Source organism: Aquarana catesbeiana, linkage group LG03 (genome assembly GCF_042186555.1).
Source record: "Aquarana catesbeiana isolate 2022-GZ linkage group LG03, ASM4218655v1, whole genome shotgun sequence".
NCBI classification, from domain to species: domain Eukaryota; kingdom Metazoa; phylum Chordata; class Amphibia; order Anura; family Ranidae; genus Aquarana; species Aquarana catesbeiana.
In genome coordinates, this window is record NC_133326.1 from 309,530,018 (window position 1) to 309,674,196 (window position 144,179).

Here is a 144,179-nt window from a genome sequence, read left to right on the forward strand (position 1 = left end):
CTGTTAGGAGATGCTGATGTAAATTCCAACACCTGTCTGTCTGTTGTCTGCTAAAATGTGTATTGTAAATAAGTCTACTATGGGATCTAAGAGTCATTAGATCCCCATTGTTGTTTGTGTTAATAACTCTGCTATTGTGTGAAGAAGAGTCTATGTTGATTGTGATAATGTTGATTGGATTTTCTGAACTACAAGACGGCCAGTCTGGCCTAAAGGTCATGTCTGAGTCATCTAGGCTGTCTAAAGGGATTAGTTAATTAGCTCATGTTAATTAGGTTAATTAGGTTAATTAGGTTACAGCTGTATTGTTAGAGTAATATAAGCAGGAGGTCTGCACCTCCTCTTTTATTGTATAAATAAGACTGTATTCCTGTCAATAAAGAGAGATTCCTGGTTGAACTTACATACAGCCTGCCTGGTGTTTGTTCTGAGCTATCACAACTGGACTAGAACGGCACAGAGCTGTAGTTCTAATCCCGGACCATTGGATGACCGAACAATCAGATGTTGCGATCTGCAATCTGATTCTATAGCTGCAGAGGAGTGTCGGGAGAGTGGAACCGAACGAGCAAGGGGCTCGTTACAGGGAGCTCTAAAAGGCCTACTCTGGCTTACAGATCAAGAAAAAATGGGAAATACCACGCTCTAAACAAAAAAACTAACTGAGACTAAGCAGAAGCTAATATGTGAGATACTGGTTGCTCCAGACCACCATCAAGGAACCAAATGGTATCACTACGATGAGATATCAGGGGCCTCGATGTCAGATGGATTAATGGCACAATGGCGGGACGTCAAACTCTCAGCAACGTGGTTAACCATAAATGGAAAAGAGAGCTCCAATAGTGTAAAATCATAAGGTTTATTAGGTAAAAATTATTAAACACTCACATATAGTTTTGGAATGTTGAACAACTGAAGAGAAGTCCGGGGCACCGGCCGGATGCCCGCGGACAGCCCGTCCTGCTGGTACACAACAGCGATGGGGGGTGACGCGATCAAGTCGCTCCGTTCCGCCCTACACGGCATTTCATAACAAGATTACGTCTTTCAGGGGCACGGGCGACGTGTCATGTCACCTCCCTATATAGTACAAAGAATGATTGAACCAAGCCTCACTCTGAGTTTCGTTCTAACAACGGACTTCCGGGGCAGGCATGGATCGCAAACAATAGGTCATTCAAATGCGCAAACGCACACTCAATCTCTAAGCGTGTAGTGTGACCCATATCTTTGCAGATATCATAACTCAAGAGGGGAGGTTGTAATAAATTATGAAACACATAGTGGATCGTATTATTAAAAAAAGGTCTACACATCTAGACATCATTGTAATATCGATGGACTTTATTAAATCACTTTGCAATTTTCACTATTGCACATGGAATATGCACTTTTGTATGCTCGATTAATGCATATGTTTAGTGATGTGTACTATATATATGTTTCATATACCTTTTATTTGATTTTTCACTAAATGATGGACAGATGTTATTTGCACAGTTTGTTTCATTAGCGCAGTTCCATTTTTTGCAATTGTTTACTTTATGCCTGTGTTATGCATAGGAACTTGCAGCTTTATTTTTTTGTTTACACATTTTTCACCTATGCGCAGTTTCAATTTTTTATTTCTGAATATGTGAGATACACACATAAAGACAAATAAGGAAGAGAAATAGCTGTGCTAATAATAGTGCAAAAATTACAAAATACAACAATATTTGATAAAGGATAATGATAAATAATTAAACATATGACTCTATTGCATTGTGAATGTGACAAAAAGCAATAAAAGGTGAAAATGTCTAATATTGAAATTGTGTCAAATAAATTAAGAACAGTCCATAATTCGCATAATGGTGCACAAATAAGTGAACGAATGAAACTTGGAAAGGAACGTGATCTTCCATCACCCGTATGTGCCAAACACCAAATAAAATGCACGCTTACCAAAAGGCAAGCTAATTAAACTTGCGGCTATATACCCAGCCAGGGCCTTTATCCAGGGGATACAGGGGCAACAACAAATGGCATCAGCACAGTAGAGGAGAGATGGGCAGCCGATGGCCGGATGGCTCGGTCAGACAAGGTTCACAGATAGATACCCGATGTCACTCAAAAAATGAGAAAAGGAAGCTCTCCATAGTGTAAATCAGATAATACCGTTTAATAAAATAAGGAAAAACACACTTACAGGAAGCACAGTTAAAAACAGCAAGAGTAGCCGGCCTGCTTGCAAACGCCCGTTCACTCAGAAGCACAAACACGATGACATAAGCACGTTCAGTCCTCCCAACACGCGTTTCGTCTTTGGGGCACTGGTGCTGGCTGGCTGGGACATGTAGAGTGCGGTACAGCTAGGCCTCCTTTATCTTTAGCATACTGCAGTGTGGCAAGTTTGATTCTGGGTTGCTGTTTTTTCCAGATAAGGTTTCTGAACTGGGAGTCAATACAAAAGAACCGCTTATGTATTGAACCGCTTATGTATTGATACTGAATCCCAAAAAATCACCAAATTGGGTAATAAGCTGCATCAATGCTTGTAGGGAGCCCTCAGTGTCTCCTAGATGTAATAAGGTATCGTCAGCATATGGGGATATTTTCTCCTCCAACCCAGCTCTACGGAATCCAACGATTGATGCTGTGTTACGAATCAGGATAGCTAATTACTTAATCACCAGAGCGAAAAAGAGGTGGAATAGGGGGCATCCCTGCCTTGTACCTCTATATCAAGAAAAGGAGGGAGACAGATCATTATTGACCAGAATCCTAGCACGAGGGGCAGAGTAGAGTACCCTGACCCAATTTAGAGATCTAGGTCCCAGGCCAAAACGCAATAAGGTTTCCCAGAGGTAGGACCATTCCACGATGTCAAAAGCTTTTGCCACGTCTAAGAAAAAAATGTCCCTACTTACCAGATTATCCACTGCCATCTGTAGGTTAATGAAAAGATGCCTCATATTATTGCCTGTGGATCTGGAGGGGATAAAACCCAACTGATCAGGATAAAATAACTTTAGACAACCTAGTAGCTAAAACCAGGGCCAGAAATTTTACATCTGTGTTTAGTAGGGAAATGGGACAATTAGAATCTGGAAGAAGTTTATCTTTGCCTAGTTTAGGAATCACAAGTATAATAGCCTCCTGCATAGTGTACGGTAAGGCACCAACATCTGCTGCCTCGTGTATAGCCTTTAAGAGAGTGGGTAACATAATTGTCCCATACCTGGCATAAACCTCAGCTGGTAGACCATCCGCTCCAGGAGATTTGTTATTAGGAGCTATAGCTAGGGCTTCAGTAAGCTCTTCAGTGGTAATAGGGGCGGTAAGTTAAGCAACTTCAGAATCTGATCGCTGCAGAAAAGGGCAATTGTCCAGAAAAGCTGACATTTCAGCCAATAAGCTGGAGGTCTTACAAGTATATAAATCAGCATAGAAGCAGTGGAAAATGACAACAATATCTGCACGAGAAGTAGATACTTCCCCAGTACCTGTTGTAATAGTTTTAATGGGGACCACTTCCTGTTGCGCCCTAGCCACCATCGCCAGCATATGGCCTATATTCTTCCCCTCTTCAAAGCAGCTTTGTTGGAGAAAGTATCGTCAGATCCCCAGGAAGAGGGTCTGGCATAGAAAAAAGTGTTAGCCAAAAAGGAGCATGAAAGGGGGGATATTTGAGCTAACCACCAAAATATTATCCAAAGTGAAAAAATATATATATGAGTGCACAGGTGATGTGACTGTGTATACAGATAACATGATTAAATGCTGCACCTCTATAGGTTAAATACTGAAACCTGAAACAAATCAAAAAGAAGAAGAATAAGATGTGCAAAATAACCGCTGCAAATAGTGATAAATATTGATATAGACCAAATCTCAATAAAATATATGAAAAATTATAACATATGATAAATAAATATGTGTATCAAAACATATAAAGAAAAAGTCCATGTGATATGTGAAAAATAAATAGATAATCCAAAATCGCAAAATGAATCTCCAAAATTAGAAAATAAAAAGTCCTTCAATAAATCTCCAGAAAGCAGAACACATATTGCTCACTTCAACCATCTGAGATGCGGTGCATGATGTACAAATACAAACTGCTTACCAGATAAGTTGGATCTCAGATGATAGAGATCAAAAACGCCTATGCATTAGCCTGCCGGCAGGTGATCTTGCGATGGTTAAAAGGCAGGGAAATATCCACCTGTTATCAAGGAACCAGCAAAGACAAGCTTCACTCCTGGGACACTCTTATGGAAGCAAGGATCTGGAAAGTCACTTCTCTACCACCTTGTTTCGGGGGGAGGACCTCTCATGATTGTTGATCTTGTTTTCAATTGTGAAACAATCTGTAGTCAGTCTAACTTGTGACCAGTTTTATGTCTTTACTTCCTGGCATATTTGGCCTCTTCACAGAAACATGGAGGTCACCACTTCCTGCAGTCCTGGTGTCAACCTTACAATCAACAGTCTCTCCAATCCGGACACCTTTGAGCTTTGAGTTCAACCTTCATACCCTTAACCTCTCCTGTCTGATCAGCAATGGAGGAATTGCATGCTTTAACTGCAGACAAGATTTCTCTCAGGGTGGGTTCAGGCTCTGAATCAGCAGATTGTGGGTCTGGCATCAGGAGAGTATTGTCAGGCTGTGTAATCATGCATATGGCATTTGCAGCAGCATGGAGGGAAGGAGAAAGTTCTCTACATTGCCAGGATCAGGTTCAGGGTTGCCATCAGTGGCAGAGGAGGCAGGCACCAGCAGATCCTTGCCCAAGGGTCTTAGTAAACAGCCGCTGAGCAGCTTCTTTCTGCTTCTCCCTCACCAAACCGGTTGTCGATCCCCCATCTTGGCCCATTGGATTGGATGCCACGTGGGAGCTTGCCCCCCTCTGAGACATCATGGAGCCACAAAGGAGCCAGTGGCAGTAAGAGCAGGGTGTGTGAAGAAGCTGACCAGGCACACAGGAGAATGTCAAAGGCAAGGATGGTGGTGATATTGCAGGAATCATTCAGGATGCCAGCGGAGCTGGTCAAAGACGCATCTTGCCACATGTAGGGCAGTCTTTAACGTAGGGCAAACGGGGCATTTGCCCAGGGCCCCCCATTGTTGAGGGGCCCAAAGCAGGGGCCCAAAGCAGCTGCCCCTGGAGCCTGCGCTGCCTGCTGGGTTTTTTTCAGCCAGAGTTCCACCGCCTCTGGGATCCGGCACTGGCTGCAGAGCTGCTCGCTACTGTCATTTGTAAATACAGAAGCACTGCTTCTGTATTTACAAGTGACAGCGCTCTCCTCCCAGCGGCTGTTTAGAACCCTCTCTGCTCTACAAAACACATTGTCGATCTCTATCTGAGAATGGAGGGGGCGGGGGATCTACACAGGCAGAAGCTGCTCTATGGACATGCTGTAAGCCAAAGATGCTCTTCTGCAGCCCGACTCAGATGTTATTTAGGTGGTGAAGAGGAATGCTCAGTATTGAAAGGAGGAGGAAGGGGGGTGATACCAGAGTAATGTGTATTGATTGAGCTCCAAACTGGAATCTGGGGGGGGAGCTTTGTACTTGGGAGGGGGGGGGACTTGGATGTACACAGCTCACCTCTAAACCCTGCACTCAGTACACAGCTCACCCCTAAACCCTGCACTTCATACACAGCCCACCGCTAAACCCTGTACTCCGTACACAACTCACCCCAACTCACCCCTGCAATACAATGCAGTAACCTCTAGCAACCAATAAGTGAGAAGTAAGCATGTAACCTCTAGAAACCAATCAGTGAGCAGTAATTATGTAACCTCTAGCAACCAATGAGCAAGCGGTAAGCATGTAACCTCTAGCAACCAATAAGTGTGCAGTAAGGATGTGCAGTAACCTCTAGCAACTAACCTATGAGCCGTAATGTGTGTTGTAACCTCTAGCATCCAGTCAATGAGCAGTAATGATATGCTGTTACCTCTGCCATGCCCGCTTACAGGTATGTTTACACAGTCCTCCCCCTCTGGTTCATTTGGGCACGATAAGTATTACATTCTGGATTATGCATGTTCACTTTTCATATTTGGATAGTATCCTACTGTTTGTACACAGGACAACAAGAAGATACATCTGGTGTTACTGATATGCAGCTTGGTGTTCCTTGCTATCATGTAATATCTTAGCCAATGTTGTTGAAATTTGGAACAAGAGTACTTGATTTATGTATTTTTGTTTTAATCGCATTTCATATCAAATGAAGTTGCACCTTTCTGATATATTTAGGTGGTCACAGTTACCCACTGAGTAACAAGAGTAATAGCAGTATAAATGTTTATTAAAACTAATGTACATACATGGATAATATAGCATATTAGCTCAGCCAATGGATTTGCACATAATTAGGAGAATAAATAAAATTGATACAAACGTTATACAATGCAGTATATACAAATGCATGCATCAGAAAACCTGACGCGCGTTTCACAAGTTCATTGCTCGCTCATCAGGGGTGGATGCAAATGAGATGTATCTAAATAGACAAAAACATGTGTCACAGTGGTAAATGTAAGAACAATGGCAGAATGGGCGAGAGCAAAACGGCCCAATACTTACCAATGAATGGAACCAGAGTTTCCATCGCTGAACCCCCAAATGGATGGCAGCAGCCAGAATATATATAAGAAATAGGGAGTGGCCCTGTGCATAAAAGATTTGTTAGCATATATTCATTTTAGTGATGGGTGTGTCTGTATGACATACTATAGGAACGGCAATAAACGATAAAACTTTGAATGCAATAGTGTATATCCCACATGAAAATTAGTACGTGCTGATTAATAAACCTAAAAATAAAATAAAAATTAATAATGATTCAAGTAAGTAATTAGTGTAACCCTAATCCCATGTGCAAAGATAAACAGTATAATGTAAATATCGGTCTGTTATATGACTAGACAGACCCCAAAAAGGTGATAGTGCAAAAAAGTGTCAAGTGCAGTCCAATTGACAGTGTTCCAGCAATTGCTGAATTGTGAAAGTAAACTTCAAATAATGTACAAGGTAGAGGGTGTCCGCAACCCTCTGTAGTGAAGTGCTGAAGATGCCCAAAAAATGTGTATGAATAATATATATATATAAGATATATATATATAAGTGAAATTTGATAAATATTGAATAAATATGGGAATAAAAACTTTTTGTTAATAAATTAATATGTAAGCTTCTCTAATGGACTCGCTGTAATTTCAATTAAATAACAACAATAAGTCTCGTATGCAATAACAAAAGTTCATATGATGTCTTCCACCCGAATTCTTCCAGATTTTAAACACACTCCCCCTGATGTGATTTCACTCACCGGAGCGCTATACCCCTGCAGGGGTATAAGCATAAGATGTTTGTATTCCAGGTGCCGATCAGATCCGGGTGCCGATCGAATCCCTGTGTGTTGATATCCTTTCCAAACCGATTCCTTGATCCCGATCATCCACTCGTACAAAGGAAGGAGATGAGGGGAAGATGATACTCCCCTGTTGCTATCCTATTTTCAGCCGAACATCCGCTCCAACGTATAATATGAAAGTAAAGAAGTAATCCACATAGCGTAACTCCTTTTAAAAAAGTTTATTTGTAAATGCTCATATAATCCAAGGAGCGTAACCAGTTCCAAGGAATGTAGTGTAGTTTTTTAAAAAAGAGAGGAGGGAGCATACAAGCTCTCTGTCTACCCTTGCTGTCCCGGGACGCAGCGCTGTTCGCAACTACCGCTTGCGTTCCACCGGTCAGCTAGCAGAAACCACGATAACAGGAAGTGACGTTGTGCGTGCCAAGATAGTCCCGCCTTACGCGTGAGACTTATTGTTGTTATTTAATTGAAATTACAGCGAGTCCATTAGAGAAGCTTACATATTAATTTATTAACAAAAAGTTTTGATTCCCATATTTATTCAATATTTATCAAATTTCACTTATATATATATATCTTATATATATATATTATTCATACACATTTTTTGGGCATCTTCAGCACTTCACTACAGAGGGTTGCGGACACCCTCTACCTTGTACATTATTTGAAGTTTACTTTCACAATTTAGCAATTGCTGGAACACTGTCAATTGGACTGCACTTGACACTTTTTTGCACTATCACCTTTTTGGGGTCTGTCTAGTCATATAACAGACCGATATTTACATTATACTGTTTATCTTTGCACATGGGATTAGGGTTACACTAATTACTTACTTGAATCATTATTAATTTTTATTTTATTTTTAGGTTTATTAATCAGCACGTACTAATTTTCATGTGGGATATACACTATTGCATTCAAAGTTTTATCGTTTATTGCCGTTCCTATAGTATGTCATACAGACACACCCATCACTAAAATTAATATATGCTAACAAATCTTTTATGCACAGCGCCACTCCCTATTTCTTATATCTATCCTTTTGGGGGTATACGTTAGTGTCCCCTGCCTACATAGGGGGGCTGCAGTTGCAAACATATCCTGTAGCGCGGATCCACTGACAATACAAAACAGCCAGAATATGGCACAGGAGCTGAGGGGGAGAAGACGGACCTGGGTACCCCCAGGGGGGATGCCAGGTGGCAGACATGGCATAGGTAAAGGTGAATGGTCCTAATTGTCTCAGTATGTAGCTTGATAGATATCAGCTGTAAACATAGATGTATATGTCTCAATGATTTGCCAAATTTAGTAAGATGAACATCAAGTTATATAATGTAATAGTATTTTTGTTTGAGAGCATGTGTACTTTAGCATAAGTATATGTGTCAAGCCTTACTAAAAAAGCAGAGTAGACAAAAGTTGTACAATTATTTGTGTAGAAACATATGTAGACTGACCTGATCCAATAATGGAGCACACATGGAGACCATGGGTAAGAAAGTAAATCCTAAAAAAATGTGTTTGTCTGGGAAAGAAAAGCGGTGTTATTAATAAAACAAAAAAGGAATATCAAATTAAGTTGCGCCTTTCTGATATATTTAGGTGGTCACAGTTAGCCACTGAGTAACAAGAGTAATAGCAGTATAAATGTTTACTAAAATTAATGTACATACATGTATAATATAGCATATTAGCTCAGCCAATGGATTTGCACATAATAAAGAGAATAAATAAAGTTGATACAAACGTTATACAATGCAGTATATACAAATGCACACATGAGAAAACCCGACGCGCGTTTCGTGAGATCACCTCATTTAAAGTCCCAGGGTGACTCTCTTTTGTATACAGTTGTATACTGTATACAGTATGTAGTACACCATGCAGCTGCCATACTGGTACATCTGCCATGACCAAAAGAGCTTGATGGTATTCCTGGAGTCAAGAAAATACACTACATGGCAGATACCTATTGTTTATAATTTTGCATTCTCCTTGATAAATATTCAACTGTTTCATTTGTTTACTCAGTTATGCAACACCGTACCCAAATGACATTCATATCACTTTTGTAGACAGGTGGAGCTTCCTTTGGGTAGTATTCAACAGCTTGCGGACCGGCTCACGCCGATATACATCAGCAGAAGGGCATGTACAGGTATGCTAACGTACCTGTACGTTGCCCTTTTAGAAGCGGTTTGCGGGTGCGCGCCCGTCGCAAGCTCCGTGAGTGTGAACGCGGGTCCCGCAGGGATACCCGCCATTGTCTCACGGAGAGGAAGAACAGGGAAATGCTGATGTAAACAAGCATTTCCCCGTTCTGCCTAGTGACAGGACACTAATCACAGCTCCCTGTGATCGGGAGCGGTGATCAGTGTCATGTCACACGTAGCCCCTCCCCCCCACAGTTAGAATCACTCCCTAGGACACACTTAACCCCTTCACTGCCCCCTAGTGGTTAACCCCTTCACTGCCAGTCACATTTACACAGTAATCAATGCATTTTTAATCGCACTGATCGCTGTATAAATTTCCCAAAATAGCGCCAAAAGTGTCCGATCTGTCCACTATAATGCTGCAGTCACGATAAAAATCGCTGATCGCCGGCATTACTAGTAAAAAAAATTATTAATAAAAATGCCATAAAACTATCCCCTATTTTGTAGACGCTATAACTTTTGCACAAACCAATCAATAAAGGCTTATTGTGATTTTTTTTTTTTTTTTTTTACCAAAAATATGTAGAAGAATACGTATCAGCCTAAACTGAGGAAAAAATGTTTTTTTATATATATTTGGGTGATATTTATTATAGCAAAAAGTAAAAAATAATGTGTTTTTTTTTTCAAAATTTACGCTATTTTTTGTTTATAGCGCAAAAAATAAAAACCGCAGAGGTGATCAATTACCACCAAAAGAAATCTATATTTGTGGGGAACAAAGGAGGTCAATTTTGTTTGACGTCGCACGACCGCACAATTGTTAGTTAAAGCGACGCAGTGCTGATTCGCAAAAAGTGCTCTGGTCTTTTGCCAGCCAAATGGTCCGGGGCTTAAGTGGTTAATCATACTGGTTTTCTTATCTTTTGCTATATACGCAAAAAAATACCAAACTTATTAAAAAAAAAACACATTTTTCTTAGGTTCTGCTATAAATTTTGCAAATAATCTTTTTTCATAAATTCTTCATTAACCCATTTTGGAAAACAAACACTGCAAGGTATTTTCTGAAAGGCATAGTGAGTCTTTTGAAAAAGTCATATTTCTCACACATAGCATTGGCATACTTAGAATTACATCCCAAAATGCATTCTACTACTCCTGCCGAGTGAGCCTTTTTCAATGTTCGTACTGATAATATAATGCCCATTGTATCTTGTGTATCACACAAATAAACCAATTGTATCAAAACCACTTTAATGGTCGTCTCTAAACAAGTGGTCACTCAGGGAATATAGCTTGGTGTAGATTTACCTTTGGCAGTCCCTCTTCCTTAAAGCCAAACAACCTTAGCCTACTGGTACTTGGCTGCCCCCCAGGAATGCCATGTTCACTGGCCAGGAAGTGCAGGAGGCTGAAGAAAAAAAGAACAAAAGAGTTCCTGTGGCTCCAGAAGTGCAGTAGTCTACAGGGAATGGCTGGGACTGGTGTCTCGCAGGAACATAGTCTGATGGGAAGATGGTTAGTTCAGGCCGCAGACAGAGACATGGTCTGCAAACAAGCAGAGGACCAGTCCAGGCAACAGGCAGAAATGTGATAAACAAGACAGGGTTAGTACAGGCGGCAAGCAGAGGCAACACTGCACTGGTGTGGTGGTGATCAGGAACACTGTTGCTGGCTTACACTGGTCTGTTGACAATGGGAAAGTGTGGTAGCAAACACAGATGTTCACTTACACTAGTCTGGTGACACTGGGACTTGTGTGGTGACAATCAGGGACACTGTTGCTGGCTTACACTGGTCTAGTGACTTTGCACACTAGTGTGGCAGAAATTGGGAACACTAATGCTGACTTCACTAATCCGATGACACTGTAACTGGTGTGGCGATGATCAGGGACACTTTAACTGGTGGATCAGTGATTAGGGAAAATATGACTTTTGTGGCAGTGATCAGGAACACTGTAACTTGTGTGGTGGTGATCTGGGACACTGAGTGGTGTGGCGGTGATTAGGGACACTGTGAGTTGATGGCTATGATTAGGGACACTGACAGGCAGCACTGATCTGACACATGAGGCACAGTTCTGGGAGAACGTACGAGTACATCCTCCCAGAAAGACACTTGTCCTGCCCAGCCATATATTTACAGTGGCTGGGCAGAAAGGGATTAATGCACACCGGGTGAGCTTATATTGGACAGTTTTGCTCATATAGTTTTCATTTTTATGATGGCCTATATCTCCTATTGGACCAGAGGGATAACTGCCTTGGCATTCATTTATATACTTTATTGTCAAAAGTATTGGGACACCTGCCTTTAAAAGCACATGAAATTTAAGGGCGTCTTAGTCCGTAAGGTTCAATACTGAGTTGGCAGATCCTTTTCAGCTATAATAGGAGGCAAAATAGGATGCTCTATGTAGCTGCTTATGACTTCACGCTAAACTGGGCCTGGGAGGCAGAGGAGGATGATGAAGGTTTGGTTAGCCATTCCACAACCTCCTTTGTGTGTTCTGGGTGAATAGCATGCTCACTTCCAGAAAAGAAAGGCACACATAATCTGCCTCTAATTGCTGCACCTTGACTACCACTTAGGTCTCTGGAACGCTGCTCGGCCCCTGATAGCCTCTCACTTTGGGACTCCCAGACATGATGTTGTTAACGTGGCTTTTTCCCCAATTTTATAAGCAGCTAAGGTAAGAGCTACATGTGGTACTTTTGTGGACTGCACCACAATAATATGTACTGTTCAACTGCAAAAAAAAAAAAGTTTAGTTGTGTCACCAAAAACTTCACACTGCTGTGTCTGTTGTTGCTGACCCTGTCAGAAAAAATAAAATAAAAAAGACCCTAACAAAACTAAATAGAGCTGAAAGACAAAAAAAAGTAAAATAACTAAAATCATAAAAACACGAACAGCAACCCTAAAACTCCACAAGCAAAAGTAGTTAAAAAAGCTTGCTGGGTCTTATGAAAGCACAGTGAATACAGGTTAGCTTACACTCTACTCTACCTAACCACGCATATGGCAATTCATTGAAAATTATTACTGGCAATATACAGCACTGGTTAGACTACTGTATAGCTGAAGTAGCACACTACACAACAAACTTACTTTCCCTGCAATATGGTCAGTGGTCCTTCACACTACACTTCCATACATTGACAAAGGGCTGCAGGAAAAGCATTATTGCATAGTGTGTGGACTGCAACTTTAAAAACATTATTCCCCAAAGTTTGGACCAAACTAATTGACAGAGAGATAAGTTCATCACTGTCCTGCTTCTTCTTCACTATCCAACCACAAGTTACAGCAGGTTCATGACCAATCTGTATTGATTTAACCATAAAGGGAACAAGTGAGGTCAGAAAGCTGGCAGGGGTGAGTAAAACTCAAGAGTGACTGAGCAAGATTACAAATATTTTGGCAGATAAAGCAGATCGCACACATGTATTTCAACTAAGTACACTTGACTGAATTTCATTGAAGTTCTGATTTAGAACCACAAAAAAGGTAGGTTATATAAAGCTTAGTATAGTAAAACACAACAAACACAGAGCTAGCATGTTGTGATAGAAAGCACAGATTTAAAAAGTTTACAGATGAATCATATTCATGCTAACACTTCTAAATTCTGGGATTCCAACAAAGACATTATAACTGTAAGAAAAAAAAAAGAGAAATAGTAAACAGAAAAGTTAAGGATATAGAACATAATTATTGAATTCAACATTTTCTAAATGCTGTTTCTCCTGCCAATCTTGAATTCAATAGATTTTATTATACACCAAAAGATCTATGAGCCCTATTTTTTTGTGCCTGAAACTTTATCTTCAGTGCTTCCTGCTGCCTTATATGAACCACAGCAGGTGCATTAAATTTGTATGAATCGCAAAATGAAACTGTCTTTCCAACAGCAGCTCAAGTATATAAAATAATATGTTGCCCCCTAGCCTCCAGCAATGGGTTTCTATTTTTAAGATCAGGTTAAACAAGTGCAGATCACAAATATAGATAGTATAATTGTGGAACTAAAACAGTGATATTTTGCTCTTTTAGGAACAAATTACCTTTCTTCATTTGAAGTTTCAAAGTCTTCATCATGTATTTTCAAAACAATGTATTCCTGTCTTAAAAGCAAGTAATTAAGGATAGTGTTGAAAGCTTAGGGGTTAATTTGAACTGGCAGAAGTACAAACTTGAAAGTTTGTGGATGGCTTATTTAGTACAAAAGTTGTTTTTTTTCCTGTAATGTCAGTGTGTCCTTGTGTGTGAAGCAAGGATACGTGTTTCAGGGTAGAAATAATTATGGTTGTATTGCAGCACATATGTGAGATTAAACCCCTTCCTTAAGACTAACCTTGCTTCCAACAATTTAGATCAACAAATGCAGTTGGCCTACCCTTGGGTGGGTAGTCATTTTATGAGTCACGTATGTGGGTGGAAATAATGGTACAGTTCCAGGAAAATTTCAGACTGTGAAATGCAAGAACATTGGCAAATTATGTTAACAACTGTAACAATAATGATCCTCCAAAGGTGTAACATAGTATGAGTTTTGACAGACAACAAAGAGCACACCAGGAGCAATTTTGTTGCCCTATTTATCAGAAGTAGTGTAAAGCTTAGGATTCTTTAATGAAGTGAAAGTTTGCCAAATAAATATTTTTTCTTGGGTGGAAGTCTACAGAGTTTGATCCCTAACTGTGGCTATGCAAAATGTATGTGACCTGCTGGACCTTTAAGTCATATAGTCCTGAGGAACTGGCCAGAGTCATGAGACACAGGGTAGCAGGAGATCTAATTTGTTTTCGATCTTGTGTAGTTTTATGAACTCAGCAAGATACTGAAACCTGAAGCCAATTCAAAAGAAAATTATTCAAGTTTGCTTTTTAAAAATAGTTAGGCATTTCCTAGAATGAGGGAAAATTATTGAAAGTGTGTGGGCAGATGTTTAAAGAAATAAGGAAATATTAGAATATAAAGAAGGTGGCTTTATGGCCAAATAGGTAGAATAGATGGAAAAAAGGAGATACAAAAAGTACAGCTCTAAATGTTTATATTCTATTTCTTTGGAACCAAAATAGCTGGTCTGAGTACCTATCAAGATGAGCAAATTTAGCACACCCACTTTAAATTATTTAACATTAGCTAATTTAGGCCATGTCTTTTTTACCACGAAAGTAGATTATATTGCAGCCCCTTCCTCTGCTCCTTTTTTGTTTTTATAGACCTCTATGAGACGATCTTCAGAGTGTCTGTCATGTGGACTATTGTCCCTTCAGGAAACTATGGAGTTTGACTATGCATGCCCAGCAAATAAGATTCTAGCCATTTTGTTAGAAGTTTTCTTTAATCTAATATCTAATATTTATCAATTAACAAATATTAACAAATTGATAAATGGATTAGATCATATATATATATATATATATATATATATCTTCTAGATATGGATAAAGTGAAATATATGGACTTTTATATTTATGTGAAAATATACATTTTAATAATAATCTGTGCTTCTCTTTGGATAACTAACATATGGTATTAACTAGCTCTCACCTTCCCCCATAGGGGAGAAGAAAGGTTTAACATTTCTTAAGATGAAAAAGTTTGTGCATATATGAGAATATACGTTCTTTATATTACAATGTTTCTTGAATAGGATATTAATAAGAACATTGGGTTTTCAATCAATATAATATACATACTGATTTATGTAGTATTTGATTCAGATGTTATATTGTATACGTTTAATGCTTTCACACATTGTTCTTGTCCACTCCTCAGGAATAACAATGCATAGAGACTGAATAACCCCCATCCTTGCGTGAGAGGTGGGAGGGAAGCTATGTCTCATTAGAAGAGTCTGCAGGACCATAAAGCTCAGAGGAACTTTAAACCAGCCCTTTTAAAGATAAAATAGGGGTCAGATTTTAGGAGTAAAAGCTAGAAACAGAAACACAGTTGGGCAGACTGATTCAGGCAGAGATTGAAGGAATCTGCCACAGCTTCAAACACACACAAAGACACACATCTGATTCAATCTTCATCTTAAGAATATAATTACATTATTGAATAGGGATGAGCTTTCTGTTCGGGTCGAACATGAATTCGACTCAAACATTGGCTGTTCGCCCGTTCGTCGAAAACTGAACATTATGGGCCGTTCGCACCAAATTTGAGTGGCGTGTCAGGCCCCATAATGCACTGCGGGAGCACAGTGTATTGCTGTATGATGATTGGCCAGAGCATGCACCATGACTTGCATGCTTTGGCCAATCACAGTGCCCTCAGCTAAGAGAGCCATAATTGGCCAAAGGCAGGGTGTCTTTTGCCAATCATAGCTCAGGGGGACTAAGTCCAAGCCCCACACTATATAAGGCCGCCTGCACGTCGGTCTCAAGTAGTGTGCCATTGCCGGCGTGGATGGAGAGAGAGTGTCATTTAGGTTGAGCAGGCAGGCAGGTTATTCAGTTAGCTGCAGTGTATTTAACTACTTGCTGACCGCTGGCTGTCAATTGACGGCCAGGCGGCGCAGCTCTCGTTGCGGGAGGGCGTCATATGACGCCCTCGCTTTCCCGGCCCACCAAGGGGGGCGCACGCGCTGCTGACGGCAATAGCGCGTGCCCGCCGTGTCACTGGGCACCCGGTGGCCGCCGGGCACCCGCGATTGCCGGTAACACAGCAGTAAACACACAGATCCACGGTCCTGTCAGAGGAGAGGAGACCGATGGTGTGTTCCCAGTACAGAGGGACACCGATCGGTCTCCTCCCCTTGTGAGTCCCCTCCCCCTACAGTTAGAAGCACTCCCTAGCAAACACAGTTAACCCCTCAATCACCACCTAGTGTTAAACCCTTCCCTGCCAGTCACATTTATACAGTAATCAATGCATTTTTATAGCACGGATCGCTGTATAAATGTGAATGGTCCCAAAAATGTGTCAAAAGTGTCTGATATGTCCGCCACAATATCGCAGTCACGATAAAAATCGCAGATCGCTGCCATTACTAGTAAAAAAAATAAATAATAAAAATGCTATAAATCTATCCCCTATTTTGTAGATGCTATAACTTTTGCACAAACCAATCAATACACGCTTATTGTGATTTTTTTTAACAAAAATATGTAGAAGAATACATATCTGTCTAAACTTATAAAAAGAATTGGATATTTATTATAGCAAAAAGTAAAAAATATTGTGTTTTTTTCAAACTTGTCACTCTTGTTTATAGCGCAAAAAATAAAAACCACAGAGGCGATCAAATACCACCAAAAGAAAGCTATATTTGTGGGGGGGGGAAATGATAACAATTTCATCTGGGTACAGTGTTGTATGACCGCGCAAATGTCATTCAAAGTGTGACAGCACTGAAAGCTGAAAAATGGCTTGGGCAGGAAGGGGGTGAAAATGCAATGTATTGAGCTGGTTAATATATATATATAAATATATATATATATATATATATATATATATATATATATATATATAGTCAGTCTCGTATATACATTGAAGACGAAAGTATTCAGACCCCCTTAAATTTTTCACTCTTTGTTATATTGCAGCCATTTGCTAAAATCATTTAAGTTCATTTTTTTTCCTCATTAATGTACACACAGCACACGGCATATTGACAGATAAACACAGAATTGCTGACATTTTTGCAGATTTATTAAAAAAGAAAAACTGAAATATCACATGTATTCAGACCCTTTGCTCAGTATTTAGTAGAAGCCCCGTTTTGATCTAATACAGCCATGAGTCGTTTTGGGAAAGATGCAACAAGTTTTTCACACCTGGATTTGGGGATCCTCTGCCATTCCTCCTTGAAGATCCTCTCCAGTTCTGTCAGGTTGGATGGTAAACGTAGGTGGACAGCCATTTTTAGGTCTCTCCAGAGATGCTCAATTGGGTTTAAGTCAAGGCTCTGGCTGCAATATAACAAAGAGTGAAAAATTTAAGGGGGTCTGAATACTTTCTGTCCCCACTGTATATATATATATATATATATATATCCACTGTATCCAATTTAGGTGGATCTGACTGCAGTCTGTTCCTGGTGTACTGTTTCCTAATATACTTCAGGCAGGCAGGTGATTCAGTTAGCTGCACTGTATTTAATATATATATATATATATATACAGTCAGTCGTGTATATATATATATATATATATATATATATATATATATATATATATATATATATATATATCCACTGCATACAGTTTAGCTATATCTCACTGCAGGCCGTTCCTAGTGTACTCTTTCTAATATACTTCTGGCAGGCAGGTGATTCAGTTAGCTGCAGTGTATCTAATATATATATATATATATATATATATATATATATATATATATATATACACACATACAGATAGTCTCGTATATATATATATATATATATATATATATATATATATATATATATATATATATATATATCTCCACTGCATACAGTTTAGCTATATCTCACTGCAGGCCATTCCTGGTGTACTGTTTCTAGTATACTTCAGGCAGTGTACACAGTATACAGTGCTGTGCACCCATAGTGCAGTTGCTCATACTTTTATGGTGGTCAATACAGTACACCCATAGTTGTTATTAAACTTTTGTTGATGTACACGGTACCTAGCACCCCTAGTGCAGTTGCTACTACTTTCCTGGTGGTGTACACAATACATACAGTGCACCCATAGTTGTTATTACACTTCTGTTGATGTACACAGTATAGTGCACCCCTAGTGCATTTGCTACTACTTTCCTGGTGGTGTACACAGTACACAATACAGTGTAGTATTTTTTTGCTAAACAAAATTTACGGCATGTCCGGAAGGCCAACAAGGAGAGCAGACACTCACAGGCCACTAAAAGAGGGCAAGCAGGCTCTGTGTCTACAGTCGACAGTGCTGGTCGTGGAGCCGGTGCATCCTCAGCATGTGGCCGTGGGGCACGCTTTTCCTTTTTCCCTGCAGTTGGTCATTTTATTGAGCCACAACATGCAGAAGAGTTGGTGGAATGGATAACAAAGCCCTCCTCATCCTCTGTCACCCAGGCTCAGAGTAGTTTGCCTGCCAATGCAGCTGCCAAAGTGGCATATTACATCGGCTCCATGTCAACAGTCACTCCTTCTTTAGCCACACCATCATGCACGGAGGAGTCCCCCAAGCTATTCGACCACAGTGTTGGGTACATGCTGCAGGAGGATGCGCAGCGATTTGAAGGCTCCGCTGATGGTACCCAGGTTTAGGCGGGGGGGAACAACAGCCTAGAGAGAGGGGGTGCCCACGAAGGTCAAGAAACTGGCAGTCATGTTCCCCAAGCTGCAGCATACTGCCAAGTTTGCTCCAGTGACGAGGAGGGAGGGGATGATGAGGTCACTGACTCAACTTGGGTGCTTGATAGAAGAGAGGAGGAGGAGGCACATCTCCAATGAGGTAGGATGCCCTCCAGGGGGCAGCTTACCTATTGCATCACACAGCAGAGCTAAGCCGGTGCAGGGCGCTGCTGACTCCCCGCATATTTTGAAAAGTTCTCTGGTGTGGGCCTTTTTTGGCATGTGTGCAGCAGATTGCACCATTGCTGTTTGCAACATGTCTGAAGCGTATCAAGCATGGCCAAAACAGCAGCTGCTTGGGCACCACATGCTTGATCAGACATATGACGACTTCCCATGCAGTCCATTGGCAACAACACTTAAAAGACCCACATCAAAGAACAAGGTGGACCTCTCCTTGCTCCTCATCAGCTGGAGTCTCAAACCCCACTATACCTCCAGTCCTCTCAGAAGCCTGCACTGAGAGGAATGAAGGTATAGAAATAAGTGTCCCAAGTAGTTGTGGCCAATCTGCTAGCGGCACACCAACATCAGATTTTAGCAGGCAAGTTTCTCTACCCCAGTTGCTAAACCGTCAAAAGAAATTTGGTCCCAGCCATCCACATGCTCAGCGTCTGAAGGCAAGCTTGGCCAAATTGCTAGCACTGCAACTGCTGCCTTTTCAGCTGGTAGACTCTGCCTCCTTTCATGAATTAGTGGATTGTGCGGTACCTCGGTGGCAGGTTCCCAAACACCATTTCTATTCACGGAAGGCCATTCCAGCTCTCTACCAGCATGTGGAAGGCAATGTCTTGACCTAGATGGACAGGGCAGTCAGCAGTAAGGTGCATTTTACTGCTGACTCATGGTCCAGCAGGCATGGACAGGGACGTTACCTTTCTTTCACAACGCACTGGGTAACTCTGCTGGCAGCTGGGAAGGATGCAGGACAGGGTTCAGTATTGTTGGAGCTTGTTCCGCCACCACACCTCCAAAATGCTAGTGGTAATTCTGCCACAGCTCTCTATTCCACCCCGTCCTCTTCTTCTTCCTCTTTGGCCTCTTCCTCTGCAGATTTCTCCTCTGAACTAGCGGTGCTCCGTAGGCATTTAAGGGGCTATGCAATCACTCAGGCAAAAAGATGCCATGCGGTGCTTGAGTTGGTCTGCTTAGGGGACAGGAGCCACACTGGGGCAGAGATTCTGCCAGCTCTGCAGGGGCAGGCTCAGAGGTGGTTGACGCCACGCCAGCTTCAGCCAGGAATGGTTGTATGTGACAATGGCACCAACTTCCTCTCTGCCCTCGACAGGGACACTTGACCCATGTTCCCTGTTTGGCTCACATTCTGAATTTGGTGGTGCAGCAGTTCTTGAGCAGGTACCCGGGCTTACAGAATCTCCTGAGGCAGGCTATGGAAGTCTGTGGTCATTTCCGTCATAATGCCAGTGCTTGGCTGGTTGACATTCAAAGAGAATGCAACCTGCCCAAGAACTGCCTCATTTGTGACATGCCCACCAGGTGGAACTCAACGTTGGCAATGCTGCAGCGGATGCACACGCAGCAGAGGGCGAGTACCAATGAGTACCTGTGTAAGTATGGCACCAGGACAGGGATAGGGGAGCTTGTTTTTTTTTCGCCACGCCAGTGGCTACTGATCAAGGATGCATGCACTGTCCTGTCACCATTTGAGGAGGCCATGAGGATGGTGAGCAGTGACAGTGCACATGCATCAGTGATACTGTCCCTCTTGTCTTCCTGTTGGAGCACACGCTTTGTGGAAAAATAGTCTTCAAGGAATCGTTTTCAGTCCCCAGAAACCCATGGAGTTGTACGTGGCTGGGAGGAGGTGGTTGAGGATCATGTGATCCTTAGTGACCCAGAGGACTCAGGATCAAATACCTCTGCAAACCTATGTTGCATGGCCTCCCTGATCCTACAAAGCCTGCGAAAGGACCCTAGGATTCGTGGTATCAAGGAGAGGGATCATTACTGGTTGGCAACCCTTCTTAAACCAACGTTACAAGGGTAAGGTTGCAGAACTTATCCAGCCTTCGCAGAGGGAGCAGAGGATGAAACATCTTCGGGAGGCCTTGCAGAAAGATTTGTGAAATGCGTGTCCAGAGCCTGGGAGGTTACAATTTCCTGGTGCTGGACCACGTGTTGCTGAGGCTTCGTTCAGTCACAGAAACAGCGGTGGAGAAGGTGGCCGGCTGACCGATGCCTTCAGGCAATTCTTCAGTCCTCAGCGCCCAGGTCTGATCGGTTCCAGTAACCATCGCCAGCATCTGAATTACATGGTGCAGGAATATCTAGGGGCAAGATCAAACTTGGAGACCTTTCCACCAGAACATCCACTGGGTTACTGGGTCTTGAGGATGGACCACTGGCCAGAGCTTGCTCAATATGCAATTGAGCTACTGGCCTGTCCTGCATCCAGCGTTCTTTCTAAACACACATTCAGTGCTGCTGGAGGCTTTGTAACCGATCACAGAGTGCGACTGTCCACAGACTTTGTTGATCGGCTCACATTCATAAAAATGAATCAGTCTTGGATCACCAGCTAGCAAGCACCTGATGCTGATGTAACCAAATGATTTTTTTATGGATGTGGGATCCCTTGAAGACTGCATATGCTGAGTGACTATCCTATTCCTCCTCAATTTTCATGATGATAGCTTCTAATGCCGTGTACACACGAGCGGAATGTCCGACAGAAAAAAGTCAGACGGGAGCTTTTCATCGTATATTCCGATCATGTGTATGCCCCATTGGACTTTTTACGTTGAAAATTCTGACGGACCTAGAAAGAAAACATGTTCTAAATTTTTCCGACTGAACCAATTCCTATCGGGAAAACCGCTTATCTGTATGCTGTTCCGATGTAACAAAAACGACACATGCTCTGAAGCAAGTACGAGACGGAAGCTATTGGCTACTGGCTATTGAACTTCCGTTTTCTAGTCCCGTCATATGTGTTGTACATCACCGCGTTCTGGATGGTCAGAATTTGGTGTGACCGTGTGTATGCAAGACAGCTTGAGCGGAATTCCATCGGAATTCCGTCAGAAAAACCTTCAGAGTTTATTCAGACGGGAAAACTGGTTGTGTGTACAGGGCAAGAGAATGTTTTCGGTTCAGGGCACCACCACCACTACCTAAGGCCCAATTTTTCTGCCCCTGTTTAACAGGGGTGTGTAATTACAATTTTTGATCAAATATTTTACAGCAGGGCTCGTTCCTGTGCTCAACAAGAGTATCTGTGAGGGGTTGCAGTGTTGTGGCACCACCACCACTGCCTAAGACCCAATTTTTCTGCCCCTGTTTAACAGGGGCATGTCATTACAATTCTTGATATAATATTTCACAGCAGGGCCCATTCCAGCGCCCACCAAAAGTAACTTTAAGGGCTTACAGTGTTCTGGTACCACCAACACCTAAGGCCCAATTTTCCACCTGAAGAAGGAGCGCATGCTCCGCAAACGTGTCGCCTGCTACTGACCAACTCGTCCAACCGGAAGTGAGTCATTGATCGGCATCCCGGGCTTCCGAGGACCAGGAAACACCAGTATCCACTGGCACAACCCGCCCCACGGTTTCCACGCCCTTGTCCCTGACGGACTCTCGGCTGGACACCCCGTTGGACTCCCTGATGGATTTCCCCTGGACAGCTCACTTTGGTGAAATGCTTACCTGTCACATACTTTTGTGAGTACAATACATCCTGTGCCCAAATAAATTGTATCTAATACTGCACTTAGAGTGGCGCTTTTTTGTGCTTTCTCTACAATTTTCCGCAGAGTGTATACGGCAGGCTGTATAGTATATACAGGCGGTCCCCTATTTTCAAACATCTGACATACAAATGACTCCTACTTACAAATGGAGGGAGAGAACAAGAAGTGAGAGGAAATCTACCCCTAGGAAGAGAAATTCTGTCCTGTAAGAGTTAATATGGGAAAAAGGTGTCTCCCCACTGATGCTTTATCACCAATCTTTATTTCCCTAATAACCCAAAATTTTCTAAATCCAATTGTCATTGGGACAGAAAGTGAGGTGAAATCTTCGGAACAGGGGCACAGACAGCAAAACAAATGTTACAGAGGTGATGATAATCCTTCCCTATGTTATCCAAAAATAGATTTTTTTGGCTGGAGCTACACTTACAAAATGTACCTGTTCCAAATTACAAACAGATTCAACTTAAGAACAAACCTACAGTCCCTATCTTGTTTGTAATCCGGGGACCGCCTGTATTCTGCTGCTGTTCAGAGTATATAGGGCCTGGGGGCCCCACGTCTTTTTTTTTTTAAATTTGGGTGCGGAGTTCACCTTAATATCCATACCAGACCCAAAGGGCCTGGTAATTGGCTGGGGGGGGGCATTACTTTACAGCCGCAAGTAGTTTTAAATGACTTTTTTTCCTTTAGAAATGTAATTTTGTGCAGGGACTGTTCTAAACACGGAAACAATTTGCCACTTTACAGGCATACTATAGACACCCCCCAGGCATGATATTTAAAAGAATATTTCACTTTTATTGTTTCACTTTAAGCATTATTAAAATCACTGCTCCCGAAAAAACGGCCTTTTTTAAAACTTTTTTTTGCATTGATACATGTCCCCTGGGGCAGGACCCGGGTCCCCAAACACTTTTTATGACAATAACTTGCATATTAGTCTTTAAAATTAGCACTTTTGATTTTTCACGTTCAAGTCCCATAGACTTTAATGGGGTTCACGTGTTCGCACAAATTTTTGGTCTGTTCGCATGTACTGCCGCGAACCGAACTGGGGGGTGTTCGGCTCATCCCTATTATTGATGTTATTTTTACATTTTACATTTTGATATTGTTCTTGTAATATTTTGCTATTTTATTATTAAATCAATTTTTTAGTTTTTACACAAGAACTGAACGGATTTTCTTGGAACTTTCCTCATCAATATAATTTACAATAATTACTGAATTAATTAATAATTAATATATAATTTACAGAATATCAATATTAATACAGAGATAGCGGTATTTTAACATATTTCAGCCAGAGGATCTGAAGATTGCTGCATCCTGCAGCATTCGGATTCAGGTGAGAATACGTCTAAGAGGAGTGAGGGGGCTTAATTACTGTATACCAAGGTGGGATATGCAAAAGGTGAGCTATATTCACGCTGACAGTACATGTATCCTTTAAAAGTGACTTATTATTATATCATTTTTTTTTTCATGCAGACCAATAAACTAGCTTGTTTTACTCACACATTCACATGTAGGGAAGTCTATACCAATAGCAAATGCCCTCACACAAGGATAGATGGATGAAACAAACTATTTTTTAGTCTATTGTACATTCTCTTCATAAAAAAGACAGTAAAGGAACAGCTTCAAGAGCGATTTCCATACCGCTGGGCACCCCACTTGATCGATTATCTAAGGATCAAACTGACACCTTCCTACTCTTTCCTGTTCTTTGCTATTACCCTCTGTTGCACAATTTAACCTCCCTTATGCATTCCTGGCAATATCCTTCTCTCTCCTGGATTGGGAGGATTTCTGCTGTCAAAATTACGATTATACCCAAGGCCATATACTATTTTCTTCGCCTCCTACAGAATCGGATTTTCCAGTTTATTTGGGCCCAAAAATGCCTCAGAGTTTCTAGATCCACCTTCTATGTTCTTAGGCTACAAGGGGGTTTGGGGGTCACTAACGTTTCTAGATATTATACAGCAACACAGATCTCCCCTCTGGCAATGCTTCATGCGGTCTTGGATGTCTGTTTTTGGGTGTTGCTTGAACTGCTCAACTGTGATCCATATTCAATACAGGCCTTGCTTTGGCTTCCCCATAAGTCACGCTCCCCCCCCTTGAGCACCATGATGTTGCATAGTCTAAGGGTATGGGATTCGGTCCGCTACTCGGGCAATTTAATGTCTTCTTTTCTGCCGCTGCTGCCTATAACCCTCTCTTCCCCCCAGGTTTGTCAGAATGCCAGGCGCTCTCCTGGTGGCTCTCCCTCCTACCTTCTTTCTGGTTCTTCTTTCTTCTAGTTCTTACAGACTCCATTCTTTGGGTTTGGTCTCAGGAGTGGGGCCACCCCTGGGATAATTGTGAGTAGGCTGTGGTGTATAGCCTTTTTCCCTTCCCTTTTCTTTCCATTTCATAAAGGTTTAACTATGATTGTTATGTTTGTATTCCTTTTGGATTCTTCTGTAACACCCGATCATTCCTTAGCCCCTGCGCGGGCAACCTATATGCTTGCTTTTGATTTCTTACATTGTGGCTTAAAACCAATAAATACATTGATACAGAAAAAAAGACAGTAAAATACATTTTGTGTTTCTTAATTTTTATTTTTAGCATATTTAAAAGTGCATTATTAATATCCCAAAGAACATGGGCACAACAGAAATGGTTTTCTTTCAGCCTCTCCGTAATTAAAACTAAAAAAAACCCTGTTTGTAAATTTCAGTTTCAGCTACTGAGTGCTGTAAACAACATGCTTTTTAAATGAAAAAATTTTTATTACTTTTCAAGAATCAGTTCCGAGCATGCGTGATTTTTTGCGCGTCAGAATTGCATACAGACAATCGCATTTTTGGATAGGAACTTTTTCCGACCGAAAAATAGAAAACATGCTCTCAATCTTTTGCTGGCTGGAATTCCGCTAGCAAAAGTCCAATGGAGCATACACACGGTCGCATTTTCCGACCAAAACCTCTCATCAGAGTTTTGCTGGCGGCATTTCCGATCGTGTGTAATGTATGTATAGGAAGCATGGATGAGGTATGCCCTACTCAGAAGAAGCTTAAAACAGAGAGTATCAAATTATACCTTGCAAAGAACAAACCCTAAGGCACTAAGACAATCAGAGGGGTGAAAAGAAAGGGAGAAGCGGTTATTAAAATTAAGCTGAAAAATAACACCAACAGGAAGAAAGCATTTAGGACAAAGGAGAGGAGACAGGTAAATCTATTGAAGTAGTATCTGGTATTTTCAGCCTTCCAAAGAATTAGTGAGATTGACTTTGGCATACCATTATGTGAATTGGAATAGCTTCATGAGAAGAAGGATTTCCAAGAGTGAGAAGGAATGTTCTATAAATGACTTCTATTGAAGTCAGTTCTTGCTGCTACTGATGGGATTGACAGAGAGGACCACGCTTTAAAGCGGGATTCCGGCCTTAAAAAAAAAAATTTTAAAGTCAGCAGCTACAAACAATGTAGCTGCTGACTTTAAATAAGTACTTACCTGTCCTGGGTGCCCGCGATGTCGGCCGCCGAGGCCGACCCGTCCTTTGGCTCTCGGGTCCTGGCACCGCCATCCTAGGTAAGGGAAACAGGCAGTGGAGCCTTGCGGCTTCACTGCCAGTTTCCTACTGCGCACGTGCGAGCGGCGCTCTGTGTATGGCCCCGTGGTGTTCTGGGAACACACACAGTTCCCAGGAGACAACGGGGCCGCTCACTAAGGAGCAGAACACGCCATGGAAAAGGAAGAGGCAGATTAGGAAGACTGCCTAGCAACAAGGGATTAGGTAAGTTTAAACGTTTTTTTTTTTCAAATGTTTTTTTAAATTTTTTTTTAGGATTTTTGGTGAATTTTTTTTTTTCAGGGTGGCCCTCCACTTTAAGAATAGTCCTGCATTAATAAGCAAAGGAACGCCCACTGAGTGAGTCTGGCAGAGGAGGAAGATGAAATGCTGGAAGTCTAAAGTGAACATCTGAAGACACAGAGCATAGGATCCTTGAGAAGCACAATGGACGTGACTCCATAGACATATGTCAATACTTGGTCCCAGTAGGCAGTGATGGAAGTACAGAACCAAAGGTGGTACAACACGCTTTTTTTAATCACTCATTATGGGACATAGGATCGGTATGGCTACATGCAGCTGCTTACAGGAGACACAGGCAGAAAGAAAAAAAAAATGTTGGCCAACCAGGTATAACCCCTCCCACTTCCAGCATGTTTCAGTTTTTTTTATAATGTGGATTCATGCCTTATCTGTCCTGAAAATAATTTTTTAATTTTTCTAAACTTTATTTTTTCTTGTTTTGGTGTACAATATGATATATTTTCGCATTTTTTAAAATATTTTTTTCTTTTTTGTAAAATGTCTCTCCATGGAAGAATACGTAAAATCTAAATAGAAGATTGATGCAGTAATGAAGCAGTTAAACTTTATTGCAGGAGGAGGAATGCGATTTATAAGGAAGGCTCTACATTCCTGTGTTAGCAGATGATAAAGATTGTTTTTACAATTGAAATGCATCAGAGGTGATGCAAGCAGCTGTGCAATGTCACTTTGAGAATTCTTCAAAACACTAGTGGCTTTTACCATCCTACTGCTACCTGTTGGGCTCCAACGGGTCTGGCCTACTCCTCCTCTGTTTATGTTTAGTGTGCTAGACAGTTGCCAACAGGTTATATGGACATGGCCAGATTGTATATTTCATCTGTCCATATATGATTATGGACAGATGAAACATTTAACATCTATGTAAAAGAGAGATGCCACACACAGCCAAATGAAGGAGGGAATGTTACAACCTTTACTTCATGCATTTTATGAGGATCTTGCTATATGATTATTTTTGACAGGACCTTTTTCCTGTAATGGATGCTTTAACAGCTTTACATCTTATGCCCCGTACACACGGTCGGATTTTCTGATGGAAAATGTCCGATCGGAGCGTGTTGTCGGAAATTCCAACCGTGTGTGGGCTCCATCGGACATTTTCCATCAGATTTTCCGACACACAAAGTTGGAGAGCAGGAGATAAAATTTTCCGACAACAAAATCCGTTGTCGGAAATTCCGATCGTGTGTACACAAATCAGATGGACAAAGTGCCACGCATGCTCAGAATAAATAAAGAGATGAAAGCTATTGGCCACTGCCCCGTTTATAGTCCCGACGTACGTGTTTTACGTCACTGCGTTTAGAACGATCGGATTTTCTGACAACTTTGTGTGACCGTGTGTATGCAAGACAAGTTTGAGCCAACATCCGTCGGAAAAAATCCTAGGATTTTGTTGTCGGAATGTCCGAACAAAGTCCGACCGTGTGTACACCCTATTATTGTTCCGTTTTGATACTTTCTGGTACTTATTGTTTAAGTGCTAGCTGGAAACTGAAGTTTATTGCTTTACCACTGGTGGATATCTGGGGGATTTAGCTTTTTCAGTCTTGGCTGCAGCTCACACTGGATTTTTCCTTAAAGTTTAATTTCAACTTTCTTTTCACTAGAACTGAATGGAATGATCAATCCCAGCATAGATCATACCTCTGTAACATGTCTCCCTGTTGTCTGCAGATCTTCTGATATTCTGGGTTTAGTTGTGGCTTTGTACCATGTGACACTCTGTATATCCTGCTGATAGACTTTGCCACTTCCCCAGCTACTTCCTGCAGCAGCTAGAGTCTGTAACACTCCCCTTTGTAGTCTTTTAGACTCTGCAAATGATGTAACTTCCTTCACAGCTCTGATGATGGGTGGTATTGAACACATTCTAATTAACAATAAATCCCACCCAGTCACACCTACAGGAAGAGTCCAAACCTCCCAAGTCCCGCCTCACAGATCACAGCATTATTTAGGAAGGAAACACCTGCATACATAGCCTGTTCTGAAAGCTAGCTGTGCTGCTGCTGGGCAGGATTGAATGGATCACAATTAGAATTCAATCCTGCCCAGTTAAATATGCCAAATATGTTTGGTGTGTTTTGGCAGGGCGGGTGTTAGCACGTCAGTCATCCCGACAGCATGGTTGTATGGTGCCAGGATGATTGAAGCACATTATTTTTATTATTACATTGTAATATACAGTATAATGAAATAGTTCAACGCACCACAATGCAGAATCAGGGGAAACCCTGAGTTTGTCACTGAAGCTTGCCACCAGATGCAGTGTGTCACTTGCCACCATTGCCTGCCACCAGATGTAGTGTGTCCCTTACCAGCATATGCAGCATGTCATTTGCCACCATTGCCTGCCACAAGGTACAGCTTGTCACTTGCCACCATTGCCTTCCACCAGATGCGGTGTGTCACTTGCCCCCATTGCCTGCCAGCAGATGCAGCATGTCACTTGCCACGACTGTCTGCCACCAGATGCAGTGTGTCACTTGCCACCATTGCCTGCCACCAGATGCAGTGTGTCACTTGCCACCATTGCCTGCCACTAGATGCAGCTTGTCACTATCCTGCCACAAGATGCAGCTTCCCAGTGTAGTCTGCCGCCACAACATATGCAATATGTCACTTTTTATAAATTTAAGGCCAAAAATAGGATTTTTATAACAGCTTACCTGTAAAATCCTTTTCTTGGAGTACATCACGGGACACAGAGCCACAGTAATTACTGTATGGTTATATGGCACCTTCAGGTGATGGACACTGGCACACCCTAGACAGGAAGTTCAATTCCCCATACAACCCCTCCCCTCACTGGGAGTACCTCAGTTTTGTAGCAAAGCAATACATGTGTAACCAAAGAGGGGAGGGACCTCTGTGTCCCATGATGTACTCCAAGAAAAGGCTTTTACAGGTAAGCTGTTATAAAAACCTTATTTTCTTTATCGTACATCACGGGACACAGAGCCCCGACTTTGTTGTTGAACCTGGACGTAAACAGATCTACATACGGGATCCCCATCTTGGCATATAGCCAGGAAGATGTCAGGGTGAAGGGAACAACTGCTGGCGACTTAAGTAGTCCGCCTGCCAGTTATCTACTCCTGGAATGACGAATGACGATATGCACGGCACATGTTTTTCTGCCCAGGTTAGGATCTGGTTTACATCTCCCTGGGATGCCTGACTTCTGGTGCCCCCCCGGTGATTGATATAAGCCACTGCCGTGGCATTGTCGGATTGAATCCTGACAGGAGAATTCCGCAACCTGAATGTCCTGGCCCTTAGGGCTAGGTACACGGCCTGAATCTCTAATGCCACATACACGCGATCGTAACTTTGGCCCGCAAAAGACCAATGAGAGTTTTTCATCGGAAAATGCGTTCGTGTGTATGCTCCATCTGTCATTTGCTGTGCAAAATCCCTACGCATGCTCGGAAACAATTCGACGCATGCTCAGAAGCAGTGAACTTCATTTTCTTGGCTCGTCGTAGTGTTGTACGTCACCGCGCTCTTGACGATCGTAATTTCAGCAATCTTTTGCATGACAGTGTGTATGCAAGGCAAACTTGAGCGGAATCCCGTCGGAAAAGCCGTCATATCTTTTTCCGACGAGAAATCTGCTTGTGTGTACGCGGCATAAGACGTTGATGGGCAAAGTCCTTTCGGTTCTGGACCATTTCTCTTGGACCAACGTCTCTTCCAGGACTGCTCCCCAACCTGAAAGGCTGGCATCTGTTGTTACCACCTTCCAGGTAACTGGTAAGGAGGATTTTCCCTTCTGCAGATTCTTGGGTATCCTCCACCAACTGAGGCTCTGACATAATTTTGGCGACAAACGCATCTGAAAATCTAGTGCTTGGATCTTCTTGTTCCAAGCTGACAGGATACTGTTTTGCAGCAGTCTCGAATGAAACTGAGCACAGGGAATAGGGATGAGCTTTGAGTTCAAGTCGAACATGAGTTCGACTTGAACATGGGCTGTTCGATCGTTCGCCGAAGATTGAACATTATGGGGCGTTTGTGCCATATTCGAGCGGCGCGTCACGCCCAATAATGCACTGTGTAATTGAAGTGCATTGCTGGCTGATAATTGGCCAAGCATGCACTATTACCCGCATACTTTGGCCAATCATAGTGCCGTCAGCAAAGAGAGCCATAATTGGCCAAAGGCAGGGTGCCTTTGGCCAATTATGGCTCAGGGGGTTAAATCCACGCCCCACACTATATAAGGCCGTCTGCACGTCAGCCTTGTGTAGTGTGTTGCTGGCGGAGATAGAGAGAGAGAGTCATTTTATTTACTTTGAGCAGGCAGTTTATTCAGTTAGCTAGATCTCACTGTGGACTGTTCCTGCTTTACTGTTTCTAATATACTTCAGGCAGGCAGTTGATTCAGTTAGCTGCAGTGTATTTAATATATATATATATATATATATATATATATATAAAAATATATAGTCGGACTGGTATATATATATATATATATATCCACTGTATCCAGTTTAGCTAGATCTCACTGCAGACCGTTCCTGCTGTACTGTTTCTAATATACTTCAGGCAGGCAGTTGATTCAGTTAGCTGCAGTGTATTTAGTATATATATACACATCCCGGCTTTGTATATATGTATATATACAGTATCTCACAAAAGTGAGTACACCCCTCACATTTTTGTAATATATATATCTAATTTTATTATATCTTTTCATGTGACAACACTGAAGAAATGACACTTTGCTACAATGTAAAGTAGTGTACAGCTTGTATAACAGTGTAAATTTGCTGTCCGATGAAAATAACTCAACACACAGCCATTAATGTCTAAACCGCTGGCAAAAAAAGTGAGTACACCCCTAAATGAAATTGTCCAAATTGGGCCCAAAGTGTCAATATTTTGTTTGGCCACCATTATTTTCCAGCACTGCCTTAACCCTCTTGGGCATAGAGGTCACCAGAGCTTCACAGGTTGCCACTGGAGTCCTCTTCCACTCGTCCATGACGACATCACGGAGCTGGTGGATGTTAGAGACCTTGCCCTCCTCCACCTTCCGTTTGAGGATGCCCCACAGATGCTCAATAGGGTTTAGGTCTGGAGACATTCTTGGCCAGTCCATCAACCTTACCCTCAGCTTCTTTAGCAAGGCAGTGGTCGTCTTAAAGGTGTGTTTGGGGTTGTTATCATGTTGGAATACTGACCTTCCTGAAGGGAAGGGATCATGCTCTGCTTCAGTATGTCACAGTACATGTTGGCATTCATGGTTTCCTCAATTAACTGTAGCTCCCCAGTGCTGGCAGCACTCATGCAGCCCCAGACCATGACACTCCCACCACCATGTTTGTAGGCAAGACACACTTGTCTTTGTACTCCTCGCCTGGTTGCCGCCACACACACTTGACACCATCTGAACCAAATAACTTTATCTTGGTCTCATCAGACCACAGGACATGGTTCCAGTAATCCATGTCCTTTGTCTGCTTGTCTTTAGCAAACTGTTTGCGGCTTTCTTGTGAATAATCTTTTGAAGAGGCTTCCTTATGGGATGACAGCCATGCAGTCCAATTTTTTCACGGTCAAAGATCTCATTTTATTGATAAAGAAAAAGCATGGTACAAGACAGAAATATAAATGGTATACAGTACAGATCATATAATGGAGAGTAGAACTACAAAAATCCAGATGTTAGTTACTGTCATATTTAAAGTCGTGTCATCAAACCAAAATTGACCATCAATAGTTTATGATTTAAATGGATCAGAATGGATCTCCAGCAAAGTACATCAGAAACAAGGAGGGGTATGAATGGGGGGGAGAGAAAAAGAAGGGGGGGAGGTGCCAAAGCATCTCGGACAAAAGGTGTACAAAGGTTCCATCATGCTGTTCAAACATGTCACTCAAAAAAACCTTAAGCCGTCCAAGGTGACCAAATACCCTCAAACTTCTTGGGGCACTTTCTATTCAAATAAGTCATTTTATACAGTGGGAGAGCTTTGTTAATAGTTTCTTCCCAAAGCGTCATGGTGGGGGGGGGTGCAGAGGTCCACTTAAGAAGAATCTTTTTTTTGCATAGTAAAGTAAGTAGACAATCAGGAATTTAGTATAACGTGGCCTTTGATCATCTTCCTGTATACCGAGCAGTGCTACTGGACCAATGATAACCCAAGGCGCTCATTAATGGCCTCAAACACCGCAGCCCAGAATTTAGTCACTTTAGGACAAGTCCAGAACATATGAAAATATGTCCCTACCTCTCGTTTACACCTACCACATAGGAGGTCTCTCAAGGGGTACAATCTGTGCAGTCGCTGCGGGGTGTAGTACACCCTATGAAGAAAATTAGCCTGTATTACTTTATCCCTAGAAGAGATAACCAACCCAAAGCCTTCTTCAAAACTATCGTTCCACTCCTCTCTCTCCAGCGTGGGAATGTCAGCCCTCCATGTCTCCCACAGTCTCTCCAACCTGGGAGAGACCAAGCTGAGTAGTGACAAATAGAAGGAAGAGAGAGGCTTGGAAAGCGACTCCTGAGCCAAGAGTTCCTCTATGGGATCCATGGAAGGGACAATAGGTCCCGGGAACTGTGCTCATGTTGCATGGCGCATCTGCCGATATCGGAAATACATCCACCTGGGCAACTTAAACTTGGCAGAGAGGTCTTTGTATGTCAATAATTTCCCTGCCGGCATGATATCCCAAAGAGTCTTCACCCCATACTTTGCAGTAAAGATTGGGAATTTAGGGCGCTCAGGACTTTATTAGTCTAAGAAACGTCTCTATATAAATAGTCCAAAAAGTGCTGGTGATAACAATGATGTGGTGATATCTTCAACACAGATGGCTGCAGCTTTAACAGACTGAAGCAGGATCTATAGGAACATAAGCAAAACAAAAGGCGCCTCTAAGTGTAGAAGAAGAGCTATTTTTAATGCCCCAACTGGGTTTAAAACACTTACGGGATGGAGGAAATAACCAGGCACATCATAAACATGGCTGCATTGGAAGGGGTCACGGTGGAGGAAAGCCTTCAGGGAGATGGATGTATGGCTAGTTGGATTCGTCACTGCCTGCGGCGAGATGGAACACTGGAAGCCGCTGTGGGGCCGGCGTCGTCAGCGAGGAGAAGAGACAGACCCGGAAGTGACGTCATACACTGTGAGACTCTACAACCAGCCTGGACCGCAAACACACAGCCAGAGGGGGGATGTGACGTCATAAAGAAGGGATGCGTTTCGGAACCGTCAATCATTCCTTTTTCAACCTATGGCTATAATGATGACTGAATACAATATATATACTGGCGGTGGGCTGGCCATGGGCGGATGCAGCAATAAACAGAAATTAAACAATGACAATAAGAGCATTTAAACATGATGGGAGATAGAGTTTATGTAATAAAGATGTATGATAGCGTTCTGAAAAAACTAAAAAAACTAAAAAGAACAGTAACAGCATGAATAGTCAGTTTTAGAAAGATAAGAAGATTAAAATGATTAAAAAGATTTAAAGGCAAGACTCAAGCAGGGCATATAACAATCAATGGTAAAACAAAAATATGCGTGCACGAATGCATAGTGTAGGCTAATGGGTTGTATCCGAACGTGCAAACACATATGTATAACAGCTTAAATATAGAGTTAAAATTAATGCGTGAGGAGCATATGTATAAAAGATTTTTGTAATAAAAAAAAATTATGTTTTATACTGAAACAGACGTGAATAAGCACATACAATCATATATGTGTAGAGTGGTAGCAAAAATAGAAGCATAGATAAATGTCCATACTGAGAGTAATGAAAAGAGGAATATAATATCAGAGTATAGCACTAACTTCAAAATCCTCGTTTAACCCTCCAGGGGCTAAAACATTTAATAAAAAGATCCAATACATTTCTCTATGGCATAATCTTCTGTAACGTTCAGCTGGAGGAAGGTGTCTTGGCATTGCCTAAATAACCCATACTCTGAGGCCGTCAGTGGACTTGTCATGTAATTGGAGATAGTGTTTGGGTACACTATGATTGTCCAATCCACCTGTAATAAACTGGCGATGTTCGCCAAAGCGTTTACGCAGCGGCCGGATGGTACGTCCTACGTAGAATAAACCGCAGGGACATGTAAGGCAGTATATGACATGGTCAGAAGAACATGTATGAAAGCCTTTTATCGGGTATGTTTTGCCTTTTACATGAAAGTCTTTCTGGCCATGGCTCACAAAGCTGCAAGTTTTGCAGAGAGGCTTGGGGCATTGGTACATCCCAGAAATCGCTAGAAAAGTGGGTATGTGATGACCCGGAGGCGGAGGTATTGCCTTAAGTTTCCTGGGCGCTACCAGCATACTTTGCCCATATTTGTGGGTCCGGAATTGTATGAAAGTGTGGGAAACTAGAATTACCCCACAGAGGTTGAAAAGGTGACCACTGGTTCGGCCTGTGAAACCTCTTCCTAGCTACCACCCACACTCTAAGCGTCATCCTAGTTGGAAGCAGAAGATCAGCGTAGGCCCCAGGTCCCCTATATACGAGGTTCCCAAGATCTCCGAAAGGAGCCCAGAAGAGCCGCCTCCAGGCACACTGCAGCATTGGCACTAGAGTGGACAAACCACCAGCGGACCGACACCAAAACGGCCGCCCAGTAGTATACATGAAAATTAGGCAACGCCAATCCTCCGCATTGCACAGGAAGACACAGGGTGAATCGTGTCAGCCGAGGGGTAGACCCTCCCCAAATGAAGGTCCCAATACAGCTGTCCAGTTCTCTAAAGAATGTGTTTGGGATCCACATTGGGGAGTTTCTAAATAAATAATTAAACTTGGGGAGAAATACCATCTTTATCAGGTTAATGCGTCCTAACAGATTAAGCGGGAGAGTTCCCCAGGAGGCACATCTAGCTCTAAGTTGTAATAGCACTGGGCGCAGATTTAGCTCGTAAAATTCAGAGGGGTCTTGACTCACCTGAATACCAAGATATTTAAAACTAGAAACCCACTGCAATTAGGTGGTGGCTGCAGTGGCCCGTGACATGGGGTCAAGAGGGAATAATACAGACTTTGTCCAACTTATTCGGACCCCCGAGAAACGGCCAAACCCGTCGAAGAGCTCCAGAGCAGCCCGCAGGGAGGAGTCCGCGTCATGTAAGTATAACAGGGCATCATCGGCGTATAATGACACCTTCTCCTCCAAGGGGCCGATTCGCAGCCCCTCCACCCCCCGGGATGCCCTGAGCAGGTTAGCCAGGGGTTCTAGCGCCAAGGCAAACAGGGAAGGGGAAAGAGGGCAACCCTGACGCGTGCCACGTTATAGTAGAAACCTTTCAGAAATCCCACCATTAGTCCTTATACAAGCAGTGGGTTTGTCATTGAGCAACTGCAGCCAGCGCAAAAAATGAGGGCCAAAACCATATCTACCCAGAACCTCCCAAAGATAGCCCCACTCAACTGAATCGAATGCCTTCTCGGCATCGAGTGAGGCAATGACTGGTTCCAGCATTCTCATGGGGGATGGTCAAGTTGAGGTGAAGTCTTCTCAAATTGATATCGGTACCCTTGCCGGGCATGAACCCCGTCTGATCCACATGGATGAGCTCATCCAGGACCTGCGCCAGGCGGTTGGCCAATATTTTTGCCAGCAGCTTTGCGTCGACACCGATTAAGGAAATCAGTCGATATGACGCACAGTCCTCGGGGTCCTTACCCGGCTTTGGCACCAACACAATCACAGCTTCGGACATAGACTCCGGCAAAGACCCCAGCTCAGCAAACTGGGCGAACAACCTGGTGAGCCTGGGAGCAAGAAATTCTTTCTTGATAAGTGGAATAAAAACTCGATCGGGATGCCATCTGCACAGGGGGTTTTCCCAGGTTGCATTTGGGTCATAGCAATCTGGACCTCTTCCAGGGTAATATCCCATTCCAGATTCTCGCTGGCTTCCCGGGACAGAGTGGGAAAGTCCACCCCATCCAAGTAGGCCCCGAGATCTGATAACTCATAGTCCACTCTAGTAGAGTAAAGGGAACTATAATAACGCATAAATCTAGCAAGGATTTCATCAGGGCTCGTGAGGGGAACTCCTCCCTCATCCACCCAACATGAGTACCAGCATTCTGGCCTCGGGACAAACATGACAGTAATTTGCCGTTTTTATCTCCATACTCGAAAACCCGCTGGGCAGTGCTAAGCATTGACTTCTTTGTCATCTCTATCCTGAAAAGTTCAACCGCCCTGAGCGCAAACTGCCAGGCCCCATAGTTAAGAGGGGTAGGAGCGGCAACATATCCTGCCTCTTTTTCTCTAAGCTCACCCTCCAGTTCCCTCAGCGACCGCACAGACTGCTTTTGGCTATGAGCAATGCGGGAAATATATTCTCCCCTCAGCCATCCCTTTAATGCATCCCAAACCACCAATGTCCCTGTTGAGTCAGCATTTTCAAGCCAGTAATGACACAAGGCCTCCGACATATGCTCCTGAACCTTAGGGTCTGCTATCCAGTCTCCACAGTTTCCGCCCAGCAGTGGGCCCCGATTGCACCATCATCATAAGAGGGGCATGATCGGAGATTCCTCTAGGGAGGATTTGTACCCTCGAAACCCTCAGCAGCGCCGCCCGCGTAACAAACCTCAGGTCAATGCAGGAGAGGGTCTGAAATGTGGACGAATGACATGTATACATCTTCTCAGATGGATTATAATGCCGCCAAGCGCCAATAAGCTCAAAGGTATCGGCCCACTGCATAAGGCCAGGAATCCTGCAAGTCGACTGATGGAGCCTGTCTACAGCCGGACACAGAACCAAATTATAATCCCCCAGCAACATGACATGTGGAGTACCATACTGTATAACTATACGCATAATATCATACAAAAGAGACATATCTGCAGGAGGCGGGAGATAAAGTCCCACAATCACATATGCCGTATTAGCGATTATCACGTGCATAATGACATATCTTCCGCCTGGGTCAGTTTTAACATCCTTAAGCTGAAAGGGAAGAGATCGGTGAACTAAAATGCTCACTCCCCAGGAAAACCTAGAATATGTAGCATGGTAGTGTGAGCCCACCCAGGCCCTTCTGGCGCCAAGGACCCGTGAACCCACTAAGAGGGTCTCCTGTAATATACAGATGTGAGGGGCATACTTTTTTATATAGTTAAAAACCAGGGAACGTTTAACAGCCGAATTCAGTCCCTGGACATTCCAGGAGAGTACTGAGAAACTAGCCATAGTAATTATAAGCTAAATCAGTGGTCCGGTAGTAACTACCACCGTGCTCCATCCCCGGGGGCAGGATTAACCACCCAGGCGGAAGACCAGACACCAGTGCCCACAGCCACAAGAGCCACAGGTCTATCATGACACAGATTTTTTTTTACCATACCTAAAGGTAAGGAATATTATCACAGAAAAAAATTGAGAAAAATATACCGTGAAAAACAAAAAAACTAAACCAAAACCAACAAGGGTCAGCAACGGCTGCCCACCCCTCCCCCCACCCCGCAGACCCCGGAAACTGGGATCATGCATAATTCCCCAAACCCGAGTCTTTCAGAGTAACTCACTCAGGGAGGCGTGCCTTAGTCAACAAAAGAGAGTCAGCCACCCCTCTACATCAAATACACAGAGGGGGGACCACAATCTAAGCCAACAGGGGGCACAAAACTTCCCAATGGGAGATGCTAGAGAACCATAGGTAACCAAACATATATGAGTATAGATAGTTCACCTGGACTAACCAGGGGCACAAAACTTCAAGGGGTTAGGTACATGATGACCTGGAGTTGGTCAGGATGTCAGTCATATGGAATCCTGACTTCAAAACCTACATGGAAACAGTCACCGATCACTGCAGTGAATCCAGGGACCCCGGGGCAGACAGATTTGTATGGACTGGCATCCCGGGACACTTTACACATCGTGGAGGCGGCATCTAAGGCCAGGGGAGCAATTAGGAATACAAAACCTGTAAAAACAACACTGCATGAAGTCCGCTCCCCAGTTCAAAACACACTAAGTGTAAGGGTGCCGCCAGAGTTCAGACACTTAAAGATGAGGATCCACTCATTTCAGGGAAGGTAGCGACTCCAACCACGAGGTAGCTTCTCTGGGATTGGTGAAAAAATGCACTGTCTCGCCATCCACCACTCTCAGCTTGGCCGGGAAAAGGATGCTGTATTTAATCCCGTTCGCCCTCATGGCAGCCTTGACCACATCGAAGGATCTGCGTTGCTTCTGGGTTTCAACAGTGTAATCAGGAAACAAAAGCAGCCTGTTATTTTGGTAGGAGATTTCCTTCATCACTCGTGCAGCCCGCAAAAGTTCATCTCTGTCCCTAAAGTTTAACAGACGCAGGATCAGTGTGCGTGGTGGGGAACCACCCGGTCCCCGCTGCGGCGGGACTCTGTGTGCTCTCTCCACAGTGAAATAAGGGGATAGCTGAGCTCCGGGGAACAGGGATCGCAGGAGGTCTTCCACAAAGGTAGTCGGATTCTGTCCCTCTGCCCCCTCCGCAAGCCCCACTATCTGCAGATTGTTGCGCCTACTGTGATTTTCGGCGTCCTCTGCGTGATATTCAAGGACCTTGACTTTACTTTGTAGGGTCCGAATCACCACCGAGTGCTCCTCTGCAATGTCCTCCACTTGTCCCACTCTCTGTTCGGCCACCCCCAGCCAGCCACAGATCTTCTCCAAGTCCTGTCTAATCAGGCCAACATCAGTCTGGACCGCTTCCATTTTCCCAGATAGGGTAGCTTGGCATGGCAAAATCGCCGCCATAACCTCAGGGATGCCAGGGAGAGACAGGGAAGAAGTCTCCTCAGCAGCCGTCTGAGTGGCCATGTTGGAATGGCTGCGTGGGCTTTTCACTCTGTGCACTGCAGTATGGTCAGAAACAGTTGCAGTCGGGGGAAAATGAAGCTTCTTACCGCTCTTCGGACCGGCAGAGGATCGGGACGGCATGGGGGGATCCAAGCGCCCAAGTCAGGGGCAAACAATCCAGGCAGGAGAAGTTATCAGGATCAGTCTCTAGCAGAGCTCCGGGAAGCACGTCTGCTCAAGCCGACATCTTGGACATCCCCCCATGCAGTCCAATTTGATGCAGTGTGTGGCGTATGGTCTGAGCACTGACAGGCTGACCCCCCACCCCTTCAACCTCTGCAGCAATGCTGGCAGCACTCATACATCTATTTCCCAAAGACAACCTCTGGATATAACACTGAGCACGTGCACTCAACTTTTTGGTTGACCATGGCGAGGCCTGTTCTGAGTTGAACCTGTCCTGTGAAACCGCTGTATGGTCCTGGCCACCGTTCTGCAGCTCAGTTTCAGGGTCTTGGCAATCTTCTTATAGCCTAGGCCATCTTTATGTAGAGCAACAATTCTTTCTTTTTTTTTTCAGATCCTCAGAGAGTTCTTTGCCAAGAGGTGGCATGATTAACTTCCAGCGACCAGTATGAGAGAGTGAGAGCAATAACACCAAATTTAACACACCTACTGCCCATTCACACCTGAGACCTTGTAACACTAACAAGTTACATGACACTGGGGAGGGAAAATGGCTAATTGGACCTTTTTGGACATTTTCACCTAGGGGTGTACTCACTTTTGTTGCCAGCGGTTTAGACAATAATGGCTGTTTGTTGAGTTATTTTGAGGGGACAGCAAATTTACACTGTTATACAAGCTGTACACTCACTACTTTAGATCGTAGCAAAGTGTCATTTCTTCAGTGTTGTCACATGAAAAGATAAATAAAATATTTACAGAAATGTGGGGGGTGTACTCGCTTTTGTGAGATACTGTATATACACTGTATCCAGTTTAGCTAGATCTCACTGCAGACCGTTCCTGGTGTACGTATTCAAATACACTTTCAGTCAGGCAGGCAAGTGATTCAGTGATCCGCAGTGCATTAAATATATACACAGTCTCCAACATATATATATCCACAGCATCTCAGTCTAGCCAAGCCTATATCTGACTGCAGGCCATTGCTGGTGTACGTTTTCAAATACACTTTCAGGCAGGCAGGCAGGCAAGTGATTCAGTGAACCGCAGTGCAATATATATACAGTTTCCAACATATGTATATCCACTGCATTCCAATCTAGCCAAGCCTATATCTGACTGCAGGCCATTGCTGGTGTACGTTTTCAAATACACTTTCAGGCAGGCAGGCAAGTGATTCAGTGATCCGCAGTGCATAAAATATATATATATAGTCTCCTACATATATATCCACTGCATCCTAGTCTAGCCAAGCCTATACTTGACTATAGGCCATTCTTGGTGTACGTATTCAAAGACACTTTCAGGCAGGCAGGTGATTCAGTGATCTGCAGTGCATAAAGATATATATACAGTCTCCTACATATATATCCACTGCATTCTAGTCTAGCCAAGCCTATACCTGACTGCAGGCCATTCCTGGTGAAATTTTTCTAGTAAACTTCAGGCAGTGTTTTGCTAATCCAATTTTACAGCATGTCTGGAAGCCACCAAGGAAAGGCAGACGCTCACAGGCCACTAAAAGAGGGCAAGCAGGCACTGTGTCCGCAGCCAACAGTGCTGGTCATGGACACGGAGTATCCTCAGCACGTGGCCGTGGGGCGTCCTTTTTTTCGACAGCTGGCCATGTTGAGCCACAACATGCAGAAGAGTTGGTAGAGTGGATCACAAAGCCGTCCTCATCCATCTCATCCTCTGTCACCCAGACTAGGACAAGTTTGGCTGCCAATGTAGCTGCCAAAGCGGCCTATTCCATCGGCTCAATGGCATCAGTCACTCCTTCCCTAGCCCCACCATCATGTCCTGAGGAGTCCCCCAAACTGTTCGACCACAGTGTCGGGTGATGCTGCAGGACGATGTGCAGCGCTTTGAAGGCTCTGATGATGGTACCCAGGTTGAGGATGAAGGCAGTAACGTGAGCCCAGAGAGAGGGGGGTGCCCAAGAAGGACAAGAAACTGGCAGTCATGTTCCCCCAGCTGCAGCATACTGCCACGTTTGCTCCAGTGGCGAGGAGGGAGGGGATGATGAGGTCACTGACTCTATGTGGGTGCCTGATAGAAGAGAGGAGGAGGAGAAGGCACATCTCCAACGAGGCAGGATGCCCTCCAGGGGCCAGCTTAAGGACAGCCAACTGACTGCATCACACCGCAGAGCTCCGCATGTTCAGGGCGCTGCTGACTCACGTTTTTTCAAAAGTTCTTTGGTGTGAGCCTTTTTTGAGACATGTGCAGCAGATCGCACTGTTGCTGTTTGCAACATATGTCTGACGTATCAAGCGTGGCCAAAACAGAAGCTGCTTGGGCACCACATGCTTGACCAGGCATATGTCGAGCCCCCATTGGCAACAGTACTTAAAAGCCACACCAAAGAACAAGGCAGAACTCTCCTTGCTCCTCATCAGCTGGGATCTCCAACCCCACTACACCTTCAGTCCTCTCAGAGACCTGCACTGAGAGGAATGAAGGTGTAGAATTAGGTGTCCCAAGTACTTGCGGGCAATCTGCTAGCAGTACACCTAAATCCAATTGTAGCAGGCAAATTTCCCTACCCCAGTTGCTAAACCGTCGAAAGAAATTCAGTCCCAGCCATCCACATGCTCAGCGGCTGAACGCTAGTTTGGCTAAATTGCTAGCACTCCAACTGCTGCCTTTTCAGCTGGTAGACTCTGCCCCTTTTGAGAATTTGTGGAATGTGCGGTACCTCAGTGGCAGGTTCCAAATGCCATTTTTTTTCTCTGAAGGCCATTCCTGGTCTCTACCGGCATGTGGAGGGCAATGTCTTGGCCTCATTGGACAGGGCGGTCAGCGGTAAGGAGGTGCTTATTACAACGGACTCATGGTCCAGCAGGCATGGACAGGGATCAGGGTGCAGTAATGTTGAAGCTTGTTCCACCACCATGCCTCCAAAATGCTGGTAGTGGTGATTTTGCCCCACCTCTCTCCTCCCCCCTCCTCTTCTTCTTCCTCTATGGCCTCTTCCTGTGCAGATTTGACCTCGGAACCAGAGGTGCTCTGTAGGCGTTCTAGGGGCTACGCAAGCACTCAGGCAAAAAGATGCCATGCGGTGTTTGAGTTGGCCTGCTTAGGGGACAGGAGCTACACTGGGGCAGAGATTCTGCCAGCTCTGCAGGGGCAGGTTCAGAGGTGGTTGACACCATGCCGGCTTCAGGCAGGAATGGTGGTTTGCGACAATGGCACCAACCTCCTCTCCGCCCTCCGACAAGGACACTTGACCCATGTTCCCTGTTTGGCTCACATCCTTAACTTGGTGGTGCAGTGGTTCTTTTGCAGGTACCCGGGCTTGCAGGACCTCCTGAGGCAGGCCAGGAAAGTCTGTGGGCATTTCCACCGGTCATATAATGCCTGTGCTCGGCTGGCTGACCTTCAAAAGTAATGCAACCTGCCCGAAGACCGCCTCATCTGTGACATGTCCACCAGGTGGAACTCAACGTTTGCGGCTGCACATGCACAGCAGAGGGCCATTAATGAGTACCTGTGCGAGTATGGCACCAGGACAGGGTCAGGGGAGCTTGGCTTTTTTTCGCCACGCCAGTGGCTAATGATCAAGGATGCATGCACTGTCCTGTCACCATTTGAGGAGGCCACGAGGATGGTGAGCAGTGACAGTGCATGCATCAGTGATACTGTCCCTCTTGTCTTCCTGTTGGAGCACACACTGCGTGGAATAATGGACAGGGCACTTGAGGCATAACAGAGGGAGGAAGAGGAGGACTTTCTTACCTCTCAAGGCCCCCATCACACAGGAAGAGGAGGAGGAGGGGGAGGAGGTGTCAGCATGGAGGTGGAGCCTGGCACTCAGCATCAGCAGCAGTCTTTAAGGGATCGTTTTCAGTCCCCAGAAACCCATGGACTTGTACGTGGCTGGGAGGAGCTGGCTGCAGATCATGTCATCCTTAGTGACCCAGAGCACTCCAAACCAAATGCCTCAGCAAACCTACGCTGCGTGGCCTCCCTGATCCTACAAAGCCTGCGAAAGGACCCTCTGATTCATGGTATCAAGGAGAGGGATCAGTACTGGCTGGCAACCCTTCTTGATCCACGTTACAAGGGTAAGATTGCGGAACTTATCCAGCCTTCACAGAGGGAGAAGAGGATGAAAAATCTTCAGGAGGCCTTGCAGAAAGGTTTGTGCAATGCATTTCCAGAGCCTGGGAGGTTGCAATTTCCTGGTCCTCCTGGACGTGTTGCTGAGGCTTTGGTCAGTCACAGAAGGAGCGGTGGAGAAGGTGGCCGTCTGACCGATGCGTTCAGACAGTTTTTTAGTCCGCAGCTCCAAGGTCTGATCAGTTCCAGCAACCATCGCCAGCTTCTGATTTACATGGTGCAGGAATACCTTGGGGCAAGATCAGACTTGGAGACCTTTACAACTAAAAATCCACAGTGTTACTGGGTCTTGAGGATGGATCACTGGCCAGAGCTTGCACAGTATGCAATTGAGCTACTGGCCTGTCCTGCATCCAGCGTTCTATCTGAACGCACATTCAGTGCTGCTGGAGGCTTTATAACCGATGACAGAGTGCGCCTATCCACAGACTCGGCTGATGGGCTCACCTTCATAAAAACGAATCAGTCTTGGATCACCAGCTAACCGATTAATTTTTTTATGAATGTGAGATCCCTTGAAGACTGCCTATGCTGAGTGACTATCCTGTTATGCTGAGTGACTATCCTATTCCTCCTCAATGTTCATGTTGATAGCTTCTAAGAACATTTTTGGTTCTGGGCACCACCACCAGTGCCTAAAGCCCAATTTTTCTGCCCCTGTTTAACAGGGACGTGAAATTACAATTTTTGCTGTAATATTTTGCAGCAGGGCTTGTTCCTGCACTCAACTAGAGTGTCTGTGAGGGGTTGCAGGGTTGTGGCACCAGCACCAATGCCTAAAGCCCAATTTGTCTGCCCCTGTTCAACAGGGGCGTGTAATTACAATTTTTGCTGTAATATTTTGCAGCAGGGCCCGTTCCTGCGCTCAACAAGAGTATCTGTGAGGCTTTACAGTATTGTGGCACCACCACCACTGCCTAAGACCCAACTTTTCTGCCCTTGTTTAACAGGGGCGTGTAATTCCAATTTTCGATCTAATATTTCACAGCAGGGCCCGTTCCTGCGCCCATCAAGAGTAACTGTGAGGGCTTACAGTGTTGTGGCAATACCACCACACCACCACCAAAGGCCCAATTTTTCTGACCCTGTTCAACAGGGGCATGTAATTACAATTTTTTATATAATATTTCACAGCAGGGTCCGCTCCAGCGCCCACCAAGAGTAACTGTGAGGGCTTACAGTGTTGTGGCACCACCACCACCAAAGGCCCAATTTTCTGCTCCTGTTCAACAGGGGCATGTAATTACAATTCTTGATATAATATTTTACAGCAGGGCCCGTTTCAGCGCCCACCAAGAGTAACTGTGAGGGCTTACAGTGTTCTGGTACCACCAACACCTAAGGCCCAAATTTCTGCAGAGTATATAGGGCAGGTCGTATAGTATATACAGGCGGTCCCCTATTTTCAAACATCCGACTTACAAATGACTCCTACTTACAAACGGAAGGAGACAACAGGAAGTGAGAGCAAATCTACCCCTAGGAAGGGAAATTCTCTCCTGTAGGAGTTAATGTGGGAAAAAGGTGTCTCCACTGATGCTTTATTATCACTGTAAGGAGATTCCATATTACATTACATTATTGATTAATTGATTAATTGTTGATTTCACTCTGTTCATGATTTCACATTGCTTATTTTGCTTCAATAATCAGAAACATATCTTAGTATATTTTTTAAGATCAGACTGCCTTATGATTTACTGAAATATCTCATATATGTCTTTTCCTCTTTTTCTGTGTTTATTTGAGGAAACATCTGCTTGTGGTTTTGTCTCTGTCTTTTTTTAAAGAAGCTGCGGTTGTCCAGCAGACAAGTGACAGAGGATGAGGAATGTTTTGACCTATTAACTTGAACTACAGGGGTCACCATTTTTGATATCACAAGATGTAGGTATTATTAATGTTTAGAAAATCACAAGATTGGGATATGTTTGGAAATTACCGAATATGCTAATATGTATTATCATTTTGATTGGCCCCCAAATTGTGGGCAGAGTCTTGTAAAGACAGCATAAAAAAGCGAATCTAAAAATAAAGACTTGTAATCATTTTCAGCATACCTATGTGTGTATGTGTCTTTGATTAACCGCCGGCGAGGACCTCCACTGAGCCACATTCCCAAGAGCCTAGGCCACAAGGAGAAGACGAGCGCCTAACAGTTTTTGGTACCAGGAAGTGGGGAGGTATTTTGAACAGGTAAGACATTCTGCTCCTTTTTTACCTATTTTAGGTAACTGGTGTTGATGCTTGCCTTGTTCAAATAGCCTTGTATATCCACCCACTTACATAACTGTGCCTTCGCAACGGGCTAGGGCTGTAGCCCCTTGGAGGGTTAAAGGGCTCGCAGAGGTTTTTTTGGTTTTTTATAGTCTGACCTAGGTTGGTCTGACTGCTGTGTTGAGTAGATATATGTGTGTTTAAAACTCGGGAAGTATAGAATACGCCCGTAGTATAAGGAGTGGCTAAGTGGACGCCCAATTTTTGGGGAAAATATTGAAAAGTGCACTTATTATACTTATTATAACATGTTCATATAATGTAACTTTATCTTGCCACTGTATATATAAGATTTTGCTTGTTTTCTTGCTTGTTTTTTCTTTTAGGTAACACCGTAAGTATTTAGAGTGTATAGAGAATTAGAGAATTAGAGATAAGTGTATGATAATATATGTGTATGACAACTGAATGTAAAGTACTGTATTAATTTAGAGGATTTTTTTGTTAGGATATTGTATTACACATATATGTACTAAATGAACGACCTAAGACAGGAGCCTGACTGTAGTGAGATAGCGCCCGCCTGCCCACATTGCACCTTTGGTTTACTGTTCCTTAGTGTTGACAGGACATGGATCCTGCTTACCACTAAGCCAAATATAAAACAGAGTATGTAACTAAAGCCCCCACACCAAAACCTGTAAACTCACCCGCCCTATCACCCGAAGCACCCCCCCCCTTATGTGATGGTTAAACAGGAGGATGGAACATTGGGTCCATGTCTTCAGCTGTATCCATCTCTGGATCCAGCAGTATTAGCTACCATGATATATAGTGCAGCTGATCAGGCACAGGTTACACGATGGGAAAATGAAAGTAGAAACAGGGAAGAGGAAGTCCGGGTAGAAGGTATACGTAGGAGGGAAGAAGAGAGGATTAGGAGGTTGGATCCGAAGGAAAGGGAATTAGAAGAGAAGTTAAAAGAGTTTAAGAAGAGAAAGGAGGAATTAGAGGAGAAAATGTCTAGGAGGGAGGAAGAGCTAGAACATTACAAAAGGGAGCTAGATAAGAGGGAAGGTGAGATGAGAGAGTATTCTGCGATAACTAAGGAAGAAAGGGATGGAATGTCCCTGGAAAAGGGAGAAGAGGAAGGAGTCAGGAAGTTAAGCCCCAAGGAAAAGGAATGGGAGGAGAAACAGAAAGAATTTAATAAAAGACAGCAGGAAGAGGAAGAAAGGATACAAAGGAAAAGGGAAGATTTAGAGGCATATGAGAGGAAACTAGAGAAAGAAGCAAGAAGGATTAAGGAGGCCAAGGAAAAGATAATTTCACAGCCATCCACCACACTCAGAAGCCAAACAAAACCGGCCATAAGCCAGAAACCCCCACAGGAGGAAAGGGAGCAGGGTGAATCCTCTACTGAGGAAAGAGAAATAGACATGGAACAGGAAAGTCTAGGTGCCGCCTTTAAAGCACCACTCATGCATATAGGGGAGACGGTAGTCCATATTCCCCTACCCCTAGGCACACTGTCAAAAATAAAGGAGTTATGCCCCAGCCCAAAGAAAAGCCCTAGGGAGGCTGGAGCTTTCCTTGCAAAATACAGTGCAGGGACTAGCCTGGATAAAGAAGATATAGCAGGGATCCTTAGTATAGTTGACCCTGACAGCCCAGAAGGGCATCCTGTAGATGCCTTATGGACAGCCCACATAGAAGAAGATAAAGATTGGGTATCTTTTTGGAAAGGTATGGGGAATCATTGGTCTACCATATACAAGGGTTCATCTGCACTTCAGGAACTTGTCCTAGCAAAACAGGGACCGAAGGAAAAGTTCTATGAATTTTGTACCCGGGTATATGGTCTGTGGAAAGCAGTAGATAACGCCAACCCCCAGTTGTTCACCACCACCATTATGGCTGGTGGAGATACGAAGGTGACACAGTTGCTTAAATTCACTAATCCAAAGTGGGCAGAACAACCCCCAGATGAATTTATGAAGGATGCTAGGTCACGAGAAACATCAGGGGTATTTGAACAGAAGGGTGGCATTTTTTCCCTCCCTGACACCAACCCAGACTCTGCCAACTGGTGGGACTCCGCCCACCCACATAATGACAATGCAACCTTATCCACCAATGCAATCTTATCCCCCAAATCAGGGTTACCCACCAGACCAGGGGTGCTTTAACTGTGGGGAACTGGGGCACTGGAAGTCCCAATGTCCCTACAGAATTAGAACAAACGCCCAGAGAGGGAGAGGTAGGAATCTTAACACCACCCCCCGTCGCCTTCAGGATATCAGGTATCCTCACCCACCACAACCCCAACCACCCCAACCACAACCCCAATACCAGCCTCAGCCTAACAGACCTCCCCCACGCATTCCGATGCAGTGGCCATCCGCTCGGCGGACACCACAATAGGGATGCCAAGAGTACATCCCGTCCCTCAGCCTTGTGTGTTACAATCCATCATGGAAAAGTCTTCCGCAGGTACTATTGCGGGTAGACAATCACCTGATATGTCTATTGTTGGATTCAGGGGCTACATTCAGTAGTTTGAATGATGCCATATATGACACACCGCACTGCACTGAGGGAAACTCTATTGGTATAAATGGGACATCAATTACCCACCCCATCACTCCACCATTGCCCGTGGCTACTCCAGAAGGGCAGGAACTGTGCACCCAGAGTTTTGCTGTCCTTGTGGATTGTCCAGTATCTTTAATGGGGAGGGACCTACTCTCAAAACTGAATATCACCATTAAATTTGACAGAGGGGGCTCCCTCACTGCCAGCTCACCGTTCTGTGATTTACATGCTCCAAAGAGACACACTTTCAGGGGACTCTTTGCATCATTGCCACCCACTCTAGAAACACATGCTATATGGGCAGACAACAAAGGGAGTGTGGGTTTTATCAACTGTACACCCTACACACCACAAATGCGTCCAGACGCTGAAGTACAATATCACAAGCAGTACCCCCTGCCACTTGAAAAAATTGAAGGCATCACACCATTAATCAATGATTACATAGCAAAAGGGATTCTGAAACACATTATAAGCCCCTGGAATACACCAATCTACCCTGTGAAAAAGGCAAATGGGGAGTGGAGGCTTGTACAGGACCTAAGGGCCGTGAACAAGCAGGTTATACCTCTGCCACCTTTGGTAGCAGATATTTCTTTCATCTTTTTGAAAATACCTGCTGATTCCCTTTGCTACACAGTAGTAGACCTGGCGAATGCATTTTTTAGCATCCCGATCGATGAAGGGGTATTGCCCATGTTTTCATTCTCATGGGGGAGGGGAAAGCAGTTGACCTGGTCAAGATTACCTCAGGGGTATGTGGACAGTCCAGCAGCCTTCTCCATGGTCCTTAATGAGACAATTAAGTCATGGACTGCTGAGCGCGGGTCGGTACTGATACAGTATGTGGACGACTTGCTCCTGTGCAGTCGATCTGCTGAAGATTGTGCGGTCGATTCCACATCTCTGTTACATCACCTGGCCAGGTCTGGCCACCTAGCATCGCGGAAGAAGATACAATGGTGTCAAAGTCAGGTAGAATACCTGGGATGCATTCTGAAGGAGGGAACCAGGCTGGTATCCCCCAAACGTGCCGCAGCCCTGCAGGCTCTCAGTCCTCCAAGAGACAAAGCAACTTTGCTCTCATTCTTGGGCGCAATCGTATATTGCCGCCAATGGATCCCAGATTGTTCATATTATGATGGCATTCTGAGGGAGGCTACCTTGTCCACCGCCCCAAAGACAGTAGATTGGACAACAGAAAGGCTCTGTGCTTTTCAGGCCTTGTTAAAAAGTCTGACTCAGGCCCCCGCCCTGGGATTGATAGAATATGGCAAACCCTTTCAATTATACTGTGTGGTATCGGGAAATTCTTTTGCTGCGGTTTTGACACAGCAACATGGAACCGGGTACCGACCAGTCTCCTATCTCTCAAAAAAGTTGCCTACCCAAGTACAAGGGATGCCATCTTGTCTACAAAACCTTGCTGCTTGTGCTATGGCAGTTCAAGAGGCTAACAAATCAGTATTAGGCCATGAACTGACTCTCTACACCACTCATTCAGTAACTCACCTCCTGCAGAACATGAACACACAGCATATGACAGCACAGAGGCTTAGTGGGTATGAGATCACACTTCTGAATACTGATAACCTCACTCTCAAACACGCACCACCAAGTAATCCCACCGTCCGTCTTTTGCACTCTTTGCTCAGGTTACCGCGAGACCCTGATCAGAAGCACAATTGTGTTGAACAGGTTGCAGCAATAACCAGCCCTCGCCCAGACCTCACTGATATTCCCTTACCAGGAGTACAGGACGTCTTCATAGACGGCAGTTGTACTCGCCCCTCTGATGCAACATTCCTGACAGGGTATGCCATTGTCCAACTACCTGATGTGGTGTTGGAAGCAAAAGCCTTACCGCCCTCCTCAGCACAGGTAGCAGAACTGGAGGCGCTCACAAGAGCTTGCATACTTTTCTCTGATGAGGAGGTAAACATCTACACAGATAGTAGGTACGCTTTTGGTGTCACGCACGACTATGGCGTAATATGGGCGAATAGAGGATTTAAAACCGCTGACAACAAGCCAATCGCTAACTCTACACAAATTAAAGCACTCCTGCAAGCGATTCTTCTCCCAAAGAGGATAGCGGTCATCAAAGTAAAAGCACATTCATCGGATAACAGCAGAGTTTCCAAAGGAAACGCTCTGGCAGACAGAGAAGCAAAAAAAGCCGCTGCCCTATACGTTGGTCAGCCAGCTCCCACAACAATGTTCTTCAAAGAACATTTTACATCACCCAACTTCAAAACCGTTGTGGCACAAATACAGGGATTAGCTACAGAAGAGGATGTTTCTTTTTGGGTCAAGGATGGCTTGACCAAGGACCAAGAAGGTCTTTGGTCAAAAGAGGGGAAGATATTGGGCATACCAGAATCAAGCAGTGTTCTCATACTTTCCTATCTCCATGGTCCAGGACATATAGGTACCACCGCCCTAACAAACATATACACAAAGTCTTTCTGCACGAACAACTTAAGTAAACAGGCAAAACTCCTCACCAGCAGTTGTCTAACCTGTGCACAAAACAATGTCCAAGGGAAAAATCATGGATTACATGGCCACCTGCCCTCACCCCTGGGTCCCCTAACAGATTTGCAAATAGACTTCACACACATGCCCAAACAAAGAGGTAATTTGAAATGCCTTTGCGTAATCGTATGCAAATGGTCAGGCTGGATTGAAGGAATTCCATGTACAGGTGAGACTGCCAAAATTGCTGCCAAATGCATACTGAACCATTGGGTTTGTAGGTTCGGAATACCAACGGCCATATGGTCAGACAGAGGGCCTGCCTTCAGCTCCTCTGTTACACAGACTTTAGCTAAGCTACTAGGCTTACAGTGGAAACTGCACATCCCTTACCACCCACAAAGTGCAGGAGTAGTGGAAAGAATGAATAGGAACATTAAGGACAAGTTAAAAAAAGCCACGGGGGGCACCATGAAAGGATGGTTGGATTACCTTCCTTCTGTCCTATTTCAGATCAGAACAACACCACATGCTAGAACAAAACTCTCACCCTTTGAGATTTTGATGGGAGTTCCTGCAAACATAGAGCTGCCCCTCTTAGATCAAAACACTGACATTAACATCTATTCTCAACAGGAAATGTACGTGAAAAATCTGGTAAGTATGCTACAGGATATGAACGAACAAGTTTCTGTCACCTTTTCTCCTCTTTCAACAGAACCTACTCATCCCTTCATCCCAGGAGACAAAGTACTGGTGAAACAACTGGCACACAAAAAGAAGGTTGGACCCATTTTCTCTGGACCTTGGAGAATAGAGAAGGTTTCCAGAACTGCTGTACTGACCGATCTGGGAAACACCTGGATCCACGCCAGCCGGTTAAAGAAGTGTCCACAGCAACCCCAGACCCCTGACCCTCCTCCAGCACCCCAAGACTCCTCTGACCAGGAACAGCGACCAGATTTGAAGGACATTCAAGAAGGCATAAAACAAATCTCTCGGACCAACGAGACGAATCCCCCACCAACAGGAAGAAACAAGAAACAGAACTTTGTACACAGTACCTGACAAAATGATTTCCACCTTTGTGTCAGGAAAAACATTATGCTTCTGGACATGTCTGATTCTGATAGTATTCATACCTACTTGGTTAATAACAAATTGTGTGTACCATCCAGAAGATTTAGGGTCACTAGAAGGGATATGTGGAAATGCACAGACAGCCAATACATCTAGTATAAAATATAAAAGAAGTATATCCCCCACTGAACCCCCTTCAGGTTTCACTGACAAGATGTTGTTGTTGAAGTTTAAGTACAGTTATGCACAGAAGTCTGGTTTTGAGAAATGTTGGATATGTAGCAAACTCCACCCCAGTACAGCCAGAATCCCATTGATGGCCATTCCCTTAAACATCACTCCTTTTTTGAATGGAACTCCCCCCATAGTTCTTGCCAATGTCATAAGAAAAAGTCCCAACAAGCCCCTCAGTTTTCAAATCGTGGGTAGAAGCCATGCTCCAGATTGGTGTTTCATACTGGGAAACATTTCCAGGGGAGCTGAGGTATGCAAAAGGTCAAAACTTAATGTCTCCATGGCTTCCCTCACCGATAACTCACTTTTTCGCACCTCAGACCCTGTGATAAATGCTACCATCTATGACCTTTTTAATTCTAGTTCCCACTCCACGGTCGCACAGTTGCTAGCTCTGCTGATGGCATCTGGTCATTCAAAGGGTGCAAGGACCGTTGTTAGCCAACGACCCTTGGCACTAGGTAACACAACCTACATCTGTTGTGGCAAGCTCTGTTACCCATGGATTCCTGAAGAACCCCAGGGATGGTGTTACCTTGCTAAAATAGTTCCTGTAATGGGAGTAGTCGGGGATAATGGGCAAGGACACCTACTTAAAGCTAGCACCCACCCACGATACCCTCTAAAACATCTTGGAAAGAGAGAAATGTTCCTAGAAAAAGATATGACCTGGGCTTGGTTTCCTTCCTGGACAGGTTGGGGAATAGATCTGATGAAGAAACTAAATAACTACACCTCGATCATTGATGAGATCTTGGAAAAAGACTCTGATGACATCTCAAAATTAAACCTAGAGACCAGAGCAATCAGAAAGCAACTAGGGTTACATGACCTGGCCATAGAAAGCATGAGTGCAGCCCTCACTGGCCTCTGTGAGATTACTGAGGACTATGAATGCTGCACTTGGATACACAACACGAGTATCGAGATCCCTGATTACTATGACATTATTGCACAACACAGAAAAGAGGTAAACAAGCTACAACAGGATGCAAGGGATATTGGGAAAACATGGGACCCTTTCTCTACCGGGTTCAGTTTGGGAGGTCTCACTTCATGGTTAAAGAACACTGCAATGACAATTTTTACCATACTGCTTTTTATATTGTTCTTGTATGCATGCTTCATGTTACTTAAATGCCTCTACAAAAAGGGTAGCAAAGCACCTTCCGAAACCATGAAGCTGACTTCCATTACCAGAGATCCCACGGTATGGTACGAGAACCAGGGAAATGAGGCCGAGGAATACGACTCCTTAAGGCATGATGAAAAGGTAGCCGAGGAATATGACTCCTTGAGGCGTGACGAATAGGTAGAATGACCATTTCGATGATATCGAATGGTCAAAGGGAGGATTGTAAGGAGATTCCATATTACATTACATTATTGATTAATTGATTAATTGTTGATTTCACTCTGTTCATGATTTCACATTGCTTATTTTGCTTCAATAATCAGAAACATATCTTAGTATATTTTTTAAGATCAGACTGCCTTATGATTTACTGAAATATCTCATATATGTCTTTTCCTCTTTTTCTGTGTTTATTTGAGGAAACATCTGCTTGTGGTTTTGTCTCTGTCTTTTTTTAAAGAAGCTGCGGTTGTCCAGCAGACAAGTGACAGAGGATGAGGAATGTTTTGACCTATTAACTTGAACTACAGGGGTCACCATTTTTGATATCACAAGATGTAGGTATTATTAATGTTTAGAAAATCACAAGATTGGGATATGTTTGGAAATTACCGAATATGCTAATATGTATTATCATTTTGATTGGCCCCCAAATTGTGGGCAGAGTCTTGTAAAGACAGCATAAAAAAGCGAATCTAAAAATAAAGACTTGTAATCATTTTCAGCATACCTATGTGTGTATGTGTCTTTGATTAACCGCCGGCGAGGACCTCCACTGAGCCACATTCCCAAGAGCCTAGGCCACAAGGAGAAGACGAGCGCCTAACAATCACCAATCCTTGTTTCCCTAAAAACCCCAAATTTTCTAAATCCAATTGTCATTGGGACAGAAAGTGAGGTGAAATCTTCTGAACAGGGGCACAGACAGCAAAACAAATGTTACAGGGGTGATGATAACCCTTCCCTATGTTATCTAAAAAGCTTAAAAATAGATTTTTTGGCTGGAGCTACACTTAAAAAAATGTACCTGTTCCAAATTACAAATAGATTCAACTTAAGAGCAAACCTACAGTCCCTGTCTTGTTTGGACCGCCTGTATACTGCTGTTCAGAGTATATAGGGCCTGGTAATTGGCTGGGGGGGGCACCCATGCCGTTTTACTCAATAATTTTCATCCATATTGCCAGGACCCGACATTACGTTACAGCCGCAAGCAGTTTTAAATGACTTTTATTTCTTTAGAAATGTCATTTTGTGCAGGGACTGTTCTAAAAAACGGGAAACGCTCCACTTTACAGGCATACTATAGACACCCCCCAGGTACGATATTTAAAGGAATATTTCACTTTTTTTTTCACTTTAAGCATCATTAAAATCACTGCTCCCGAAAAAAACGTCCATTTTAAAACTTTCTTTTGCATTGATACATGTCCCCTGGGGTAGGACCCGGGTCCCCAAACCCTTTTTAGGACAATAACTTGTATATTAGCCTTTAAAATGTGCACTTTTGATTTCTCACATTCGAGTCCCATAGACTTTAAGGGTGTTCGAATGTTCACACGAGCCTTCGGTCCGTTCGCATGTTCTGGATGCGAACCGAACGGGGGGGGTATTCAGCTCATCCCTAATAGGGAACTGCTTTGAATGAAGCCACTATCTTCCCCAACAACCTCATACAAAGGTGGATAGAAGGACCCTTCTCTGCCCTGGCCACCTGAACCAGCTACTTTATGGCGCTGATTTTTGCCTGGGGTAAGAACACCCTCTTTTGGGCTGTATCTATAATCAGATCCAAGTATTCTAATCTTCTTATTGGTTTTAAAGAAGATTTCTCTAGGTTGAGGACCCAACCTAGATATTCCAGGTAGTTGAGTGTGGTGACCATGCTTTGGTCCAGGCGGACTACTGACTGGTCTATCAAGAGCAGGGTCAGAAGTTTTGTAAACACCCGAGGTGCAGTAGCTAGACCGAAAGGCAAGGCTACAAACTGAAAATTAAGTTTTTCTACTTCAAAATGCAGATATTTCTTATGAGCAGGGAAAATAGATACATGCAGGTATACATCCTTGATGTTGATTGATGCCAGAAGTTCTCCCCCTTGTAGGACGGAGACTACTGATCGGATTGATTCCATGCGAAAAGAGCGGATTTTCAGGAACCGGTTTAGATCTTTCAGATCTAGAATGGGCCTGACATCTCCATTTGGTTTTGGCACCATGAAAAGGTTTAAACAAAACCCCAACCCCTGCTCTTCCATGGGGACCATCATGATCACTTTTTGTGACAAAAGTCGGTGTAACACTAGAAAGAGAGAATTTTTTTCGAGACTTCTTTTTCTCTGAATCTTTGGGGACATTTGACCTGAGGAAATGAGGAGACGAGAATTCTCAAAACTCTAGTTTGTAAACTAGAGCTATTGTGGAGACCACCCGCTTCCTGCCAGACCCTTGAGAACTGCAGAAGTCTTCCCCCCACTCAAACGAGCGGGGGCGCCCCTTCATAAAGAGGCTTGTGGGTTTCCTCCCCCAAGTTTTTTTTTTTCCCTGGGGTTGATCCTGAGTTTACCTCTTGAACCTGACGGTGGAGGCCGTTGTGACTGCCTGGAGGCTGATGCCCCTGGCACTGTAGAAAGAGCCCATTTAATGAGGGGCGTTTACTCCTTTTCTTAACTGGCAAAAGGGTACTTTTCCCACCTGATCTGTCCAAATCATCCCCAAACAGCTTTTCACCATGGAAAGGAAAACCAGCCAAGAGCTTTTTGCATGGCACTTCAGCTGACCAACTTTTCAACCATAAGATCCTACGCATATGCCTCAACCCAAGCATAAGGCGAGAGGTTTGAAGAATAGAATCCCTGATTGCATCAATTGCCAAACACAAAGCTGCTGGCAGCTCAGCTATCACCTGGGCCTGCTGTTCAGGGAAAACCTTGAGCACCTGTTTCAAATGGTCTCTCAAGGATTGATGTACCCCAATTGCCACCACTGCAGGTTGAGCCACTGAACCTGCCAAGGAAAAAATATCTTTTAACAGGAATTCCAATCTCTTCAGTTGGATCCATAAGCATTTGCGCATTGTCAACCGGACAAGTCAAACTTTTATTTACAGAGGATATAGCAGCATCAATTGCTGGTATACTCCATATCTTAGTGAATTTTTCCTCCATAGAATAAAGTGTTGAAAACTTTTTAGGAGGGAAAAAATGCTTATCTGGGTGACCCCACTCAGAATATATAAGCTTTTCTAGCGATGAATGTACAGGAAAGGCACACATGGCTTGAGGAGGCTTTAGTGAACCCAAACAAGAAGTGGGCTCTTCAATCGACTCAGTTAAGGGTAGCTTAAATGTGGAGTGGACCATTTCAGTAAGAGAATGCACCAGCAACTCTTCAGCATGTGAAGCTGAAGAAGGTCCTTCCCCACTTGATCACTCAGAAGAGGAGTCAGTCTCTCCATGGTCCACTGAGGGAGATTCATTTTCCCCCTCCCACTGTTCCTCTGTTTGAGGATCCTGGGTGGTAGAAGGGGACCTAATGCGCTTTCTTTCACTCTGTGAAGATGCGATTAAAGTCGCTAACCTTTCCTCTAATCCACTGATAGCTGAGGAAAAAAACCTCCTCAGTTACATAGACAGGGGCTGAAATGTCAGAAGCAATTGCAGCCCCTGACGACCCCGATGGTTCACTCTGACCAGCCTCCCTAGATCTTTCAGGGGGGGTGGTGTTGCAGAGGGGGTGCTTAGGGCCTGATGGTGACCCCTTTGTGCCCTTATTTTTTGAGGTATTTGTACCATTCCCTCTGGTTATGGTGCTGAGCACAATCGCAGAGGCACAGCCAAGAAAATGCACCTACTGCTGAGCAATTGTCCAGCAACTGCAGCTGCTATTAGGCTCAGCCTGATGCAAAGTAAATGTGTCCTGGGAACGCCTGTGTCAACCAACACTCACATGCGACCCGTCTGCTCTGTGTCCCTCCTTTAGCTGTATGCACCTGAAAAACGGTGCACTTTATAGCTAGACAGCCCGCATTGTGGGAGCTGAAGCACACCGACGCTGTTAAGCCCTGCACCCTTCCTCCGACCACCCACTGCGCCCCCCCTCATCTTTTTCAAAGATACAGCTTTCCCACGCGAGCCAGCCGGATCGTATGTGGAGGGGGGCTGGGGTGGAGGAGAGGAGGAGAGCCGCTGGATGAAGGACCTCCATAATGGTGGGGGCAGCGTGAGCTGCGTGCCACACTGCTGACTGTAGCCACATTCCCTCTGCCTCCTGGGGTGAAGCTGTCCAGGTGGGGGAACATTCCCAAAAGGAAAAAAAAACCCTTCCCTGCATCTTACCTGGGGCTTGGGCTGGAGGAAGCATGCAGCTTGACACAGAGGCGAGACTGACAAGCATGGAATCAGGTACGTGCTCCTGACAGCCCCCGGTGGTGACTATAGGCATTACAACATTTATTTTAAAGGAGAAATACCCACAAGAATTAGAAAGATTCTTTAGGAACCTCCCTTACCTTATCCAGCTGCAGGGTTCTGTGGTAACAGACCCAATCTTCACCTCTCACAGTGGGCTCCGTTAAAAAACCTTCGGGGACTGGGGCCCCCTTTATATCAGGGGATCCACAGCCCTGGGCCTGAAGAAAGCACCCCGCCAGGAATATGGCTGAAAAAAACAAATACTGGATCCCTGGGTCCAGCTCTCTAAAAAGAGAAGCATTACATGTAAAACCTTGTTTCTTCAGACACGAGGCCTGGGTACCATTCAATTCAGTCTGGAAAAGACACTTTGAATGGATCCGGTTGCATAGCTTGCCCCAGTAAGGAATATTCCAGTGGAGCCCAGCACAGCACATCTTTACTCGTGACCAACACCTAAGACACTGGCGAAAAAACTGAGGTACTCCCAGTAAGGGGAGAGGTTATATGGGGAACTGAATTACCTGTCTAATGTGTGCCAGTGTCCATCACCTGAAGGTGCCATATAACCATACAGTAATTACTGTGGCTCTGTGTCCCGTGATGTACGATAAAGAAATCGGTTTTCTGACAGCAATGAAAGAATTTAGTTGCAGCCTCTTGTCAGGAGTCCAGCATTCAGTAGCAGGGAAACTGGCACATGCAAAGTTAACCTCAAAAGTGTTCCGGCGAGATGTGAGAAGGCGGACCCAGCTGAGGTAATGCGGGGTGGGTAGTAAAAGGAGATCATGTCATCTTTCTGTTTGGCTGCAGCAGCTCCTTCAGTGCAGCCTACTGCTTTCTGGCACTTGCAGAATGGTGGTACCCTCTTCACTTAACCCCATTTGCCCTGAGCTTCTGGTTATAGTTTAAGTTACTGCTTTTGTGTACCTGTGGTTCTTCCAATGTATCCCTGTTGCCAGAAATGCAATAAAACAGACTAAATTAAATGTAAGCAGTCCCACTCATGTGGAATTCTGTGGCTTACATTCCCAGGACAGTTTGGGGGCTGCTTGCAGTGTCCCTCTTTGGGGTTCTGAAGCTGACAGCTCTTAGACCATTGTCCCCTATAGTCCTCTTCAAATTGTGCCTTTGCTTTGTCAGGTGCAGCTCTCTCCTCTATTTCATTCAGGAATTTTCTGTACTCTGCTGTCACTATGTTTGTTGGCCTCTGTGCAATTCTTTATCAAACATTCAAACTAAAAGTCCCATGAGACATTGCATGACGCTGACAATCACAGGTATGACTCCTAGAGGCAGAGGCATGATGGGATTTGTAGTTTCCAAACACCTGGAGTGCTGAGGTTGCCTACCCCTGGAGTAGGGGGTTATAAACAGGCTAATCACCAGGGTGGCCTTGCCATGTAGTTCTGATCCAGATAGCTGGTGGTGTGGGGCGCTGCTGATGTCTCCCTAGCTCCAGGGTTCCCCAAGGCTCTGAGTCAATCTGGCAATCATCTCCCCGTCACCTGTGACATCACTGGATGTAGGACACGGGGACGTCAGGCACACTTTCGGAGCATGTGTGCTCCTTCTTCAGGATTGAAGTGTCATGATAGGATAGGGCGGTATTTATAGTGGTGACATGGTGTGGGGAGGAACTACATTTCCCAGTGTGCGTGCTGCTTAAACACATATGTGTGACCAGCCTTTGGTCCACACATACGTGTTTAAGCACAGGGTACATAATAATATACTTATGATATTATATGATTATAGCATCCCTTCTTTAGGGAGACTATGTTTTTTCTCTGTACATTAAGGATGGTTACTTGCATCCCCATTTTTCAACCTCACCAACGTTACCTCCTCTCTGCTCTTGGCCTCAACACTACAATTTGTGGAACTACCATTGGGCCAGTCCAGTCCAGAGTGTTTACCAAGATTCTAGCCCCTGTACTAGCCTTCTTGCTGTCCCAGGGTATTCCCATTATGACATATCGGGACAACCTCCTCCTAAGAGAACAATCAGCTGAACTCCTGGCCAACAAGCTTTCTTCAAACACTTCAAACCCTGAAAAGTTTTGGTTGGATCCTGAACCTTCATAAATCATCAATGGAACTCACCCACTGCTTGAACTATCTGAGTTTCATCCTGAATATGGCTCAAGCTAGAGTTTTTCTTCCCCAAGAAAAATTCCTGATGCTTTACTCCCAAATTCAAACTCTACAGTTCAATGTCCAACTCTGTGATTCTGCATGAGTTCTGGGCCACATGGAAGACTTCTTGGAGGTAGTTCCAATTGCTTAACTGCAATTGTTGTTGCCGTCCGAAAAATCTATTCAATCTCTGGATCTGCCTGACACCAAAAACTAAGTGGTCTCTGGCCTGATGGCTCAGGAATCCTGTTCTAGAAATGTGGAAAGTCTTCTGTCTTGGAAAGTTCTAACAGTGCATGCCAGCTTGATGGGCTTGGGAGGAGTCCTAACCTTTTTGTTGGTGTAGGAGGCTTGGTCTTCGGAGAAATCCAATGTTCCACTGAACATTCTGGAATTTCAAGTGATTTGGTTGTTTAACACTGGATACTCAACTGGAAGGTCATCCAATCCAGGTCCTGTTGGACAATATCATGGCAAAACATCAACCATCAGGCGGAACTAGAAATCTTGCTGTGGCAAGAGGGGGTAGAAAGGATTCTAACATGGGCAGAACTTGACATTCCAGTCTTATTCACCAGTCACATCTCAGATGTGAACACTTGGCGTGTAGACTAATTTAGCAGGCAGTGCCTGAACTCAGGGGAATGGTCCCTACCCCCAAGCTTTTTCAGGACCAGTGTCTTTTTTTTTTTAATAATCACAATTTTTATTTTCATTTATATATGATTACACCAGTTATACAACATACTATACCCCTTCATTCAGCCCAAAAAAACAAAAACCCAAATTACATTACATCGTTCCATAATTACCCCTCCTATCCCCGCATCAATAATTTACATATTATAAACTTACAACCCAGAAAGAGAATAAAGAAAAAAAAAAAATGGTGGAACTTCCTCTTCTTCTTCCTTCTCACCCTCTCTATTTCCTCTCCCTCCCCTCTCCCTCCTCCCCCTTTCTCCCTCCCCCCTATTATTCTCTCCTACCCCTTTCCTTAATCTGTGACCATCCCCACTCCTCCATGTTGATTTACTCCAACTCCTTCCCCCCCGTGTATGTGCGCACTTTAGATAAAACTATTAAGTGAGTTTCCCCCTTACACTAATTTCGTGTCATATATTACCATTTTTTCAATACTTATTAAGTTGTACATGTGATTTCCCACAAACAAAAAAAAAAAGGGGGAAAATTTTTCTTTCTCCTTTCTTTTCCCTTTTTCTTCTCTCCCCTCCCTTTCCTTCCTTCTTCCTTTCCCCTCCCCTTCCCCTGTGAATAGTGGAAAAGAGGAAGACACTTCCTCTTCCCCTCTAAATACGTAGTGCTTGTGAAATAAAGTATTAATTGCTCCTATATATCCTTCCCCTTCTCTCTTTTACTGTGCCCATTCAAACTTGCCTCCGCAATAATCCTTGTGCCCTATGACTAGTGAGAAAGGGAAGACACTCTCCTCTTCCCCTCTTACTCGTGGTGCTTAAGAAGGAACCCCCCCCCTTACTTGTGTTTCCCACCCACCTACCCAGTGCTTAGGTACGAGCGTAAGGGAAGGAGGAAGACCACCACAAAAAAAACAAAAAACCCACACCCCCCCCAAATAACCTATATTATTTTACCCCCCACCTTCTTTACACATAATTAGCATTAGAGAAGTCAAGTCCGTGTCTAACTCTTTCTTTCCAGGGTCAGTCTTCTTGTTATCTTTTTTCTTAATGACTATACCATATCATCCCTACTCATTAGTATTTCCCTCTTCTGTTATCTCCTTAGCGCATTGTTCCCATTTTGCCCAGGTCCTTTCAAATTTCCCTTTTTGATTCCTAACCACATGGATCCACCTCTCTGCTTCCCTTATTAAATTGACTTCATTTCTCCAATCCATAGCTGTCGGGCCCCGAGCTTGTCTCCAGTACTTCGGGATTAGCTTTTTCGCTCCATTTAATAAATGCGGAGTTATACTTTCTCTGTAAGTTTTGATGGGTCCGGGCTTACCATGAAATAGGTACTGTATAGGCCCGAACTCCAAAGGATCCGCTGTTAATTTCTCAATCCATGGGGCCACTGATTCCCAGAACAACTTAATTACTGGGCATGTCCACCAAAGATGGAGAAAGGTACCCCTCTGTCCATATCCCCTCCAGCACCTATCACTTGTTGTTGGTGAGATTTGTGCTAGTTTAGCTGGAGTCCTATACCACCTTGCTAGGAACTTATATGCCATTTCTTGCACCTTTGAGCTTATAGAGGTATTAAACGTTAGAGAAATCGTTCTCTTAATTTGATTATCTGTCCATACTTGACCCAGTTCCTTCTCCCATTCTTTTACAAAGTATGGGGTTATCTTTTCCTGTTCCCTTAGGATCATTCTATACATCCGAGATAGCATATGCCCGGATTTTGGCATCTGTGCACATTGCCTCTCAAATGTAGTAAGTGACTTCTTGGGTCTCATTAAAGGCTTTATTTTATTAAAAAAACTCATCATTTGACAATATTTCCATTCTGCCATTCATGTCGTCCCATACCTCAAGACCATTTCTGTCAGAGGTAATAGGACTCCATTTGGGGCAAACTTGCCACACCTGGTGTCCCCATCTTGACCCCAGGCCCCCAGACATCCCGTCTCCTCCCCCGGAGGGAACCAGGGGAATCCCTCCAGAGGAGTCAGAGGGGACATCTGGGGTGCGTATCTATCCTTCCTGTTCATCCTATCCCACACTTCCAATAAATTCAGGGTCAGTGGAGAGGCCCATTGTGACAGCCCTCTCAGAGACCCTTGGATCCAGGGTACTCCCGCTAGATATCTCCCCGCCATTGACATCTCTGCTTGTACCCATGGTTTCCCCTTTAAATCATGACACCAATTCAGTATCCTAACTAGAGTTACGGCCTTGTAATATGATGCTATATCTGGTAGTCCCAGGCCTCCCTCAGCCCTGTTCCTTCTTAGGATGTCGTATGCCAGTCTAGGCCTCCTATCACTCCACACAAAGGCCACGAATAGCCTACGCACCTGCCTGAAGAAAGTCACCGACAACCTGATTGGCACTGTGCGCAGCACATAAATTATTCTGGGTAGTATACTCATTTTTATGGCACTGATTCTCCCAAACCAGGTCAGGTATTTTTTTAGCTCTTCTGTTATTTCTTTCAACAATGAGCCATAGTTAAGTTCATACAATAATTCGTGGTCTGCGCTAATCTGTACTCCCAGGTATGCCAGCGAACCCTTGTTCCATGCAAATGGATACATCCCTCTCAGCGACCCTTCCATCGCTGCTGGGACATGGCTGGGGAGGATGACCGACTTCTCAAAATTAATCTTGAAATCAGACATCCTACCAAATTCATGTACCTCCACCATCAATGCAGCTATGGATGTCTGAGGGGCCGAGAGAAAAAAAGAGCAGGTCATCCGCATACGCTGCCACTTTATGTTCCATATGGCCTATGCTCGTCCCTGCTATCTCCTTATTATTCCTGATTTTACGTAAAAATGGCTACATTACTATCGCACATATCAGGGGGGATAACGGACACCCTTGCCTGGTGCCATTTCGTATACTAAAACAATCACATAGTGTCCCGTTGACCTTGATCCTCACTCTTGGTTTCGCATACAGGGACATAATCCATCCCAGCATTTTTTCCCCCAGGCCTATCTTTCTCAATACTTCTCTCATAAAGCCCCAGTTCACTCTGTCAAACGCCTTTTCAGCATCTATTGACAGAGTGATCCTTGGGGCCCTATCCGGACCGTACCTCATCCAATGCAGAATATGTCTCGCGTCCCTTTATGAACCCCGTTTGATCCGGATGCACCAAATCTCCTATATGTTCTTGAAGTCTCAGAGCCAAGATTTTTGCCAATAATTTGGTGTCTGAGTTTAGCAAAGAGGCCTGTAGTTAGAGCATACCTGGGGGTCCTTTCCCTCTTTTGGCAGAACCGTAATATATGCCAATAATGCTTCTGAGGGAAGTGGACTGGAGGCACTAATTGAATTAAAATAACTACATAGTGGTTTTACCAGAACTGGAAGAAGCTTTTTGTAGTATGAGTTTGTCAGCCCATCCGGCCCTGGACTTTTCCCCAGAGGCAGGGTTGCTATCACTTTGCTCAACTCATCTACCGTGATTGGACGTTCAATATCCTCTACAATTGCTCTAGGTAGTGTGGGCATAGCGGCGTCTTCGATATATTCACCTATCTCCTTCCTCCTTTGTCCCTCACTTTCTCCTGTTCCCAATGGTTCTGTTTTAGAAGTATTATACAATGCCTCATAGAATATACCAAACTCTTTCGCTATGGCTTTCGTATCTACTATTTTCCTGCCTTGAACTAATAGGCTGTGCACATGTCTGGAGTCTTGTTGTTTTTTGAGTTGTTTTGCCAGTAACCGTCCGCACTTATTTCCTTGTTAATATGCTCTATTTGCGAAAAATCTGGTTTTGTTTTTTACTCTACGCTCTAGGCGTTGCGAGAGCTCTGCTCGTAAGCTCTCCAAACATCTGCCATCCGCAGGGTCAAGATTTTTCTTATGTTTCATCTCTAAAACACTAATCTTCTCTAATAATTCATCTATTTCTCTTTTACCTTCCTTCTTTATATGCGATCCATAAGCAATCAGGTCCCCTCTGATAACAGCCTTATGGGCTTCCCACACCACTTCATCTGACACTTCTTCTATTTTATTCATTTCAAAGTATTCTTTTATCTTAACCACTTGAGCCCCGGACCATTATGCTGCCTAAGGACCAGAGGTCTTTTTCCAATTTGGCACTGCGTCGCTTTAACTGCTAATTGCGCGGTTATGCAATGCTGTACCCAAACAAAATTTGCGTCCTTTTCTTCCCACAAATAGAGCTTTCTTTTGATGGTATTTGATCACCTCTGCAGTTTTTATTTTTTGCGCTATAAACGGAAAAAGACCGAAAATTTTGAAAAAAAATGATATTTTCTACTTTTTGTTATAAAAAAAATCCAATAAACTCAATTTTAGTCATACATTTAGGCCAAAATGTATTCGGCCACATGTCTTTGGTAAAAAAAATGTCAATAAGCGTATATTTATTGGTTTGCGCAAAAGTTATAGCGTCTACAAACTAGGGTACATTTTCTGGAATTTACACAGCTTTTAGTTTATGACTGCCTATGTCATTTCTTGAGGTGCTAAAATGGCAGGGCAGTACAAAACCCCCCCAAATGACCCCATTTTGGAAAGTAGACACCCCAAGGAAATTGCTGATAGGCATGTTGAACCCATTGAATATTTATTTTTTTTGTCCCAAGTGATTGAATAATGACAAAAAAAAAAAAAATATTTACAAAAAGTTGTCACTAAATGATATATTGCTCACACAGGCCATGGGCCTATGTGGAATTGCACCCCAAAATATATTCAGCTACTTCTCCTGAGTACGGGGATACCACATGTGTGGGACTTTTTGGGAGCCTAGCCGCGTATGGGACCCCGAAAACCAATCACCGCCTTCAGGATTTCTAAGGGTGTAACTTTTTGATTTCACTCTTCACTGCCTATCACAGTTTCGGAGGCCATGGAATGCCCAGGTGGCACAACCCCCCCCCAAATGACCCCATTTTGGAAAGTAGACAGCCCAAGCTATTTGCTGAGAGGCATATTGAGTCCATGGAATATTTTATATTTTGACACAAGTTGCGGGAAAGTGACACTTTTTTTTTTTTTTTTTTTTGCACAAAGTTGTCACTAAATGATATATTGCTCACACAGGCCAGGGGCCTATGTGGAATTGCACCCCAAAATACATTTAGCTGCTTCTCCTGAGTATGGGGATACCACATGTGTGGGACTTTTTGGGAGCCTAGCCGCGTACGGGGCCCCGAAAACCAATCACCGCCTTCAGCGTTTTTAAGGGCGTGAATTTTTGATTTTACTCTTCACTGCCTATCACCGTTTCGGAGGCCATGGAATGCCCAGGTGGCACAAAACCCCCCCAAATGACCCCATTTTGGAAAGTAGACACCCCAAGCTATTTGCTGAGAGGCATGGTGAGTATTTTGCAGCTCTCATTTGTTTTTGAAAATGAAGAAAGACAAGAAAAAACTTTTTTTTTTTTTCTTTTTTCAAATTTCAAAACTTTGTGACAAAAAGTGAGGTCTGCAAAATACTCACTATACCTCTCAGCAAATAGCTTGGGGTGTCTACTTTCCAAAATGGTGTCATTTGGGGGGGGTTTGTGCCACCTGGGCATTCCATGGCCTCCGAAACTGTGATAGGCAGTGAAGAGTGAAATCAAAAATTCACGCCCTTAGAAAGCCTGAAGGCGGTGCTTGGTTTTCGGGGTCCTGTACACGGCTAGGCTCCCAAAAAGTCTCACACATGTGGTATCCCCGTACTCAGGAGAAGCAGCAGAATGTATTTTGGGGTGTAATTTCACATATTCCCATGGCATGTTTGAGCAATATATCATTTAGTGACAACTTTGTGCAAAAAAAAAAAAAAATTTGTCTCTTTCCCGCAACTTGTGTCGCAATATAAAATATTCCATGGACTCGACATGCCTCTCAGCAAATAGCTTGGGGTGTCTACTTTCCAAAATGGGGTCATTTGGGGGGGTTTTGAACTGTCCTGGCATTTTATGCACAACATTTAGAAGCTTATGTCACACATCACCCACTCTTCTAACCACTTGAAGACAAAGCCCTTTCTGACACTTATTTTTTACATGAAAAAGTTTTTTTTTTTTGCAAGAAAATTACTTTGAACCCCCAAACATTATATATTTTTTTAAAGCAAATGCCCTACAGATTAAAATGGTGGGTGTTTCATTTTTTTTTTCACACAGTATTTGCGCAGCGATTTTTCAAACGCATTTTTTGGGGAAAAAACACACTTTTTTAAATTTTAATGCACTAAAACACACTATATTGCCCAAATGTTTGATGAAATAAAAAAGATGATCTTAGGCCGAGTACATGGATACCAAACATGACATGCTTTACAATTGCGCACAAACGTGCAGTGGCAACAAAATAAATACATTTTTAAAAGCCTTTACAGGTTACCACTTTAGATTTGCAGAGGAGGTCTACTGCAAAAATTACTGCCCTCGATCTGACCTTCGCGGCGATACCTCACATGCATGGTGCAATTGCTGTTTACGTTTGACGACAGACCGCCGCTTGCGTTCGCCTTAGCGCAAGAGCAGGGGGCGACAGGGGTGCTTTTTTTTTTTTTTCTTTATTATTTTTTTGCTTTTTTATCTTATTTTTAAACTGTTCCTTTCATTTTTTTTTTTTTTTAAATCATTTTTATTGTTATCTCGGGGAATGTAAATATCCCCTATGATAGCAATAGGTAGTGACAGGTACTCTTTTTTGAAAAAATTGGGGTCTATTAGACCCTAGATCTCTCCTCTGCCCTCAAAGCATCTGACCACACCAAGATCGGTGTGATAAAATGCTTCCCCAATTTCCCAATGGCGCTATTTACATCCGGCGAAATCTAAGTCATAAAATGCTCGTAGCTTCCGGTTTCTTAGGCCATAGAGATGTTTGGAGCCACTCTTGTCTCTGATCAGCTCTATGGTCAGCTGGCTGAATCACCGGCTGCATTCTCAGGTTCCCTGTTGAGACAGGAGAGCCAGAGAAAAACACGGAAGACGGTGGGGGGGGGGTCATTCCCTCCCACGGCTTGTAAAGGCAGTCTAGAGGCTAATTAGCCGCTAGGATTGCTTTTACATGAAAGCCGACCGCTGGCTGAAAAGAATGATACCAAGATGATATCTAAACCTGCAGGCATCATTCTGGTATAACCACTCAAAGTTGTGAATGGCATACCTGAAGACAAAAAAATGGTTAACAATAAAGCACAGTAAACAGTAAAGTATAAATAATTACAAACCTGAAAAACAAACATGATAAAACATAATAACAATAACAATAACAATAAAACACTGCAGAATAGAATACAGTAAAAAAAGAGCAGAACAATAGAGAGAGAGAATAGAGAGAGAGAACAATAAAACGACAACTATTTTTTTTTATTTTATATATATTTTTTTTTTTTTACACTTTTTTTGTAACTAACTTTTATAACGGTAACCGGTTCCAGGCTCGGGTCTCTCAAAATGCGATGGCATCTTGGGAGACCCTGTGAAAGTGTGCCTAGTCTGTGGAATGCTGTACCCTACGCTAATACTCAACTAGTGCATGGTAGCGTTCAAAACATTCACCAATGCAAAGACCAGGATTGTCAGGACAGGAGGGACAATAATAGCGGGTGTCACGCCTATATCCGCGCTTGCTGCAGACACGACATCTTTTTGGGGGGGTTCGTTGGGTAGGGGTACTCGGGAGCACATAAAAATGCCTCTCATGCAGCCGACTGCATTTGGTTGGGGATGTGAATGGGGGAAGTACGGGCGCTGCAGAAGCGGTGTGTTCCCAATTAGGATTGGCGAATGCAGCAGGAAGGGCATTATGGGCACGACGGGCCTGTGTTTGTCTTTTTGGTGGCAGCGGGACACTACTTGTGCTTGCCACCTCACCAGCTTGAACTGCACTTATGGGACTCGCCACGTAACCAAGTGTTACTGCAGCGCTAGTTTGACTACGACCGGGGTATACTAGGCCGCTGGTGCTTGCCAGTTCAATAAAAAGCTTCCAAAAAAACTGTTAGCGATTGCAGGGATCAGGCCTGACTCTGCAAACGCTGCAGTTATGTGTTTAGTGTTTTGTAAGTGACAGTGATCGATCGATACTTCACTTGGGTAGGCTGGGCTGGGCCGGGCAGAGGGGCAAAACGCAGGTGCTAGCAGGTATCTGGGCTAATCCCGCTAACACTGCGTTTTTGGGAACCCTAAACTGCTGGGGACGCTAGTATAGATCTGATCGGATCAGATGTTGATCCGTTCAGATACTATACCACTAAAGGAGGCGTATGCTGCGTGCGTGGGTGTTAGTGGTACTGGCGCTAACCTGACGCTGCCTGGGGACGGTGCTTGCTAGTTCACCAAAATGCTACCAAAAAAACTGTTAGCGATCGCAGGGATCAGGCCTGACTCTGCGAACGCTGCAGTTATGCGTTTAGTGCCTTGTAAGTGACAGTGATCGATCGATACTGCACTTGGGTGGGCTGGGCTGGGCCGGGCGGAGGGGCACAACGCAGGTGCTAGCAGGTATCTGGGCTGATCCCGCTAACACTGCGTTTTTGGGAACCCTAAACTGCTGGGGACGCTAGTATAGATCTGATCGGATCAGATATTGATCCGATCAGATACTATACCACTAAGGGAGGTGTATGGTACGTGCGTGGGTGTCAGTGGTACTGGCGCTAACCTGACGCTGCCTGGGGCTGGTGCTTGCCAGCTCACCAAAATGCTACCAAAAAAAATGTTAGCGATCGCAGGGATCAGGCCTGACTCTGCGAACGCTGCAGTTATGCGTTTAGTGTTTTGTAAGTGACAGTGATCAATCAATACTGCACTTGGGTGGGCCGGGCGGAGGGACAAAACGCAGGTGCTAGCAGGTATCTGGGCTGATCCCACTAACACTGCGTTTTTGGGAACCCTAAACTGCTGGGGACGCTAGTATAGATCTGATCGGATCAGATATTGATCCGTTCAGATACTATACCACTAAGGGAGGTGTATGCTGCGTGCGTGGGTGTTAGCGGTACTGGCGCTAATCTGACGCTGCCTGGGGCGATGCATATCACCGCCGGGCGACCGGGGGGCTAAACCTTTATTCGGTAATAAACGGCGGGTGCCCTGACACTATAAAAAATAAACAAACTAACCAGCGTCACCCGTAACAGTTATACGGTGATCAGTGGTGAAAGGGTTAACTAGGGGGCAATCAAGGGGTTAAAACATTTATTAGATAGTATATGGGGGTCCCTGTCGCTATAAAACGCTGACGGCGAACCTAAATATTTACCTCACTAACTAGCGTCACCAGCGACACTAATACAGCGATCAGAAAAATGATCGCTTAGTGACACTGGTGACAGGGGGTGATCAAGGGGTTAAAACTTTATTAGGGGGGGTTAGGGGGGTACCCTAGACCTAAAGGGGGGTAATACTAACTGTCCCAACACTGTAACTGTCACAAACTGACACCAATGCAGTAATCAGAAAAAAAAACAAAAAAAAACAAAAAACTGCTGGTGTCAGTTTGTGACAGGTAGGGGGGGTGATTGGGGGGGGATCGGGGGGCGATCGGGGGGGGGATCGGGGTGTTTTGTGTGCCTGGCATGTTCTACTGTCTTGTGTAGTGTTGGTGCACTCACATACCTGTCTTCTCTCCTCGGCGCTGCAACGGAATACCGAGCCGAGGAGAGATGACATCATTTCCTTTGCTGCTGTTTAGCATACAGCAGCAAAGGAAGTAATCTGATTGGCCAGCGGCGATCGCGAGGGGGGGGCCACGAACGGATGGCCTCCCCCTCACCTCCGATCGCCGGGGGACAAAACGGGACCGCCTCGGGCACCGGGGGGGGGGTCCTATCGGACCCCCCACCCGCGGGAGGCAAATCACGTACATGTACGTGATTTTGCCTGCCCGTGCCGCCTTGCCGACGTAAATCGGCGTGAGGCGGTCCTTAAGTGGTTAATACTTAATTTCTCCACTATGTCCTCCTTATCCAACAATGATTCATTCAGACGCCATATTCGTTCCGCACGATCCATATGAGTTGGACGGAGGGTCAGGGTTATTGGGGCATGGTCAGACATAGTTATAGGTTCAATTGTACTTGCGCTGATATTCCCCAGATAGAATTGATCCACCAGAAAAAGGTCTAACCGTGAGTACATATCGTGTGTTTTAGAGTAGTAACTAAAATTCCTAGTCCCTGCATGCAGTGCTCGCCAACTGTCCACAAGATGCTGTGTGCGTAGAATTTGTTTAACCCGCTTTATGGCTCTGAAGGATAATGCAGTTCTGCCTGTAGAGGTGTCTATACTCGGGTCCAGCACTATATTACTAAACATCCTTCCTTAAAATTCTTCCAGTTTTCTGAACATTTTAACCAAAAAATTAACAGACCCTTCAATGGGCGCATATATTGAAGCAAAGGTATATCGTTTCCCATGCAGTACACCTTTCACAAACAAAAACCGACCTTCTGGGTCACTTTGAAGGGCCTCTATTGACCAAGGGCATGACTTCTTGAATGCAATTGTGACCCCTCTTGCCCTTGCAATTGGCGATAATGCATGATACAATTGGTTCATTATATTCTGGGGTAGGCCGGGGATTGAGCTACCCCTGAAATGAGTCTCCTGTAAGAAAACAACATCAGCCCCTAAATGTTGCAGCTCCACCCAGAGGCGCCCTCTCTTATTTGGTGAGCTCAGACCCCTCACGTTGTATGACAAAATTTTCAATATGGCTGTCATTTATTTTATTTTTAGGAACCCCCGTTCCCCTTGACCCTGTTCTCTGTCTTCTCCTCTGCTATTCCCACCCCCCCCCCCATTAACACCACAATTCCCAACATTAAACACCCCATTGAACACAGACCCATACATGAAAAAACAAAAGAAAAAAACTGTTCAACAAATGTGTCATAAACATAGACCTTACATACTCTTCTTACATACTCAAAACCTCTTTTTCAGGGTATATCTAAAAATCGGAGAGGGAGCTTGCGCACATAGACACCTCCTGCGCCGACTACCTCCCTTCCCTGCCTCTCGCAGGATGCCCCTCCCCTTCAATTAGGGCTGACCTATTGACCTAAAGAAGGTCCCCATTTCCCACCACATCCCCTCATCTGTTCCCCTCTCCTCCCGGGCATAAATCTATGGGTCCCCTCCCAGGTGGAAAAAAAAAAGTTCTTTATCAATTATTTAAGTCTTTTTTTGGGCTACACCCCTATTGACCCTTGCTGGTACTTCTTGCCACTTATCAGCTCGCTGCAGGGGGGGCCCTAAAAAATTTATTCTCCAGTCTATGAAATCCACCAAAGAAGGTCCAGTTTCTCCACAAATGATTTTAAATCATCCTTTGTTCGTAGTGTTGCTGTTTTCCCGTTCCTGGAAGCTGTCAGGCTAAATGGGAACCCCCACCAATATTTAATCTCTGCCTCCCGTAGGACTTCTAACAGTGGACGGACCGCCCCTCGCTTGAAAAGAGTCCTTCTTGATATGTCTGGGTATAGCGCTATATTTGAACCTTCAAATGTAATCGTGAGGTTATTGCAAGCCGCCTTCATTATATTCTCTTTCACTGCATATTTGTGAACTTTACAGATTATATCTCTGGGTACATCAGCTTTTGTACTGTGGGATGGGACCCTGTGTATCCGATCTATTTCAATGATGTTTGGGGCTTGATCCCCCATAATCTGACCGAAAATTTTTTGTGCTGTTGGGACTAATTCTGACGTTGTAATTGACTCCTGCAGTCCTTTTATACGAATGTTTTGTCGTCTGTCCCTATTTTCGTATTCGTCCAGCTGGTCCCTATAAGAATTTAACACCTCTTCATACTTTTTAATGGACTCTTGAACATCCGCCACTACATGTACAGTGGTTTCTTGCTCTTTTTCCATTTCCTCTACTCTGTGTCCCAGGCCCCTGATGTCCTCCTTCAGACTTTCCACCGCTTGCTGGCATGACTGTTCAACTGCATTGATTAGTTGCTGAATGTCATTTTTGGTGGGAAGGGCCCTCAACAAATCCCAGATATCACTCTCTGGGTCTGCACTCTGTCCATTCTGCCCCTGTGACCTCCCGTCACCATCCTTAGGGCTCACCTGGTCATACAGCACGGCCTGTCTATGTGTAGATATACATATTCCTGTGTCCCCTCCTGTTGCTGTTGGGTGGCCCTGTCTGGGACTTTGGTCTATATTGGGAACTGGGTCCTCCCCTCCTCTTCCCAGCCTAGTCTCTGTATTCTGTGTCACTTCTAATGTCCACCTATTAGTCTCCAGATGGGTCGTTATACCCGGGTCCTGAACTGATAGGCTTTGCATGTCACCGTCCAGTGATAGGTGTCCCATACCAGGGTTAAACTGTCCCTTAGCCCCAACTTCTACTCCTCTCTTCCTGGGGCTCCCACCCCCACCGGGGGGGGGCTTTGCTCAGGGGTCTTCCTCCCCCTACCTGCTGTAGGTGATCTCTTACCGTGCACTACGACATTTTCCCCTGTCATCTGGGTATTCGCCTTCTTTATACAGGGCTCCCGCTCTGCTTTGTCTGTACCGCCAGTGGCGTTCACTCCGCTCCGCTTCCTTGTATCAAGTTTTCCTGCTTGTCTCCCCTCTCCTTGCTCAGAGGCACGGGGGACAGGTAAGCTCTGATGCCGTCCATTGAGCTCCTGCCCCTTCCCGCTGTCGGCTGCGAAGCTGCTTGTTTGTGGGTTGTCATCACCTGACATGCTGCTGCTGTTCTGCCTGTAGCGTCTGCCCGAACCGGAGGTGGAACAGCTGATCGCCTCTCACCTCTCTTCCACGATTCAGTTGTCCGCTTATCCGCTTGTCAGGAGCCTGTCGCTCTGCACGTGTTTGCTTTAGTGCAGGGGGGGGCTGGAGCAGAGCAGTCTCACACACGCACTACTCCTCAGCTGACGGCCGGATGATTGCCTGTGTGATTAGCCCGGGAACGTGGAGGGGGGGCACTCACTCACACAAGCTCCATCTCCCGAGTCTCCTGTCCAGGACCAGTGTCTTGATGGGGAATGCCAGATATGGAGCTCTCAGCATTCAGATTCAGCAAAAAAACATTTTTTTACAGAAGCAAAGATCCTCTGACAGAACCAAAAAAATCTCATGGCAGTAGCAGTGCATAATCTAGTGGCTTTGTGGGATCAGTGCAGCCTAATTTACGCCTTTCCTCTTTCTCCATCTGTTTTGCAGGATCTAGCTGAAGCACATTCCTGTGATAATCATAGCATTGAACTAGCTCAGGTAGATGTGGTACCCCAACCTGATCACAGTTCTGGCAGAAACTCAGTTTACTCTTCCAAATCAACTGGACCTCCTGTCCCTAGGACAGGTTTACCATGGGATAGCACAAAGGAGCAATAACAATAATAAAAAAAATTAAATTGTCAATTCTTTGGCCACAGTGTTTAAGGGTAACCTCAATTATAACATCACAGAATAACCAAACAAATATTAATTGTAGCCGTATCGGCTGAAAAACCACCAAATAATTAGATCCAGAAAACCAAATCACAATGTTCATTCAGATTATACTGGAAGACTAACCCTACTAAATCAAACACCATGACATACCTGTTAAAATAAAGGAAGGGTGGGTGGGATCCATGGTCCAGTCTCCTCAGCAGCACTGACTGAAAAGGCGCATCTGGTTTTTATAGAGCGGCAGTATGAGGTGATCTGTGCCCACCAAAATAGACCAACCCTCACTGTTGCCATGCAGAAAATCCTCCTGCAGGAACCAGCAGCAACCTGCAAATCAGAAAGGGATGGGAAGGGAGAAAACCAATAGCACTCTTTGGACTATCCCATGAGGGTCCCACTGAGCATTGGGGAACCTAACATGGGAAAGCACAAAGGAGCAATAACAATAATAAAGAGACAAGACACTCTGTTCAAATTGTAATGGTCAATTCTTTGGCCACTGTGTTTATTTAAGGGTAACCTCAATTGCAGCATTGCAGAATAACCAAACAAAAAATAATTATAGCCTTATAGGCACAAAAACCACCAAATCATTAGATCCAAAAAATGCAGTCATGATGTCCATCCAGATTATACTAGCGGACTAACCCCACCAGCAAAAGCCAAAAGGGAACCAACTGGCTGAGGCCCCACCAACACTGTAGCTTTTTTAATTAGGTTTTGTAGTCCCATATTAAAAATATCCAAACTAGACATGTGCAGTTCGTTTAGTTTCGAATCAAAATTCAGACACATTTTCTCGATATTCGGCAATTCGGATGTATCCAAACTTACAACTCACAATAGGAACAAATTTAAACAAATCCAAAATAAATTATAACGAAACGAATTCCATTTGACTCGAATTCTAAATCTACATGTATTCTAAAACAAATGTAAACATATTGCTAACTATTGCTGATATCTTTAACCACTTGACATCCGCGCTGTGACCTGAATTCCCGGGAGGCCGTCATATGATGGCCTCCCCTGTGCACGAGCCCTGCAGGGTGCATTCCGAGCGCGCTGTGATCACCGAGTCACTGAGACTCGGGTGATCACCGATTCGAGTAAGGGGCCGGTCCCGGACCCTTACTATGTGATCAGCTGTCAGCCAATGACAGCTGATCACATGATGTAAACAAAAGATCGGTAATCGATTTTTCTTTTCTACTCACGCTGATAGCGTGAGTAGAAAAAAAAGCCGATCACCAGCTCAGATGCGAGGGACATCGGTCCCGAAGTGGAAGAGGCACATCTGCCTCATCTGTGCCACCTAACAGTGCCACCAATCAGTGCCCACAGTGCCACCTATCAGTGCCCACAGTGCCACCTATCAATGCCCACAAGTGCCACCTATCAATGCCCAAAAGTGCCACCTATCAAAGCCCACAAGTGCCACCTATCAATGCCCACCAGTAGTGCCAATCAGTGCCACCTAGCAGTGCTGCCTATTAGTGTAACTGATCAGTGCCCATTATTGCCACCCATCAGTGCCCATCACTGCCGCCTATCAGTGCCCATCAGTGCCGCCTCATCAGCGTATATCAATGAAGGAGAAAAATTACCTGTTTTAAATTTTTTATAACAAAATATAAAAAAATATTTTTTTTAAATTCAGTCTTTTTTAATTTTTTAACAAAAAATAAAAACCGCAGAGGTGATCAAATACCACCAAAAGAAAGCTCTATTTGTGGGGAAAAAATGATAAAAAATTCATTTGGGTACAGTGTTGTATGACCGCGCAATTGTCATTCAAATTGCGTCAGCGCTGAAAGCTGAAAATTGGTCTGGATAGGAGGGGGGTTTAAGTGCCCAGTAAGCAAGTGGTTAAAAAACTGTGTGCAAGTGTACCTAAAAGAATTGATGCTGTTTTGAAACCAAAAGGTATTCAAATATTGATTTAATTTGGATTTTTCTTTTGTTTGGTCACTGCATTTTTTAAATTGAGAATAATAAACAAGTAAAATATATTTTTTTGAAAGCATTCTTACTTTCCCTTATTTCTTCACACCTGCCTAAAATTTCTGTACAGTGCTGTACATAGAGACAGCAAAATGTTGAAGTCAGATATTTCTTTTACCTTTACTTAGAACACTTCACGTATTCTGAATAAACCTTATTAGTACAAAGAAGATTAACGTCTCAAAAATCAAACTGTCAATATTTCTGATGAATGAATAATTTTAGCATCATTTGTTTCCAGATCAACTCATATGCCTTTTATAACCTAGGACCCGATAAATTGTTTTCTGTTTTAATTCTTTTATGAAAGGTTTGGGCTGGCCATAGATCTTGTGATTTTCTTTTCTGCAATCACGGGTTGATGGGGGAATCCCTTCTGCAAAGCTATTGTGCTCTCCCAGTGGGAAGGTAAATTATGGGGAGCCATGCCTACTGGGAGAACTCACAGTAATTACTGTTAACTGCTATAGCCGCTGGCAATAATCGCATGAAAAATCTGACATGCTAGCTGTACCCAAGTCAATCGATAAATCGAATATGGTACACTCATCCTGTCCATAGATGGTTTGAATCTCAGCCAGTCCCTGCTGAACTGGCTAAGATTCAGACCATCTATGTCTGTTTTTTCTGTAAGTACAAATAGAAAACAGTACAGCCAGAGAACTTTTATGGTAAATGTAGGTAGAACTTGCAAGCAACGCAGGCAAGACACAGTATGAGAATAACAAACAGTGGTGCACGTACATAGTAGGTACAGCAAACTCTTATGCCCTGTACACACGGTCGGATTTTCCGACGGAAAATGTGCGATCGGAGCGTGTTGTCGGAAATTCCGACCATGTGTGGGCTCCATCGGACATTTTCCATTGGATTTTCCGACACAAAGTTTGAGAGCAGGCTATAAAATTTTCCGACAACAAAATCCGATTGCGTCAATTCCGACGCACAAAGTGCCACGCATGCTCAGAAGAAATTCCGAGATGTACTTTCGTCAGGCTGCAATGTTTAAAATTGTTTAATGCAGCGCACTCTCTTCTTCTTTATAATGCTAGAAGAATTAAGTAGTTTTGCTGCTGATATTCACACAGACTTCTCACAAACTTTTTTCTTTATTATTTATCGTGATTTCATCAATATATTTTGATTTGTCACATCTGACAAAAAAGATATATGGAGTTTTTTTTTGGTTTGTATTGTTTTCAAGCCTGATCGTGTTTTTATTTTTTTTTATTTTTTATTTTACATCCTGAATATTTTTGAGTGTGTTTTGTGAGTCAAGTTACCACAACACCGTTATTATCTTGTATTATTTAATCTCAAGGAGATTGCTTGGTGTTGGTGTCCCTTGTTAATTTCACATAGTATTTTTTAAATGTACCTGCCTACTCACAAACAAACTGTCCTTTTTGAAGGAAAACACACCTAGGCAATTATAATTGAAACACAAAATCCTTTATTAAGTGATCAGAACCAAACAAAGAGGGAGGCAAGGCTGGAGAAACAGCAGAAATTGGCGAAGCCTTTAGTCCCCAGGGCACACATCAATTATTTTATTGCAAAATTGGTGGCCTGAGGAGTCCATATCTAAGGGAGTGCAGTCTGGTCCAGAAGTCCAAGAGATCCTGAACAGCAGCAGATGACATGTATGTCCCCAGGCTGTGGTCATACAAGAGCCTGCATCTTTTGTCAGACCAGACTGAACCCAGGTCATCACTCTCTGGTCTTCCTTCCACACTGTGGCTGTGGTGGTGGAGTTGTGGCAGGAGGAGGAGGATGGTCCAACTCACACAGGTGGGTTTTGTGTGTGATTTCGCCCCTCACCCCCTTAGTTAGTGTTTTGTAAAGAAGGTCCTTACACAGGAGGCATTGACCCTCCTGCATGCCCTGCTGTTTTGTGGCAGCCATGCAGGCAAAGGCCTCTTCAGGAGTGGGGGTGGCTCTGAGGGATGCAGCAGCCTCCTGAATCAGCCTGAGTGCTGAATCCTGCACGTTACTCCCCTGGGTCTTTTGGTTGGAAGGCGGAGAGGAGGAACCTGCGATTCTGTCAGGCTCCTACTGGGCCCGGCCTTCTCCTGGCTGCCACTTAGCCCCACCTCCTCCTGGCTGCCACTAACCCCCGCCTCCTCCTGGCTGCCACATTCCACAGCCTCCTCCTGTGTGCCACATTCCACAGCCTCCTCGTCCTGGCTGAGGTCTTCCTGTGTATGAAAAAGGGAAATCGTTTTAGTTTTTTATTCATCAATCACACACAACCTCATGACTGTTGCAAACTGAATGTTAACAAATATAACAGATGATCATTCTGAGCCCAGCATTTTTCATTCTTGTCCCAATTATTTTTGCCCACTACTGTCTATTGATATGTAAAACACTTTATTAAATCAGCAATTAGTGATCAATAATAACATCTAATAAACATCATTTATTTATTGACCAGAAAACTGTAGAACAATGCTATACCTGGCTCCAGCTGGGCTCCTCCACTTCTTCCTGGCTGGAAGCCCCAGGTTGGACATCGGAAGCCTCAGCTGTGGTGGAAAATAGGGTGGAAGGAAGAGTGGAAGGAAGTGTTGAGAGGGATTCTCTGACTCCAGTAAATTTGCAGTCTCTCATAGTACCACATCCTGGGGACATAAACGTCATTTGCTGCAGCTCCGGATCTCTGGGAATCCATGACCTTCTTGCGCTCCCTAAGATAAGTGCTCCTCAGGCCACCGATTTTGGCTTTTAAATAGGGGATGGTTGCCGTGGGGACCACTGGCTTCACCAACTCCAGCAGTTTCTCCAGCGCTGCCTGCCTCTTTTGTTTATTATTGTATTGGGGGTGTTTGACCTGCCATAGACAGGGCAGCTCCCTGTACTTGTCTATGAACAGGGGGAGGAAGTTGTGGTCATTGAAGCCATCCATTTTATCTGCAAGACACAACACAAGACAAACCCTAATGTCAGGCGAAACTCTCCTAATCTTGTTACAATATAGGCCTCAATCTAGAAGCAGTATAGGCCCAAGTTTAGATCTTACCTTCGTTATCACGATCAGCGCCTCCGATACTCCTTCCTCCGCTCACAGATCGTACGTACTACGCACACGAGTTCCGCTTTATATACACTGCGCATGCATGAAACTCCGCCCACCCTTGATGTTCTTTCTAGTCTATTCCCCGCCCCTTCTCGTTCGGCGCAGTGGGCGAAGAGCACATGGCGGTGACACAGCAGGTGCGTGCTAATTACAGCAACGAGGAGGAGGAGGAAAGCCCGGAGCCAGAAACGTCCCAATCCCAGAAGAGACGATTTAAGGCCTCAAATATGTCCTTTTTGGAGATGTTGGAGATGGTGGACATCTTGAAGAGGGCCGACTATGACGGGAAGTATGGACCTTATCCCAACCCCAATGTCAGAAAGGCAAAGATCATGGTGAAAGTGGTCAAAAGTCTGCAGAAGAATTTCGGGGTACGACGATCCAAGGATCAGCTCAGGAAGCGGAGGTTGGACCTCAAATTAAGGGAGCACAATCAGTACAGAAGGATCAGGAGAGTGCTGCAAAAAAGTAAGTAGTTGTCCTGTGTTCCTATTCTTTATTTTTATTATGTTCGTGCTGCTCCATGTGCTTTTCTTTACTGTTGTACAGTTTAAAATGGCAACTTTCATGTTCATGGGCACATTGTTCGTTCGTATGAAACATTGTTCGTTCAGCATAGAAAACATCATTGTTTTGGCCATATGCATTTGAATACATTTTTTCTAGCCTACTTCTCTTAAAATAATTTTGGAGTCTAGATGGGTTTGTAACTAGAATGTAATGCAAACTAGATTCTGTGTAAGGAGAGGACACTCAGCCGCTGTTTACACATCTGGATGCTGGAGCACTAGTGTGGGACACAAGAACACCCTTTTTATTAGGGGGTGCACACAGGTGCTCCAGTGTATACTATAGGGGTGTCTCCATCTGAGAAGCTTGTACAAAACAGGTAAGTATTCAAGCTTGACAAAGGAAAAAAATATTTCTTCATCTTGGAACTCAGCCAAAACAGACAATTGTAACCCACTTCCAAGCAATGTTTCATATTCCTCTTTCTGTCATCAAATATCTGTGTGCCAAGTATACCTATTTTTTTTACATAGGGAAGAAAAGACTCAGAGGACACCACTCATCCAAGGAGACCACAGACCCCTCACCTCATGAGGAAGGTGAAATCCCCCAAAGCCAAGCAGAGGAGGAGGAGGAAGGAGACGTAGTGGAAATAGTCACCACAACAGGTGAGTGTCTGTGACCACAGGCTCAGGTAAGCGATGGATGCTGGCATATTTATAATACATGGTGTGTTTTTGTTTCTATATTTTTAGGTGATCGTGATGTTGTGGATGCAGGTCATTTCACCAGTGAAAGTGCACAGATCCTGATCGGGGAGATCATGGGGTATAACAGCGACTTGGAAAACATCCAGAAAAACATCAATGATGTTAAAAACAAAATGAAGAACATCATTGATGTTTTAGGGAGAGTTTAAAACACTTCCAAATCCCTTCCTTTTTTGTGGTATTTGTAAAGTAAAAATTTTTAACATTTTTTGCGATTTTATAGAAAAGCCAAATTTTGAAGATGCACACAGTGTGTCAGCATGTGCCATCTGCCATCACGGGAGATCAATGTAGGCGTTTTGGGGGTGCAACCCCTTCCTAAATAATAAAGTAGCTGAGAGGAAGGGGTTGCAAACACAAAACACGTCCCTTGATCCCCCGTGATGGCAGCTAGCACATGTTGACATTCAGCAATTTGTGTGCATCTTCAAAATTTGGCTTTTCCAGGGGTGACTTCACCCCATCTGAACGCAATATCAAACAGAGTTTCTAAATACTCATGTCTGATATTGCCTTCAATTTCTACAAAAGTTGAACTTTGTAAGTTCCATATTTGTGTATTTCTTGTTTGTTTGAAACATGCCTGTTTTACCTTAAATGGACATTTCAATATTTATATTCATGTTACCGAAAAAATTGTTATACAACAAACATGTTGGTTTGTTTTAAAAAACCTTTTAGAAATGCACATGTGATTGTGCTGATATTAAAAAGATTGATACTCAAGAATGTGTGGATTATTGTTTCAATGCTCCTAAAATTTTGTTAAGGTAAAAATGGTGTTTTTAGTGACAATGGGGGTTATCTCCTAAGGGCAAATCCACTTTGCACTACAAGTGTAGTTTCAGTGCAGGCTCAAGCACACTTGTAGTGCAAAGTGTATTTTTCCTTTAGTAAATAACACCCAACAGTGCTTTTTAAGGTTACACAATCATAACATTTTCAGGACTCCCCACATTTCTGTCAGGGTCAGCTAAAAGAAACACAAGCAATAAATGTCACCAAAGATTTTAGTAGTTAAAATTAATTTTTTAATTTAAAATGTATCAGACATTGTCTGGCATATTGATGGCCCCCCTACCCGTAAAGCAATCAAGGTATCTAAGACGGACCTCGCGGGCACTCAGGGGGGGCAAGCCAGGATGGCCACTTTCAAGCGCCATCAAGGTTGGTTCATTTACTTGAATTCTGGCCTCAGGCCCAACTGAGGCAGCATAGTTGGCAGAATTTTGCCTTAAAAAGTTGTGGAGAACACAGCATGCCAGGATGATATGATTCAGTTTATACTCCGCCATGTGTATGGGTGTAAGAAATAGGCGGAACCGGCTGGCCATGATTGCAAATGTGTTCTCCACCACTCTTCTGGCTCTGGCCAGCCGGTAATTAAAAACCCTCTGGTCCGGGGTGAGGGTCCTCATCGGGAATGGCCGCATAAGATGGTCCCCCAGCGCAAACGCTTCATCGGCAATGAAGACGAATGGGAGTCCTTCCACATTGTCTTCTGGAGGTGGCAAGTCCAAGCTGCCATTCTGGAGACGCCTGCAGAATTCTGTCTGGGCAATGACTCCACCATCGGACATCCGGTCATTCTTCCCCACGTCCACATACAGGAACTCATAAGTAGCCGACACCACTGCCAACATCACAATATTATTGAACCCCTTATAATTATAATAGTATGACCCCGAGTTGGGTGGTGGGACGATGTGGACATGTTTCCCATCAATTGCCCCTCCGCAGTTAGGAAAGTCCCATCGCTGGTCAAAGTGGGAGGCCACAGTCTGCCATTCCTGTGGGTTGGAAGGAAACTGTGGAGTCAAACAAGAAAAATAAATTAATCATTTTGCACATAAACAGGGAAAGCAGATTAGACACAAACATTCTTGGCCAACATCAGTATAACATTTATTTTAGGGAGTATTTAAAGACAAAGGTATTAGGTCCACCTATCAGATCCCCCCCCCCCTCTCATGGGCCATTTGTAAAATTGGATGTTTTGGACAGGTAACCCTCTCCACTTCATTGAGAGATGAATGCCTAAATAATGTGTATTACTTTGGCCAGCCCCTCCTTACTTACACTATTGGCAGCCCACTGGACAGGTAAGAAGTGTCATAATACAAAGAGATAAATACACACTGTACACATTTTAGCACATTTTTACATTCTGCTATTACCTATCAAGATAATAATAACAAAAACTTGAAACAGTACCATTTGAAAGTATTCAGGCAGGCCCTTGCACTACATGCTTTGGGGAATTCATCCATAAATCTGACCACTATAGAGGTGGGTATAGTGTGTATGGGTTTGGCAAAGTCAGCAGATACAGGATTGTTATCAGCTGAGTTAGCAGTTGGGGGGAGAGAGGGTTCCAAATGATTTTGGGACACCAAAAAAAGCCTCTGGCACTCTGCCTGAATTTAAAGCACAAATCACATTTTTACACATTTTAGGGGGCATTTGGGGTAAAGCACTACTATGGAGCTGACAAAATACATTGTTAAGTGAGTACACGAGGTGAATATAGGGCCAGGGGAGCATGCTGGGGAGGTAAGCGAAGGCAAATATGTATGAAGGACAAAAAAATTTTTTCAAAAAAACCCAGCATGCATGAGGACAAAGGGGACATTCACAGCATATTACAATCATGGTAATTAAAGAATGAGGAAAGAAATACAATACATTATCAAACATTAAATACAATAAAATGTGATGTTAAAGGATAAAAATCTTACCTTAATATACTCCTTCTGCAGGACCTGAATGATGGCAGAACAGGTCCCGGGGATAAGGATCCCCAGAGCCTGGGGGGAGATGCCTGTCAAGAACTTCAAGTCCTGCAGGCTTCTCCCCGTCGCCAAGTACTGCAGGGTGGCGACTAGCCTCTGCCCTGGAGTGATGGCTTGCCTCATGCAGGTATCCTGCCTGCTAATATAAGGGGTCAGCAAAGTCAACAAATGGTGAAATACGGGGTCCGTCACCCAGAGAAAGTTCCTGAAATCATCAGGATTATTCTCACGGATCTCAGGGAGTAAAGGCATGTGACAGAACTGGTCACGCTGGAGCAACCAATTCTTGGTCCATGAACTCCTCCCCACCCTGTTCATGGACTGGGCTTGTGTCAAGGTAAGGACCCCAACACCAAGCCCCCGCACAGCACGAACTCTACGAGGAGTACGTATACGCAACATGGCTAGAAAACGGTCGGCTGCTCAGAACGAAGTAACAGAACGCACTGAAGAACAGCAAGGCCTGTGAAGAGCGACCTGAAAATCAGTAACGAACGAACACGAACACAACGACAAGTCAATTGTACTCGCTGCACACACTGAAGACCAGATACAAACCCACAAAACGATCTGAAAACCACAAGTCTGAAAAAGCGCGAATCGTCTCTCACCAAACTTTTACTAACACGAGATTAGCAAAAGGAGCCCAAAGGGTGCTGCGCTTGGTTCGGAACTGCCCTTTTCTACTGTAGTCTCGTCGTACGTGGTGTACGTGACCGCGTTCTTGGCGATCAGAAATTCAGACAACTTTGTGCGACCGTGTGTATGCAAAACAAGTTTGAGCCAACATCCGTCAGAAAAAATCTATGGATTTTGTTGTCGGAATGTCCGATCAACGTCCAATCGTGTGTACAGGGCTTTAAGGTTAAAATTAGACCATCGACTAACATGTTGCTGCATGATGCTCACCACAATTATAAAAAGACATAGTCATATACATATTTTTATACATTATTATAAAATGCCTATGATAATTACTTTGTGGTTATGAATGGCTGCATGTTCTTCCGAGTTGTAATTTTTTTTCCAATCATGCGCATTATTTCTCATGTGATGTTTTATTGTACGAAACTAGTACACATTACACGAAAATCGTAAGTTCTGTTCAGTAAAAAGAAAAATTGTGCAGTTTGCTCCTTCAGTAATTTTCTTTTGGTAGGTCTGATGTGGTTCTTGAAATTTGTGTACATACTATATTATCTTATGATTGTTCTGAATACAGAATTTTCCCTCCGATTATCATACAATGTGTAGGTCCCATTAGCGATGGCCAAATCTCTTACAGGGTAGACTTACCATGCCATACATATGGTCGTACACGGTTAGGATCAAATTTTGCAAGTTTAGGCCAAATGTGATATTTCCAACGCCGTCAAAACATTTGTTCTCTCTTGGCCACAGGGGAGGGGACAATGTTAACTGACAGGGCTTTCTCAGCTTTTGTGTAATCACCAACAAACATTCTGTTTTTGGGAAAATATCTGCATATTGCAAGAACGAGTTATGATATACAAATTAAAGTTATTCTTATTCATATTAACCAGCTTGAAATAATCTTTCATTAATCTATCTCTACTGAAAAATGAATGTATTTGGCATAGGTTAGAGTTACTATTACTGCACTTTGCATGCTCATCTTAGCTCTTGCACTAACTTATCTAACAATAATGGCACCTTTATTTTCATAGATTACATTACTTGATATGAAAGCGAGTTGCTTTAAATGCAGTGGAACAGATCTACTGTGCATAAATTGTACCAAATATAAAATAGTGATATTTTGTATAATACATATTCAATCCATTACCATTAGCAGTGTTTAACGAATTGGATCTTCTTAACCACTTAACCCCCGGACCATTTTGCCGGCCAAAGACCAGAGCACTTTTTGCGATTCGGCACTGCTTTGCTTTAACTGACAATTCCGCGGTCGTGCGACATGGCTCCCAAACAAAATTGACATCCTTTTTTTCCCACAAATAGAGCTTTCTTTAGGTGGTACTTGATCACCCCTGCGGCTTTTATTTTTTGCAAACAAAAATAGAGCGACAATCTTGAAAAAAACACATAATTTTTTACATTTTGCTATAATAAATATCCCCCAAAAATGTCTAAAAAAACATTTTTTTTCCCTCAGTTTAGGCAATAAGCGATTGGTTTACGCAAAAGTTATAGCGTTTACAAAATAGGGGATAGTTTTATGGCATTTTTATTAATAATTTTTTTTTTTACCAGTAATGGCGGCGATCAGAGATTTTTATCGTGATTGCAACATTATGGCAGACACATCAGACAATTTTGACACATTTTTGGGACCATTGTCATTTATACAGCAATCAGTGCTATACAAATGCACTGATTCATGTGTAAATTACACTGGCAGTGAAGGGGTTAACCACTAGGTGGCAGTGTAGGGGTTAAGTGTGTCCTGCGGGCATGTTTCTAACTGTGGTGCGGCGTGGCTGTGTGTGACACATCACTGATCTCTGCTCCAATCACAGGGAGCAGAGATCAGTGACACTGTCACTAGGCAGAATGGGAAGATGCTTGTTTACATTAGCATCGCCCCGTTCTGCCTCCCCGTGAGACGATTGCAGGTATCCCCGCAGCGATCGAGACCACGGGACCTGCGATCCGACTCACGGGGACGGTGCGCATGCAATGACACGGCGGCAAATTTAAAGGGACATACCTGTACGCCCATTTGCCTGTCCGTGCCATTCTGCCGACGTACATCGTCCTGTGCCGGTCGGGAAGTGGTTATACAATGGCATTGTATATGTATATATATTGTATATGTATAGTATACTCATTTTCATGCTCCTGGTTTCCCCCCAACCCTATTTTGGCAGGAGTGGATGGTGTGCACAAGTGAAGATATAACACGCTTGTAATGACTACAGTATACTCAACTTAAAGTGGTTGTAAACCCCAGTCAGCATTTTGTCATGTTACAACCAAAGAAGTAAATGTATTTTATTTGATAGATCAACACAAAGTCGCACATAATTGTGAAGTGGAAGGAAACTGATAAATGGTTTTCAAATAAATATTTAAAAAGTGTGGCGTGCATTGGTATTCAGCCCCCTTTACACTGATAGCCCTAACTGAAATCTAGTGGAACTAATTGCCTTCAGAAGTCACCTGTGTGTAATTTAATCTCAGTATAAATACAGCTGTTCTGTGAAGCCCTCAGAGGTTTGTCAGAGAACCTTAGTGAACAAACCACATCATGAATGCCAAGGAACACACCGGACAGGTCAGGGATAAAGTTGTGGAAAACTTTAAGCAGGGTTAAGTTATAAAAAATATCCTAAGCTTTGAACATCTCAAGCAGTACTGTTCAATCCATCATCCGAAAATGGAAAGAGTATGGCACAACTGCAAACCTACCAAGACATGGCCGTACATGTAAACTGACAGGCCGGGCAAGGAGAGCTTTAATATGAGAAGCAGCCAAGAGGCCCATGGTAACTCTGGAGGAGCTACAGAGATCCGCAGCTCAGGTGGGAGAATCTGTCCACAGGACAATTATTAGTCGTGCACTCCACAAATCTGGCGTTTATGGAAGAGTGGCAAGAAGAAAGCCATTGTTGAAAGAAAGCCATAAGAAGTCCCATTTGCAGTTTGTGGGAAGCCATGTGGGGGATAGAGCAAACATGTGAAAGAAAGTGCCCTCGTCAGATGAGACCAAAATTGAACTTTTTGGCCTAAAAGCAAAACGCTAGGTGTGGCAGAAAACTAACACTGCACATCACCCTGAAATAACCATAGCCACCGTAAAACATGGTGGTGGCAGCATCATGCTGTGGGGATACTTTTCTTCAGCAGGTAAAGGGAAGCTGGTCGGGGTTGATGGGAAGATGGATGGAGCCAAATACAGGGCAATCTTAGAAGAAAACCCTTTAGAGTTTGCAAAAGACTTGAGACTGGGGCGGAGGTTCGCCTTCCAGCAGGACAACGACCCTAAACACACAGCCAGAGTTACAGTGAAATGGTTTAAATCAAAGCATATTCATGTGTTAGAATGGCCCAGTCAAAGTCCAGATCTAAATCCAATTGAGAATCTGTGGCAAGACTTGAAAATTGCTGTTCACAGATGCTCGCCTTCCAATCTGACAGAGCTTGAGCTATTTTGCAAAGAAGAATGGGCAAAAATGTCACTCTCTAGATGCACAAAGCTGGTAAAGACATACCTAAAAAGACTAAAGACTTGCAGCTGTAATTGCAGTGAAAGGTGGTTCTACAAAGTATTGACTCGGGGGGGTTGAATACAAATGCACCCCACACTTTTAAGATATTTATTTGTAAAAAAATTTGAAAACCATTTATCATTTTCCTTCCACTTCACAATTATGTGCCACTTTGATGTTTCTTTCTGGTGCTTCGTTCCTCTGTTATTAGCATAAATTACTTATGAGAAGTTTTCCCAACACATGAGATAAATTTGTGATGGGGAGAGAGATAACCACACCTCTTGTCTATTCAGAATACAGCTCTGCATGTTCCTTCCTTCTTCTGCCTATGTGGAGGGTGGGGTGAGTCCCTTTCTTCCAATCAGCTCGCACACAGTGTATAAGAGCTGTACCTGCAGCTCTCCACCCATTCCTCTGTAGTCCTCACAGATGCACAAGGATCTTATCACAATTGTGCTCTTTTGAAGGGTTGTAGACAGGAGAAGACTGCAAATAAACAAGTAAAACTTATGTAGGAGAACTTGTTTCATTTCTGTGTATCACCTGAAGCTATTCACTTCACTGGGTATGTGAAAGGGTTTACAACCACTTTAATTGTTATGCACGTGTGTGTCTTAAAGTGGTTGTAAACCCTTACAGACCCTTTTTGCTACAGTTAAGCCTATAATAAAGCTTACCTGTAGCTACCCAGGATATCTCCTAAACCTGAAGGACAAAAACAGAACATTCCATAGCTCAACTCACCAACCAGTCTGCCAACCAACCAAATTAACCTGTCCAACAGTCTGCGTTAAAAACAGGGGTTTAGTTAGCACGCATTTGCAAACACATGTGTAAGCTGCAAGGCCTCTTCACGGCACCCTGTGTATGCTTGCAGTCCTAACACTACTGAATTTATAAGTGTCTCCACAATGGAAGCACATGCATTAAATGGATAGATGAGAGCAGGTGGGCCTGGAGGCAGCCCAATCCCCCTTAAAGGAACAGGAGCACACTGGACACCCAGCAAGAGCACAATGGCAGCAAAGGTGTAATGACAATGGCATCACAATGGCAGCACACTTTGAATGACAATTACTCAGTCATGCAACACTGTACCCATATAAAGTTTGCGTCCTTTTTTTCACACAAATAGAGATTTCTTTTGGTATTATTTAATCACTCATGGGTTTTTTACTTTTTGTGTTATAAATAAAAAAGACCATAAATTTTGTGATAAAAATGCCTTTTTCTTTGTTTCTGTCATACAATTTTGCAAATTAGTAATACATTTTGGCCAAAATTTATACTGCCACATATCTTTTGTAAAAATAACCCAAATTAGTGTAAATTATTTGGTCTTTGTGAAAGTTATAGAGTCTACAAACTATGGTGCCCATAACTGAAAATTGATCACATCTGATCACACCTGATGTACTGAAGGCCTATCTCATTTCTTGAGACACTAACAAGTCAAGAAAGTACAAATACCCCCCAAATGACCCCTTTTTAGAAAGTACACATTCCAAGGTATTAAGGAAGTAACATGGTGAGTTTTTTTAAGTTGTAATTTTTTCCCACAATTCTTTGCAAAATGAAGATTTTTTTTTTTTTACAAAATTGTCAAATTAACAGGTTATTTCTCTCACAAAGCATACAGTGCATACAACAAATACACCCCAAAATAAATTCTGCTACTCCTCCTGAGTATGGAGATACCACATGTGTGAGACTTTTACACAGCCTGGCCACATACAAGGGCCCAACATTGAAGTAACACCATCAGGCATTCTACAAGCATAAATGACACATCTCATTTCTCAATCACCTATTACATTTTGAAGTCCCTGGAGCACCAGGACAATGGAATTGCCGCCAAAATGACCCCATTTTGGAAAGCAAACACCCCAACATATAATATATGAGGCATAATCAGTCTTTTGAACGGTTCATTTTTTTCCAGAAGTTTTTGGAAAATGTGGAAAAAAATCGAAAACGCATTTTTTTTACACAAAGTTGTCCATTTATCAGATATTTCAAACACGTAGCATGTACATAGCAAAGATGACACCCCAAATACATTCTGCACTCCTCCTGAGTATGGCGATACTATATGTGTGAGACTTTTACACAGCCTGGCCATATACAAAGGCCCAACATTGAAGTAGCATCTTCAGGCGTTCTACGAGCATAAATGACACATCTCATTTCTCAACGGTTCATTTTTTCCAAAGTTGTCCATTTATCAGATATTTCCAACACATAGCATGTACATAGCAAAGATGACACCCCAAAATACATTCTGCTACTCCTGAGCCTTTTACACAGCCTGGCCACATACAGAGGCCCAACATCCAAGTAGCACCATCAGGCGTTCTAGGAGCATTAATGACATATATAATTTCCTGGCAACTTATCATTTTTGAAGGCCCTTCATATTTCTAACACATAGCATACCAAGAATTACAATCCAAAATAAATTCTATTGCAGAAAGGGTGCTTTTAGTAGTATCCACAGAGGAGAGCACTGGTCCAGGCAGCAGGCAGGGATGTGCTTAGTGACATCAATAGTAATTATCCAGGCAGCAGGCAGGAATATTGTCTATAGTCAGCACAAGGATATTGTCAGCACAGCATAACTAAAATAATTGTCCAGGCAGAGACAGCCAGCACAGCCATAATATTAGTCCTGTTACACTGTTACCTGCAGACACTCATTATTTTACCACTCTCCAGCCCTTCATAAACATACTGCCTCTTGCTACAGCTAGTCCAGGTAGAGGTGTGGTCCGTTAATGCAGCAGGCAGAGGCATTATGGCAGTAAGTCAGCAGCAGGCTGAGGGCCGCAATTAGGTAAGACCTGTGCACAGGGGCACAGGGGTAGAGGCTTCGACAACCCAAATCTCTATGAAGCCCCTGGACTCCAGACCCTAATCCGGAAATTCTGAAACCCGGAGAAAACAAAAAAAAATTGTTTTCTCCATCTGGAAAAACAATTCTGGAGCCCCTCACATATGTGAGACCCCTGTGTACTACAGTAGCAGGGCAACAGATCAGTCCAACCAGTAGGCAAAAGCATAGTCCATAAAACAGGCCAGGGTCAGTTCACATGCAAGCAGTCCAAACGGTAGGCAGTAGCGTAGTTGATAAAACATTCCAGGGTCAGTTCACATGGAAGCAGTCCAAACGGTAGGCAGAGGCATAGTCACAAAACAGGCCAGGGTCAGTTCATATGGAAGCAGTCCAAACGGTAGGCAGAGGCATAGTCAAAAAACAGGCCAGGGTCAGTTCACCTGGAAGGCAGTGGCATGGTTATTTGGGGAAGCATGGAAAATGGTCAGCACAGATGATGGAAATGGTTAAAAATATGGGCTAATATTTTAGGGATGTATGATAAAGTTGGAAGTATTCACCAATGCAAAGGCCAGGTTGGGAGGGACACTGGGGACAATGGTAGCTGGTATCTTTTCGAAATCCTCTTTTGCTGCACATGGTGGAATGTGGAAGGGGATGTGGCGCTCATGAAGTCGGCTAGCAGCATCAGAGCGAAGGTCTTGTGGATGGGTCTTTGTTGAAAGATGAGGGATGTGACAACTTCTTCTATGAATTTTAGGAAGGGGGCGGGGCTTTCCATGGATTTGGTGTAGACTACGTACGAATTATAAATGGCCAAATGGATGAGATAAATTGCTACCTTCTTGTACCAGAATCGTGACCTCCTTTTTGACAAATAGAGCTGAATCATTTGATCATTGAAATCCACCCCCCACATGTAGAGATTATAATCTTGGACACAAGTTGGCTTTTCAATGGGACCTCATCTTCTTTGAATCTCAATTGTAGTGTCGTCATGGATGGTGGACATCATGTGCACGTCCCTTTTATCCTTCAACCTCAAGACCAGCACTTCGTTGCATCTCAATTTTGCTCTTTCCCCCCTTCGCAGGTTTTTGTTCGCTAGAGATTGTGGGAAGCCCTTCCTATTCTTTCTGTAGGTTCCACAGGCCAGGTGTTTGAAAAGGGGCAGGCTGGTGTAGAAGTTGTCAAGGTATATGTGATATCCTTTGTTCAGAAGTGGGTATGCCAGGTCCCATACAATCTTTCCAGTTGTGCCCATGTAGGTCGGGCACTCAGGGGGCTGGAGCAGGGAATCTCTTCCTTCCTATATGCGGAACGCATACAGATATCCCGTGGCTCTCACAGAGCTTGTAAAATTTTACTCCGTATCTGGCCCTTTTGCTAGGAATATACAGTATTATTCCTAGCCGGCCTGAAAAGGGTACCAGGGACTCATCGACACATATATTCTGATCAGGGACATAGAGTTCTGCAAATTGTTGGGAAAATAAATTTATCAGTGGGCTGATGTTCACTGATGGGTTACAGGTGATTGCTGACGGTCACAGATGGGTGATGCGTGATGGCTGACAGTCACTGATGGGTGATGGCTGACGGTCACTGATGGGTGAAGGGTGATGGCTGACAGTCACTGGTGGGTGAAGGGTGATGGGTGACAGGTGACCTGGCTGTGCTGTGAAAGGGGGAATAATTGGTGATCCCGAGTCGGAAGGTAGCCATGTTGGGTTGGCAAGACCATCTGGCATGTATGTAGAGGCCCTGGCTCTTGGGGGACGTGACACTCCAGTAGTTGGGGGATTTGAATGTCCTGTGCTGGTACTCAGGCATGATGTGACAGCACTGGTACTGGGCCAGGGCATTTGTTCCTGGGGCCTATCGCCGGCGGCAGCGCTGGTACTGGGCATTTGTTCCTGGGGCCCATCGCTGGTGGCAGCGCTGGTACTGGGCCTGGGAATTTGTTCTTGGGGCCTATTGCTGGCGGCAGCGCTGGTACTGGGCCTAAAAATATCATCCTGGTTGCTGACAGCTACCTGGTTTCCAGAGTGCCGTGCCCTTTTAGGAGGGATCCATTCTTCCTCCGAATCATTTGCCGATTCACTATTTTCAATCGGTTCAAATGCCGAATTTGATTCGGAATCAGAATTGGAATCTGATGAGAACTCCCCGCTGCTCTCATCAGTCATGGAGAGGATCTGGAATGCCTCCTCGCTAGTATAAAATCTTTTGGACATGACGCTGATGGCTGTGTGACAGGTGGCAGGTGACGGTCACTGATGGGCTGTGCGATCGGTGACAGGTGACGTTCACTGATAGGTGATGACGGTGTGACAGGCCATGGACGGTGATGGTCACTGACGGGTGACAAGCCACGGTCACTAATGGGTAATGGGTGCACCACTGATGGTCACTGATGGGTGACAGGTGATGGCTGACGGTCACTGATGGGTGATGCGTGATGGCTGACAGTCACTGATGGGTGACAGGTGATGGCTGACGGTCACTGATGGGTGACGGATGATGGCTGATGGTCACTGATAGGTGAAGAGTGATGGGTGACAGGTGACAGGGCATGATCACTGATGGGTGACGGGTGCACCACTGATGGTCACTGATGGGTAATGGTTGCCAGGTGACGGTCACTGATGGGTGACAGTGACGGTCACTGATGGGTGATGGTGACAGTTGACGGTCACTGATGGGTGATGGTGACAGGTGACGGTCACTGATGGATGATGGTGACAGTTAACGGTCACTGATAGGTGATGGGCCACGGACGGTGACGGTCACTAATGGGTGACAGGCCACGGTCACTGATGGGTGATGGGTGCACCGCTGATGATCACTGATGGGTGACGGGTGATGACTGACGGTCACTGATCGGTGACGGGTGATGGCTGACAGTCACTGATGGGTGATGGCTGACGGTCACTGATGGGTGAAGGGTGATGGGTGACAGGGCATGGTCACTGATGGGTGAAGGGTCAGTCTGAGTGCTGACACTGTGGAGAGCAGACCTCTGTGGAGCAGCCCTGGCCCTCCGGCCACCCAGCTCCGGCCATCCGGCCACCCATCCTTGGACTCATCCCGGACCCCCCTAGCAGATGTGCACCGGGACCCCCCCTACCATCCTTCAAGCCGTCCACACCATCCGGACGCCGCGTTCAGCCCGCCGGCCGCACAGACCCATCCCGCAGGACACTCCACGGCTCCGGCCTAGCTCCGGCTGCTAGCCCGGCCAGTGCCGTATCACTGCCCCACCTCCCTCAACCGACCGGCAGCTTGACCGGCGGGCCCTTGCTCCCCTTCCTGCTGTATCCATCGTCTCACCGGATCCATCCACTCACCATCATCGCAGATGGTCCGGGACAGCAACGCTAGGACAGCCCGCGGCTCGGGCCTAGCCGGCGGCCATCTTGGTACTCCCTAGCGCCCAGGAAGCCCGCGGCTCGGGCCTAGCCGGCGGACATATTGGCACTCCCTAGTGCCTGGACGGCCCGCGACTCGGGCCTAGCCAGCAGCCATCTTGGTCCTCCCTCCTGAGGCCACTAGCACTCCGGCCCTGTCACCTCCAGGTAGGACCCCCACTGTTCACAGTCGAACCCACCCCCCCGGGACACCACTGCAGCCGCGGTCAAATCACCCTGTTCTCTAGCCGCTAGATTCGGGGGACAGACCACGGCTGCGGCATAGCTCCGGTCAGCCAGCCACCTCATACCCTCCCACTCTCGTCCAGCAGAGCCCGTGCCCCTCCACACCTGGAACACCCCCTCCCGCACTGGACCTCACTGCAGGGGCACTGGTTGTCACCGGAGGCCAGGATACTCACGGCTCTGGTCCTCCCCAGCGTCCATCTTAAATCGTCCTAGACGCAGCCACAGCACCACTCCAACCAGTAAGTAGTGGCCAGATCCCCCTCCCCGTCTTTCTTTGGACCATCCTGTACAGGTAAGCCCACCGGGGTACACCAGCAGTTGATCCAGGGTCCTGAGTCCGATCGCTCCTCGGGGGGTCAGGAAGGAATTTTTTCCTCTGCTGCAGCAATTGGCAAACACAGCTAGGGGTTTTTCGCCTTCCTCTGGATCAACAGGAGGGAGGTAGGTAGCCCCTTCATCACCTCCTCCAGAACTTCCGCACCATCATCCAGCCCGTCAGCCACACTACTCCAGTAGCAGTGGCAGCCATCTGATCCCTCCAACCGCCAGCAAGCTCTTCATCGCTACATCAGTACCATAATTAGATCACCCTTCCTTCAGCAACTCTGTCTTCCCCACCATGTGCAACTTCAAATACACAGCGGACGCCCTCCACAGGCTAAGAAACACTGCCTCAACTTTACCAACCGCCACTCAAAAAAGACTAAAAAAGAACAATTACTAAGGACCAACCCACAATCAACCATCAAATACAGGGAGACACAAATCCAACCACAACAACTAGCATGCACCCTGATCAACACCAGATCTGCAGTCAAGCACAGGCTGGAAATCCACGACTTCTTTGTGGAAAACAACATAGATTGCATCTTCATTACAGAAAGCTTGCTAACATCTGATCGCAACACTATCCTAACTGAATTGGTGCCTGAGAACTACAGGATCCTAACTGAGCATAGAATAGGAAAAAAAGGAGGAGGCCTAGCAGTGATCTTCAAATCGCACCTTGTGTTCACCAAACCAACTTTACAGAACTCAGTGCTTTTCATGGAGACACTCTCACTGCATCTTCAAACAACACCTCAAGACACCATTCACATACTACTATGCTACAGACCACCAGGACCAAAGACTAATCTCCTTACTCCACTCACTGAATTCATTTCAATACACACCCTGAAAAACAAAAACCTTCTGGTACTTGGGGATTTTAACCTCTGGGCAAACTCTGCCCAAGACCCTATCGCGACCGCCAGCATCAACCAAATGGAAGAACTAGGTCTTCAACAGCTGATAAATGCTCCCACGCACGGTTCAGGACACACTCTAGACCTCATCTTCAAACAGAATATGGACATCAACATATTCAACAACACTCCACTACCATGGACGGACCACCACGCTATCAAATTTAAAATCACCACTAACACCACCCTCCAAAAACAGAAACGTGCAACAACAACACACTGGAACAGATCTCAGAAGAAACTACACTCTGAACTCTTCAAAACAACATTATCAAACAAAATACCATTGCCAAACTTAAACCTCTCAACAGAGCAAACACTCAACTCGCTAAACAAGGTATTACTACAAACAGCAGACTCAGTGGCGCCAAAACGCAGAACACTCGTCCGCAAAAAAAACTCGAGATGGTTTAATGGCACTCTCACCCTACTCAAGCAAGAACGTAGAAGAGCTGAAAGAGCATGGAGAAGACATCCTACCAAGGAAAACCATACTAACTACAAAGCACTCACTGTGAAATACCACAAAGCAATCTTCCAAGCCAAAAAAGAACATTTCTTGAACACCATCTCAACTGCCTTAAACCGGCCGTGGGAACTTTTCAAAATAGTCGCCCAGTCAATGAACCCAACCTGCTTAGAGCCCCCAGCAAACGATACTCAAGAATTCTGCAATGAGTTATCAAATTTCTTCATCGACAAAATCGACAACATTCGGAAATCAATTCATCAGAAAATAACAACCAACCTCACTCAAGGCATCGTCAAACCCCTGCTAAAGAAACCCAATCTCGACCCTAAGGACCCTAACTACAGCAGACCGATAACAAGCCTCAACACCATCTGCAAGATTATGGAGAAAGCAGTAGTACAACAGCTGCAACGCCACATGGACACACACCAACTCCTGGACCCACTGCAATCAGGCTTTCGCCGTCCATGGCACAGAAACAGCACTTCTCAAAATATGGGACGACGCCCTTGAAGCAGCAGATGATGGAGAATCGTGTCTCCTGGTACTGTTAGACCTCAGTGCAGCATTTGATACAGTGGACCACAATACTTTACTTGTCCGCCTCACAGAAGTAGCAGGAGCCACAGATTCTGGTCTAAAATGGTTTGCATCCTTCTTAGAGAATCGCTCTCAGATAGTGAAACTAGGAGCTTTCACCTCAGAAACCCAGGCAATCTCCTGTGGAGTCCCTCAGGGCTCACCCTTGTCACCGGTCCTTTTCAACATCTACATCAGCCCACTCCTCAATATCATCAGAAAAACGGACCTCTGCTTCCACTCATACGCTGATGACACCCAACTCTACTTTCGCATCACTGGACAAAAAGACCATCAGCAGCAATTAGAGAAATGCCTCACTTTGATAGACGACTGGATGACCACTAGCTCCCTCAAACTCAACGGTTCAAAAACAGAACTTCTTCTCCTACACGCTAACAAAAATTCCAAAACTAATGCCGCGTACACACGGTCGGACTTTTCAGCTACAAAAGTCCAACGGACGCTGACGGACTAAAGCTGGCTGGTAATCCGATCGTGTGTGGGCTTCTCCGGACTTTCAACGTACTTTTTTAGCCTCAAATCCGACGTACTTTAGATTTGAAACATGCTTCAAATCTTTACGTCGTAACTACGACGGACCCCGAAGTCCGCTCGTCTGTATGCTAGTCCTACGGACAAAAAAACGACGCATGCTCATAAGCAAAAACTAAACGGAAGCACTCGGTCTAGTAAAATTAGTGTTCGTATTGTAGGTAGCACATTCATCACGCTGCAAAATCTGTGATCGTTGAATGCAGCGCATTTTATTTCTTTTTTACGAATGCTCTAAAGAACGAAGGTGTTTTACTGTTCATATTCAGAGTTCTCCCAAACTGATTTCTGGATTCTTTTTCTCTTTGATCTCATGAATGATATAGTATGCTTTTTAAAAACAATGTTTCCATACTAATAATACTTTTTACCTTTTTTTTTTTATTTTTTTTTTTTTAGGTTTGTAAAGTTACCACAAAGAACCCATTATTCTAGTTTTGTTTTTCTAGTGATTATTTTTTATTTTTTAGATAAAGTTAACCCAAAGCACCGTTTTTGGTTATGTAGATTTTTTTATTTTCAAGACTTACCACTCGAACATTATTAACATTAGTAATGTATTTTTGGTGTGTTTTTTCAAACTCTATGAGATTGTTGTCCCTTGTTAATTTAACATTGTGTGTAAAATCAATGATTTAAAAGAAAACACATAAAGTCTTTTGCTAAACTCAAAAAAGATCCATTTATTCATGGTCAAAATAAAATAAAGAGGAAGTCAACGCTGGAAAAAGTCGGTGTACAAGAAAATTGGGATCTTGAGGAGTCCATATAAGAGGGAGCACAATCTAGTCCAAGAATCCCAGAGATCAACAGCACCAACAGATGATATGGATGTCCCCAGACTGTGGTCCTACAACAGCCTGCGTCTTCTGTCAGACCAGACTGAACCCAGGTCATCACTTTCTTCTCTTCCCTGCAGCCTTTCCTCCACGCTGCCCTGCAGCCTTCCCTGCAGCCTTCCCTGTAGCCTTCTTTGGAGGCTGTGGCTGTGGTGTTTCAGTTGTGGCAGGAGGAGGAGGAGGAGGAGGAGGAGGAGGAGGGGGGGCTGCCTCATGTAGTTGGGTGTTTCGGGTTAGCGTGCCCTGCAGCCCCTTCTGGATAGTTTCCCCAAATAGGCGCTCGCAAATGAGACGCTGCTCCCAATCCATTTGAAGAAGCCGGCTGGCTGGCTTCGGGGGGGCTGCTCAAAAAACGGGTGGCCTCTTGCATGAGGCGCAGGGATGCCTCCTGTGTGACCGTCCCCTTCCTGGCCCTTTTTTTGGGAAGGTGGAGGGGAAGCACTTGGGATTGGGTCATGCTCCTACTGGGCCCAGCCACCTCACTTGGCCCAGCCACCTCACTTGGCCCAGCCACCTCACTGGGACCAGCCACCTCCTGCCTGACACTGGGCCTAGCCTCCTCCAGGATGATGGAGAATCAGGCCTCCTCCAGGCTGTCCATGGGCCCGGTCTCCTCCTGCCTGCCACTTTCCACACATTCCTCCTGGATGGACTCATCCTGTGTATAAAAAAAGGACATAGTTTTATTTATTTATTTGGGGTTCATCAATGACACACAATTTGCTTCTCATGACTAGCAAATTCAATGTGAATACATCTCTTTAATAAAAGAGTCTAATCAGTCACCCTAATTTTTTATAGCAGGTGCCAAACATATTTAGCCACTCCTGTCAATTGATATGTATACACAATTTTGAGTGCAAAATTATTTTAGACAATTATAACATCCAGTTAACATCATTAATATTAGTACAGTAAATATTTGTTAATATAATTTACCTGACTCCAGATGGTCATATCCGGTTCATCCAGGATGGAAGACCCAGCTTGCTCCTCATCAGCCTCTGCTGGGGTGGAGGGAAGGGTGGAGGGAAGGGTGGAGGGAAGGGTTGAAAGTGATGCCCTGGCTTCATTCTGGTCATCAAGAAAACGGAGTTGATTGTAGTACCACAGCCTGGGTACATAAACATCATCTGCTGATGCTCCTGATCTCATTGATTCCTGGATCTTCTTATGCTCCCTCTTATACATATTCCTCAAGACCCCAATTTTCTTGAGCAATGTCTCCATTGTTGCTTCCGGGATGGTCGCCTGGACAAAGGACAGAAGTCTCTCCAGCGTTGACTTCCTCACATGCTTTGCATAATACTGAGGGTGTTTCACCTCCCACAAATTCCTCATCTCTCGATATTTAGATATGAAAGCTGTAAGGAACTCTGGATCCTTAAATAGGGGATTCATTATATCTGGAAAAGATAAAGTCACAAGACAAAAAACACTTATTAGGTTTCTGCTAACCCCTCATCATCTTCTCCCTATGTAGGCCTCATCAATCTATCAAGCCATATAGGCCGCTTGCTACAAAGTCATGACCATAAAACAAAAAAAAAAATTATTTAAAATTACCTTCGTTTTGTAACGTCCTGGTCCACTATCACCTACGCACAGAACGTACGTACGACACGTGCGCAAGGCCCCTCTTTATACACTACGCATGTGTGAAACTCCGCCTGCGTCGCCCACCCCTGACGTTCGATTTTAACTCATGTTCTCCGCCCCCTAATTCGACGCACAGAACGTACGTACGACACGTGCGCAAGGCCCCTCTTTATACACTACGCATGTGTGAAACTCCGCCTGCGTCGCCCGCCCCTGACGTTCGATTTTAACTCATGTTCTCCGCCCCCTAATTCGACGCACAGAACGTACGTACGACACGTGCGCAAGGCCCCTCTTTATACACTACGCATGTGTGAAACTCCGCCTGCGTCGCCCGCCCCTGACGTTCGATTTTAACTTATGTTCTCCGCCCATTTTTATTTATGGAGCGTAGTGGGGTGAATAATGGCGGAGACACATGACATGTTAACTACCTCAGGTAGCGAAAAAAGCCCGGAGGCTGGAACGTCAACCAGATCTGTGAGGCCTAGATTTAAGGCCTCCAATATGAGTTTTGAAGAGATGGTGGAGATGGTGGCCATTCTTCAAAAAAAGGACTATGATGGGAAGTATGGGCCGTACGCACGGCCAAATTTGCGCAAGGCCAAAATAATGGCGAAGGTGGTGGACACTTTACAGGCTTCTTTTGGGGTCCAGCGCTCCAAGGATCAAATTCGCAAAGGATGGTCTGACCTCAAGCTCAGGGAGCCGGATCAATACAGACGGATCCTTAAAGTGCTGAAAAAAAGTAAGTACTTGTCGTGTTTTTCTCTTGTGTTTATTACCTTGTATACTGCTCCATGTGCTTTTCCTTCCTATACGATTTTTTTGCTCATCGTTTCAAACGATCTTTTAATAAACCTCGTTACATATCTATAGATATATCTATCTATATATATATATATATATATGTGTGTGTATGTATATATGTGTATGTATGTATGTAGATAAAGATATAGATATAGATATATAGAGATATATATATCTATATATATATCTATATATATATCTATATATATATATATATATATATATATATATATATATATATATAGAGAGAGAGATCTATATATATATATAGATCTCTCTCTCTATATATATATATATATAGAGAGAGAGAGATCTATATATATATATAGAGATATATATATATATAGAGAGATATATATATATATCTATATATATATAGATATATATATATATATAGATATATATATATATATCTATATATATATAGATATATATATAGATATATATATATCTATATATATATATATATATATAGATATATATATATCTATATATATATATATAGATATATATATATCTATATATAGAGAGAGAGAGAGAGATAGAGATAGGTAGATAGATAGATAGATAGATAGATAGATAGATAGATAGATAGATAGATAGATAGATAGATAGATAGATATAGCTAGATATAGAAATGTAAAACATTCTTTTGGAATATTTTAAGTTATCTTTTTTTTTTATTTACATTTAGTTGGATATTTAGATTTTGTTCCAGATATAGAGAGAGAGAGAGAGAGAGAAGAGAGATCAAAAGATTATTAACTATATTTCGAGATATTGATATCTAGATATCTATCTATCCGATATGTCTTTATAATTTTAAATATTGAGGTAAAATAGGAACTCTACACAAACAGAACATTTGTACACCACTTCACTACAAATGTTTGAAAATTACTATGTACTAAAATATCTGTGTGCTAAGTAGATTAATTTTTTGGTTCACATAGGGGAAAAATCACTCAGCCAACAAGAACACAGTCCACCCCAAGCCAAACAACATGATTGGGAAATCAGCCCAAGCCCCACTGAGGATGTGGAGGAAGGAGAGGTGGGCGACATGGGCACCCCACCAGGTGAGTGTCTGACACACCAGCTTGCGGTAATCTATGCATGGCTGCCTTTTCTTTTATGTAATTTTTCTACTCTATTTTAGGTGATCTGGTTGTGCTTGATTCAAGCAACAGCGCCACCCCCGAGGATGTGGAGGAATTATGCTACATGGGCACCCCACCAGGTCAGTGTCTGAGACAACAGCTTTATTATGGTAAGGTAAACTATGTATGTGTGCATATTTCTAAACAAATTTTTTGTTTTCATTCCACTTTAGGTACAAGAACTGAATATTTCACCTCAGACAGTGCCCAACGGCTAATTGGTCAAATAATGGCCTGGAATGGGGAGATCGATGAAATGCGTAATCGGCTGGATCGTATGCAGCAGGAAATGAAGGACATGATTGATGTTTTGGGTCGAATCTAAATGCCCTTTTTGAAACCCCAAAACATCGATCATGTCCTTCATTTCCTGTTTTGCTGACCCCATTCTGGGCCTTCTCTTTATTATTTTTGCTGAACTTATATGGCTGTTTAACATAATTTAAAAAAGGAGGGCTGTTTATAGAAAATACCTTAAAAATCCACAAAAAAAAAACTTGATTTTCCAAAAAAACAAAAAAAAATAAATACTTGATTTTAAAAAAAACAAAAAAAAAAATAAAACTTGATTTTAAAAAAAACAAAAAAAAAATAAAACTTGATTTTCCAAAAAACCAAAAAAAAATAAATACTTGATTTTAAAAAAATCAAAAAAAGAAATAAAACTTGTGGATTATGTACAAATATTTAAAGATAATTATATTTTTCCAAATTATTAAGATATCATTATATTTTTGGCTATGAACATTTTATACTAAATGCATAACTGAATGCATAACAACGATTAATAAAAACATCTCCTTATAGGAATTAAATAAATGTGTGGTTTGTTATTTCAATGCTCAGTATCAGTTTGGTTATAATTGTCAAAAAGTTGTTTACAGTGGCAATGGAGCTTATTTAGACATTTAAAAGGAAAATACAGTTGGCACTACAACTGCTCGACCATAACCTAGGAGAAAGCCCAAAAGAAAGGCAAGCAATAAATATAATTCCAGATTTCATCAATATTTTTTTTATTTAAAATAATTAAATATCCTGGCCCATTGCAATGGGCCCCCCTACCCATAAAATAATTAACATATTGCTGTCTAACTTGACGGGCACTTTGGGGGGCCAAGCCAGTACGGACAGTATCCAGGCCCGTAAGGTTGTCATCTATAAGTACGGCCTCAGGCCCAACTGTTCCTATATAATTTTGAGAATGTTTGTGTAAAAAGTTGTGCAGAATGCAGCACGATAAAATGATAAAATTAAGTTTGTATTCCGCCAAATTAATGGATGTTTGAAACAGGCGGAACCGGCTGGCCAGAATCCCAAACGCATTCTCAACCACTCTTCTCGCTCTGGCCAGCCGGAAATTAAAAACCCTCCTCTCCGGGGTGAGGGTTCTTTGGGGGAATGGCCTCATGAGGTGCTTGCTCAGAGCGAAGGCTTCATCGGCAATAAAGACAAAGGGGAGTCCTTCCACGTTATCCACATCAGGTGGCAATCCCAGGCCACCACTCTGGAGACGCTGGCAGAACTCCGTCTGGGCAAATACTCCTCCATCCGACATCCGGCCATTCTTCCCCACGTCCACATATAAAAATTCATAGTGTGCCGACACCACCGCCATTAAAACAATACTGTGGAACCCCTTATAATTAAAATAGTATGACCCCGAATGGGGTGGTGGCACGATGTGGACATGTTTTCCATCTATAGCCCCTCCACAATTGGGAAAGTCCCAACGGCTGGCAAAATGGGATGCCACAGTCTGCCATTCCTGTGGCGTTGAAGGAAACTGGGGAATCAAACAAGAAAAACAAAATCATTAATTTGGAAGCTAACATTGCAAGAAAATTAGACAATTAAAAACATTATTCCCCAGCATCAGTATAACATTAAATAATTTAATTCTTCTGGAATAACTAATATGGAAAGGCACACTTATCAGATTGCTCACCCCCTCTGATGGAACATTGATTACATTTTAGGGGGTTGTGAAATCCCTAAAAAAGATTACTTTTAGGACACGCAGGAATTTAGGGACTAAAAAGGCTACAAGACTGCAGTTGTCGCACTCTGCAGGTGCAGTTGCTAACCAGCTTACAGTAAAAGAGGTAAGGTAAAAAGGCAGTCATGTTGCAAGGAGTACACAATCACATGCAAGGGCAATTAATGAAAACACCTTGTGGCTTGCATATGATTTGATGATGGAAATCAGCAGAGCTTCTGCTCATTTACTAAAGCACTGGAACAAATGCACTTGTAGAGAGCACATGCATTTTGCAAAGTGCAACATATATTTGCTTTATACAAATCAACACCACAGAACATTCAAGCAAATTTTTACGAGGGGGGGGGGGTTGGTAAATCTAGCTAATTGCTAATTATCAGCACACTATTTGGAGTGAGTTTAGGTAGGGGGGGGGAGTTGGTAAATCTAGCTAATTGCTAATTCTAAGCACACTAAATACACTCAAACAAAATACATTCAAAATGAGTAGACTAGGTGGATATGTTCCCATCATTGCATGCTGGGGAGGTTATTGAAGGAAAATATACATGCATGACAAAAAAGAACAGGAAAAAAATCCTGCATGTGTGAGGATAAAAAGGGGACATTCACACTATATTGCAATGATGGTAAGTAGTGTTTGAAGCAAGAAATACATTACATTATCAAAGATTACATAAAAGAACATGTGATGCTAATAAAAGAAAAAAAACTTACCTTAATATAGTCCTTCTGCAGGACCTGGATGATGGCAGAACAGGTCTCTGGGATAATGATCCCCAGAGCCTGGGGGGAGATGCCTGTCGAGAACTTGAGGTCCTGCAGGCTTCTCCCTGTCGCCAAGTACCGCAACGTGGCAACTAGCCTCTGCTCCGGAGTGATGGCTTGCCTCATGCAGGTATCCTGCCTGCTGATATAGGGGGTCAGCAAAGCCAACAAACGGTCAAAAACGGGGTCCGTCATCCGGAGAAAGTTCCTGAAATCCTCAGGATTATTCTCACGGATCTCACGGAGCAATGGCATGTGACAGAACTGGTCACGCTGAAGCAACCAATTCTTGGTCCATGAACTCCTCCTCGCCCTGTTCATGGACTGGTCTTGGTCTGAAGAATAAACTACAGCACCAAACACATACAATGCACGAGCTCGACGATGAGTACGTACAGGTAACATGGCTTCAAAACGGTCGGCTGGTCAGAACGCACTAAACAGAACGCACTGAAGAACAGCAAGGCCTGTGAAGAGCGACCTGAAAATCAGGAACGAGCGGACAATAAAACAAAGATTTCTCAATGCCAACTGACCAAACGCACTGAAAAGCAGATACAAACCTCACAAGCACAGACTGAACAACAGTTAAAACGAACTGAAAAATACGAGTCTCACAAGCGCGAATCGTCTCTCACCAAACTTCTACTAACATGAGATAAACACGAGATTAGCAGAAGGAGCCCAAAGGGTGTCGTACGGGCTATTGAACTTCCGTTTTATAGTCTCGTCGGACTTGGTGTACGTCACCGCGTACTAGGCTGTCGTACTTTTGTGTGGTCGTGTGTAGGCAAGTCCGTTCGTTAGAAAGTCTGCCGCAAGTCCGCCGAAGGTACGCCGGAAGTATGTCGGACAGGCTGTCGGACTTTTGTAGCTGAAAAGTCCGACCGTGTGTACGCGGCATAAGACTCCGTGGACACCTCCCACCATCTTCGGACAGACCATCTCTCCAAGCACCAAAGCCAAGAGTCTCGGAGTCATCTTTGACTCAGAAATGACAATGGATGCACAAATAGGATCAGTAGTTAGCGGATCTCACCATCTCCTCCGCCTGCTACGCAGACTCATCTCCTTCATCCCAGAAGAGGACAAAGCAGCAGTAGTTGGAGCAATCATCAATTCCCGACTCGACTACGCAAACTCGCTCTACGTAGGATTACCCCAATATCAGCTTGCGCGCTTGTAACTCATTCAAAACACGGCGGCAAGACTGTTAACAGGAAAAAAACCTGGGAATCCATTTCCCCATCCTGAGGAGCCTACACTGGCTAAACGTAAAGAATCGGATCACATTCAAGACCCTCTGCCTCACCCACAAATGCATACAAAGAAACGCTCCTCTATATCTTCGAGAGAAGATAAAACACTACAAACCCAATCGCAGTCTTCGATCAGCTAACCAAAACCTCCTCATCATTCCCAAATACCGCTAAAAAGAAAAGGGAGAACGAAGATTCGCAGTCCAAGGACCTCGGCTATGGAACACTCTTCCGACTTACATCCGCATGGAAGAAAACCATCAGGCCTTCAGGAAAAAACTCAAGACCTTCCTCTTCTAAGAAGCTGACAACAGAGATCGCATCTAGTGCCTTGAGGCGATTCAATTCGCATTTGCAGCGCTTTACAAATCATTCATTCATTCACCACTAACGGTCACTGATGGGTGTTGGTCACTGATGGGTGACGGGTGATGGGTGACACTTGACGGTCACTGAAGGGTGACAGTGACAGGTGGCGGTCACTGATGGGTGATGGTGGCAGGTGACGGTCACTGATGGTGGCAGGTGACGGTCACTGATGGGTAATGGTGACAGGTCATGGTTACTGATGGGTGATAGTTGACAGTCACTGATGGATGACGGTGACAGCTAACGGTCACTGATGGGTGATGGTGACAGTCACTGATGGGTGCACCACTGACGGTCACTGATGGCAGTCTCTTATGTGACAGGTGCACTTTATGGGATGACTGTTGGGTGACAGATGACAATGGGGGGGCGATGGGACAAGTGTTGTGCTTGTGCAGTACAATACAGACACAGACCGGTAACTCAATGCTCCTCGCTCTTCTCTCCTCACACTGGAAATGGTGTGTGAGAAGAGAAGAGCTGGTAACAGCTAGTTACCGCTCTGTGTTTACATTTAGTGAACGGCTGTGAAAGGATCACAGCCGATCACGTGGTAAACAGCCGCCGGCCAATGGCTGTTTACCAACGTCGGTGACGAGCAGTGTTCCCGGGAAAACGCTGCCACCGATGTGCACACGCAGGGCGCTCGTGATCGCGCACATGTGCCGTGCACAGTGGGGCGGAACCATCTTTGATTGGCCATGACTTCATCACGGCCAGTCACGTGGTAAACAGCCTTGCCCAATGGCTGTTCACCCCCCTTGGTGGTGAGCAGTGTCTCCGTGACACACCGCCACCGAAGGTACAGGGATGCACACATGATCGCGCGCATTCCCTGTTTAAACGGGTGGACGTCATATGACGCCCGCCCAGAACGAGAGCCGCACCGCCTGGTCGTCATACAGTATGACGGTCGGTGGGCGGCAAGCGGTTAAGGTAAGCAAAAAGACAGTATCTTCAATCACGTGAGTTTCATGTTAGTAACAGTAATTCAATTTTTATACAACTCATAAAGTTTCTGCCATAATTTCCAATAGAAGAATTTAGTGGTATTTCATGAATGGCATCGGGGTGTTTGGGGTCCAGCACATGTTGATACCATTGTAGTTCAATAATTTCTATAGATTATAGATATATAGACTCTATAGATTATAATTTCATGTTACCAATTCTGTCTGGCCCATAATGGATGCTTTCATGTTGTGAAAACTTGTTTTTATTTGATAAAGTCACAAATATTTAACCACTTGCTGACCATGCACTGGAGTTTTACTGCTACAGTGCGAGCCGGCTCCACATATTTTTTTTTTTTAACACAGGTAATGTTTATTGAAATAGAAAGTACAGTACACTTGAGAAATCAAATTAAGTATCTTATACAAAAATATTTGTAGAACCAGATTCACAGTGGTAAATATTGAGGTCTAATAATCATGCGTTATAGGAACATAAGTCATCTATGCAACTTCCCCCCAATCTATTTACCTACATAACATTCTTATTCCCCAATTATTTTCACAAACACCTTAGCAGACTGTAGTATTTTAAGGCTATGCACCCCTTTTCATCTAGATACCACCTGTCGTCACCAGGGACCCTCTGCCAAAAAGAGAAATGGGGAAAAGGGAGAAGGGAAAGGTGCCATGCAGGGCAGGTGTCTGGAAGTGCAAGAGGGCGAGCCACCCCCACACTTCTGTAAATTCAGTATTTCCAAACCCCCAAGTCCCCCGAGCCGACGCCAGAAACACCACGTCTGTCCTTTTCCGAAAGGCCCCCTGGGGAGGGGCTCCCGGAAACATCTATATGGTGAGGTGTCTCGCTTCAACCCAGGCCACCCAGATGTTGTCGAACTTTTGAGGACAATTTCTTCCCATATAAGTAAGTTTATACAGCGGCAATGCCGCATTAATCTGAGCCCTCCATGCCCCCACCGTGGGAGGGTCCCCTAACTTCCAGCGCAATAATATCTCTTTCCTGGCATAATAGGCTGTGTAAAACACAAACAGTTTTGTATATTTTGCTGTGGTCAAGTTGTCAGTAATGCCCAGGAGAAAGACAAGCGGATCTACCTCCAGGTGTAGTCCCGCCACTCCGTTAACCTCCGCCACCACTGTGGTCCAATAATTCTGCACTATAGGGCATGACCAAACCACATGAAAAAAGGTCCCCACCGACTGTCTGCATTTAGGGCAAGTATCGTCCAATCCCGGGTATATAGAGGAGAGTCTATGCGGGGTGTAGAACACCCTGTGCAAAAACTTTAGCTGGATGAACCTATCTCTGGCCGAGATCATAAATGTTATGCACTGCTGCAGTCCCTCTGACCAATCCTCTTCAGTTAGAGTCGGGATATCTGAATGTCATTTGTTAAATAGCGGAAGTATTTTAGAGGTAGCTTTGCAGGTAAGCCTAAGATATATAGAGGACAGCGTACGATCTATGTCTTTAGCTATCAGTAAGGATTCAACCGAGTGAATCGCTAGTTCCACCCCCTCCGGAAATTGCGCCCGGGCTGCATGTCTGAGTTGCAAAAACCGAAAGAACATCCATGGGGGGAGGTGGAATTTATCCTTCAGCTCTACAAACGAGAGAAGCTGCCCCTCCTTGAAAATATCCCCTGAGGGTCTGGGACAGATTGGAAGTGCAGCATTGTTGGGTTGCCCCACAACGGAGTATATGGAGAGACAGCCCGCCTGCCATTAAAATAGTGAGATACCTGCTGCCAAACCTTAATTGTCGTTTTCATATGTGATGTGACTTGGGGACTGTACCTCGGACCTCTATAGACCAAATTACTGAGCTCAGAGTATGAGCCAAGAATCGCTGCCTCTAGATTGACCGCTGGGTTGGTATTGTCCTGAGTAAACCACCACCTTACCGAGACCAACACTGCCGCCCAGTAATATTTTTTAAAATTTGGGAGGGAGAGGCCACCCTCTGAAAGTGATAGCTGTAGTGTTTGTTTAGCAACTCTGGGTGTTGTCCCCGCCCATAGGAAGGAGGTAATAGCTTGGTCTAGCTTTACAAAAAACGAGTTAGGGATGGGAGTTGGAGTGTGGCAAAAAGCATATAAAAATTTAGGAAGGAAGGACATTTTGATAAGGTTTACCCTCCCGACCGGGGTCAGTGGCAACGTTTTCCAGACCAAACAGCGCTGGATAAACTGTTGAAGAATGGGGTACACGTTGTCTACTAGATACTGTTTCGGATCAGTCTGTATGTGGATGCCTAAATATTTGAATTTCGTCACTCTTTTGAGAGGAAGGGGTGGGCCAGCCGACGGTGGAGCATCCGTCAGGGGGAACAGGAGAGATTTCTCCCAGTTCACCCTGACCCCAGAGAACATTCCAAATCTGTCAATGATAGTCAGAGCGGCTTTTAGTGATTGTTGGGCGTCAGAGAGGTACAGCAGCATATCATCCGCATAAAGTGATACTTTTTCTATCAGGGGAGGGAACGAAATACCCCCCATCTCCATAGATGCTCTAAGAAGTATCGCCAGCGGCTCGATCGCCAAAGCAAAGAGAGCTGGTGAGAGCGGACAGCCCTGCCTGGTGCCTCGTGGAGGGGAATAGAGGATGATAGGATGCCATTTATACGGATTCTAGCCGTTGGACCTGAATAGAGTAGTCGTAACCATTGTACAAAGTTAGGTCCTATCCCAAATTTTTGTAGTACTAGCCATAGGTATTCCCACTCCACCGAGTCAAAGGCTTTTTCTGCGTCCAGGGAGGCCACCACGCTGGCCCCCCCTTCAGCAGCCGGTCTTATTAGTACAGTAAATAGTCTCCGCAGATTAATATCTGTACCCTTGCCCGGCATGAAGCCTGTTTGGTCTCCATGAACTAGCGACAAGATAACTGCATTGAGTCTGGTAGCCAGAACCTTTGCAAGGATCTTCGCATCCACGTTAAGGAGCGAGATGGGTCTGTACGAGGAGCATAATTCGGGATCCCTGCCAGGCTTGGGAATGACCACAATTACAGCTCTTGACATGGAAGGGGGCAGAGAAGCAGATTCAAAGGAGGCGGAAAGGACCTCCAGCAGCCTGACAGCAAGGGTCTCAGGGTGGGCCTTATAAAATTCAACAGGGAATCCATCATCCCCTGGGGTTTTTCCCGCTTGAAGGGATCCTATAGCACTTTGGAGCTCTTTGAGTGTTATTGGAGCGTCTAGACGCTTGCGAGCTGTTTCCGATAGGGAGGGCAGTTCAATGGCCTCAACGTATGTTTGAAGATCAGCGGCGGAGTATCCCACCCTGGACGTATATAAGTTCCTGTAATACAACGCAAAACATGTATTAATGTCTCAGGGGTCTGACAATAACCGCCCTGAGGCGTCTTTAATATTGGCCACATTGGTTGAGACCGCTTGCTCCTTAGATAGCTACGCTAATAGACGTCCAGTCCGCTCCCCCTGCTCAAATATACGCTGCGCTTGATGCAGTAATAATTTTTTTGTGGCCGATGTTCGAAGTAGCACAACCTCTCTCATAGCACACTGTAGGTCTCTTCTATGGGCCTCATCCCTACTAACCGCATACTGAGCTTCCAAATCCGTAGCCCTCTGTTCAGCCTGCAGCAGAGCTGCCCTAGTCCGATGTCTGGTAAGATCTATGGCCTTTTGGTAATGTTCTTTAGCATGGTATTTGAACATCTCCCAGCTAGTTGCGGGTGTTGTAGCAGGCGGGTTATCAGTCCAGAACTCCCGCATTGCCACCTCCGCATCAGCAGCTACACGTTCATCTGATACCCAGAACCGGGATAAGCGCCACAGACAGTCAGTGGGGGCAGGGGCCATTTTCAACCGGAGCAGGACCGGAGAGTGGTCCGATATACCCCTAGGCAAGTGGGAGACCTCCTGCACCATCGCCAAGATGGCACTCGTGGCGAGCACCAGGTCTATGCGGGACATGGCCCTATAGGAGGCAGACTGGCAGGTATATGACCTTAGCAGGGGATTTTTCCACCGCCAGACATCCGTAAGACCAAAAGTAGTAGCCCACCTGGATAGCGAGGACTCTGTGGTCGCGTCCGGCACCAACTTGTCCACATGTGGACACAGAGGCATATTAAAATCCCCCGCTAACAGTATCTTATCCGTGGAGTAACCTGCTATACACTTCATCATTTTGTGAAGTATCAGTAGCGATGCCGGAGGGGGTATATACAATCCCACAATCACCATGGGCACATTTGTAACAACTGCATGTAATATTACATATCTACCCTCGGGGTCCAGGCGCAGGTCCAACAATGTAAAAGATAAGTTCTTGTGCACTAAGACGCTTACCCCCCTAGCATATGTGGAAAAGGTGGCATTGTAGTAATGTCCTACCCACGGTTTTTTAAGACCAAGGACCCGGCCCCCAGTGAGGTGGGTCTCTTGCAAGATACAGACATCTGGGCGGTGTATTTTAAGAAAGTTAAAAACTAGGGATCTCTTGATGCGAGAGTTCATCCCCCGAACGTTCCAAGAGATTAATGTTATAGGGGCCATGGGATTTTGAGATAATTTGGAGCAGACTGAAGAAGAAGTGCACCCGGGCCCTGAGGGAAACCGATCCACCCCCTCCCCCATAACAAATTTGAGATCAACATTTTAGTTAATATCCAACCTCCTAAACCAGTGTATCTACACAACATACATTCCTGTGTATAACTATTGTAACAGTACCCTTCCAAACTTAATCCCTTCCCCGCACCCCGCACACCCCCCAAACCAAAGTGTGCTTGTTCCCCATAACTGGTTATGATCATTGACCAACCAGGGTCATGAACTTAGAGGGCACGTGGTAGAAATCCACCACTCAAAAGGTATAGCAGTTTCAATCTGAAGGAGATGCCGCCATCAAGCGGGAGTTCACACAGATTTCACCTGGCCAAAGCCAGGGGCACAAACTTGAAAAATTGCGTTTCCGTCATTTCCCCCCCCAAAAAGAAAAAGAAAAACTTTTTTAGAGAAAATTAAAATATAAGGAATTTCCGTTTTCTCCTAGACCAAAAATAAATCTCAGGTCAGAAAATAGAAATTAAAAAAGGAAGGTTAGGTTGGTTGAGCTGAGCAAATTCGTTGCATTCCTTGGCTCAGGTGCCAGGCATGACCAATATTGATCCAAGCAGTTAGCTAAGATCAGGGCAGTCTATTCAACAGTTCTCTCCTTCCATATGCCCTAGGCAGTGCAAGGGTTATATCTCTCTGTCAGTGCAACAGTTACCTTGAGGAGAGGAGTATGGCACATCGGACCTGCTATTCAGCAGATCTCTCTAGATCCACAGAAGTACAAGAAAAAGGATCCTCAGAAAAACAAAAAAAAAAAGAGGGGAAAAAATAGGAAGAACAGAAAAATCACTGATGCTTGTCTCCAACAGAAATGATGTCTATCTATCCGAGTGTCTAGTAGGTGACAGGGTAAGTAAGTGAAAACGATCCATCAAACCCCCCCCTGCTCTGCCTCAGACACTAAATCGTGTGTGCTTTGGCTGCTTGGCAAAGACAAAAACTATGTCAGGAGAACTTTACTCATCCGGAAGGGTTTCCCAAGCCAAGGCTGCTGCAATAAACAGTTACCTGGTGTCAAAGCAGGCAGCTCTTCTAGCGGTGAGCCAAGGTGTTTAGCCATTGCAGGGCCTCGTTAGAGGAAGTGAAGAACCGGACACTTTCACCATCCTGGACGCGAAGTCGGGCGGGGAATAGCATACTGTATCGCAGTCCCTTGGTTCTGAGAGCCTGCTTCACCGTATCGAATGACTTGCGCTGCTTTTGAGTATCCACGAGAAGTCAGGGAAGAACATAAGGCGGGCCGCCTCGTGTCAAACCTCCACCATCTTGCGAGCCTCGCGCAGTATCAGGTCCCGGTCTCTAAAGTTCAGCAGCCTGAATATAAATGTGCGAGGCGGGGATCCAGGGGGACCTCGGGTCGGCGGCATCCTGTGGGCCCTCTCGACTGCAAAAAACTGAGAGAAGGCTGCTTGCGGGAACAGCGAGCGAAGCAGCCGTTCAGTATAGGCGGACGCATCTGAGCCCTCCGACCCCTCAGGGAGTCCTATAATCCGCAGATTATTGCGTCGGTTCCGATTTTCGGAATCTTCGACCCGTGCTTCCAGATGCTTCACCCTCACCTGCAAAGTATGCAGGGAGGCCGAGTGATCTCTGACCACGTCCTACGTATCACCCACTCTGCGTTCCACCTCTGTCACCCGGTGTCTCACCTTCTCAAAATCCTGTCTGATAAGACCAATTTCCAATTGCACTGTGTCTATCTTGGTAGTGAGTGTGGACAAGGAGGATTGGCAGCCCGTGATGGCTTGCATCAGAGCCGTGAGATTGCTCTGATCCGTGAGAGCGGGCTCCGGCCCGTCCGTCTGCGTCGCCATGTTGCTCGCCTTCCCCACGCTGACTGAGTTACTCTGGGTATTGCTCGGTCTGTGGTGATCAAAACGTCGCCGGCTCCGTGTCCGCATCGGGAGGCTGGGAGAGGATTCAGACAGTTAAAAGACTTGCCAGGATGGATTAACAGGATAGAGTCCCCGCGATGGCTGCAGAGCTCCTTGATCAAGCGTCCTACACCGTCGCCATCTTGGACACACCCCCTGGCTCCACATATTTACACATACACTTACCGGCCACTTTATTAGGTACACCTGTTCAATTGCTTGGTAACACAGATTGCTAATCAGCCAATCATATGGCAGCAACTCAATGCATATAGGCATCTAGACGTAGTGAAGACAACTTGCTGAAGTTAAAACAGAGCATCAGAATGGGCATGAAAGGAGATTTAAGTGACTTTGAACGTGGCATGGTTGTTGGTGTGAAACGGGCTGGTCTCTGTATTTCATAAACTGCTGATCTACTGGGATTTTCAGGCACAACCATCTTTAGGGTTTACAGGGAAAAGTCCAAAAAAGAAAAAATATCAAGTGAGTGGCAGTTGTGTGGACAAAAAATGCTTTGTTGAGGTCAGAGGAAAATGGGCTACCATCTCTGAATGCACAACACATTGAACTTTGAAGCAGATGGGCTACAGCAGTGGAGGACCACACTGGGTGTCACTTCTCTCAGCTAACAACAGGAAATTGAGGTTACAGTCGCACAGGCTCACCAAAATTGGACAATAGACGATTGGAAAAACGTTGCCTGGTCTGATGAGTCTCAGCTGCGACATTCAAAATGGTAAGGTCAGAATTTGGTGCACATAACATGAAAGCATGGATCCATCCTGCATTGTATTAATGGTTCAGGCTGGTGGTGGTGTAATGGTGTGGGGGATACATTTTGTTTAAGTGCAATGTTGCATGACAGTGCAATTTCCAGTTAAAGTATCGCAGTGCTAAATAGCAAAAACATGGCCTGGTCATGAAGGGGGGTAAAATCTTCTGAAACTGAAGTGGTTAAACAGTTTATGAACAGGTAGTACCTAACTAATTTTCGAATATTCAATTCGAATCAATGACAATTACAATTTAATTTGATTCTAATACGGACAAAAAATTTGAACTGGATCGAAAACAAAAAACTAAACAAAAACTAAACAAATTACGATAACAAATCATACTAACATGAACGTAACTAAACTCAATTTTTAACTTAATGAATCCATCCAAAATTAAACAAAATATATTTTTTTCATACTGCACGTCTAATTCAAATCTATATCCAATAAATGTACAAAATGTTTCCTATAAAAACCTAAAGGAAAGCCTTTCAACACAACATGATAATATGACAATCCTCCAGCAGAAACCAGAAAGTTTACAGCAAGAATAGTCCTGTTGAAGCTGAATTCTACCACTATAAAACAGATTGCCAGAGGGAAACCATACGAGTCTGGGTACCAACTCGGAAAAGGCAAGAACTGAACATGGAAATACAAGCTTAAATTAATACAAATCTCACTTTATTTTGCATAAGAGTTCCTAAGTCTTAACGTTGTCCAGGTCAATAGCCCTGGCATGAATAACTATATCTGGTAACGGCCAAATACCTGACAAATGAATACGTTGGTCTCTAACATTCCTGCATTCAAGGCCTGTAATAACCCACCATAAGATCTGAAATTGACTATTGTTCAAACCAAGATTCACTAAATACATCTTGGATTCAGCTTATTCTTTGCCCAATAAACAAAAGAATGACCATTTAACCAAATTGTGTATTTAGTCGAACCTGAAAAAAACACATTCAATTCATTAACAGTTAATATAGATCTTATATTTATCACTATCCCATGGATTCACCCACTTGAGCTTGTTGGGGGAAAACCCTAACAAACTAGCCATTGTATCTGCCCCTATCCTAAATGAGTGAGAGGAAAACTTAAAACTAGAAAGGTTGAGTTTTGTTTTAAGGTAAGGAGACAAAAATGCTGAAAATTTAAATCCACTCTTATGAATGTTTTTATTTTATTACAGGTACTTGTATAGTGCTGTTAATTTTCACTGCTCTTTTACATATATATATTGTACATTCGCATTAGTCCCTGCCCTCAAGGAGCTTACAATCTAAGGTCCCTTACATTCATACACATGCTAGGGCCAATTTAGATAGGATCCAATTAACCTACTAGCATGTCTTTGGAAACCCACACAGGCACAGGGAGAACATGCAAACTCCAGGCAGGTAGTGTCATCGTTGGGATTTGAACTGGCGACATTGGTGCTGCTAGGTGAAAGTTCTATCCACTTAGCCACTGTGCTGCCCCACAGTGGCTAAGTAGGAATAATGTACAGTGCCTTGCAAAAGTATTCACCCCCTTGGCTTTTTACCTATTTTGTTACATTACAGCTTTCAGTTCAGTGTTTTTTTAAAATCTGAATTATATGTTTGCTGAATCAAAACACAATAGTTGGTGAAGTAAAATTAGAAAAATATATACATAAAACTATTTTTTAGAAATAAAAAAAACGATAATTGGCATGTGCGTATGTATTCACCCCCTTTGTTATGAAGACCATAAAAAGCTCTGGTCCACCTGTGTGCAATCTAAGTGTCACATGATCTGTCATTACATATACACACCTTTTTGAAAGGCCCCAGAGGCTGCAACACTTAGGCATGAGGCACCACTAACCAAACACTGCCATGAAGACCAAAGAACTCTTCAAACAAGTAAGGGACAATGTTGTTGAGAAGTACAAGTCAGGGTTAGGTTATAAAAAAAAATTCAAAATCTCAGATGAACCCTAGGAGTACCATCAAATCTATCATAACCAAATTGAAAGAACATGGCACAACAGCAAACCTGCCAAGAGATCGCAGCACACCAAAACTCACAGACCGGGCAAGGAGGGCATTAATCAGAAAGGCAGCATAGAGACCTAGGGTAACCCTGGAGGAGCTGAAGAGTTCCACAGCAGAGACTGGAGTACCTGTACATAGGACAACAATAAGCCATACGCTCCATAGAGTTGGGCTTTATGGCAGAGTGGCCAGAAGAAAGCCATTACTTTCAGCAAAAAACAAAATGGCATGTTTTGAGTTTGCGAAAAAGCAGGTGGGAGATTCCCAAAATGTATAGAGAAAGGTGCTCTGGTCTGATGAGACTAAAATTGAACATTTTGGCCATCAAAGAAAACGCTATGTCTGGCGCAAACCCAACACATCACATCACCCAATGAACACCATCCCTACAGAGAAACGTGGTGGTGGCAGCATCATGCTGTGGGGATGTTTTTCAGCAGTCGGGATGGGGAAACTGGTCAGAGTTGAGGGAAAGATGGATGGTGCTAAATATAGGGATATTCTTGCTTAAAACCTGTACCACTCTGTGTGTAATTTGAGGCTTGGACAGAGGTTCACCTTCCAGCAGGACAATGACCCCAAACACACTGCTAAAGCAATACTTGAGTGGTTTAAGGTGAAACATGTAAATGTGTTGGAATGGCCTAGTCAAAGCTCAGACCTCAATCCAATAGAAAATCTGTGGTCAGACTTAAAGATCGCTGTTCACAAGCACAAACCATCCAACTTGAAGGAGCTGGAGCAGTTTTGCAAGGAGGAATAGGCAAAAATCCCAGTGGTAAGATGTGGCAAGCTCATAGAGACTTATCCAAAGCGACTTGGAGCTGTGATAGCCACAAAAGGTGGCTCTACAAAGTATTGACTTTAGGGGGGTGAATAGTTATGCACATTGACTTTTTTCTGTTGTTTTGTCCTATTTGTTGTTTGCTTCACAATAAAAAAAAAATCTTCAAAGTTGTGGGCATGTTCTATAAAATAAATTATGCAAATCCTCAAACAATCCATGTTAATTCAAGGTTGTGAGGCAACAAAACACAAAAAATGCCAAGAGGGTGAATACTTTTGCAAGGCACTGTAGTTTTCCTTGCTGTCATCACCTCCGCAAGATGTGCGCACCTTATCTGATGGCCTTGTTTATAACCCTTTCTGGCCCTTCATGAGCATAAGGTGGTACTGAGACCTAGAGTCTCCAACACTCCTAAGATAATTTAGGATTTTCACCTCAACTAGGACATTGTTCTTCTCTCTGCCTGGCCGCAGTATATCCAAACAAAAATTTCTATTTATTGGCCAGATGTAGTTTGTACTGTGTGGGTGTACTCCATCAGCAACAGCTTCCATGAGAAAGTCTAACTCTCTATTTCGTCATATCTGATGGTCCAGTAAGGGGGAACAGCAGCTTCTCAGTCAACTATTTCTTTATGGCTAAGAAATCTGATTGTTCAGGCTTATAGCCTTAAACCTAAGGTTCCACTTTTTCTTGTCAAGGTACACACTACTAGATCACTAAGTGCTTCTTAGACTTTAAGGCATCAAGCAAATTTGCAAGGCAGTCACCCATCCGCTGTTCATATGTTTTCAATTTCTACCAAGTGGATGTACAGGCCTCATCTGATGCTAGCTTCGGGTGTAAAGATTTCAGGCAAGCAGGCTTCCACTTGTTCTACTGTTGTTTTTTCGTTATGTGGGCCTGTTGTTCTGCTCCTGTTGCCCACCCCTTAGTTGGATTGCTTATGGACACCCCATATGTCTCTGAATACTGATCCTGCATTCGCCTAATGAACAATAAAGAAAATAGGAATTCTGCATTTTTTTTTTCATTTGTAGGGTTCATCAAGGGACACGAATCTCACGTCTCTGCACTGTGATCTGCTCCTAAGTAATGGTGTTCTGCAAAATTGAAGTATGCTTGGAGTGGAAGGGGTTATACCTAGATGGTCAAAAACACTGTTGTTTTTTTCTCAGCAAAGCAGCTATGATCAGCCTGCTAAACATGTAAGAATCCAAATACCACTAGCTTCTACAATTCTAATACAAGCAATGCACTTACAAAGTAAAATGCCAGTCAAGTAATTTTTGTTGCTAAAGTATTCTGTCTTTTATCCAAAGGGTCTTGGCACTATAATATATAGGAAATGAGTAATTGCAAGGATAGTCAAAAACCTTAAAAAAAATAGACAAAGTTTAAGTTGTAATTTAGCACTTCCTGGGAGTTTTTATCTGCCTCAGGATCTATTCATTCTAAAATGATTTTGCATATTTTGTAATTAACAATCATATTTCATTATCATTAGTGTGCATATCTTATAGCTTCAAATTCCAGCTGAGCAATGCAGCTTAGCTCCTAAAGTATACGCTATAATGATATCTAGAACAAGGCTTCAGGCAACTTACCATCAAAATAACAAAGAGAAGTTTTAATACTGTCAAACTTTATTTCCATTTCCATAAACATATAGTTCTGCAGCAAGAGAGATTTACAAAGCTTAGTTTAAAAACACAATAAACCCTTTTGTATTGCAAAGAAGTCAGATGCTCAGAAGCCAATGACTTTGCAAATGAACTATTTAAGCCATATCCAATTTGAAAGTTTGAAAACACACATAGCAAGGTCACTGAATCAAGGAGCGTAGTACTAGCTACAAAATCTTGTTTTCAGAAAAGTAAATGAACCACTATTGAAATGTGATTTCTGAATTTTCATAGCTCATAACAAATTAGTTTCAAAATAAATAACCAAAAATCTTCTCTATTTTTTACAAAATGTAACATATAAGGCAATGTTGAAAACCTTTTAAAAATACTGTTTCTCAGATTCCAAAAAAATTGTGTTACGATAGCTGACTTAAAGAAGTTTTCTGCAATGCTAACCATACCCAAATTTAGACCAAATACCAAACTGATGTGAATGATTGTACACAATATTTAAATCCTGCATTTGTGGCCAAAAAGCAGAACTATGGCCTCACATTTAAACAAGCATGTGCACTTGCTGTTTTCTCCTACTCCCTTGCAAAGTCCCACAAATATCTGTTGAGCCTGCTAGTGAAGCCTACCTAAAGCAGCTTCATCTAGAGAGCCCAGGGCGAACATGCCATACTGCGCACCCCCCCCCCCAAGATATGTAAGCATTACATTTCAGAAAAATACCCTACAAAAAATTAAAATTAAGCACTAATCCACAAGCTTGCTCCCTAAGCATAAGTTCCCCCTCCTCCTAGTACAACTCTGCTGTATGCTAAAATCCCCCATCCCAACACAATTGCCACCTAGCACAGATCCTCTACCCCTCACATTTTCCCTCTAAGTAAACACCCTCTCCCCCCCACTTCAATCCCTTTTCCCAGCACAAATCCCCTAAAGGTGTCGCTAAGCGGGCCTAGCGGCACCTGCACTCAGTAGAGCCGGCAGCTGTCAAAGACAACGTAGTGGCACCAGACCCTTCAGAGAGGGGGATCCCAGCAGCTCAATGTTGGACTCGCTGGCTAGGTGAGTATGCTTACTGTGCAGAAGACAGTAAAAGGTAAGCAGGGGAAAAATAGGGGGGAGGCTACAGTTCCTCTTTAGGGTAGAGCATATTGCACCACGCCCTGCATTTGGTGTGGTCCTTTGCTAAAAAAGGCTGTGTGATTTTTTTCATCCATTGTGATGCATTGGCTGCTCATTCCTAATAAATGGGATTCCTTAACACAACCCTTGTTACATATTCTGTTACGCTGTTACATGCACTAATGCAGCACCAAGTCACAGAAGTGTGAATGAGCCCCTAACATCTTGTGCATCACCTTGTAAGTGGATTGTGACTTGTTTAGACAGTCAGACAGAAGCCTTTCATTGTACTGAAGAATACACCAATACTTTATGCAAGAAAGTGTATGACCACAATAAAAAATAATCACACATCCATACACATATATACACCCACACATATAATTTTTATTATTATGAATGATAATAGCCACTGCATCACCTTGCCTGTATAAAGTGAGTACAGTGTTACATCTTTAAAAGATACCTAAACCCAAGAACAAAAATGCAATACATGCAATACATATTAGTTGTTACTATGAATAAAAGAAATGAAGAAATGTAACCACCTCAATACAGGGCACTTACACCCCCTTACTGCATAGGCCATTTTTCAGCTTTTAGCACGGTCACATTTTGAATGACAATTGAGCGGTCATGCTACGCTGTAACCATGTGCAATTGATGATCGGTGCCCTGATTACATACCTAGCTGTCCCCTGTGAGGAGAAGCCGCTGATCAGTTCTCCTCTCCTCACTAGGGATGAGCCGAACACCCCCCGGTTCGGTTCACACCAGAATCTGCGAACGGACCGAAAATTCGCACGAACGTTAGAACCCCATTGACGTCTATGGGACTCGAACATTCAAAATCAAAAGTGCTCATTTTAAAGGCTAATTTGCATGGTATTGTCCTAAAAAGGGTTTGGGGACCCGAGTCCTACTCCAGGGGACATGTATCAATGCAAAAAAAACTTTTAAAAACGGCCGTTTTTCGGGAGCAGTGATTTTAATGATGCTTAAAGTAAAAAAAAAAAAAGTGAAATATTCCTTTAAATATCGTACCTGGGGGGTGTCTATAGTATGCCAGTAAAGTGGCGCGTGTTTCCCGTGTTTTGTAATGTAATGTCCGTTCCTGGCAATATGGATGAAAATCAGTGAGACAAACGGCATGGGTACCCCCCAGTCCATTACCAGGCCCTTTGGGTCTTAAACCCCGCACCCAAATTAAAATAAGGAAAGGTGTGGGGCCACCAGGCCCTATATACTCTGAGCAGCAGTATACAGGCGGTGCAAACAAGACAGGGACTGTAGGTTTGTTGTTAAGTAGAATCTGTTTGTAATTTTGAACGGGTACATTTTTAACGTGTTTAGCTCCAGCCAAAAAATCTTTTTTAAGATTTTGGAAAACATAGGGAAGGGTTATCACCCCTGTGACATTTGTTTTGCTGTCTTTCCTCCTCTTCAGGAGATTTCACCTCACTTTTTGTCCCAATGACAAATGTTTTTTGAAAATTTGGGTTTTTTTGTGGAACAAGGATTGGAAAGCATCAGTGGAAAGGAGAAATGTTTTTCCCATATTAACTCTTACAGGAGAGAATTTCCCTTCCTAGGGGTAGATTTCATCTCACTTCCTGTTGTCTCCTTCCGTTTGCAAGTAGGAGTCGTTTGTAATCAGCAGAAATTTGGGCCTTAGGTGTTGTTGTGGCCACAACACTATAAGCCCTCACAGGGCCCTGTTGTGAAATATTAGATCAAGAATTGTAATTACATGCCCCTGTTGAACAGGGGCAGAAAAATTGGGCCTTTGGTGGTGGTGGTGGTGGTGCTGGTGCCACAACACTGTAAGTCCTCACTCGCTCTTGGTGGGTGCAGAAATGGGCCCTGCTGTGAAATATTAGATCAAGAATTGTAATTACATGCCCCTGTTGAACAGGGGCTGAAAAATTAGCAAAAAATGGGGGGTAAAAGGTCCTTGAATCCACACTCACCAAAGTTGCAAACAGCAAATAGAGTAGTAGAGTAGAGTAGTGGTGCTATACTTTTTTCTTTGGATCCAAATGGACACTGCATGCGTTTTTGGCCTGCAGGCACGCTCTGCAGTTTTATTCATCACTGTTGCAGCATGGTTTTTAATTTTGGTTTAGTGTAGTGAGACGGACTGTGTTATTTAGATACATTGTTTATCTTACATATATTTGGAATTTTTTGTATATGTAAATACCCCCCCCCCCCACCCTTAATAAAGCCTTTTTGCATTTTTGTACCATAAGCCGTAGTTGACCATTCCCCTTTTTTGCTTTCTGGGGACTCCCTTGTCTCCTCTTCCTGTTGCTGAAAAATTAGGCCTTAGGCACTGGTGCTGGTGCCACAACACTGCAACCCCTCACAGATACTCTAGTTGGAACGCAGGAACAAGCCCTGCTGCAAAGTATTGCATCAAAAATTGTAATTACACGCCCCTGTTAAACAGGGGCAGAAAAATTGGGCCTTAGGCACTGGTGCTGGTGCCACAACACTGCAACCCCTCACAGATACTCTAGTTGGAATGCTGAAATGAGCCCTGTTGCAAAGTATTGCATCAAAAATTGTAATTACACGCCCCTGTTAAACAAGGGCTGAAAAATTGGGCATTAGGCACTGGTGCTGGTGCCACAACAGTGCAACCCCTCACAGATACTCTAGTTGGAATGCTGAAATGAGCCCTGCTGCAAAGTATTGCATCAAAAATTGTAATTACACGCCCCTGTTAAACAAGGGCTGAAAAATTGGGCCTTAGGCACTGGTGCTGGTGCCACAACACTGCAACCCCTCACAGATACTCTAGTTGTAACGCAGAAACAAGCCCTGCTGCAAAGTATTGCATCAAAAATTGTAATTACACGCCCCTGTTAAACAGGGGCTGAAAAATTGTGCCTTAGGCACTGGTGGTGGCGCCCAGAACCAAAAATGTTCTTACAAGCTATCAGCGTGATGATTGAGGAGGAAGAGGATAATTTCTCAGGGATAGTCACTCAGCATCAGTATAGGCAGTCTTTGAAGGGATCCGAGATTTCAAAAAAAATTATTCGGTTACATCAGCATCAGGTGCTTGGTAGCTGGTGGTGATCCAAGACTGATTCATTTTTATGAAGGTCAGTCGATCGACCGAGTCGGTGGACAGACGCACCCTGTGATCGGTTACAAAGCCTCCAGCAGCACTGAATGTGCGTTCCGAAAGAACGCTGGATGCAGGACAGGCCAGTAGCTCAATTGCATACTGTGCAAGCTCTGGCCAGTGATCCATCCTCAAGACCCAGTAACCCAGAGGATTTTCGGTGGGAAAGGTGTCCAAGTCAGATCTTGCCCCTAGGTATTCCTGCACCATGTAAAACAGACACTGGCGATGGTTGCTGGAGCCGATCATGCCTTGGGGCTGCGGACCAAAAAATTGTCTGAACGCATCGGTCAGACGGCCACCTTCTCCACCGCTCCTTCTTTGACTGCCCGAAGCCTCAGCAACACGTTGTCCAGAAACAGGAGTTTGTAACCTCCCAGTCTCCGGGAACGCGTTCCACAGACCTTTCTGCAAGGCCTCCTGAAGATGTTTCATCCTCTGCTCCCTCTGCGATGGCAAGATAAGGTCTGCAACCTTACCCTTGTAACGTGGATCAAGGAGGGTTGCCAGCCAGTATTGGCTTCTCCTTGATACCACGAATACGAGGATCCTTACGCAGGCTTTGCAGGATCAGGGAGGCCATGCAGCGTAGGTTTGCTGAGGCATTCGGTCCGGAGTCCTCTGGGTCACTAAGGACGACATGGTCCGCAGCCACCTCCTCCCAGCCACGTACAAGTCCATGTGTTTCTTGCGACTGATCCCTTAAAGACTGCTGCTGATGCTGAGTGCCAGGCTCCACCTCCATACTGACACAATATTCCTCCTCCTCCTCCTCCTCCTCCTCCTCCTCCTCTTCCTGTGTGATCGGCAGGCGTGCAGGAACACTGTCTGGATAAAGGGGGCCTTGAGAGCTAAGGAAGTCCTCCTCTTCCTGTCTCTGTTCTGCCTCAAGTGCCCTGTCCATTATTCCACGCAGTGTGTGCTCCAACAGGTGGACAAGGGGGACAGTGTCACTGATGCATGCACTGTCACCATCCTCGTGGCCTCCTCAAATGGTGACAGGACAGTGCATGCATCCCTGATCATGGCCCACTGGCATGGGGAAAAAACCAAGCTCCCCTGACCCTGTCCTGGTGCCATAGTCGAACAGGTACTCATTGATGGCCCTCTGCTGCGTGTGCAGCCACTGCAGCATGGCCAACATTGAGTTCCACCTGGTGGGCATGTCACAGATTAGGCGGTTCTTGGGCAGGTTAAACTCCTTTTGGAGGTCCGTCAGCCGAGCACTGGCATTATATGACCGGCGGAAATGCACACAGACTTTCCTGGCCTGCCTCAGGACATCCTGTAAGCCCGGGTACCTGCCCAAGAACCGCTGCACCACCAAGTTAAGGACGTGAGCCAAACAGGGCACATGGGTCATTTGTCCCTGTGGGAGGGCAGAGAGGTGGTTGGTGCCATTGTCGCAAACCACCATTCCTGCCTTTAAGTTGGCGTGGCGTCAACCACCTCTGAACCTGCCCCTGCAGAGCTGACAGAACCTCTGCCCCAGTGTGACTCCTGTCCCCCAAGCACACCAGCTCAAGCACCACATGGCATCTTTTGGCCTGCGTACTTGCGTAGCCCCTTGAACGGCTACGGAGCACCGCTGGTTCCGAGGACAAAGCACAGGAAGAGGCCATGGAGGAAGAAGAAGAGGAGGGGGTGGAGGAGAGAGGTGTGTCACAATCATAAGCATTTTGGAGGCGTGGTGGCGGAACAACCTCCAACACTACTGCACCTTGTCCTGCATCCTTCCCAGCTGCCAGCAGAGTCACCCAATGCGGCGTGAAACTTAAGTAACATCCCTGTCCATGCCTGCTGGACCATGAGTCAGCGGTAATATGCACCTTACCGCTGACCGCCCTGTCCAGCGAGGCATGGACATTGCCTTCCACATGGCGGTAGAGAGCCGGAATCGCCTTCCGTGAGAAAAAGTGGCGTTTGGGTACCTGCCACTGAGGAACTGCACATTCCACAAACTCACGAAAGGGGGCAGAGTCTACCAACTGAAAAGGCAGCAGTTGAAGTGCTAGCAATTTTGCCAAGCTAGCATTCAACCGCTGCGCATGTGGATGGCTGGGAGCAAACTTCTTTCAGTGGTGCAGCAGCTGGGGCAGGGAAATTTGCCTGGTACAATCTGACGTCGGTGTACCAAAAGCAGATTGCCCACAAGTACTTGGCTGTGACACACCTAATTTTACACCTCTCAGTGCAGGTCTCAGAGAGGACTGAAGGTATAGTGGGGTCGGAGATCTCAGCTGATGAGGAGCAAGGAGAGGTCCTCTTTGTTCTTTGGTGTGGGTCTTTTAGATACGCTTGCCAACGAACTGCATGGCAGGTCAACATATGTCTGGTCAAGCATGTGGTACCCAAGTGGGAGATGTTTTGGCCACGCAAGATACGCTTGAGACATATGTTGCAAATAGCAGCGGTGCGATCTGATGCACTCGTCTCAAAAAAGGCCCACACCAAAGAACTTTTTGAATAACGCGCAGAGACTGCAGCGCCCTGCACATGCGGAGCTTTGGGGTGTGATGCAGTCAATGTGCTGCCCTTAGGCTGGCCCCTGGAGGGCATCCTGCCTCGTTGGTGATGTGCCGCCTCCTCCTCCTCCTCCTCTTCCTCTCTCCTATCAGGCACCCACGTTGAGTCAGTGACCTCATCATCCCCTCCCTCCTCATCACTGGAGCAAACCTGGCAGTATGCTGCAGCAGGGGGAGCATGACTGCCAGATTGCTGTCCTTCTTGGGCACCCCCTCTGTCCGTGCTCATGTTACTGCCTTCATCGAGCTCAGTATCATCATCAGAGCCTTCCAAACGCTGGGCATCCTCCTGGAGCATGTACCCAACACTGTGGTCAAACAGTTCTAGGGACTCCTAAGGAGGACATGGTGGGGCTAGGGAAGGAGTCACTGATGACATTGAGCCGAGGGAAGAGGCCACTGCTTTGCCAGACAAAGTACCCTGGGCATGGGTGAGAGAGGATGAGGAGGATGAGGACGGCTTGGTCATCCACTCGACCAAGTCTTCCGCATGTTGCGGCTCAACACGGCCAGCTGCCGAAAAAAAGGCCAAGCGTGTCCCACGGCCACGTGCTGATGGGGATGCACCGTCTCCACGACCAGCACTAGACACAGAGCCTGCTTGCCCTCTCTTATTGGCTTGTGACTGTCTGCCTCTCCTTCTTGGCCTTCCAGACATACTAATGGCCTGTAGCTGCACTAAGCTGGGATATATATATATATATATATATATTTATATATATATATATATATATATATATATATATATATATATATATTGATACTGTAGCTAGCAAAATCAACTGCCTGCCTGTAGTATGAGAACACCACCAACCTTCTACAGGTAGCTTTAGCTGAACACTGTGCAGAGCTCGCAAATAACTAACTTGTAGCTTTTTTAGCTGCCTGCGGTAGTGATAGGATCAGGAAAACACCACCAACCTTCTACAGGTAGCTTTAGGTGAACACTGTGCAGAGCTCGCAAAAAAATAACTTGTAGGTTTAGCTGAACACTGTGAGGTGGACGCACCACACTAACTTGTAGTTTTAGCTGAACACTGTGAGCAGGACGCACAGCACTAACTTGTAGTTTTAGCTGAACACTGTGAGCAGGACGCACTGCACTAACTTGTAGCTTTAGATGAACACTGTGCAGAGGTCTCACTACACCAACTTGTAGGTTTAGCTGAACACTGTGAGCAGGACGCACAGCATTAACTTGTATTTTTAGCTGAACACTGTGAGCAGGACGCACAGCACTAACTTGTAGTTTTAGCTGAACACTGTGAGCAGGACGCACTGCACTAACTTGTAGCTTTAGATGAACACTGTGCAGAGGTCTCACTACACCAACTTGTAGGTTTAGCTGAACACTGTGAGCAGGACGCACCGCACTAACTTGTAGGTTTAGCTGAACACTGTGAGGTGGACGCACCCCACTAACTTGTAGGTTTAGCTGAACACTGTGAGCAGGATGCACTGCACTAACTGTAAATAGTCTAGCTGCCTGACTGTGGTACTAATAGGATCAAAAGAACACCAGCAATTTTATTCAGGTAGCTGTAAATACTGTAACAAGACAAGCCTGCCTGTCAGTAAGAAGATAACAGGAACGGATCTAGCTGAACACTGTGAGCAGGACGCACTGCATTAACTTGTAGCTTTAGATGAACACTGTGCAGAGGTCTCACTACACCAACTTGTAGGTTTAGCTGAACACTGTGAGCAGGACGCACAGCACTGACTTGTAGTTTTAGCTGAACACTGTGAGCAGGACGCACTGCACTAACTCGTAGCTTTAGATGAACACTGTGCAGAGGTCTCACTACACCAACTTGTAGGTTTAGCTGAACACTGTGAGCAGGACGCACCGCACTAACTTGTAGGTTTAGCTGAACACTGTGAGGTGGACGCACCCCACTAACTTGTAGGTTTAGCTGAACACTGTGAGCAGGATGCACTGCACTAACTGTAAATAGTCTAGCTGCCTGACTGTGGTACTAATAGGATCAAAAGAACACCAGCAATTTTATTCAGGTAGCTGTAAATACTGTAACAAGACAAGCCTGCCTGTCAGTAAGAAGATAACAGGAACGGATCTAGCTGAACACTGTGAGCAGGACGCACTGCATTAACTTGTAGCTTTAGATGAACAATGTGCAGAGGTCTCACTACACCAACTTGTAGGTTTAGCTGAACACTGTGAGCAGGACGCACAGCACTGACTTGTAGTTTTAGCTGAACACTGTGAGCAGGACGCACTGCACTAACTCGTAGCTTTAGATGAACACTGTGCAGAGGTCTCACTACACCAACTTGTAGGTTTAGCTGAACACTGTGAGCAGGACGCACAGCACTAACTTGTAGTTTTAGCTGAACACTGTGAGCAGGACGCACTGCACTAACTTGTAGCTTTAGATGAACACTGTGCAGAGGTCTCACTACACCAACTTGTAGGTTTAGCTGAACACTGTGAGCAGGACGCACTGCACTAACTGTAAATAGTCTAGTTGCCTGACTGTGGTACTAATAGGATCAAAAGAACACCAGCAATTTTATTCAGGTAGCTGTAAATACTGTAACAAGACAAGCCTGCCTGTCAGTAAGAAGATAACAGGAACAGATCTAGCTGAACACTGTGAGCAGGACGCACTGCACTAACTTGTAGCTTTAGATGAACACTGTGCAGAGGTCTCACTACACCAACTTGTAGGTTTAGCTGAACACTGTGAGCAGGACGCACAGCACTAACTTGTAGTTTTAGCTGAACACTGTGAGCAGGACGCACTGCACTAACTTGTAGCTTTAGATGAACACTGTGCAGAGGTCTCACTACACCAACTTGTAGGTTTAGCTGAACACTGTGAGCAGGACGCACAGCACTAACTTGTAGTTTTAACTGAACACTGTGAGCAGGACGCACTGCACTAACTTGTAGCTTTAGATGAACATTGTGCAGACGTCTCACTACACCAACTTGTAGGTTTAGCTGAACACTGTGAGCAGGACGCACTGCACTAACTGTAAATAGTCTAGTTGCCTGACTGTGGTACTAATAGGATCAAAAGAACACCAGCAATTTTATTCAGGTAGCTGTAAATACTGTAACAAGACAAGCCTGCCTGTCAGTAAGAAGATAACAGGAACAGATCTAGCTGAACACTGTGAGCAGGACGCACTGCACTAACTTGTAGCTTTAGATGAACACTGTGCAGAGGTCTCACTACACCAACTTGTAGGTTTAGCTGAACACTGTGAGCAGGACGCACAGCACTAACTTGTAGTTTTAGCTGAACACTGTGAGCAGGACGCACTGCACTAACTTGTAGCTTTAGATGAACACTGTGCAGAGGTCTCACTACACCAACTTGTAGGTTTAGCTGAACACTGTGAGCAGGACGCACAGCACTAACTTGTAGTTTTAACTGAACACTGTGAGCAGGACGCACTGCACTAACTTGTAGCTTTAGATGAACATTGTGCAGAGGTCTCACTACACCAACTTGTAGGTTTAGCTGAACACTGTGAGCAGGACGCACTGCACTAACTGTAAATAGTCTAGTTGCCTGACTGTGGTACTAATAGGATCAAAAGAACACCAGCAATTTTATTCAGGTAGCTGTAAATACTGTAACAAGACAAGCCTGCCTGTCAGTAAGAAGATAACAGGAACGGATCTAGCTGAACACTCTGAGCAGGACGCACTGCACTAACTTGTAGCTTTAGATGAACACTGTGCAGAGGTCTCACTACACCAACTTGTAGGTTTAGCTGAACACTGTGAGCAGGACGCACAGCACTAACTTGTATTTTTAGCTGAACACTGTGAGCAGGACGCACAGCACTAACTTGTATTTTTAGCTGAACACTGTGAGCAGGACGCACAGCACTAACTTGTATTTTTAGCTGAACACTGTGAGCAGGACGCACAGCACTAACTTGTAGTTTTAGCTGAACACTGTGAGCAGGACGCACTGCACTAACTTGTAGCTTTAGATGAACACTGTGCAGAGGTCTCACTACACCAACTTGTAGGTTTAGCTGAACACTGTGAGCAGGACGCACCGCACTAACTTGTAAGTTTAGCTGAACACTGTGAGGTGGACGCACCCCACTAACTTGTAGGTTTAGCTGAACACTGTGAGCAGGATGCACTGCACTAACTGTAAATAGTCTAGCTGCCTGACTGTGGTACTAATAGGATCAAAAGAACACCAGCAATTTTATTCAGGTAGCTGTAAATACTGTAACAAGACAAGCCTGCCTGTCAGTAAGAAGATAACAGGAACGGATCTAGCTGAACACTGTGAGCAGGACGCACTGCATTAACTTGTAGCTTTAGATGAACACTGTGCAGAGGTCTCACTACACCAACTTGTAGGTTTAGCTGAACACTGTGAGCAGGACGCACAGCACTGACTTGTAGTTTTAGCTGAACACTGTGAGCAGGACGCACTGCACTAACTCATAGCTTTAGATGAACACTGTGCAGAGGTCTCACTACACCAACTTGTAGGTTTAGCTGAACACTGTGAGCAGGACGCACAGCACTAACTTGTAGTTTTAGCTGAACACTGTGAGCAGGACGCACTGCACTAACTTGTAGCTTTAGATGAACACTGTGCAGAGGTCTCACTACACCAACTTGTAGGTTTAGCTGAACACTGTGAGCAGGACGCACTGCACTAACTGTAAATAGTCTAGTTGCCTGACTGTGGTACTAATAGGATCAAAAGAACACCAGCAATTTTATTCAGGTAGCTGTAAATACTGTAACAAGACAAGCCTGCCTGTCAGTAAGAAGATAACAGGAACGGATCTAGCTGAACACTGTGAGCAGGACGCACTGCACTAACTTGTAGCTTTAGATGAACACTGTGCAGAGGTCTCACTACACCAACTTGTAGGTTTAGCTGAACACTGTGAGCAGGACGCACCCCACTAACTTGTAGGTTTAGCTGAACACTGTGAGCAGGACGCACCCCACTAACTTGTAGGTTTAGCTGAACACTGTGAGCAGGACGCACCCCACTAACTTGTAGGTTTAGCTGAACACTGTGAGGTGGACGCACCACACTAACTTGTAGGTTTAGCTGAACACTGTGAGCAGGACGCACCCCGCTAACTTGTAGGTTTAGCTGAACACTGTCAGCAGGACGCACTGCACTAACTGTAAATAGTCTAGCTGCCTGACTGTGGTACTAATAGGATCAAAAGAACACCAGTAATTTTCTTCAGGTAGCTGTATATACTGTAACAAGACAGGCCTGCCTGTCAGTAAGAAGATAACAGGAACGGATCTAGCTGAACACTGTGAGCAGGACGCACTGCACTAACTGTAAATAGTCTAGCTGCCTGACTGTGGTACTAATAGGATCAAAAGAACACCAGTAATTTTCTTCAGGTAGCTGTATATACTGTAACAAGACAAGCCTGCCTGTCAGTAGGAAGATAACAGGAACGAATCTAGCTGAACACTGTGAGCAGGACGCACTGCACTAACTTGTAGGTTTAGCTGAACACTGTGAGCAGGATGCACTGCACTAACTGTAAATAGTCTAGCTGCCTGACTGTGGTACTAATAGGATCAAAAGAACACCAGCAATTTTCTTCAGGTAGCTGTAAATACTGTAACAAGACAAGCCTGCCTGTCAGTAGGAAGATAACAGGAACGGATCTAGCTAAACTGAATACAGTGTATATATATATATATATATATATATATATATATATATATGCAACACCTGGGATGCATATATATACACAATACACTGTAAGTGCAGTTAAACTGACTGACTGTTCTGCCTAATCTATCTAACTCAAATCAAATGACACTGTCTCTCTGTCTATCTCTTTCAACGCTGGAACACACACTACACAGGGCTGCCGTGCAGGCGGCCTTATATAGTGTGGGGCGTGTACTAAATCCCCTGAGCCATAATTGGCCAAAGCCTCCTTGGCTTTGGTCAATTACGGCTCTCTGTTCAGACAGCGCTGTGATTGGCCAAGCATGTGGGTCATAGTGCATGCTTGGCCAATCATCAGCCAGCAATGCACTGCGATGCCGCAGTGAATTATGGGCCGTGACGCGCCACACGAATTTGGCGTGAACGGCCCATATCGTTCGCAATTCGGCGAACGATCGAACAGACGATGTTCGAGTCGAACATGGGTTCGACTCGAACACGAAGCTCATCCCTACTCCTCACACTCTGTCAGTGTGTGGTGAAGCGCTCCTATTTCCGGCATCTCCTTGTTTACATGTGACCGGCTGTGATTGGACACAGCCGATCACATGATTAAAGAGCAGCGGTCGTGGCTCTTTACACAGATCGGTGTCGCGCTGTATCCTAGCAACACGGCATGGCCACGATCCCCGCGCTGCGCGCCCCTGGGGGCACACAAGAGCGGTCGTTCTGGGAGGCCGTCATATGACGTCTACCCAAAACGAGAGATGCACCGCCCAGCCGTCATTTGACAGTGTGCTGGCGGCAAGTGGTTAAGCAACATAGAATAGTTAGGTGTTTTTATGTAAACAGTCATTGGGGCTTTTGATGTGCAATAAAGCAAAAAAATGCCAAGAAAAAGAAAATAAATGTCAATACTGATTTACAAGAACTCTAGCTAGTTTATGGTAGTCATGAACAGGAATGGTTTACTTTAGTGTGGATAGTTTATATAGAACCATAGGAAGGTTTTATTATAAGAGCGTGTGCTGCCCAGCACAAAAATAAACTATCATTATTTGATCGTTGTATAATAAAATGAAATGCTTTCAAATACCCTGGCAACAGAAACATATTTAAGTTGATACTTAGCTGAAGTCTGGTAGGAATATGCACAAGTGCCTCATTAATGTGTATCATTGACAGAATCCAGATATCTTATGATCATAAACTAGTTCAAACTTATTTCTACAAAGAAAGTCCATGTTTTTAATGCTACAATATAAATAGAATGTGGTGGAAAAAATTGCTAGGTGTTGCTCCTTAAGAGAAATACTTATGCACTTTATTTTGCAAGCAACATGGTCATTGAGTGCAAGCATGTGTTAAAAGGAAACCTGTACTGTAACAAATGCTTACGCAATCTTTGCAAGCCTCCCTCTGAAAGTTAGGAATTTTGATGTACCTGTAAATTTCAAAATCGGTACAGATCGCTCATCTGTTCATTCATCTCTGTAGCGTAGTAAATTATATTTACTACGCTTCAGTTTGAGAATGAATAGGAAGCCTCTGAGCACTTCCTATTCATTCATCTGTGCAGCTGTGGCTGCAGGGTAGGGGACTGATGAATTTATGTCCTTTGTCCATTTCTTAGTTTTAAATGTGAAACATCAGGGGGTCTGTTTAGACCCTTGATATTTCACCAAAGCCCCCCAACAGGGCAGCCAAAAAATAATAAAAACCAAATACAATGCTAAAAAATAAAAAAAAACAAATATTAAGAACTCATTGTGCTTCTATAATTTCTGCCATGGCTGCAAAGCATAGCATCGCAGCCATGGCATATGTACACCCCTAGCCACTGCCTCTGTTGCTCTGTGTTTGAGCTTTAGGGTGCGCACCTAATGCAATAGGCTGCGCGCACCCATGGTGTATCCATTTAACCACGCCCACCCCAATACTCCATTCTTTTTACATGCAATAAGGAGATTACAGAGAAAGAAAGGGACAGGGCACAGGAATGTATTCTATCTATTCAGACCATGGGACAACCCCAAGCAAAAAAAAATCAAGGTGTGGGTAACAACACAACTAAACAGCAACAAAAAAATGCAAAATGCTGATTTGCACTGGTGGTCTATGTATGATTTATTTTGCCTGGGTAGGATTAACAGATAAGTTTAATTTTTCTAAATTCCAACTACCCTATGTACCAATATACCATTAGTGTACTTCTTTTGCAGAAATAAAACATTTTTCTATTTATCTACACAGCTCTTAAAGTGGGGGTTCACCCACACCGCCAAAAAAAAATATTAAAAGCCAGCAGCTACAAATACTGCAGCTGCTGACTTTTAATACATGGCCACTTACCTGTCCCGGGGTCCAGCGATGTCGGCAGGGGTCGCCGAGAACCCGCTTGGTTCTCGGCAGCTGCCGCCGCCATCCTAGGTGAGGGAATCAGGAAGTGAAGCGTTGCGGCTTCACTTCCCGGTTCCCTACTGCGCATGCGCGAGTCGCGCTGCGCGTCCCAAGTGGTCCCCGCTCTCTGCTGGGAGCTGTGTGTTCCCAGCAGACAGTGCGGTGGGGGACGGGAAGAGGCATAGACTCCCATGGGAGTCTATGCCGGAAGTGGGTGCAAATACCTGTCTTAGACAGGTATCTGCACCCCCCTCCCCCCTGAAAGGTGGCAAATGTGACACCAGAGGGGGGGAGGGTTCCGAAAAGCGGAAGTTCCATTTTTGTGTGGAACTCCGCTTTAACTCATTCTCCAGCTGGCTTTATTTAAAAAAAAAAACTTCCATTACTTCCTGGATGGACCTTAGGACACAGGAAGGCGTTGTCCGGCTGACCTTTTTAGTAGAGATGGGCCAAACTATCCCCGGTTCGGTTCGCGGCAGAACACAAAAGTTTAGAACCGAATAACGAACCTCATTGAAGTCTATGGGACCCTAACTGGAAAAATAAAAGTGCCCATTTTGAAGGCTTATATGCAAGTAATTGGGCATACAATGGTTATGGGGGTACTGCCCTGGGGGAAAAAAGTTTGTAAATAATATAATTTTTAAATGAGCAGTGTTTTACTGATGCTTAACCGGTTCAGCCCCAGAAGATTTGACTGCTAAATGAGCATACCATTTTTTGCGATTCACACTTCGTCACTTTAACTGACAAGTGCGCAGTCATGCGGCCCTGCACCCAAACAAAATTTATGTCCTTTTAGACTCTTAGATAGAGTTTTCTTTTGGTGGTATTTGATCATCTCTGCGGTTTTTATTTTTTGCTCTATAAACAAAAAAAGAGCGACAATTTTGAAAAAAACACAATATTTTGTACTTTTTGCTAATAAGTATCCCCATTTTTTTTAAAAAAAAAGCTAATTTTTTTCTTAGTTTAGGCCAATATGTATTCTTCTACATATTTTTGGTAATAAAAATCTCAATAAGCATATATCGATTAGTTTGCACAAAAGTTATAGTGTCTACAAAATATGGCATAGATTTATAGCATTTTTATTATTTTTTTTAAATTAGTAATGGCAGCAATCTGATTTTTATTGGGACTGCGACATTATGGCGGACACATCGGACACTTTTGGGACCATTGGCTTTTATACAGCGATCAGTGCTATAAAAATGCAATGTTTACTGTAAAAATGTCACTGGCAGGGAAGGGGATAAACACTAGGGGGTGATCAAGGGGTTAACTGTGTTGCCTCTCTGTGTTCTAACTGAAGGGGGGATGGGACTGTCTAGGTGAGATGACAGATCTCCGTTCATACTTTGTATGAACACACGATCAGTCTCTTCTGCCCTCAGAGAACCGGGATCTGTGTGTTTACACACACAGATCCCAATTCTCGGTGTGTCACGAGCAATTGCGGGAGCTCGGCGGTCATCGCGACCGCCGGGCACTCGCATCGTCTCTGGGGGAAAGCAGCGGGCGTGCCCCTAGTGGCCACAGGCGAAGCGACATTACATAATGCCGTTTCTCCCAGCCGTGCCATTCTGCCGCAGTAAAACTGCAGCGCCTGGTCGGCAAGTGGTTAAAGTGAAACCATAAAAATGAGAAATAACAATAAAAATGAAAAATTCGGAGGCGCATGCGCGGCAGCTTCTAAAATGGCCGCAGGCTGTTAGAGCTCCGCTCCACCAAGGCGCTGTGATAGCCACCGGAGCGAGCAGAGCAACCCCCCGAGCACCTCACCGGGTCACACGAACAAGGGAAACCCCCAGGAACTCTGCCTAGACAACGGCGAATGCCCGCAGGAACCTGACGAGGCAGATGGCCGCTGCAGGCCAGTTATGCCAAGATGGCGGCGGCTCCACGAGGCCCACATAACACGGAGGAGATGGAGCACTCTATAAACGACCAGGACTCACAGCATCCACAGCCACCACAGTCTCCAGGTACAGACTTTCCGCCCCTGCCCTTGGCTACTTCCCCCTCATCCACGGAGTCCCTCCTGGGCAGGATGGGATTGGGCCTTCCTTCCACACCTATGACAGATCCACATACAGGAATGCTACTCTCTATAACAGAGACCCACTCTGACATCCCTGTGCCATCAGATTTCCCCTCCATGATGGAGGCCTTCTCCCAGCTCCTCTCCAAGAGCCTAGCCCAAAATGCAGCACAAATTACCTCATCCATCCATGATGATCTGCAGCAAATAGGGATGAGGATGGATTTAATAGAAAAGAAAGCGGATCAAGCGGTAACTCGCATTAATCAAAACTCAGCAAGGATTTAGGACTTGCAAGACCAGCTTGAAACAGCATTTGCAAAGATCAATGATCTCGAAAATAACTTCCGCGTTCGAGGACTCGTGAATCCGAAAAGGATATTCATGCTGCTGTGAAGACCCTTTTACGGAATCTCATACCAGATATCACAGAACAACAACAGGAATTAGACAGAGCTCACAGAGCCCTTCAACCCCCCCGATCAGATGGCCTTCCCAGAGACATCGTGAAACCCCATTTCTTCTCCATAAAGGAGGAGGTGATGAGAAGATCTAGGGGCTCAGAAAATCTCAAATTGATGGGACACAGGATCCATATCTTTGCAGATTTGTCACCATATACAGTGCAAAAAAGGCGCGCTCTCAAACCGCTACTTCAAATGTTGCTGGAGAAAGAGATTACATATCGTTGGTCCTTCCCCCTTCAATTGAACTTTTCCTACAGGAACAAAAATTACGACTTCTCTTCGTTCGCTGAGGGAGAACGTCTGCTCCTGCAACTGGGTTTGATCTCCCAGGACCCTTCCTCCTCACAGACCACCAGGAGCTCCTCTTCATCCACGAAAAGGCCTCCGCCAGCAATCCCGCTGCAACCCACCTGGTTTAAACAGAGCTCCAAACGCTCCAAGGAAAATCTTCCCCCATGATGTACTGTCCTCTTTTTGGATCAGGGACCTGATCCGGAAATCCCCCTTGGACATCCTCGATCCAACGGAGACCTCCCCAGGTTTCACTTTGTGCCCCATGTTACGAAGCCACATGATGATCGGGCTTTAGTTCTTTTCAGCACTTTCCAAGTCTCCCATCTCGGTTGTCACGGGCTTAGCAACAGCTGACCCTGTGAGATAACAAGGATGGGGTTGGGGCGCGAGGGAGCTTCTCAACTTTTATATATATATTTCTGAACAGTACTCAGTACTGGTACTGGTCGGATCCTCTTCTCACTGGTTGATCCTGAAGTTGTTTTTACTTTGGTATTTGCAATATTCTTGACCACGTTTTAGTGACCGAATGTGCCTGCTGACCCCCCTAAACAGATTACACTGCTCCGCTACTGAAGCTTTTGGCCCGGGTGGTGCAGTGCAATCCTTTATCACACAAAGTCATTATATTCTAGGGTTGCTCTGTTTTTCTTTTCCTTTTTCTTATTTTAATTGAAGAAATGTTAGAATGGTTTAATCTCGCTAGTTATAAGATTTTACAGGTGGCAGGGCCGTGGTGGACTTAGTGCACCTCCAGATGAAACCAGAGGCACTGATCGTGCATTTGGCTTCTAGTCCGGTAGTTCTTCTGAATGGACACTGGCCCTCTCAGGTTAAAGGGTTAGGTATGGCCAGTCCATCCTACCTTGGGGTAAGGGAGGGGTCTGGGGACCCCTGTATTATAGCGTTCTGTTCTTGTTACATGTATGACAGTTTAATGGATCAGATCTTAGTAATTTGTCTACTCTCTCTAATACCTTTTTTCACCCCTCTCCTTTCTTTTTCTCCCTCTCATCACGTGAGCTCTTCCAGATCCCGCATTTGCTTCTGGCCCCTCCTCCCAGGTCTTTGGTTTCCAGCAAGTTTATTCCGAGAGATTTTCGAGGCACTCTCCCCCACACCTACAGGTAAGACCTTTCTCATAAGCATGAGTTTGCAACACTCAAAACATGACTGACCCCCCTAAAGTCCTTCCCACCCTCAAAATTATATCGCATAATACACAGGGACTGAACTCCCCCGTCAAAAGAAGGAAACTGTTTCAACTCTATCAGTCTATGCACACGGACATTCTCTTTTTACAAGAGACCCATTTTCCCATTTCATACCAACCCACATTTCTCCATCGCAACTTCCCCCAATTCTTCATATCATCCGCACCCAACAAAACAAAAGGGGTGGCAATATGTTTTGCCAAACATATCAATCTCTCTCAACTTCAGACGATTATAGACCCTCTGGAACGCTTTATTCTAGTCTCGGGGAACATAGATGGTGAACAATACACCTTTGTATCTTATTATTCTCCTAATAAAGGCCAAAGGGCTTTTTTTGAATCCATACTACATAAACTCCGCCCTCACTTTAAGGGCATAACTATTATAAGTGGGGATTCCAATATAGCTTTTGACTTCTCCTTGGACAAGTCTGGAGCTGGGTTACCAAAATCCACACGCTCTTCTAGACAGAGCGTTAAAGTAGCTAAGTTACTACATGAGGCGGGATTGGTAGACGCCTGGAAGGAAACTAACCCTCGTGCTAAAGATTATACGCAATTCTCAGCACCCCTATGCCAGGATAGACCACATCTTTACACATGCCACTATGATCCCTTTGATTGTACGGTCATGGATTATGGACTCCCCTCTATCGGACCACTCAATGGTCACTTTGATCCTCCATAGATCATCAGGACATAGGGAGCGCAACCGTTGGCGACTGCAGGAATCCATTCTTAACAATCCCATACAGGCTACTATTATAGAGAAATCTATTAAGGAATACTTTAGCCTAAACACCACGCCTGACGTCTCCCCGTCCACAGTTTGGGCTGCTCATAAAGCGGTGATCAGGGGGAAACTAATGCAATTAGCAGCTACACTAAAAGCGGAACACAAAAGTGACACGATCAAATTAACAGCAAACTTCCGATCCCTTGCTAAAGCCCACAAACTAAATCCCACGTCGGAGTCTCTTGTTTACTTGGATAGGGCCCGCGCCCTCCTCAACCTGAACCTAACGACAGCTGCTGAAAAGCATCTCAGGTGGACTGGGGCGCGCTTCTACTCCCAGAGGGATAGGATAGGGTCGAAATTAGCGGTAAAACTTAGTCCTAAACCTCGCCAACTGGCATCCCCAAAATTAAGTTAAACTCAGGTGACCTGACCCAGAATCCTACCAAGATTATGGAAGCCTTCCAACAGTTTTTTTCGGAACTATATAAATCTCAACATCACCCTTCAGGTCAATCACATAAAGGTTTCCTTGACTCCTTGCCTTTACCTTCCTTGACCTCAGACCATAGGGACCTACTTGAGAGCCCCTTCTCGGTCATGGAGGTTCTGGACACAATTAAATCCTTGAAAATCGGCTCCTCTCCTGGACCTGATGGGTTCTCAACCGGGTATTACAAAAAATTTGGGGAAACTTTAGCCCCACATCTCAAAGTTTTTCAATTTTCTCAGGAATGGTTCCCCATTGGGGGCAGACTTAAATGCATCATACATTTCAGTGATTCCCAAACCGGGGAAAGACACAAGCGAAGTTGGAAATTATAGGCCTATATCCTTAATTAACAACTACATCAAGATTATGACCAAGATATTAGCCAATAGATTAGCGAGTTTTATCCCCTTATATATCCATAGAGATCAGGTGGGTTTTATACCCGGGAGGCAAGGTCCGGATCAGATTAGAAGGACATTAGATGTTATCTCCCTCCTTAAATCTAGATGGGACGGAGGCCCCCTCCAATCGGGTTTTATTCTTTCTATCGACCTTCATAAGGCGTTCGATTCAATAGAATGGAACTATCTTACAGAGATCCTCAGAAGATGGAATTTCGGACCCTATTTCCTAAACATAATCAACTCTATGTACTCCAATCCATCTGCCCAAGTGAGGATAATGGGAAGATATTCGGACTCCTTTACAATTTGGAGGGGCACCAGGCAGGGCTGCCCCCTCCCACCCCTTCTCTTTGCGATAGCCATAGAAACTCTGGCCATAGCAATCAGAACAAATACCGATATCAGGGGTGTGGTGTGTGGGGACCAGGAACATAAATGCGCACTTTATGCGGATGATCTCTTGCTATACATCATCTCACCTTTAATAACCACTCCGATTATTTACGGTGTTCTGAACTCATTCAGCAAAATCTCAGGCTTAAAGGTCAACATGACTAAATCAATTGCCTTAAACATCACTGTTCCTCCTGACATAGTGACACAACTAAATAACAACTTTGAGTTTTCCTGGGCCCCCACGACTATCCCCTACCTAGGGATATATTTAACCCTGGATATAAATACCCTCTTCAAAGCTAACTATCCCTCCATGATCACCAGGTGCAGAGAGGATCTCCAACAGTGGTTGAGGTGTGGTCTGTCCTGGCTGGGAAAAGTGCACGCTGTAAAGATGACTCTCCTTCCCCCTTTTATACCTGTTCCGCTCTCTACCAATCCCGCTTCCGAGGAATTTTCTTTGTAAATTTCAATCAGAGATCACACGCATTGTCTGGGGCAATAAGGGTTATAGATGCCCATCTAAAATACTTTACCACCTTAAATCACAGGGAGGCTTAGGCCTTCCGGACCTTTGGGGCTACTTTCAGGCGGCGCAATTATCGCAAATCTTGATCATTTTCACTAAGGGCCCGAAGCCCGAGTGGCTCTCAATGGAGAGATGGGCTACACCCCTCAATACCATTGATTTTCTCCTTTGGTGTGACCCTAAACAAAGACCTGCCATAATGGCCCCCACACTTTCTCACTCTATTGCAACATGCACTAAATTATTCAAACACCCCTCCCTTATATCACCGCTTAAACCTTTATCCCACATATTCCATAACGCTAAATTTCTTCCGGGAATAAACATCCAAGCATTCCGATGGTGGACTGACAAAGGCCTTTACTGAATAGGACATTTCCTCTCCCCAGCTGGCCCTCTTACCCTGTCTTATTGTAAGCGTAAACTACAAATGCCCGACACGGAACAGTTCAGATTCACACAAATCTCCCACTTCTTACATTCTATCTGGACCACCAAATCTGAACCTCCCTCAATAACCCCCTATGAACAATGGTGCTCCAACCTTTCAGAACAAAAGGGAGCAATCTCTTTGATTTATACCGCACTACAGACAAATCTGGATAAGCCGTCCTACGCAAAGACCAGGGAGGAAGACAGGGGCAAAATGTGGTCGGCAACAGATTGGTTCCATTCCTGGACTCTCTCCTACAGAGGTATTTACAACATCTCCCTTATAGAGGCCAGTCTAAAGGTCCTGACCAGGTGGTACTATGTCCCAGCCAGATTGGCATTGATATACCCTGGGACTTCACCTCTCTGCTTTAGGGGATGTGGACTTGAGGGTACAATGCTACATACATGGTGGACTTGTCCCCGAATCAGAACCTTTTGGAAGAAAATATTCCGTACAATTTTTTTTAACAACAAGATTGGTCTTTATTTGAGAAAATATAATGTACAGAATACAATAAGCGAAATTAGTATTCCAAATACACAATACAGTTATGCAACGTATAGGTAGTAAACAGCAGACAGTGTTAGCTTAGCATTAAGTATTATTCCATGACAATGTCACCAGACAGGGGGAGGGGCAGCATCATAACATATAGAAATCAATTGCTCGATACAGAGAGGGGGGGGGGGAATATTCCGTACAATTAGTAAACTAATAGAGGTACCGGTAGCCCCCAACCCACACATTGCTTTATTTAACCATAATATACCCAATATACCTAAGCACCTACAGGTTCTATCATACTTCATTTTATTGGGTGCGAAAATCACCATAGCAAAAGCTTGGAAGAGACCCTCAGTTTCCTTCCAGTATTGTAGGAGAAAGGTATCCTGGATTATGTCCCAGGAACAAATAGTAGCGAAGCTGAATGACAAAATTGGGAAGTTTCTGGGAACCCTGGGCCACGTACTGTAATTTAACTCTCAGGCCGGGGTTTTAAACCCGACGCAAGTCTAGGATCGGTTATTACCTGAACCTCACCCTACCTTCCCCCTCTTTTCTCTCCCCCTTTCACACGTTTCTTTTCCTTTCTTTATGGGTTTACTCGGACCCTTCTATTTATCAGGTACATTATAACACATACGCAACCAGTGGGAAATTTTTTTTTTTTTAGAGAGTGTTAACCGGATTGTCCGAGGGTTCCCTTCTTCCCCCCGCTAGAAATTCACTACTTATTGCAGTTGTGGACTGGAAGTGGAGGGCTCCTCAGTTATAGCTCTTCCAGTCAGTTCATAACGCTCCTGGGGGGGTCGGCTGACTCGGGGCACAGCCTAATCTCACCTACAGGAAGATCCCAAAGGGGGGGGTGTGAGGGCTCTCTGGGTCATCCGGCATTCATCCCACAGAGATGAATTTCCATATTTACCGTTCCGACCACATGGATGGGATCCCTTGGATAATAACGTACAGTAAACACAAACCCACTGTCTCGATTGTACATCTTTGTCTCTTGCAGTTTTTGATGGAAATCGCAGAAGGCTCCTTATCTGTCATACTACCCTCATGGGGTTATTCTCTGATCCTTGAGCGCCTGCATAGCTCCCTGACACGCAGGACGGTTCATACTTTGTTCATTGGTTTCATTATATTAATTCATCAAATTTCTTTTTGTTTTTTTTTCTGTTGTTTTTCTTATTACTACTTTGCACAGAGAAGTTTGCTACACTACTGAGTTCAGCTGGACTACGAGTCATAACTAAGCCTCATATAGCAGTAGTGAGTTAATTTGTTAATGACAGGTTTGCAAATATAATACTCAGTGCGATTTATAATTGATGCTCACATATATAAGATTATGTACAACTTTTCCTACTTCATTAGAAATGTATGCAATTTCCTGTATGCTATGCAAAAACTCTAATAAAAATGATTTAAATTAAAAAAAAAAAAAAAAGAAAAATTCCTTTTAAATATAGTGCCTGGGGAGTCCCCTTAGTCTGCCTGTAAAGTGGCACATCTTTACCGTGTGTAGAACCTGCTGCAGCAATAATGAAATTTATAAAGCCAACAAAAATTAAATTTTCCCTGCAAGCTTTCTTTATTTTGTAAACAACGCCTTGGGCAGCCAGTCTGTATGATGAGGTCCCAATTTAGTGCACTCAGAAAAAGATTAGAGGATTTTCTGTATAAAACCTGGTGTCTTTTACACAGACTGGATAGAAGTAACAGGTGCGGAAAAAATGGTCTTTGGGTGTCGGTGGTGCCGGGGAGATCACACAGGGCTGCCCTATTGGCGGCTATGCCCTCCTGACGGGACTTCCCTGTGGTATTCCCCGTGAGGTCACAGGGAAGTCCCGTCAAGTCACCGTGCGTCAGAGGGGGCGGGGTCACCGGGTGGCCCCGCCCCCTGTTATTTAAGAACCGTCAGACGAGGAGACTCCGTCACACAGGGGAGCCTCCCTCCATGCCAGCATGGATGCGGAGCGGCTCGGAGAAGAAAATGAAGAAGAGAAGAAGGAAGAAGAGAAGAGGATGAAGAAGAAGATGAAGAGAAGAGCGGGAGCCTCCCCCCATGCCATGGGTGCGGAGCGGCCCAAAGAGAAGAAGATAGAAGACGCCGCGGAGGAGATGCTGGACGAGAACGCCGGAGGAAGAACCAGAAGAGCCAGAAGAACCAGAAGAAGATGAAGGAAGATAGAAGGAAGAAGACGCATTTAAATAAAGGAATTGTCAAAAACTCTTGTCTCTTGTCATTTTTAACATTTTTGACAGTTTTTTAGTGAAATGGTAGGGGTAAGTACCCCCTTACCATTTCACACAGGGGGGGGCCGGGATCTGGGGGTTCCCTTGTTAAAGGGGGCTTCTAGATTCCGATAAGCCCCCCGCCCGCAGACCCCCACAACCACCGGCCAGGGTTGTGGGGATGAGGCCCTTGTCCTCATCAACATGGGGACAAGGTGTTTTGGGGGGCTACCCCAAAGCACCCTCCCAATGTTGAGGGCATGTGGCCTGGTACGGTTCAGCAGTGGGGGCCGCACTGTCGCCCCCCCCTCTTTTCCTGCGGCCTGCCAGGTTGCGTGCTCAGATAAGGGTCTGGTATGGATTTTTGGGGGGACCCCACGCCTTTTTTTTTTTTTTTGGCGCGGGGTTCCCCTTAAAATCCATACCAGACCTGAAGGGTCTGGTATGGAATTTAGGGGGAACCCCACGTCATTTTTTTTTTTTAATTTTGGCCGGGTCCCCTTAATATCCATACAAGACCTGAAGGGCCTGGTATGGAATTTAGGGGGACTCCCACATCATTTTTTTTTTTTAATTTTGGTTCGGGGTTTCCCTGTGTTGAATTCCCATGCCGTTTTTATCAATGAACTTCTATGTGTATTGTCGGCAATGCAATAGCCGAAGGTAGTTTTAAATGGAATTTTTCCTTCGAAATGTCATTTTGCTGTCAGACTGTTCTAAACACGGGAAACATGCGCCCCTTTACAGGCATACTATAGACACCCCCCAGGTATGAAATTTAAAGGGATATTACACTTTTATTGTTTGACTTTAAGCATTATTAAAATCACTGCTCCTGAAAAAACGGCCGTTTTTAAAACATTTTTTGCATTGATCCATGTCCCCTGGGGCAGGACCCGGGTCCCCAAACACTTTTTATGACAACTTGCATGTTCGCATGTTCTGGTGCGAACCAAACAGGGGGGTGTTCAGCTCATCCCTACTGCTCACTTACTTATATTTGAGTTACCTATTTGGTATACACGCTCTATCTATTTCTCCTTGTTACACAGCACATACAATATATTATATATGCTGCACACATCATCTCTTAAAGTTCCAGCACACAAACACCCCCATGCCTTTTTATTCACCTCTAATTTCATCTGATCAATTCATTTGAATTTGATCACCATCACTTGGTTTCCTCATTTTGAATTTTTTACTTTGGTATTTCTGTCACCCATATGCACGATCTACTTATTTCCAAATATATATATATCCAATACTATTTAAATACAGTCTGTATATGAGGTATGTGTATAGACTGATATTTTCACTTCTCTACCTTTTACTTTTTTACCTTCTCACTCAGTTAAGCATATACTTCTTAATACAATGTTTTTGATATATATTATAAGTATGTTTCTTAAAAATGC